The 144179-nt window shown below is 38.4% G+C and overlaps 1 long non-coding RNA gene across 2 annotated transcripts; it reads right to left on the bottom strand.

Annotated features, from left to right (window-relative positions):
- Positions 1 to 25533: 25533 nt before the first annotated feature.
- LOC141739256 (uncharacterized) lies at positions 25534 to 142442 on the bottom strand. 2 transcript variants are annotated; one of them, XR_012585634.1, is made up of 5 exons: positions 142058 to 142442; positions 125486 to 125621; positions 76442 to 76559; positions 32490 to 32526; positions 25534 to 31552 (listed from the first exon to the last, which is right to left on the bottom strand). It is a non-coding gene; the product is annotated as an uncharacterized LOC141739256 (long non-coding RNA). The 2 variants fall into 2 exon arrangements; XR_012585633.1 differs by lacking the exon at positions 76442 to 76559.
- Between the last annotated feature and the right edge of the window lie 1737 nt (positions 142443 to 144179).

The raw sequence follows: 144179 nt of genomic DNA, 5'->3' as shown, positions 1-144179 counted from the left end.
TTTATGAAATGCCTCTGGAAATTAGAATAAAAATGGAACATCAGAGCTCTTTCATTTATCTCTGTGTGTTTAATGGTAATGAAATATGCAAGACCAAGCTCTGGATGCTGAAGGCTCTTATTCAGTGAATAGGGATAGCACAAGCAATGACAGTTTCCTCTGAGTACCTTACCTATAATAACTACTTGCATGAACTAGAGAGAGGGGATATGGTGCAAAGTGGATTATATGATTAACATGAAAAACCTCAACATTTTATGTTTTATTTGATATAGTGATCTGACTCATTTTGAATGACAACATTTTACCAGTTTCTTGTAAGACTAGTGGAAACTCCCTGTGGTGCTTATTGTTTTGCATGAGCTGAAATGCAAATCTTCCAGGGACAAACTCAGCAAATCACTTCAACGTTAAATAACAGTTAATAGGATATAAGCACACGAATCAGTTCTTTGGTGCATACGCAACACTGACCCTGATCTGTTTAGTTTTCACTTTGTGTCAGTTCTTGATCCCTGACTTTTGCAATGATCTCTGTCATCACTGAGTTCATTGCAAGATCATAGCCTAGAACTGCCAAAATTAAATCAGGGTATTTGGGCCATCAGCTTTGTTATGTGTCATCAAAACAATAATATTCAAGACTCTCGAAGACTTGAGAGCACAGTCAAATGGATTTTATAAAGAGTAACGCAGGAATAAATGAAATGAATTGCTAGTTTTATATTTAAATCAATAGAAGTCATGGAAGTTTTTGTGGATTGGGGCAAGGGGGAATACCAGTTTCTGGAATTAAAATTCCAGTCTCTGTACCAAAAGGCTGGAGGGAATCACTTGCGGAATTTTTATCAGTCCTAAATGTCATACTTCTAGATTTAAAATCTAACATATCAGTCCATTAAGACTAGAAGTGTAAAGGACTATAGTCCAAGCCCTTAGACAATGCTGGGATCCAGGAGCAGTGATGACAAAGCCTAAAGGCAGGATTCCTGGATAATGCTCAGTGAGGCAGACATCTTACAGCTTTTTCTGTTGAGTCTAAAAGTTGACAGGTCTGGAAGTAACAAGTAAATAGAAAGATTTTGGAATGACTGGAGTATTAAAATAATGAATTAAAGAGACTAAGCATGCTGGCAGCAAGAGAGAATGTGTGGGATTGGCTCTGTCTGCATTACAGCTCTTTGCTTCTGCCAAAATACATAAAAAACTTATTTTTAGATAAAGTTTTCCATAACTGTCATCATGATGCAGAGTCAGGTTTTTTGTATTTTACATATAACGTGATATAGTTGTTACTTGTAATTATGCTTCCTAGCAGCCAGCGAGTCGTTAGAGATATTCTGATATAAAATTTCATAATAAATACTTAATACGTAGAGCAACTTCACACATTTAGCAACAACAATGGCAAATTCCTCTATGTATCCAGCAGCAATATTTTGCTGTCCATCTAAAGGAAAGCAAGAATGGGGAACAACTCTCTCCACTTTGCGCTGTTTAAGTCTTCTCCACTTGAAAGGCAAGTATCTTTCTTCATGGGGTGGAACAAGGTGCCTTGTAGATGTCTACTGCTGTGCTTAGTCTTCTTACTAAGCAGGGCTGCCTGCTATCCCCTGTTTTTAATAAAACCATAAGAAATTAAAGGATCTCTATACTTCTGAAGGAAAAACCCTGCAGTGCTAATCAAATTTTAAGTCACAAGCTAGCTGTCATTGTTATCTCTCAAGAAGTAAACCAAGAGTAGAATTATTCTTACTAGCCTAGAAATCTCTTCCCCACCTCTAAAAGTGTTTTAAGTGAAAAGTTTGTTTGGAAATCTTGAAAGAAAATTAATTCCTCTAATAAGAGAGGGACTCTGGCAAGGCAAATGTTAACCTTTTTCACAGCACATATGTACACATTATATGATTCTTAAAATTCTCTTCAGATACCAGCAGTATCTCTGGAGAGTTTATTACACTTGATTATTCCACTTAAGTATTCATAAATATTTATGCACCAATTGATGTTCTCGATGTAATCTTTCAGTGGCTGGTACAAATATGTCACTAAAAAGAACAGTGAGGGAATCTGCAATTAGCAATTAGTGATTCAAACATATCATGTGAAAAGTTGAAAATCTCATTTGTGTAAAATAAGCTTCTGCATTAAACATATGGATTAGTTTAGTTTCCAAATGCAAGTCACCACCAGAGAGCTAAGCCTGTTCTCTAAAGACTGTTATGAAGCTACCATAATATGTAAAGGTATAAATGTTTACCTGAATTAGTTTACAAAAGCTTTGTTTACCCAATAATATGCAAATTTTCCATGACTGTTCCACTCCTCTTCATTTTTTTTCATCCTTTCTTCAGATACATCTACACTCCTCTTGACCAGTATGACACTAACAGCCTTTTATAGTATCCTTACCAAACACTTCTGTGTTCTTAGAGTATATTGCCTCATAGAAACACCTGCTGATACAGTCTGTTTGCTTCATTGGGAATTTTATATGAGCTTGTTAATTTTGTCATGGAGGTAGTAACCAGACATTATCATTCTGCTTTTTTTGAGAGGAACCTCACATGCAACATGAAAGCAGGTACAAAACATTAAAACAACGTTTCCTTTTATGTGTCATTTATGATCAAATACAACAGTAATTTATGAAGCACTATTCAAGCAGGCCATATGTTATCACATTTGTCTGGAAGAAAAAGGATGTGTAATCATATTTTTTAATTGATTGCCTAAAATGTATGACTGGAATATTTTTTTTCCTCCCCAAAAAATCATAGTATCTAAGGTACCCTTCACTTCAATGGAAGCTTTGGGTTAATGTCAGATCTAAATACCAAAAATACCTCCTGAAGATCTCCATGTGGAACTTCCTCCTTTATGCAGTTAGATTGGGCTTTTACCCCGCTTCCACATAACTGACCTATTGATTGTTCTTTGCTGTCACATCCTGAGATACGCAAAAACCCCACTTGCTTAATGGCTGATCTCGTTACCCCTGACAGCTTCCCATGACTTCTTTTAATTCGGAAGCTCTTCCATGAGAAGGCTGCCAAGGAAAAGCTATCTCTGTGGCTTAGTTGAGTGAAGTTCATCACCCTGCATATGACCTTGCTTTATCCAGTTTATGTCCCAATTGTCTGTGACTTGTCCCTGGCTACATCTTAACCAAATGGACCCGTCTTGCTATTATACTGCCACAAATGTACACATCCACTTCAGTTCCAGCTTTACACATAGGCAAAAGGAGAAGTAATTGATCAGACCTGGCCGCCAGACATTGCAAAACAGCAGTTGCAAAAATGTTAATGCCAGGGCCCTGGGAGAAAAAAGGCGTGCTGCTACCGCTGTGGCTCTTGTTCCTCAGGGAACTCGTGTGTGTCAGCTACCGTCTGCAGGGAGGCCTGATGCCCCTGGCAGCTCTCACTGTGGGCTTACTTTTCTCACATACAGCAGCAAAAGCCTTAAGATTTTCCAGGGCTGTCACCACCAACACGTTGCTAACTCTGTGGCTTTCAGAGTCAAGAAATTCAAAGAAACAGACAGTAGGGCAAACATATTCTGACCATTTTTTTATTTTTTGTTTTTGTCCCCAAGAAAACGGGTGCTGCAACTAAAAGTGGTTTCTGGTGGCTTTAGGAAAAGCCTGGCTTCATAATGGGCCAGCAGATGGCTGCGACAGGCCTAAGTCTTTTGTTTGGGGAATTACACTCTTAACAAACTTCGCATCTGGTAAGATTGCTTTTAGTGTTTGTTTTCCTTTGTACTATAGAAATGTCTTCTCTTACCTCCTGTAATTTCTATTGCAAAGAAAAATGATGTCTTTGTAAAGTAATATGTTTGGAAGGTGGAAACCAATCATTTAGGACATGGAAAACATATATTTGTTGTGAAATAGAAATGTTCTTCCAAGACGAAATATAATTGGGGCAAACATTAAAATACCTGTTACTTCAATGCTCAAAAACTATCTCTTCATTCTACAGGGGACAAGCAAAAGGGAAAAATACCTTACTTGAACTTGTGTTCTTTCCAGTGCATAATGACACCGTACTTAAGTACTCAGATTCAGATAAGCAGTTTTTCCAGCTTTTTTATATTTCCTTAGACCATGAGAAATAAATTGAATTTGAGAATCTCATCCCAGGAATTGTTCAGAAGGAGGGTTATTGCTTGTGTTAACATGTTTTTGGATTGGATATGTTAATATACTTTCATTATGGTCATACCATTTCCAGCTCTCTAACTCACTCAGAGCTATAGGCAACGAAACAACTGTAACAACTATCATTTAAGGTGGCAAACTCTGAGTCAGGGAGGATTATTTGTATGTGTTAAGAGAGTTTCTATTTTATGTGAACTAAAATTTGATGTCACTACACAAGAGTGGGCTTTTCATATATTGCTATTATCTGTCTCATTTGCATAATGTAAGTTATAATCAATGCAATATTTTATTGCAGGTTTGAAGCATAAGTGTCTCATCTGTGAAATGAGACAGTGAAGATAGATCCTATATACATCTTTCAAATGTGCACGGAAGACATGAATAATTGACAGAAATTTAGAAGATTCATATGTCAATTGAATCTCACTTTGGGACATAAATTCACGGCATCCTCTTTTGAGATTCACAGTCATATTACAGTTGTGGCACTACTGGAAACTTCAGCAGGGGAGAAATAATGCAGATACGATATCATCAGAAACAGTAAGCATATTACCATTAACCAACTTTTGAATACTCTTCTGTCAAAAGTGGAAGTATAAAGTGACACTGACTAGAGTAAGTCAGTGAGGCTCCAAATGATTTAACATAAGAGATAGATGTTTCGGCTAAGAAAAGCAAGTACCTAAATGAAAGGAAAAGGAATGAGAACTCAGTTAAAGAAAATATGTGCAGGTGGAGATGTGTAAATCTGTATCATGAAGAAAAATGTAGATGAGTTCCTCAACTTAGACAGTAAACAGATTGTTGGTGTAGAAGTTCTTTCTTATCAAAAGGCGCATTTGTGCACCAGCACTGAAGAAGTAAAAATAACAAAAGAGAGTGACATAATCCAGATTCTGAACATTCTGAAAAACACCGTCTGTGAAGAAATGGTTTTGTTCATCAGAAATAATCTCCTTGCTAGTTTGAAAATATTAAGAATTACTAACCTCACAGAAGGATTAGCATCGTTTAGAAGACATGAAAATCAGTGAATTAAAAAAATATCCAAGAATATATGCCATAAACTAGAAGGAAGGTTAGAGGTATGCTACACATTCTCTTGCTGAAAAAAGGGGAATTTATTGCTTATCCAAGAAAGCTTTCTTAAAGTACTAAAGATGGAATTGAAATGATCCAAAACAAAAATAGCAGACATACAAGCAATTTTAAGTAAAGCAAGTTTATAGTTGAAAGATGACATTTAAGTACAAAGTGTGAATGAGTCAGGGCCTCCTTCCCTCTAAAAACTGAATAAAGATTCAACATAAGTGCTCCAGCTAAATGCTTTTTTTAACACTGTCATAAGGACAGGGGAAGTGGCCAGTTTATCAGTCTAGGTAAACAAATATTAATATTCCTCACACAGGATTCTGTAATCACGTGAGTAAAAACATCATAGAACAAAAAATATTTTTTTATGAACATGCGAAACGTGAACATTCAAGAACATCCTGAATGCTCTGAACCTTCAAACATCTGGAACATTGTTCGTGTCATTGAATTATCACAGGGACAGATACAACCCTTTCATTCCACAACAAACACTCAACCTTTTCTATACAGAAACAACCCCAGCTTGGAATAAAATTGACAGATCTGAGGAAAGAATGCTGCCTCATGTAGAGGAAGTTGCTTCTCTGTCTCCTTTTACTAGATCAGCATCCAGAAAGACATTAGCTAATAGTGTAAAAAGTAAGTACAGAATAATCAATGCAACCATATTGTTTCTGTCCTCTTAAAATGCTCAGAAGGGATTGAACCTTCTCCATTTCCAGTACAGGAAAAGAACACTGTCAGCATAATGCATGGAATAAAGGAAAAAAAGATAGACATACTGATTTCCTATGTCTGTTTGCCTCCTTCCACAATCCCAGTCTTGGTTTATGAGATAACCGCACTGCTGGTGTGTGGTGCTGTTTTAGTGAGATTTCATAAGAAATTCTATCTGTCACACTATTCATTCCCCTAAAATAAACGTGCCCTTTATCAGCTGTTATGAACCAGTCACTGGAGAACATGTAAGTGCTGAAGTTGTATAAAAAACACTTCTTAGATTAACATGGAGTGAATTTTCTCCTTGCCTACAAGATAATTACATTGCTGATGTTGCCCACTTGGAAGATGCACTTAAATGTATCAGCAGTGCTTGAGATAACATCTGCTAAGTGCTTTTTGATTAAGTCCCTTATAATTACTCATTTTCACAAAGCATGTATCTATTTGAAGGGCACCTCAATTATCAAAGGGAGGATGCTAATGGAAGCCTTTCACTAGTTTGGATTTCTTACACTGATTTGACATTTTGCTTAGGTTTATGAGAAGTGAGAAAAGGGTGTGGATGCTCTGTGTGAATCCCACCCATGCCACGATTCTCTGAATTTTGATATATAATCCAAACTATGTCTCCTATGTGCTATGTGACTATGCAGAGATGATGGATGTATTTGTTAGCTACTCATCTTGGAAGCTTGTTGGCTCAGACTGAAGAATCGCAATACATTAGACAATAGAAGAGACAGCAAACAAAAACATTCAGACTACAGGTCTTAAAATTTTTAAATAGGTACTGCTTAATTCCTAAGTAATGAAGCACTTTTATCAAACTGATGAGAAATCTGATAAAACTGAAAAACACTTTAACAATTTCTGCAAATCTCTAGGAGTCTGGCATTTGAAAAGACCAAGGACACTTTCAAATCTTGCATGAAATATTTGAGAAACCTGAATAACCCAGTGAGTATTTCCAGAAAGACCTTGCCAGTCTATCAACTGATCAACTAATCCCACCAGATGTTGTTGATAACTTAATGAAGTCACTGGAGGGATAAACATACCATGATTTTAAGAAGAATCATCTCAAATGTGAGATGATTCTCATCCTCTTTGCAGGAACTGTATAGCCAAATGTCCTTAAAATGTTTTCAGACATCTACTCAAAAAAGAAGTTGTGAATATCTTAGGAAAGAAAGTTATATGCAAAGCAGACAGGAACGTATTTAGAAACACAGTTGCTGTTGCTCAAAGCAGATGGTGTAACATTTGAGAAACACTGTAATATCTTTTTCTGTAGGCATCAGCAATATTAGGTTAAACACTGAAAAATAAACTAGACGTTTCTGGGTGAAGGGTTAGTATGGATTGTAAACCCTATAGAAACCATCCCCAGGCCCTTTGTTGTACCAGCAGCCTGAATGCTAACAAAACACCTGCAGAACTTTCGGAACATGCCTGGTGACTAGCAGGACAAGAAGATGCTGTAGGTCAAAAAACATATAGACGTCCACGTGCACTGAGAGATACTAATAAAAGATGCTGCGATATGGAACAAAGAGCCAGCACAAGCATTATTTTTGAGGAAAAAAAGCTGCAAGCCAAAAGGTCCAGCAATAGTGAAATCATTTGTGCATCTCCACCAACAAATCAGGCTTCATCAAATTATTTGTTGAGGGATACAAGAAAGACCGAAAAACCAAACTTCTGAAATCTTCTTAGGTACAGGAAAAGGCATAGAATCATAGAATTGTTAGGGCTGGAAGGGACCTTAAAGATCATCTAGTTCCAACCCCCCTGCCATGGGCAGGGATGCCTCCCACTAGATCAAGTTTCTCAGAGCCCCATCCAGCCTGGCCTTGAACACTTCCAGGAATGGGGCATCCACCACCTCTCCGGGCAACCTGTCCAGTGTCTCAGCACCCTCATGGTGAAGAACTTCTTCCTAGCGTCCAATCTGAATCATCCCATCTCTAGTTTTAATCCATTCCCTCTAGTCCTACCATTACCTGACATCCTAAAAAGTCCCTCACCAGCTTTCTCATAGGCCCCCTTAAGATACTGGTAGGCCACTATGGGGTCTCCTCAGAGCCTTCTTTTCTCCAGACTGAACAACCCCAACTCTCTCAGTCTGCCCTCATAGGAGAGGTGTGTGGAATAAATACTAAATTTGCCAAGAATACAAAAGTACAGCATTGTTGACACATTAAGGAAAGTCATAAAATCAAGAGGCTTCTGAGGTAGAATACAGCCACAGCTGGCATGTGAAGAATGCAACATCTGCAATTCCCTGTACAAGGTTGTTTGCGAAACTACACAAGGGATGGAATGGAACACAATTGTTCCGTGGCCTTCCCTTGTGACGAATAGCAGATATGGGGACGAGATGGTACTACGGAATAGATAAGCGGCATACACGCTACCCGAGCCAACATTTTGTCAAATGTTGATGAAATGCTGTCCTTCGTGCAAACTTTGCTCACTACAATGTACCAAAACACACCTCCATCCTGAAGGCTACCTGCCCCCAAGATGCGAACCCTCCTCCTTGAGTACATTAATCATAATAAAAGTACGTATGACTAAAGTCACTCAAACTCCACTTTGAAGATAAAAAAAAAAAGTATAAAAATAGCCCGAGAGAGAGGGGATGCCAGGGAAGACACCGTCGTGAAGAATTCCATCGCTGATTTCCGGGATCAGTCGACAAGCTGAGCCTTTCTTCTCCCCCATAGGGACGCCTTTGGGTAAGACTTCGATTACACCGAGCGCTTTCTCGGGGACTTAGAAATTTCTCTAGAGAATCTCTACCCTACATTTATAGCCAGGCTGTATAATTTATAATTTTGTTGCGTGTTTTGTATACTTAACAATATCTTTATTTGCATGTGTTTTGCAGACAGTGTATTTATCACCAGCAATCCTAAGAACCTGCATATCTGTTGTTTAAATAAACTGCACTGTTTAAGTAGCTAGTCGTTTTGGTTTCTCACTGAACGCCACCAAAGACTCGAGAGTGGTCGTGCTAGTTCATGAGCACGACTAGACTGAAGGTGCAGTCCACTATTAGTGTACCCAAATCGTAATAGTTTAATACATATTAAACGCGATTGGACTGATAGTGCTGAATTGGGCATCACTCAGAATTTAAACCTAGCCGCACCTAGCCTCCCACCTCGGTGAGGAGTGTTAGAACATAAGGGAGTTTATCTTCTGCCAAAACCGCTTGGCCCCTTTTCACGCAACAAGGTACTCCAGCCCTCTGATCACCGTCGTGGCCCTTCTCTGGACATGTTCCAGCACATCCATATCTTTCTTGTAGTAGGGGCTCCAGAATTGGACGCAGTACTCCAGGCGGGGTCTCACAAGAGTGGAGTAGAGGGGGAGAATCACCTCCCTCGACCTGCTGGCTATGCTTCTCCTGATGCAGCCCAGGATACGATTTGCTTTCTGGGCTGCTAGTGCACACTGACGGCTCATGTTGAGCCTCTAGTCCACCAGCACCCCCAAGTCCTTTTCTTCAGGGCTGCTCTCAAGCCAGTCACTGCCCAGCCTATATCGGTGCTTGGGATTGCCCCGACCCAGACAGAGGACCTTGCACTTGGTCTTGTTGAACTTCATGAGGTTGGCATGGGCCCACTTCTCCAGCCTGTCAAGGTCCCTCTGGATGGCATCCCTTCCCTCCAGCGTGTCAGCCACCCCACACAGCTTGGTGTCATTGGCAACCTTGCTGAGGGTGCACTCTATGCCACTGTCCATGTCGCTGACGAAGATGTTAAACCAGACCGGTCCCAGTACTGATCCTTGAGGGACTCCACTTGTCACTGGCCTCCACTTGGACATGGACCCATTGACAGACACTCTTTGGGTGCAGCTGTCAAGCCAATTCTCTATCCACTGAATTGTCAGTCCATTAAAGCCATATTTTATCAGCTTGGAGACCAGGATGTCATGCGGGACAGTGTCAAAGGCTTTGCTCAGGGCCAGGTAAATTATGTCAGTTGCTCTCCCCTTGTCTATTGATGTTGTGACCTTCTCATAGAAGGCCACCAGGTTTATCAGGCACGATTTGCCCTTGGTGAAGCCATGTTGATTGTACCCAATCACCTCTTCGTTATTCTTCTGCCTCAGCAGTGCCTCCAGGAGGATCTGCTCCATAATCTTACCAGGCACGGAGGTGAGACTGACTGGGCTATTGTTCCCTGGTTCATCCTTCTTTCCATTTTTTGAAAGTGGGGATTATTTTTCCCCTTTTCCAGTCAGTGGGGACTTCACCAGACTGCCGTAACTTTTGGAATACAATAGAGAGTGGTTTAGCAACCTCATCTGCCAGTTCCTTCAGTACCTGTGGGTGTATCCCATCGGGTCTCATGGACTTGTTCACTTTCAGGTTCATCAGATGGTCACGAACCTGATCTTCACTTACAATGGGCAGTTCTTTCCAACCCCTGCCATTATATTCTGTGACTCCGGGAGTGTGGCTGGAGCCCTTGCCAGTGAAGACTGAGGAAAAGAAGTCATTGAGAACCTCGGCTTTCTTCATATCACTTGTCACCAGCTCCCCCGCTTCCTTTCTGAGGGGGCCCACACCCTCCATAGTCGTCTTCTTACCATTAATGTACCTATAGAAATTTTTGTTGTTTCCCTTGATCTCCTTGGCTAGATTTAATTCTAACTGAGCTTTAGCTTTTCTCACCAGGTCTCTTGCTGTTTGGACAGCTTCCTTATATGCCCTCCATTCTAGCTGTCCTTTCTTCCATTCTTTATAAAGTTTCTTTTTCTGTGACAGTGTGTCCAGGAGCTCCCTGTTCATACAGGCAGGTCTCATAGCATTCTTTCCTGCCTTCCTCTCTGTCAGTATAGTTTGCTCCTGGACACGGAGAAGGTGATCCTTGAATACTGACCAGCTGTCCTGGGCCCCCCTTCCCCCTAGAGCTTTGTCCCACAGCACTTTGGCCAGCAGATCCCTGAAGCGATCAAAGTCTGCATGCCTAACGTCCAGGGTCGTGTCCAAGGTCATGTTATTTTGCATATGTGTCACGACACAAATGCTAATAGTAAATCAATTATAATTACTGCTTTAAACTTTGAGTGTAGTAATGTTGTTGGAACACAGACCCAAACAAGAATTTTACATTAACGAGAGGATTTCCTTAGGATTTATGTGTGCAGAGCACTGACTGGATTGCGTATTTTTCCAGTTTCACACTGTGAGCACTTCTGCAGGAAAAAGAAACTTGAGAATGCAGTTCAAAACAGACCTTTCCAGGCTTGGACAACTTTTTGGGAAAGAATTACTCATCTTTTTGTTCCTAGAACTGTAGCAATGGATAAACCATAAATGCCACTGCTAGATTTTCTGTGCCAAAACTGACACAACTGACTCTAGACAATTTCTGCCATGTCAAGAGAATTCATTTCTGCACGTGGATTATCAAGAGGAATCTTGGGGACAGGTGCCAAGTGAGTCCATCATACTGAGTACAAGAAGTCATGGCTGAAGCCAGAAGAAGTGCAGATGTCCAATGAATAACTGCATCATCCACATCTAGTGTTACTCTGGCGCTTACATCTGTTTCCATTACTAACGAATAATTATGCATTAGTTAAGTGATAGACATATCAAGCTGGAAGTGTGTGCCAGCCAAAACAAGAAAAAATAAGAGAAGGTTGTAGGAGACTGATTAAGTGAAGATTTGGAGAAGAAAGGGAAGGAACAGGCAAAGAATAATTACGTCTGAAGTATCCAGTCTTTACAAAAAGGCCTTTTAGAACAACTAGCATGTTTGCTTTCCTTGTTGACAGTACATTTAAGCAAATAACATATATTTTTAATTTTAAGTGTTACTTTTGAGCAATAAATATGTAAAGTCTGTCATAATATAAAATATATCAAATAGGAGGGTAAGAAAATAACATCTGCTGCTAAGCAACAATTGAATCAAGGATAATATTTTAAACAGAGTCTGTTGGCAGATGTCTTTGTAGAACTGCATCAATTTACCATCTCAGTAGTGAAATTTCTGTTCTTGAGTTATAGACTTAGCTTTACAAAACACTATACAATGCTATCACTATGTAGTCTAGGTGCTTATTGTAATACACCTTCCCTGGTCACTTTGCCTGCAGGCGAATCTAGACAGGAAAATCTGGTAATGGTATTCATTAATATTGGTTGCAAGGCTTTTTAAGACATTAAGATAACTCATATTCTTATTAGGCTTCCCATTAGGAAAATAAACTCTCTTTTCTCTAAGTCCTGACTTCTTATTTAAGTCTTTCTATAGAAAATTTTTCCTCAGTTGGCAACATGTGAACTCAAACAATTTGAAGACACTTCTGATGACCAATCTTAAACTGAAGAGCTAGCTTAGCATATTTTCATACAAACACTATTGCCCAGTCAAACAGTGGTCCTTTCTATGTAATCCAATTCAACGGTATAAAAATTGTTATGCCCTGTTATCAAGAATTCTCAAAGATAGATAATAAGCATGCATCCTGGGTATATGCCATTTGTTGTTAATGAAGCCTTGATGAACAACATCAAACAAATTGCAGCTGCTTGCTGCAGCTGCCCTTTACTGTAAGATATTGAAAAGAATTTATCAGATGCTATCCATTAGGGATATGTGTACTTTAGATGATCTGATGACGAGCTTCTTGGAAATTTTTGGCTTCAGATTAGGAAAAGAGAGAGGAGGAAAGAATGAATCCCGAAGAAAGAAATCTTGTCTTGACTTACATGAACACAAATCTATTCTTTTGGCAAGCCTGCAGCTCAGTGTTGCTAATTATGATGACTGGTCCACCAGGATTTCCTGAATTATAATATACTATCTATTTTGAATGAGTGATTGGTTTAAGACAGAAAATGATACATGCCATGAAGGTGTGTATATTAACTACCCGTCTGAATGGCTATGCTTGATATTTCTTTAAAGATACTTCTTAAGAATCTACAGAGTACCGAAAGCTTCACTCAAAGAGGAACATTTAAAAGCAAGAATATCTCCTCATGAAGCTGTGAATGCAAATGACACTGCTGTTTTTTGAAAAAAAATTGCCTCCAGAGTTTTGATTTCCAAGTAAAATCCAGTCCTTTCTCAAAGATATGCCTTTGGAAAGTTTGAATATTTTGCGGGGGGGTGTGGGGGGGAAAATACCATCTGCTCCTGTACCCACAGAAAGAGCCACAGATGATGATTCATTGCTTGATATATAATGCTGATGCATGAAATACCTGGAACTCACTTGAGGCACGTGTTTTCATCTAGCATCTTTTCAGTCAAAGAAAATCTGAGCTCCCTACAGAGATGTAGTGTTTCCACATGAAGATACCTTAGTGTCCAGCAGATCTCCACTTCAGTGTGCAACTGTAGTCAGGCAGACTGTTTCCATTGCTAAGTCTGCACGACTGGTTTGTGCCTCTGATCTTGCATGGTGCAATACACACATTCAGGGTAATGGTCTGAACGTGACGAAGGCCATGTATACCAGATCCTTCCTGTTAGTCTTTCTTGAGTGCTGAAACAAGGTATCGTAATATTTTTAGTAAAGAATTGAGTACAAGAAGGCTGGATTAGACTATTTCCTAGGTATAAGTAGGTGCCTGACTACTTTTGTGAAAGCTGTTATTTATATAAAAATATTCCTGTTTTGAATTCTGTTACCATAATGGTACCATTTTATGGATAGTGACTGTAACTGTGGGAACTGGGAGTGCATCCTGGTTGCTGGGACCAGATGCATGCTCTGCCCCCATCCTGATTTGGGGTGGGAGGAACTCTCCACCGCTATTATGCATTGTCTGGCCAAGTACCTGACATGGCTAAGGAAGGGACCAGAAGGATCTGGAGCACACTGCAGAGCAATCCCTGTCCTCAGAGCAGCCATATCCAATACAAATTACAGAAAGAAAGAACGACGGCACACAGCCAGCCGTAGGCAGCCTATAATCCCTTTGCTGGAACCCCAGTGCAACCTGTGTGACCCATCCATGCTGAACAATATCCCAGGTGTGAATCAGTGTTTTAAGGGATGCTTCAGCAGAGAGGCAATTTCCAGTGTTTTACTGAAACAGTAATATCCCTAATATACATATATTAAGCAAATAGGCTATTACTTTCTGAACTAAAATAAAGGCAATCTCCTCTGGAATCCTGATGAAGCGTTTGATCTGTGTCAAACTGTAAGTACTTAGGATGCAGGATAACAGACTGCAACGTCCAGCATCAGCCTTTTAAAATTTAATTTCCGTATTAATATGAATCAGATCTTCAGAGATTTACAATTAAGATGTTTGTCAGCATTTCATTGCAAATGCTTCTTGTTGCTTTGAGCACAATAATTATTTGTCAATGGTGTGGTGATAGTAACAAATGATGCTTAAAAATAATGGCCTTCTTGAATATTTACAGAAGAATGAAGACAGTTGATTGTAACTTTTATCTTATTGTTTACTTGGATTTATTAAATGTTTATTAAATGTGTGGTAGTTTTATCTACTGTGAAGCGTTTTTTAAACACATACATCAATGTTTTTTCCATGAAATTAAACTCCATATTACAGTGCTCCTTATGATAATGGTATTACACGCTGTCATCAGTTTTTATGGTCTTCGGACTTAAAAGTCAAGTGCCCTAGATCCAACCTAGGATGGAGAGTGTGTTAAAATGCTTTGTTGGATAGACATCAGAGTGTTTAGCAACTTGAGGTTGTATCTGGACTTACTTTTCAGTGCATGTCTGCCCCAAGGCTCAAGATGTCTAGTCATTCAGACAGGCATCCTTTTAAACAGCATTACAGCTCCTGTATGGATTGAATGCACTACTTCTTCTGAGTGGAAATCTAGTTCTTGTAAAGTGAGAGTGAGCATAGGATGTGAACAAGGCTCAACACCACCTTCAAACGTAAAAGTAGGAAGCATAATTGAGTGCTTTTAAAAATCCCTGATTCCATGTTATGTTGGATTAACCATGACCAGCTGCCACACACCCACAGGCGTGGGTGGTGCGGAGGGATGGGGAATGGGGGTCTGCGGTCAGCCCACGGCAGCTCCTCTCTGCCGCTCCTGCCTCCTCACACGTTTCCCCGCTCCAGGCCGGGCCCTTCCCAGGGGCTGCCGGGAAACCCCCGCCCCAGCGGGGTCTCTGCCGGGGCCGCGGGGGCATCTCCGCGGGGGCGCCCGGAGCCCCTCCTCCCCTCCTCCCGCTCTCCCCTCGGGGCTCGCAGGGCTGTTTCTCACCCGGTTTCCCTCAGCCCTGGCTGCCGGGCAGCGTTTTGCCCTTTCTGAGCCAGGCTTTCCCCGCGGCGCCCGCCCGTGGCTGAGGGGCTCAGCTGTGCCCTGCGCTGGGGCCGTTGGAGCCGGCTGGAACCGGCTGTGTCCGGCACGGGGCAGCCCCGGCCCGGCAACACAGGGGCCGCCCCGCAGCACCCGCCGCCGGCACCGGGGCACCCGTACCCGGTAGACATGGGTATCTTTCTACTGACCTCAACAGACTAAAATCTTCTCTAAAATTACGAAATATAGACACAGCCACCTAAGTTGTGGCCAGCCCTTTTAAGTATGGGCATCTGTGTTTCCGGTTTTCTTTTTCAATGACTTTGCTGGGTATTTCGGTGGTAAGGTGAAATCAGGTCTTAATTTCATAATTTTGCAGTTTCAGACAGGATTTTTCTGAGCAAATTTAAGTGTCATTTGTTATGCAAAGCACTCAAAGCACATTCTTCCTCTCTCTGGTTTGTGGAAGTGGGAACAGTTGTACACTATATAAGTTAGTGAGGATATCTGACTCCTGGGGCCCTGCCAACAGACTAGTTATGTGGTAAATTATCACCCAAAAGTGATAAAGAAGAAAAACACCATGGCAAATCTAAATTTCTGAAACTGTGCAGCTAAAAAAAATAATTAAAAAAATATATATCAAGTCTTGATCTCAAAATAACGACAGTAACAAATGCAGGTTCCTCAGCAAATATCTTTCCTTTCTTTTAGTTTTATTTTTTTCTTCCACTAAGACATGTATGTATGACAGAAAGACTAAAAGAAAACATATTTTATTGCTAATTTTAACGATGTATTTCAGTAACACAATATAATTTAATATTACGTGTAATACTGATTCAAGCTTTGGTAGTCAGCTTAGATTTTGTTCTTGTTCTAGTTGACGGACCAAAGTTAAAAGTATTTGCCAGCAAAATTAACAATCATCCTTTTGCTGAGCAAATTGGGACAGACATTGTCCTCAGAAATTCCTATAGAGGCTTACTGCAGTTAATGATTACACATGGAAGTAAATAAAAGAAGAATCTTGGCCTTTGCTTTGGCAAGAACATGGCTGATCCACAGCGTGTTTACAGACCACAATTTTGGATGTGCTGTGCTCTACTGTTCCTAAAATTCCATCAGCTTGACATCTGCCTCCCTTCCACCCGCGAGTACCAGTGTGGTTCTACTGGCATCCAGCACAGAGCAGAATCTGCTGCCAGAGACGGACAGAGGTTCTCTCCTCTCTTCAACAGGTTCCATAAAAATCTATCACCACAGTTTCAACTGCAGTTTTCACTTTTATTTTGTTTTTACAACTAGGCACTATGACACCTACAGGCTGGACAAATAAATTGCACTTAGGTAAGGAACAGTAAATGGAGACATTTCTAAATTGAAATTTCTCTAGGGAAATTCCGTGGAGATTTTCATTTTTTTCTGATTGAAAGTGAGTAAGCAATTTGTTTTAGATTAATAAATTTGAATCTAAACAAAATATTTTAAACCTTCCATCTCAAGTACAGTTTTCTTACAAGTCGTTCAATGTGTAGGTGTATGTATTAGCGATGCCGTGGTGGTACGCATACATTGCTATTTGGGTTTCCTACGGCCCCAGACTTTTCTGGACAAGTTGTGACATTAATAAATGTCTTGTCTGATAAAACCATGTCATACAGCACAAGAAAAGGAGGAGGAAAGCATGAAGTATGGCCTTATACAAGGATGTGGGAACACAGGGATATTCATCTGTGTGTTTGATGAACACCAAACTCAATTAAAACAAGGCGGTCTGTCATTTCTAAATCATAAACTTTTTGAACTCTCAGAACAGTTTGTCCTATAAAAAAGTCCGAGTACTTGATTTGAGCTGACACAAATGTCACAAACTCAGGACTTCCTAAGGGAGTATGCTCTGATTTTCACCTGGTTGAGCTATCACTGGAAGCTGTTGGTATTTTTCTATCTGTTCTTGACAATCAGGGGCAGAAAATGGAAGTTAACAGACCGTTGCTTACAGATAAAAAGACTTCACACTAGCTTCATTCTGGTTCTGCTTTCAGTATAGAGACAATTAAAATTGAGTCCCTTAAACTGAATCCCTTTTAAAAATGTAAATACAGCCAGTTTCCTTTTTTCTTTCTTTTTTTTTTTTTTGTAGTGAAGCAATCTCTTAATTCCGTAGTTTATCACTGAGAATTTGTAATAGCATATGGACTTCAATGAAAAAAAAAACCCAGAATGCCTTGGGTTTGGATTATTTAATCTACCCCACACAGTTTATTCTTGCTGTTTTAATGATAGAATAATTATACTTGCTGTTGTCTTTGATATATCATGCAAATTTAGAATTTCAGCTACAATATCAAATACAAATTTTTTTTTTTTCATCTTATTAGCTAAAAGTTGAAGTAAAGAACTCTAAGATTTTTACAGGGTTTTTTTTAGAGTCTCATGATTTCTAAACAAGATGATGATTTTTTTGTTTGGATAGTCAAGATTCCTGTTAGCTGGAAGGGTAACATTACTTCCTATGGTATTGCACATCCCTTTCTGAACTAGTAAATTCTGTGACAAACAAGATATTCTCTGCCAGCATTGCACTGCATATTCCTTTGGGTATGTTCTTATAAGTGAAGTAGTTTTATCTTCATATCACGACTTTCTCAGTCTGCTCCATATAAATACACATGTTTCTACAAAAAGATTTAATTCCAAGTGGATTATAATGTTAGATTAGTCCCAGGCAAGTGGCCGGGCAGAGCACTTTATTTCCTGCAGTCACTTCAATTGTAAAAAGCAGGCCTTGCTTGTAGAAAAAGGAGCAAGATTTTTCAGCAAAATAACATCAGTCAAGTGTTTCTGAAGACATTCTCTTGGCACTGTCAGATTTAGCAACAATTTCAAGGGTACATATTTCAAGGGCATACATTTGAATTTTAAAATATGCTTGAATATGCACAGATATGTAAAAAATACTGAACTACACATTCATAGAAAGGTAGTAAATAGTTCTCTCACAAGCAGTATGTTTGTGAGAATTTTATTTTTTACTTCTAAAATTCACAGAATAGCAACAACTTCTGTGGTTTACTGAAAGCTACAATTAAAAATGTTTTCAGAGGGTTTGGGGTTCTTTTCATCAGATTGTATGGGATATGTGAAATAAGCATGAAGTTCACCACTGCAGAGATAAAGTCCATGCTATTGCTGACATCCTGTCAAGTACAGGAAAAAGAGAAGTCTTTGTGCAATGCTTATATATGCAATTTATTCAGGATCCAAGTAAATCAGAGGAAAAAGAAGGTTACAGAAAACTATATTGTACGTGATTTTTTCAACTGTGGTGTTTGCCATGAAGACAGACTGCAGTGATGAAAACAATTTGTAACAATTGCCATCTTTGCAGGGTGGTGTACAGACACATGCACGCACTTGTCTGTAACACAGCAAACAGTGACCTGCAGCACCTGCTGCTGGTTCTGCCGCCCTGTCCCGCTGGTTGTGGCAGTATCCCCATGAGCTGTGCCCCAGCGAAGCCATCCGCCTCCCTTGGGGCACAGCGTGTTTAAAGGTCCCAGGGAAACAAAGCTGGTTCCCTGCATTGCTGAGCTCTGTCCCCTTGCTCTGGCAGCGACAAGAGCAAGGACATTGAGAAGATTGCTCCTGTGACACTCAGAAAAGGAAGGGAAAGTGAAGTGGGCTCCACTGCCTAGTTTTGCGGTGATTCAAAGAAATCAGGCAGACCGTGGGCACTCCTGGATAACGGAGGAGATCCCCTGCCATTCACTGGAAGGTAGAGGTTGAAATACTGATCATTCCCCACACTTCCCAACGAAACAGTTATTGCCGCAACCTATTGAATACGCTCGCATCAGTCATGCTTCATTTTGGCACTCTGGACAGGAGCGAAATTCACTTTTGTGAAGTTTGATTCAACGTGAGAGTCACGTTTTAAAACAGAAGTGAAATATCCAGACATGTAACAATCAACCTTTAATATATCAGGCATACCAGATATCATTCTTGAGTGTTTCTTTTTCTTAAGTACAAGACATACTCTTATATATGTCCTCGGATTTAAATTCAGGACACATTTCTTCTAAAGTAACTTAGTGTTTCTATGAGATGATGAATGGATTGAAGTAACCCATCTTGACAGAGAAAGATATCATCTTAATAATCTGATATTTTATGTTCTTTGTTATAATTACTTTTGCCTCAGATTAATGAATTCCATTTACAGTAGCAAGCTAGCAAATGAAAACCATTCAGCAAAAGTATGAAGTATAATGGAAAGATGAGACTATCTGGTATGTGAGGCATAAATTGAAGTATTGAAGAGTCATTATTTACAAAAAAAAAAAGATTTTTTTTTTTATGGTGTAAATTTTATTGAAAAGAAATCTCTTTCCCTCAGAAGAAATCAAATGCATTTACATTCTTGAAGACAATTACCAAAGCCACAGAAGTGAAAAACTAAGCTTTCAATTTTCTTCTCAAATCACTCCTTTTGTTGCCACTTACTTGTCTGTATTGTGTGTTATATCCTTCCTATCTCTCTGTTTGTTCCACCTGGAGTCCAATCATTAAAAGAAAAAAAAAGAACAAAAAAAAGAAAAAAATCCCAGTATTTTAAAAACAAACTTCTATTTCTATATAAATCCTTACTTGTTTAGAAATGCATGGCCTCATGCCCTGTGGAATGCACATCTCTCCCAAGCAGGGTCCCCTTGTAACAGCCATTCTGCGGCCTAATGCGGATGAGTGCTGCTTAATAAAGCCGTTACGCTAACAAGTGAAACGGAATGGATCCATGAGCTGGAAAGGAGCAGCACAAGGAGCTGGGACACAGGGCTCCAGTTCACAGTGCTGAGAGCAAAGGCATCAACACAAGAGTCAAATGACACAGGTAGAAGTGTCCAAGGAAGTCAGACATCTCCAGATTGAAAAGCAACTCCATAGCAACCAGAGTCTGAGACAGGCAGGTTTCCAGTGAAGAGGAACAGACAGCACCCTGGTTGTGATTCAGCAGGCTCTGAAGTGGAGTTGCAAATGACACAGAGAATTAAGCCTACTGCTGGAATTATCAGAAGTCTGGTCATTTTACTCATTAGTTCTTCCAGAATGAAACCAGCAGTGGCCAGACTAGTGAAAATATGACCTATGTGTAAATGCAAGGTCCTGAAATATCCTTCCAGCCAGCAGCATCTGACTTGAAATTTAATAGAAAAGATCCTAATGATATCCAGACCACCAATTTCTATGTTACTGGAACAGCTACCCCCTCCCCCCCCCCAAAAAAACCAAAAAACCCAACAACAAAAATCCAACAACACTCCACTGCACAGCCCACAAAGAATTAAAACCATTCCAGGGAAAGACTATAGAAATTAACTTCATAATATGAGGCAGAGTAGAAAATACCAAAGGACAAAGTTTTATGTTATGTAGCTGACAAAACTCTATAGAAACCGAGACTTCATGCTGTCATGGAATTTTACTTTGGCAACAGATGTAATACTACCTGTCAGCCTGTAAGGGGACCAAATCAGACAATATACATATAGCAAATAATGACAGAGAGCAGTGTAGAGTTTACCCTGCAGACATTAAAATGCTGTGTTTTCCCAGTAATGCGTGCTCTCGGAACAACAGAAAACCCGCATATTTTGGTCCAAATAGCTGAATATGCGGAAGACTGCACAATATTCCCTGTGGCCAGGTGAGAAAAGGAGCATATGACTCCATATCCCAGAATCTAGCACACACAGGTGAAAGAGTGGGAGTCTCCAGCACTGAGGACTGCTTTGGTGTTTAATCCACAACTGTTTAATGTGAAATACATATGGTCCTGGGAGCAGTAAACAGAAGAATAAGCAACAAGACTCTGTCTGTTTTCTTGGTACTTGTGCTGCTGAAAGCAGTGATGTATAGGAGGTAAAACAGGGACGTGTACCGTTCATTTTCCCCTTTTCTTTAATGTGCCTCAGCTTGTCATCGGGGAGTATCTCCATTATTTCTGGGATGCTGCAAATACTGTTTTTGTCAGCTTCTCTTTTTGCTGTGAAGTACAGGTACAAAGAGGGGAAGATTTCATTTCAGCATGCTGATGCTCTCTCTCTCCCTGTGCAATTCGAACAGACCTTCCTATTTCATTCTCATACCTATTTTCTGAACTGTCTTAGCAGTGCATCCATGGAAAACCAAAAGGAAAAAAAGGGGGAAAAAAAAGGAAACAAAAATTAAAAAGACAGATTTTTATAACCAGATGCTTAACTCACTGTTGCCTTTGCTGCACGGACCTTTTATGACATTATATGCAATCTGACATCTGACACTTCCTTACTTCTTTACAGCAGAAAATTATGCCAGATTTACGCAGTACAGTAAAGTCTACAGTAAAGTGCTATTTCACTGGCATTTAAAGGAGAAGATATAGCATATGGAAACCTGTGAAAAGAGTAATTAACCGTGCCTGATTCCAAACTCATAGCAGACCATGGGTGATTTGGAGTGGGGGATGGTGAGCCATGGTCATACTATGATAAAGTGGCCAAAGAGCAGACAATCAATCCCGTTCTTTGAAGTCCTAATATGCAAATTTCATCAACAGTAATATAAGAAGTTTTACTACACAGAAGTCTCAGTTTCTTATAAGCTGTCCTTCAAGGCATATCTTTTCTCCCAGCTTGCTTGCAAAAAGGGGAGGAGGGAAGGAATCGAAGTCAAGACACTATAGCTCTTCAGATTGTGAGTCTTGTTAGTTTTTTGTCATATTTGCTTTGGTAGGGCTGTCAGTGGTTAATCGATCGAGACTGCTTAGGACTACTAAATGTATTTAACTTTGTCAAGGGCATTGTAGCTTAGGATGGGCTCCCTTTTATGTAGCTATTATAAACCCACTGTTATCAACTTGCAGAATTTTGCAAGTCTTGCCCTGTTTCATTATTATCTTAAATCCTCGGCTCTCTGTGACTACATGAGAATCTCAGAATTCATTGTAAAAGTACCATGAGTTTAGGTTCTTGTAGGATATAGAGAAAAGCTCTTTCTCTCTCTTTTGAAAAAGAACCCCAACATTCCGTTATTTTTAAGATCGTGATTACTAAGGAAAACTCGTCGTGCTATGACTTCTAATTCACATTTGACTAAATTTTCAGGCTAAAAATGTGTTTAAACTATGTATCTATTCAAGCACCAGCTAGTATATTTTCAATATGAACATATGTTTCTGCTGTTGAAATTCAGTTAACAAGACTGACCAAAAGGAAGAAAGTTTGCATAATATGTTTGTGAAAATCATTGCCACAGGAACTCATTGAGGCAAACACTACAGTTACCTTCTAAAGAGGAGTGGATAACTAATAGCATTGCTAAGAATCCATGCCTATGCAGGCTAAGATGATAATAAGGTAATCAGATTTCATGCTTGAGGGTGTTAGCTAATCGCCTGCAGAGGTTTGGCACTGCACAATTGGCTGAGTGCATCTTGTTTATTTTTATGCTTGCTCTGAGACATCAGTTATTCACTGCCACTGTCAACCGCTTACTGGACAAGATGAACTAAATGGTTTGTTCCAGCGTGATGAACTCTATGTCCTGTAATAAATGTTATCATAAATATAGCAAGCCATCCATTCTAAGACATCAATAAAATGTACATTATAGTGTAATAACTCTTTAGTGCGCATGTGTACTGCTGCCCTCTACTGACTTACAACCATAGACAAGTGGAGTGAAGTTTTGTGTTTCTGACTCCATGGGGAAAAAAAAAAAATCTTACCTTCACCGTTGGTGCTACCTGTATGCCACTAAACGGGACACTCTGCGCTTTAGTAGGCATCAAAAGAAGAGCAGGAAAAGCTTTTCTTTTCCCCAGAAGAAAAGGTAAAGAAAAGCCACACAAGATGCTCCCATGTTTTAGGCATAAAGATGAAAAGACTCTTTTCTGACCATCTGATCACCTAGCCTCAAAAGCACATGGTGGAAAAACTTCTGCTTCCTTGTCAGCTACTTCCTTTACATGCCAGAGAAATGGGACCCCTGACCACACAGGGGGAAATAAGCTGTTCCCTGCTCTTTGAAGCAGTCATCTCTTCAAAGCTGAAAACAGTCCTGATCAAGATTAAGGTAAATGCGAAAACAGAAATGTGAAGAGAATGATAATTCTGAAATTAAATGCCAAAAATTTCAAAAATGGAAAAGGCTTTGATTAAATAACTTTCTTGTTAGAAATGGAAATAGAAGCTACAAATAAATCTATCTATGGGTGAAGAAAAAGGGAAAATAGCAGTGATGACTCAGTCCCCAGATTCTGGGGTATCCTGAAATACTGATGTTCTCCTCATATCCAGGAGAGGATCTACTGGAGCAACGTATTTCCTTTCTTGTTCATGCACTTGTTCTATTTCACATCTCTTTGAGAGAACTTGGACATACAAGTGAATTTCTCCTCCAAGCATGGAGCTGGGATGAAGTAGGGCAGTCTTAGAGCCCAGAATAGTAAAAGAATCCCACCACTGATTGTGCTTGTCCCATAGTCAACACTCAGTAGCATATAAAAAGCCTATAGACTAATATATTGTAAAGCCAAGAAAGACTGTTTATGGTCCCCCTAAACTATAACACCTAAACCATGTAATCTTTCAGCCTCGTAGAAAAATTTGTACTTGACCAGTCATTGTGTGTGAAAACTGTGTTCAACTTAACCTCTTTGGACTATATATTGATGCAGTTTCTTACATTGTATTTTTATGATATAAATTAACATATGGTTTGTCTTTCCTTTCGTCCTTCTAACAGATAGATCACACAGACTTCACTAAGACACTAAGACACGTTTAGAAATAGCACAGAAAAAATAAGTGGCAGTGTATTTTGTTATAGTCCTTCACACTTAACTTTTAACATGTCAGTTATATTTCAATAGGTGGAAGGTACTGCACTCTTTTAACAATGTCCATAAACATTTCATTGATTTAATTGTATTCAAAGTCATTAAACAAAATGGCTCGCAATTATCATTAGATAATGAGCAAAACACTATGCAAACAGGAACCCAACTGGCTACAGAAACTGGAGTGTTTTCTTTAACCTACTATGTGTTATTCATTAGGTCTCACACAAAGAAAAATTATATTATTGATTTAATAACATGATTGATTTGAAAGCCAGGGGGACCAAACAAGCTTCTGGAGTGCTGTGTGTTCTCAACCTTTTTATTCTGTGAATAGCTGCAGAAAAGCTTCTTCACTTTGGGCTTCTCTCATCTGGCAAAACATTAATTTTGAATTCAATCTATACCTAGTTCATTTTTTCAGCTACTACTTACAAAATATATAGTACAAATTTTCCTGCAATTTAGGAAAATTTAGGTAAGTTACAAAGCCATAAATAAAGAAAATTTGAAAATTTTGCTCTCCTTTTCAATAGCCCTCCATTATGCTAGGCTGTCGGGTAAATAGTAGAAATTAATATCCCAGAAAAGCACATGGAGCCCAATAAATGAATTTTGGCTGGTATCTACCATTTTGTTGACTGTTTGATGACAAAACGTAGCTGTCTTTAAAGAAGTTATATTTACAGTACCGACAACCTAGTCATCCCTCAGAGTGGACCTGTGTTGTGCATAGAGTTGTAATGCAGGTGTCAGTTACATGTTCTAAAATATATTTGAAGCAGTACTCAACAAACATATTTTTCTTTTCCACTGACATAGGAGTGTACAGGAGGAGTGTAATTAATAAGTTATATTGCTTGAATTTACAATTTATTACAACTCAGTCTGTCAGTGTTCACTTTACCATTTCATTGCCCTTCTTGTACCCTAAGAAGATCCATAAGCACCCAGATACTAACCTAGTTTTAACACTGGACTCTACATCAAACATCTAGGATATTATAAACACGACAAAGTATTCTCTGCTGGACATTAGAGTAAATCATGCCTTCAGTTGGAGTCAGAAAGCCTTCAGTGCTCTTTCAGCTCAGCCCTTCAGATACATCTCAGTAACACAGTGCATTCATTTTTGGACAGCTAGCCAAGGCTGAGGTCCACACTGCCATTGACACCTGAACTAAGTAGCTTTAAGCAAATTTGCGTATATTTGCACACAGACTCTTTAATGCAGCGTAGATGCATACATACATACATACATATGCACAGTACGAGCAAGCAAAAAATTGTCATCTGCTTTGGTGAGCAGACACAGCCTGCTTCAGCTGTAACAGCCTACCTGTCACCAGCTGCTGCATGTAGAATGGTTATTTAACAACACAACAGAAAACAGCTGCTTTTGACTGCTCTTTTGCTGCAGGTGCCATTTCTGATTGAAATTACTGGAAACTGAAAGTCCCTGTGTGGTTAGGTTCATGCCTTTGGAAATTCTACAGTGACCCAACTACAGCAGTGCAGACAAATTCGTACCTTCCTGTGGGACAAAATGTTAGGTTCAATGCACCCAAATAGTCATACACACCTGCAAAGCGCTTTAGCTCCTGCATACTTGGCTAACAACTAAGAAAAAAACAATCAATTAAGAAAAAGTAACAGGAAAAGGTACAAGCCTACACAAGGCTTTCTGAAGGTTGTGAGCTCCATCACAGAGACTGCAGAAACAGCTGATCCACCATTCATATTCAGCTGATTTCAGCTAAGAGTAGCGTTGAAAACACAAGAGGACATGTGTCAAAAGTGATAGCCACGAGCATCCCTACACAATTCTCACTGTGACTGAATACAGCAACGGTGTTTTGTCATGCATTTGTTAAAACTGTCTTACACTTTTGTCCTTCTGAGTGCAGTTAATATTAATAATGATCTATTAAGGCTCTGAATTCTCACAGCTTGGACTAACTGAGAAGCTTCAGTCAGGCTGCTTTTCTGTAAGCTACCCTTACTCTTTCCCCAGTTTCAGTTGCAGCCTACCCCATTGCAAAAAAGACACCTCTCAGCAGTGAATTTGTGGCTTTGAATTTTACTCCCTTTGGAGTCTGTTAGAACAAAAATGGCATACAGTTCATGATATTTTTACAAAACTAGTGATTAAATATAGTGTCCTAAAACATCCTAATTTCAATTCTTGCCAACCCATCCTTTAGACACAGAAATCTGCACCGTAACAGCCATTTTGATTATTTTTTTTTTATTCCCTAGAAACACTAAAAAGCCTCAGAACCCCATGTCTTTTACCTTAAAATATTCACTTTTTGAATCAAAGCCTGAAAGGATAATGTTGGACTAGGGAGACGGAATTCACAAGATAAGGAGGCAGACCAATCAAGCTGGAATACAGGAGTTTGCATACTTTACTCCTCACACACTTCAAAAAACTTATCTAGATCTGGATCCAAATTCTCCAGCTCAATCTCTTTTTTCTCTTTCTTGACTTCAAAAGCCTCTTTTTTAACTTAAAAAATTCTGCTGTGATAACAATGCTCCACCTAGTGGAAATAAAACTGTTTGAACTATTGTAAAGACTATCATATAAACTGGAGAACTCATCTCTCAGTGCCTAAGTAGTCGATTTTTCCAGGGATAAAAAAGAAGTGCTAGTGTGATTATTACAGTATAGTTCCAATTTAAGAACAAAAAATACTGTCATTTTAAAATATAACGGTGAACAAAAAGAGCTCCTCTTGGGGATCTGACATAATTATGAATCTATTACTAATTTGCTTATGATGACTCCTTGATATAGACGTAGTTAAAATGGTTACCTTTACAGAAACATTTCTTATTCATTGATTTTTAAAGCATTAGTAGAGAATATCTGTCAGATCATGTTGTCTAAAACTCATATATTGCAGGTCAGTAAATTTCACCTTCTCGTCTCAGTAACTTTTGTTTTATTAAAGTATTTTTGGTTTTGTGGTAGTGCCTGGAGACTTCAGCAGGGGATTGACATCCCGTTGTTCTTTATGTTGGGGACAAACTTAATGAAGAACTAATCTTCCCTTCACAAGTTCATCATGTGGTGGGTTTTTTCTCATCACACAGTGCATTCACAACTCAGACAGCAAGGTGGGTGTTATTCATTCCAGAGGGAATTTCAGATGAAGAGGTGTATGGAACAGCCAGAAGCTTTTAGGAGCCTCTGAGGGTGAAGCGTGAGACAAGGTAGCAAAGAATCATTCATTGTACTGTCCATGGGAAAAAATCTGCACTACATAGTGGCCCTGTACCCGTGAAAACTTGCATATACTCTAAATCAGCACCAGGCTTACATATCTTTTGATAAATTGAAAGGAAAAACCACAAAACCCCCCACCTTCCTTATTGCATTGCTTCAGTGTCTTGGAATTATAATTCTCCAAGTAGCCAATACGGGGAGCACACTGAATTGATTACACAGTTGTATACATTGCAGAAAGATTTTTAGTCATTGAGAAGGGTCAGACAGAAAGCTCCCATTGAAAGTTAGTGAAAATTTGTGGTGCTTTCCTCCTCTGAAAATCTCTCTTCACTTCATGTTGCTAAATTCTTACTGATATACAAAGAAAGATAAAACCAAACCAAAACAAAAGCGAAGCTAAGTATCTGTGGATCATTAGATATATATGCATGTATGCACGTACACGATCCATAGTGCAAATCCAGGAAAGACTGGTGTCTAGGGTTTGTTCTCACGCAGTGATTTGTTTCCAAACAATGCTTACACAACCAATAAATTATATGACTTCAAGACAAGTGAGATAAAGAAACAGAAGTCTGCAGGGATATTCAAAACCTCTCCAGAATAAAATGCTTATTTTTAATTTGTTCGGGATCTGTTTTCTCTTCTTTCCTTTTCATGCTCCAGCGTCCATCCTCTGTCACTCCCAATATCCTCTTCTTCAAGACCTTAAATCATCACAATTCACTGGTTGAGTGGAGGCAATATTTACAGAAAATATACATTACAAGTGGTTTTGAGGCAGCAGTTCTATTCTCATTAATGATATTTCTAGCCGAGGTTCAGATTACATCTATCTCCTTCCATCAAGGTAACTGTCTTCAATATCAGTCATTTAACTTAACTTGAAGCTGACACAAGCCTGCTATGGGACTACATAGCAAAGAAGTAAGATTTGACTCTGCATACAGAAATATGCAGGGAAAATTACCATGAAAAAAAAGGTAGGGTATGAATTTAAAGAGCACTACTTTCTCTGCACTAAGTCCTCATGCATGTACGTTTAATATGCAGGAGGAATGATGTAGCCTAGAGCTTTCTGAAATGTCCCCACTGAGAGACACCACTGTTGTTACACAGCATGTCAACTATGTGGTTAATAGTTACTTTTGCTCTGAGGCCCCTGATGTGGATTTCTACTTGTTCCAAAGAGTAGTCTTGATAAAAACATCTACCCGGTGCCCATGCAAAGATAGACAATTTCTTTATATGAATGTGGCATTATTCCAGCCCACAAGGTGGAGAGTAAAGTTCAAGCAAAACTTACTAATTTAATTTGGTAGGATAAATACATTTCAGTAAGATTTAAAAATTAGGGCAAAAATTGCACAAGCAACTTTGAGCAATTTGTCCTGATAGAAATGTGGCAAATACAAGCTTGTTAATTTCCTTCATAGTTTAACCTCTGTTGTCCTCTCTCACAGAGTCTGAAGATTTAAGGGTCATCTGCTTAACCTTGAGGAAAAGATGAACAACAGCAATGAAAGCATATGATTTTGCCTTGTCAGAAACTCGGAGTAGATAAATAATGAAATGCTTGCCTATTTTCTCAGAGCTGCTCTTTTTCTCTCTATTGACCACTCCGTATAATGAAACTTTTTAATCACCCTTTATCCTCTCAGAAAACATCTCTCTTTCACTGAGAAGCAAGGAAGCTAAGTTATTAATTAGGCTATTTGACACAGTAACATTTCTTAGACCAAAACCATTGGTGTAAGATTTGTAATTTTAATCCATTCTCTCAGTAAATGAAAAGCAATTCCTGAGCTAATTCTTTAGCATCCTTAAGTATCTACATTGACTCCTGCAAAACAGTAGTTATTCAGTCTCTTTATCAAAGACTTTTAAAATCTTGCCACTTCATTTTTTTTAATATTAGCTTATTTTGGGGGTTTTATTTGGCCTTTTAAAAATTTATTATTTATATTCCATTCTTTGCCTGCAGCATAACTGAACAGTATTTTCAAAAGCATTTAGATGAGGATTGAGCACAGAAAAATAAAGACAATGGAGCATATGTTCCTAAATCACATGGGTGCTTGTGAATGCCTTCCCCTATCATGATATCACAACCACCGATGAGAATAGTAAATACATCTATTGTAAGACCTCAGTATTACACATACATTTTGTTGTTTAACAGCTGTTTAAGTTAACATATACTTACATTCAACCAATAAAGCGAGAACCTCAGCATCCTGAAGTAAAGGTTTCACTAAAGGCAATGTTTCATTTTGTTTTACCCATCTCCTAAGCTCCCTGTGGCCAGGTAACGGTTGAGAGCAAGTTAGCCAGCCACATTACAATTGCACAGAGAACGGGAGAAGAGGAAATGCATTGCTGCTGGGAACTTCTACACTGAATGGGTCTTAACCCTAAACACAGTGGTCATCTCTTGTCTCATGGTAACTCCCAAGAACCAGGGGGACCTGCTGCTTTTGCTCTTTCCAGTAGCCCCTTTGGTGCGGTCCAATTGCATGGATTCCTTCTTAGTTACCATTCCTCTAGTAATCTTGCAGGAAGTCCTCTCAGTGACCTCCCCTGACACAGGTATCCCACTCTGCCCAAATTTCCTGTGATTTGATTTATGTCTGCCCAGAAGAGATGTTTCCCACATACACACTCCAGATTTCAGTGTCTATAGACAGAGACTGCATCAGCAAGGAGTAGAGAGCGGAGTGGGGCACAAGAGAAAAATGCAGATGCCCTTTATTGTAGGAAAACTGTGAACCTCACTTGTGCAAGTTTCTTTCTGGTTTGCTTCTGTACCAAGCCTCGGCAGGTAGGAGTAGCAGCAGTGGACCGCACGTCCCCAGTTCACATGGCATTACTCCATGCATTACATGAATGTTACATGCATCAGATCTTCAGTGCCTGTCATACTGATTAAGATGCTGGCCATTGGAATTAGCACCTCTTCAGGCTTCCTGTTTCCACCAAAAAATAATGTTTTCATCCTGAACTCTATTTTATACCTACAGTTTCTAGACAAAATGCAGTCCTCTAGAAAGGGAAAGTTGCAGGTGATTTTATATCGGTTTACTGGTCTTCCTCCTAATCTAACCCAGCATCCAGGGTGACTCAGAGGGAACCAAAAGATATAATTCCTAATTCCTCTGCATTCAGCAGTAGGGGCAGGTAATTATAGTACAAAACACTGAAAAGGCGGAACCAAAGACACCAGACGTCCCTTTCTTCCCTAGAGTTTTCTTTGCAGCAGACATTATTCTTGGTACATGTGAAAATACCTTTCCCTACAGTTTGGAGAGATATAAAACCTCCATTTTGCTTGTATTGACTGGGAATGCGTATCTGGAAACACAAAGATGACAAAATCTTGCTTTCAAAACTGCTTGAAAGCTAATGTATGAAAGGCATTATTCCCATGACCTGCTTACAAAGCTAGAAAAATCGACACTGGTGGACTCGACTCAGAAACAGAGAGCACCACAGATGAAGAAAGCTGAAGGAAAAAGGCATGCCAAGTAATTTTATCTCCATGTCACACATGACAGTCTTGAAGAGTAATTGCTTGGACAGTCTGGCTATTTCAAAATTACTTGCTCTGAACATTCATGACATCTCTTGGGTGAACTAAGTGCCATTTTGTCCTTGATTAATTTTATGGATTGAGAGGAACTAACTGATTATATAGGTACCATATTGATTTGTCTGCTGACACGGGTAATGATTTTAATTGTGCCTCTTTATGCTAACTACTTTTGACTAATTGGGCATCAATTCAGTGGGATCTGTGAAGTGCTTCATTTACTATTGTATTTCAACCAAATATTTTAGCTTCCCCTTTCTTTAAATTTGAGTGGATAAAAGTAAGATCTTTAGCAAATAGAACAGTTCAATAAACTGAGGAAAACAGAAGCCGTTTAAGAAGAGCAACTATCTGAAATAGATATGTACACATCACAATGATTTGCAAACCAAAGCAAAGATAAAACGATAGTTCTAATCAAAACAAGAAAAAATGTGAAATAAACACACTAAAAGCAAGATGCATTTTGTGAAAAACCAAAATGTCAAGAAGAGATTGCAGATAGCAGCAGTGATGATCAGTTTTGCTTCCTGAACTTCCATCTTCTTGTATTTTCTTCTTCAGACTCTTCCCTCTGTGATATAAGAATGGAGAGACGGGGAAGGAATTGGTGATTGTAGCCAAGGAGTATGTCCTATCTTTCCTGCTCCTGCAGTTTACTGAGGGTTAGAAGATTGTTATTTGTGTCTGCACAGTGCTCTATGCAGGGCCGTGAGTGCTCTAAGACTAAGGCCCAACTCTATGTGCCCGTGCTTCAGTTCAGCCAAATGCTGAAGAAATGCTGTACAGCTCAATCTTTTTCCAAGAATGCAGTCCTTTTCTCACAGCTCTTCCTGGTCTCATGTTTCAGGTAGAAAACTCCTTAAACCTCAGACCTTATTCATCATAAAACAAGACACTAGGAATTCATTAGGCCGTTTATGTAGTTAGATTTTCCTGTTGATATACCTCTGAAACTTGAGAGATACTTAATATTCTTACAGTTTCCCTTGTACAGTTTATCTTCTTTATATAAATACAGTGTAGATATGCTGTGTAATATTTAATACATGTGGTACGTATGCATTTAGACTGCTAAGCAGAATTTATGGCAAAACCATTTACCAAATACAGTAACATGATAAGAATTTTTATCCTAGCAAAAGATGTCTTTACAGCTATGGACATAGTTATTGTTACTAACTTTGTCTAGATGGCCTGAGATTGTAATTATTATCATACATTATTTTTTTTTCTTATGACTGTTATTAACTTTGAATAGATAACTTTACCACTATTTACTCCATTTTATTAGGCCATTATATTTTTATTACTTTACTACTCTTTATTGTTATTGCCATTATGCAAATGGCTTGCATTGCAAATGCCTTCATTATCGGCGAAAACTGCAAGCAGACAGAGCTCTTTGGTCACCATTTCTAAAAAAATCATAAACTGCCCTTGCTAACTCAGAACACTCCATATACACTGAAACAAAAAATACACAAAGCAAACAACAAACTTTCACCAACCTTGCAAGAACAATCCAGCAACCTGTGGATACTCCACCTGCAATGTCAAAGAGAAAATTAATAGTAATCTGATTCCATCCCTTGAGACTGTGGTCTAATAAGAGAAAATAGTCGCCCACCAAACTGTTATGCATACATATCTTTATTATCCCCTTTCTGCTGTTCTCTTTATCATTATAGCACCTGTGTCCACTGAGAAAAAAAAATTGAGCACTATATAAAACCTTATATTTTTAACAATCATGCCTCAAGGCTGATATTTTTTATTCTGTCAAGCATGTATCTAATTATTTTTATTTTTTTTCAAAACTAGAAATTAATGTTGGACTGAGAATCTACCAGGTTGTAAATATGCAGAAACTTCTCAACAGCCAAAGCTGTTGGTTTCATTAAGAGGCTTAATGAAATGAAATTCATTCATTTCAAAACCTATGGTTTCATTAAGAGGCTTAATATTCATGTTATGTGGATGAGGCTAGTCAAAGTAGTTTTAACTGTCTTTATCTGGAAGGGCTTTCTAACGTTCTTTGAACAGATAACTGTTTATTCAGGGTTTTACCCCACATGGAGTAATTTTTGCATAAAGCTTACTGTTCTCTGCCTTGATACAGTTACTGGCTCGGTTCCTGTTTCCTGGCCATAGCTCCTTTTTTGTTTGGTTGGCATTGGTTTGGTTTTTGTTTGGGGTTTGACAAAGTGTCTTCTGATTTGGGCAATATTTCAGGCACTTCTTTCTATCTTCCTTGCCTACATGATTTATTTTGCTCCCTTCCAGTAACTGGTGGTACCCAAGGATTGCTCAGATTCTCCTTTCCAGGAACTCTCCATCAAACTGTTTTTCTTGGATCTGTTATGCTATGGGAAATCTGTTTTGTATAAACTATTTCCTTGGTTCTCCCAAACTCCCATTTCAAGGATCCTCTTAGGTATTAAGTTGTCCGGATTCACCTTGTTATGTCTGTAAAGTCAAGTTACACATGTAGCTTCTTTTAAAGGACCAAAAAGCCTACTTCCACTATGAATGATAACTGTAAACATTTTCTATGACTATTCACTTAATTAAGAAAAGACCTTGCTGTATCTGTGAATCTAGTATGAGTACAAAAGCAGCAAAAATTTATGTAAAAACAAATGGTTTAAGTGAGGAGTAGAGAACCTGATAATCTTTTAAGACTAAATAGCTGGTTTGGTGGATGAGGGGAGAGTAGTGGATGTTGATTACCTTGACCACAGTAAGGCTTTCAACACTGTCTCCCATAACATCCTTGCTAACAAACTGATGGATTGCAGACCACATAAAAGAACATTTACATGGAGTGAAAACTGACAGAACTGCTGGTGTCAAAGGGTTGTGGTCAGCAGCGTGAAGTTACACTGACGGCCAGTCACTAATAGCATGCATCAGGGATTGATAGCAGGGTTGATCTTGTTTATTGTCTTCTTTAATGATGTAAATTATGGGGCCCAGTGCACCCTCAGCAAGTTTATAGGTTACAAAACTGGAAGGAGCAGTCAATAAACCAGATGGGTGCACCACAATCCAGAGGGACCTCCACAGGCTGGAGAAATGGGCCGACAAGAACATCATGAAATTCAACAAGGGGAAGTGCAAAGTCCTGCATCTGGGGAGAAATAAGCACAGGCATCATGTCACGCTGGGGGTCACCCAGCTGGAAAGCACCTTTGCAGAAAAGAACCTGAGGTCCTTCTGGACACCAAGTCGAACATGATGCAGCAATGTGCCTGTGCAGCAAAGAACAACAATAGCATCAATAGCATCATGGGCTGCATTAGGAAGAACGTTGCGAGCAGGTGGAAGGAAGTGATCCTTACCATCTGCTCAGCACTGCTGAAACACACTTGGAGGACTGTTTCCAGTTCTGGGCCCGCCGGTCAAGACAATTGGACAAACTGGAGCAGGTCCAGCAAAAGGCTGCATAAATCATTAAGGGACTGGAGCATCTGACATATGAGGAGACAGTGAGAGAGCTGCTCAATCTGGAGAAGAGAAGGCTCAGGGGGATCTTACCAATGTGTATAAATGCCTGACAGGGAGAGTAGAAAAGACAGGGCCACACTCTTCTCAGGGCTGCCCAGTGACAGGAGACAAGAAGGAATGGACACAAACTGAAGTACAAGAAATTCCATTTAAATATAAGAAGAAACTTTTTTAACTGTGAGAGTGGCAAACACTGGAACAAGATGTCTAAAGGTCTTGTGGAGTGTCTTGTCCTTGGAGATATTCAAAAACCAAATGGACAATGCTGGTCAACTCTCTGTAGCTGAATCTCTGTTGAGCCGGGATGACTGAACTAGATAATCTCCAGAACTCCTTTCCAACCTTATTCATTCTGCGATATTACAGAAAGTAAATTTGAATTCATAAGCAAGAGTATTTGCTTAACATTTATGGCCTCCAGTAGAGAACAGATTCAGTGTCCCATGTCCCAATAGGTGTGCAAATTGTACCTGTAATTGTAGATACTGAAGTGATTAGGTGTTGGCCTCTGCCTTATGTTATAAATTAAGTATTGTTATGATTCAGACCATTGCATAAACTTAAAGGTTTCTAGGATCTATAAGTCTTTTAAAGTATCAAATGAACGTATTCTATATTGAGCCCAGTAACCATGCTTCCTAATGTGTATCTGGCTAAAACAGCTCTATGAAAGGTATCCAGTTTAAATTTTAGCACATCAAGATATCTATCACTTGCTTTGTACTTTATTCTGGTGGCTAGAAATCCTCCTTATTGCTACTTATTTTAATATCTAAGTGAAATCGTCAAGTTTCATTCTTCTGCTATTGGTCCTTTTTGCATTTTCTTTTGCAAGTTTACAATAGATTTTCATGATCAAAACCACACATGACAAAAGGAGAAAATAAATATAATCCTACATAATTGATCCATTGTTTCACACCAGCACTTAAGCACACACTGAATTAAGTCATGGACCTGTCTAATTTCAATAGATTTTTAGTACTTTAAGTGCCTAGCACACTTTTCCCCCTTTATCAATTCCTTAAGTTGTAGATTGATGTCTACAAATTATCAGGGATTTAGAAGCAACACAAATATCCTGTTAACTCCTATGCACAACATCCATGCTTGAAATATACTTTACAGTGGTTTTTTGTCATTTTGGTTTGACTTATACAACTCAAAAACAGCTGGGAAAACTATCTTCGTATCTTCCATATTATTGCTTCTCTGGAACAGTTCAAATATTTAATGTCATATTTGAAATTCTTTGAATAGCGAAAGGAAAAAGAAGAGACTTCATAATATATAAAGCAAATTTAAGCAAAGTAAGAGTGTTCCTTATATATCTTGTCTAGGTAAGAGTTAATGGGATCACACAATGAAGTAGGTTTATCTCTAGTGTCTGATCATCTGTTTTACATTCCACTAACTAAAAGCCTGCCTTCTTAAGCTACTTCAAACACCATTTCCAGTGCGCAAATTTCAGTGATGTTCCATATTTTTAAAGACAGAAGCCACAAAAATCTTCTCCATTTTTTAAAAATCCAAACCATTCTGCAGTGCAGCATAGTTAATGTTGAATATTGGACAGGCAAAAAGCAAGCATTTTATATATGGTCTGGTGTCTCAAAACTGAAGAGGAGGACCATCATACTGGTAAATGGAGAGTAGGAGAAGGGGGTGGGTGGAGAGAACATTCTAGTATGCATATATTATTGTTGCCAGAGGGGTTTTTTTTGTTCTTTATGAGATTTTCATATTTAGTTATTCACTCTGTCTCCAAGGCCTGTCAATCTGGTCTCATAATACTTAAGCTATCCAATTGAAAGGATGTGTGTATAAGAGTCCAAACAAAAATATTTGAAACAGTTTGAAAGAATTCTGGAAATATTTTCTGACAAAAAAAAAAAAAATCCTGAGAGAATACATAGCATTTTTCTGTGGTAGAGTATTTAGTTCACCCATTTTGAAAAAGATGGAACTCACTTGTGGCTTTTCAATTTACCAGGAATATAATTATCTCAAAATGAATGTTAATGAAAATTTTATACTCTACTATCACCTCTGCATCCATCTATCCTGAATATATATTATTCACTTACTATGGATCTTTTCCAAATATGTCCCACTAAATTAATTAGCCTAGTACATCATATATATAATACAGTACTTCTTAGTATTGTAATGCCATTACCCACAGAAAGAAAACACAACAGTAGCCTGTGTTATTTTCAGGCAGGTTATTTTATTTTGAGTATTTTCAAACCTAATAGTTCAGTAAAGATTATTTTTTAAGTTTTGACTGGGATTCACTTATATAATTTTTTTAAATCTCAGAAGTACATTAAAGTACTTTTAAAATGTTAAAACTTATTCACTGTCTCATTGAAGTTAAAATGTTTTTAATGGCCATACAGTTGTTTCTCAGAATTGGAATATAGGATTTAACTTTCACTTTTGCCATAGTCTTCATCAAGGCACATAATCACCCTGTGACACTCATGTAGGCACCTATATGCTCCTGTATAAAATTTACATATTTTATGTATATATGTATATAAGGAAAATGTGGGATTTTAAAGCTTTGATGAATGAACCTTTATAACACCACTGTAAGGCAGCAATTGGAATGACTCATTATGTATATTAAAATATAAAAAATGCAAAGAGCTGAAAGGGATTTTAGAAGGTTATGAAATACTACTTTGAAACAGACAGAGTTTAGACTTGAATTTCCTTTATCTTCATACAAAGGTGAAAGCACAGAACCATGATTTATTTATTTATATTTCCTTTATCTTCATACAAAGGTGAAAGCACAGAACCATGATTTATTTATTTATATTAATGCCGAGGGTTCCCAACCATAGATGAAGACCCTACTGTGTTAGGTACTAGCCAAACAGAGAGTTGGTCCTCAGCCCCAACATGCACTTTATTAGAGTAGAGTAGAGTAGAGTAGAGTAGAGTAGAGTAGAATAGAATAGAATAGAATAGAATAGAATAGAATAGAATAGAATTGAAATGAAATGAAATGAAATGAAATGAAATGAAATGAAATGAAATGAAATGAAATGAAATGAAATGAAATTTCAGTTGGAAGGGACCTAAAACAATCATCTAGTCCAACTGCCTGACCAATTCAGGGCTGACCAACATAAAGCATGTTAATAAGGGCGTTGTCTAAATGCCTCTTAAACACTGACAGACTTGGGGCGTTGACCACCTCTCTAGGAAGCCTGTTATGGTGTTTGACCACTCTGTCGGTAAAGAAATGCTTCCTAATGTCCAGTCTAAACCTCCCCTGGCACAGCTTTGAACCATGCCCACAAGTTCTGTCACCAGGGAGAAGAGATCAGCACCTCATTCTCCACTTCCCCTCCTAAGGAAGCTGTAGAGAGCAATGAGGTTGTCCCTCAGCCTCCTTTTCTCCAAACTAGACAAGCCCGAAGTCCTTAGCTGCTCCTCAGAGGACATGCTTTACAGTCCGTTCACCAGCTTTGTTGCCCCCCTCCGGACGTGTTCAATGACCTTCACATCCTTCTTAAATTGTGGGGCCCAGAACTGCACACGTTACTCAAGGTGAGGCCATACCAACGCTGAATACAGTGGAATAATCGCCTCTTTTGACTGGCTGGTTATACTGTGTTTGATGCACGCCAGAGCACGGTTGGCCCTCTGCCAGGGCACTCTGCTGACTCATACTGAGCCTGCTGTCAACCAGCACCCCCAGATCCCTTTCTACAGAGCTGCTTTCCAGCCATTCCTCTTTTAATTTATACTTGTGCCCACTCTGTCCTAGGTGGAGAATTTGGCATTTTAACTTGTTCTCCATAATTTTTCAAGGAACTGAGGTTAGACTAACAGGTCTGTAGCTCCCTGGGTCTTCCTTCACGCCCTTTCTGTAGATTGGAATAACGCTGGCTAGCTTCCAGTCAGCAGGGACCTCCCCAGGCTCCCAAGACCTTTGGTAGATTATCGAGAGGGGTCCTGCCAGAACATCCTCTAGCTTCTTCAGAACTCTGGAATGAATCCTATGAGGCCCCATGGACTTGTGGCCATTCAGCCAATACAGCTGGTCCCTTACAATTTCAGTGTCCACAAATGGAAAGTCTTTTCTTACTTTTTTTTTTTCCTTTTACTTAAAACAGATATTTAGGCACTCATCTTACAAAAACAAGCAGCATTAAATAGCTTTCACAACTCTATCTCTATTTCAAGAGCTGAAAACGCCAAGAGCACAGCTATTTTTTTTCCCCCTATGCTATTCCTACTGGTCCCAAAATTGTAGTACCATGTATGTAAATAAAAAAAAGCCCTGCAACTTTTCTAAACATCAGTAGGACATACATATGCACAAATAGTCATAAATGGTTCAAGAAGTTCCATAGGTTTTCTGCATAATGAAAAAAATTGCTTCAGATCATTTCTTTTATTAAGTATATTTGGGTTTAATTCACATACTAAGTTATGCAAGGAGTCCTTCAGCTCTAGTAAAAGAAAAATACAACATTATCTATATTATATTTGTTTAGTGCACTCAGGGTTTGATGCAGAACCTATTGAAGGCAATTCAAAGACTCCAATTGCTGTCAGTTGGCTTTGGAACTAGTCTCTTAAGTACGTGCCTGCTATTTTCTGGGGTTTGTGGGTAGGGTAAATGATGTACCATTCTGCTCGCTGCTTGCTCAAGCTAGAACGGATCTGGCATGCTTTCAAAATTCATCCCATAGCGAGTATCAGAACAAGCAGTCCTACTTGTGTTTGAACTGCACTCAGTATATTAGTTTCACTAACTTGAAGTTTCAGACAGGAGATGTTGCAACTGGAAGGCTCAAAAGTCATAAGTGTCATTTTCTATCTCATGCTCCATCTCAGCCATTTGTTTTTGCTGGCCATGAACTCATTAAGAACGGAATTACCAGAGTGGGAAAACAATCCTGATAGACTTCAATAGTGATGATACAGCAGCAGTCACCTGTAAAATTCCGAGACCTGCACATACTATTAAAATTTTAGCCACTGGAGACTGTGTTTACTGAAGAGAAGCACATTAACATAACATCTGACATTCATGCCACAATGATGACAGTCAAAGAACACAGAAAGACAAAGAGATTGTATTTCATATCTTTCTCCATATGTGGTCAAATTTGAAAACGTTAGCCATTTATTTAATCTCACAGAGGGAGTAATATTGCAATCATTCAAACTTTAATTTCTAATCTATTTTCTACATGGCTAGACAGAGCCAGAAAAATCAGAGACTAACGGGAGTTAGCTCTGTTCCTAGCAGGTGCCAAGGGTTATAACATGACATCTTTGAAAGGTGTCCTTAGATGTGCACTTTACTAAGAGAAAAGAAGGAATTCCAAGAGGCATTCTCAGTACTCCCCTTGACTGTTACAGCTCAGCTTCCAGAGTGATACATGGGAGTCAGCAACTTTCCATTCAAGGATCCTGTGATTTGTATAATCTGCTGAACACTTCATTCCCAAATTAAGGACAATGTAATCTACAGTATACTATGTGGTAAACATATTTTTTCTTCTTTTGGAGATACACAATATGGTAAGGGTACTCTATTTAACTTCAGTTTAAACTTGTTTTCTCTATATGAATCCATAAAGATAGGGATCATCTAGGTGAAAAGGATCTTTCTTTCTCTAACACTAATAAATACAGTGAAATGTCAGATTCAGTGCTACTGAGTTGTTTAAAAGCCGCTAAGGCCCCGGATGTCAGATTTTGGTCACTGAAATTTAAATAAACCAGACTGGCCATGGGAATAAAGTTTTATTCTGGTTAGAAAACTGCAAGACTGAAAGTGCCTTTGTAACCTGTCAGGGCTAACATTTAGGAAAAAGTCATGTTTTTAAAGCACAATAGGTTCAATAGCTTTTTTTTTTTCATCTAAAAGCTTTTATTTGCATCTATTATTTATGGCTATGAAATGACTTATTAATATTGAAGACTAACACAAACCACAGCATATAGTTCACTTTTTCCTCTAATTAAAGATTTAATTTTTTGAAAAGAAGAAAGAAACACTAATGCCAATTGTTGCGGTGCAATGTGCTTTGAGATGGAGATAGAATAAATGAGTAGGAGTGCTTTGCTACCATAAAGAGAGCTGCCAACAGTTTGTTCAATTAATTGCCCACATAACTTGAAATCAGATGGCTTCAATATTTACTGGCTACAGCTAGAGAAAACATGTCATCATTGAGTATGTCTGTACTTTCACCCTGAGAATGATCTCAAGGTTATATTTGTTATAATTCAGACATCAAACCTAGAAGCACAGGCACATGAAGCATATAGTTTCCTCATGCCACAATATACATTTTAGGATATCATTATTAATGTGTTAAGTATCTTACAATGTTTCCAGTCATGCTCGACACAGATTATTTTCTGGTATGTGTCACAGCAGAAGTGATGCACTTCACTTTTAAGAGAAGCAGTGATATATTTATTGATATAAAACAGCAATTTAACAAAGTTTGATAGTAAATGCAACAGTGTTTTAACAAGATTCGATGGCAAGGCACACTCAGTTATTTACTGCATAGGGGACGAGGTCAGACAAAACTGTCAGGGAGACCCTCCTGTTGAGTCATGAGGTCCAGAAAGGACCCCCTTGCTTTCTAAACTCCTTCTTAGAGAGGAGTCTAGGTGCAGCTGGATCCAATCCTAGTCCCAGATTTGGTCAACAGTTGATGTCTAAAGAATTATGCATGTGCAATCAATCCTTTATATCACTTAGCTGAAATTTCAAACTTTAGCATGCTATTAGTCACTTACCCAGAATCTCTTGCGGCGAGGAACCTCTCAACCTTGAGGAGTAACCTTGAGAGGCATCCCTACTCAAGGTGACATCCTGGCATGCAGCCTGCTGCTGTGCAGGAGAGCTCAAAGGGCTCTTGGGCTACTCGCTATTTATGGAGTAAGATGATTGACTTATAATCATATTTCCATACCGACTGTAGATGTTAGTTTCTTCCAAATTTGGCTTGAGTTGGACATTAACCAGCACTGTGGTTAGGTGGGCGCATTGCCATAAATGAGCCCTTGGCTATTGTGTTATCTGTTTCCCTCGTAACCACTTTGACCAGACACATCCATCAAGACTGCCGCTGGTGGTTATTGCTTGAGGGTTACAGGAGAAGGTCAGGTCAGGGCAGGGTGGAGTGGGAAGCCACCATCACAGTATGCTTTCAGAAACTGTCTCAATGAAGTCAGTGGGATGTAAGGCAGGTAAATGTGGGAAGACCCCAGGTTCCCAGTGAACTGGTTTTGGCTGGGATAGAGTTGATTTTCTTCATAGTAGCTGGTATTTGTCACCAAAACAGTGTTGGTAACATAGGGATGTTTTAGTTATTGCTGAGCAGTGCTTACGTAGTGTCAAGGCTTTTTTCTCACACACACCCCCCGCCAGCGAGTAGGCTGGGGATACACAAGAAGTTGAGCGGGGACACAGCCAGGACAGCTGACCCAACTGACCAAAGGGATATTCCATCCCATATGATGTTGTGCTCACCAATAAAAGCTGGGGCAAAGAAGAAGGAAGGGGAAGATGTTCAGAGTTATGGTCTTCCCAAGCAACCGTTACATGTGATAGAGCCCTGCTTGCCTGGAAATGGCTAAACTTCTGCCTGCCAATGGGAAGTAGTGAATGAACTCCTTATTTTGTTTTGCTTGCATGTGCAGCTTTTGCTTTACCTATTATACTATCTTTATCTCAACCCGTAAGTTTTCCCACTTTTACCCTTCTCATTCTCGCCCCCATCCCACTGCAGGGACAGTGAGTGAGAGGCTGTGTCATGCTTAGCTGCCTACTAGGGTAAAACCGCAACACCCAGGTACACTAATAACTGCTCTTTAACTGAACATTTTTCAAGTGTTTCTCGAGCTGGGCGCACTAGTTGTGCAGAATAGTTGCATCACAGTGAAAAGTGAACATTAGAAAATGAAAGAAGGAGAAGGTGATGACCCAAGCAGAGATAATTCAAAAAGAAAATGGAAAAGGGTAAACACATATATTAAAAAAGAAAAGAAAAGGTAAAAATGAGGTAATAATTCCTGTGGGACAGAAGGTAAATGAGTAAATGAAAGTAAGGCATTGAATTGTTAAGCATCAAAATGGAATCAAAATGTAAGCGAGAACTTCAACTCAAGGGGAAGAAACTGTAGCTAAGGAAGATGAAGTAAGTCTGATAGCAAGTTGAGGATGGAACTCTAAGAGATTTGCTAAAATTCTGGTTGATTTCTAAGAAAGGACTGAAAGCATAAAAATGCTTCAAGCTGTGGGTCCAATTACGCTCTCGTTTTTAAGCCTCCTTACAAATTCACTATTTGAATTCTGGAAAGTAGGCATTTCTTCTTGAACTCCTTTTTTTTTTTATCTAAAGAAGGAAACTGAAAAAAAATCTTCAGAAATATTTCTTAGAAAAGAATGCCAAATGGTTCAGCTATCTGTGGAAAATATTGTTGTTCTCTACAGATACTCACTTTTGAGAGTTATATCTCCATATGTGCCATATATTTGGGGGAGGTTTCATATGAAGCACTCCAGAAATATGGCCTATAGGAATACTGCACAGCTTGCAAATGTCTCAAGAGGAACCATTCTGTCTCGGGAAGATAAAAATCTTCTAGATTATGTGTATATTGCTTTAGTACCTATTCTTCGTTTAGTTTAAACGTCACAGAATAAAATGGTTTAAGTTGATTGCACTCACGTTTTTATGAACAGAATATAAGTTTGCTCTGTGCTCAAGTTTCCCTGCTTGGAGATATTAAAATGAAAGTGCAAGTCACAGATGCGTGGAGGCAGGTATGGTGGACTTAGTCCAAGCTCAGGACTCAAGGCAATGTGAAAGTACAGTCTTTGCATTTTCAGGTACTTCATCATTGCTGGAATATTTGGCTTTGCATTCTTCTGGGATGTTTGCTTTCTTTACGCATTCTTTTACCTGAACCTGGCTTTACCACATAACTTTTAGTTTCATACATGAGACTTTGATAGTTGGGGTTTTTTCCAATATGAAGTTGCATGGAAGACTTCATATATGCCATCTCAAGTAAATGAAAATTCTGACCTCTCCACATTTCACTGTTTTTGTATGTTTGCTGTTGTTGGCTGCAAGAGGTGTGGATGGAAAAAAAGGAGGAGGTGAGTGTGCAAAGGAGAGCCTCAGTAGCACATTTTGCTCACCCTTCTTTTTTCCTTCCTCATCTTCTGTAAACTGTTATTTTGAAAGTAGAAGTTTTCCATACATTGAATTATTCCTCTGCTTCTTGTTTAACTGTAATCACATTTTGTCTGGTGTTTTTTTCCTAATCCTTTATTTTTCCTCATTATTTATTAAAGTGTTTCATGAGCTGACCTTTTTTTTTTTTTTTTGGGGGGGGGGGGGAAATACTCATTGTCATTTTGGGGAAATACTCATTGATAATAAAATGTCTCATGGCCCCAAGCCTCTATTTCTTGGTACAATGGAAAGATAATCAGTGTAGATTTGTTCTCAACTCAGGGACATGCACACCCTTTAGACAGAATTTTTGTTGCATCTAACTTAAATATTTACTACAGGCAATTTTTATTATTTTTAAATATCTGGGTTAATAAATTACCAATATCTACAGCGTGCCATTTTCAGTCTTGATTCTTATGCACATTTATCATAGATGTTATTCTTAATCATCAAAAAAGCAGTCTTCACCCCCAAAATCTATTCCTTCTTCATATTTGCAATATTTATGTTTAATATTGATACGTATTCCATACATTGGTCTGCTGTCCAATTTCATTCATTAACAGAAGTGAGAACCAGTGTGATCAGATTATCTGTATTAATCAAGAAGACTGGAAAAGGAAAACATCATTCCTTTTTATATAGCAAAGAAAACGGAGAAACCAAAGAAATATTAGTTCTGAACTAACTCTGGTACAAGTGATTTAGACAGTTCAGTTTTAAAAACAAGAAAAATACTGGAGCAAATATTCACACTATTGTAAGCATCTAAAATATAACTAGGAAACAAATAATTGTCCATATAGATACTCCAGATCCAACTTATATCAAACCAACTTAGTTTTTCTCTGTGACAGGATTCCAGGTCTCATGGATAAGGTTGTGCATAATGCAATAACTTCCAGCTGCAGATTGTATCTTTAGCTCTATGAAGAAGAGTCTTGACACAACGGTGATAAGTTTGTCACTTCATAAAGGTAATACTTTTGTGGACCATGCTCATTCTTACTCTTAACTTTTGTAAAGAAGTAGTAAATCATTCTATTCACGAAGATACAAGGTAATGCTAATTTATGTTTTCCTTACCCAAGTCTGACATTTCTAATGTCAAAGCAACAACAGAATTGGCCTATTAAAAATTGCAGCTAGGATTGTTTAAAGAACATATGAGCAATAAAGTGCTCTTAATTTCAATAGCTGATTTTCAGATACTTAGTCTTTCTCACATCCTGAAAATAAAACAAGTTCTACGGCTAACTTAAACCAGGTAGAGGAAAACACAGCAAATTATTACTTTCTTCTGAAAATTTCACTGATCTTTCATACCAGTTTTTGGAAGTAAGACTTTTATTCAAGTGCACATGCATCTATAAACTCAGTTCTTGACCTTGCTTACTTTTTGGTCTGCGGATTTTTACATGTGCAAAGAGGATGCTAGCAATTTTATGTGTGAATGTCTATCATTAAAACACTCTTGTGTACAAGAGTGCATTAGTGCACAAGTGACTAGTCAAAAAACTATTTGCACAGTACTTGAAGCCTGAGTGAAGAAAGTTTCCGTTTCTGTTCACTTGAGTTATAAGCAATTGAAACCAGAAGTCTATAAAGCAAATGACAGCAAACCTGCATTTATTGTATTGGCATTACTAAAACACAGCAAAAGCTAGACGAAATGAAAAAATACTGAATTATTCTTTGAAATGAGTGCAAATAGCATTATTTTAAACAAGAAACCAAATAAATAAATAAATAAATAAATAACAGAAACCTGACAGCTTACATTATGCTGTGAAATTCAGCATGCTTATTCCACTAACGTAATCATTTTTTCATTCGAAGTAAACCCACACTCTACAAAGCCTTTTTAATAATTACTGCTGTTTCTCATCATAAATTCCCACAAGAATTACAACTGCCGATTAAACTTAATATTCACAGTTCTGTGGATGTCATTCGACTACTCCCCCTCCTTTTCCCAGCTCTTTCAAACTGCGTATTGATTTACTATGATTGCTGCCTTGTAATGGTCATATGTATGGACTCCCTCATGTAGCACTTATACAAATGACATTGTCACTGTTCCCTTCAGTCAGTGCTAAGACTTTCAACTCAGTTCATGCCCTCTTTTCCCATGTAAAAAAAAAATAATTTTCTTTACAAAGTATGGAGCTTTATGATCAGATCCCTGTGAAGATTTTGGTTTTCACGATCTCACCAGGACTCCTATGATATCTGCAGACAAAATTCTAAAATATTTGCAGACAGGAATTTCAAAGGACCCCGTATAAGTTAGGTGTGAGCATCAAACCTCAATGAGTATTTATCTTTATTCAGCACCTTTGAAAATTCCAGCTACAATTTAAGAAAAATGCTAAAATAAATTCCAGCCGTTGACAAGAAAATGACAAATTTGAAGTCTTTTCCAAATACATAAATACAAAATCTACATACATCAAGCACAAAATCTACCTTTTGACAGGACTGTAATTTCAAACTTGATGTCTTTCAGTTTACTTATCTGGGCCATGCATGACCAGAATGTAACATTAGAATTTGTATAGGATTTTTTTCTCTTTTTTTGCATTTCTAAAAAAAAAAAAACAAAACCCAAACAGATTAATTGTGTGTGCTTTGTTTCAGAAACAATTAAAATGCTGGATTCAAAGTGGTTTCCATTTTCCAAACAACCATACTGTAATAAATATTCAGAAAGCATTTTAAAGTATTTTCCGTAGAATAAAGATTTGGACAGTCTTTTTACTTTTAAATACACACAATGTATTACAACTACAAGTAGTTTTTTCATACACTGTTTATATTTACTGTCCTCTCACCATTAATCCATCTCTAACTTGTATCACATTAATACCTTCAATGGTAATTATTAGTATACCTTTAGAATTAGACTATTAATTAGAATTCATTAGAAACAAGCCCTGTTTTTTTCTTTTCCATGAACTCATCTCACCACTCTGTCATTTCTTCTGGAAACACAGCTGAAAGAAAGCTCATTAAAAGCAAAATTTATTTTGAGGAGGACTTTAATGTTTTGTATTTTATGACTTTCTGGGATTAAAACTGATGGATTTATGGGTTTTCATATGAAAGAAATACCTATTTCCCAAAGAGCAACACATCGGTTTCCAGAATACAAGATATCAGCTCAAATATTCATAATATCTTCCTCTATTAAAAAAGGGAACCCATTTTAGACCATTTAAAAATGTTCTTAACATCTTTCAAGACCCATAAAACTGAACAGTGTGCCATGCAAACCCAATACAATCCCATAATTTACGGGTTCATTGTTTTCATCTGAATATCTTTCCGAGATGATGTTATTGCTTTTGAGTCTCAAGCTTGAGCTCTACTATGCTGTGGGGGTGTCCCAGTCTGGGTTTCTGCCGGCTCAGGAATTTCTTCACCGTGGGGCTGTACATGGCGCTGTGTCACCCGCAGTAATGAAGGCATTTGGCTCTGCTAGGGCTATGACGTGAACACTAGTAATAGTCTAATATTTTACACGCTTCTAAGGGATTTCTGAAATACTTTCAAACCTACAATATGCACAGCATACTTGCTGTTACAAAACAAAGATTTTTTTCATCAAAAAAATAAAATGTTTGAAAATTATGTGCAAACCAGCATGTGGTGTCAGAATCAGACCTTAATTCAAAAACTCTTTAGACAAAGGCAACTGGTACAAGGACAATAACTACTTAGCCCTACTTAACTAACTTAAACTTCTTAACTAACTAATGCTTGGTGTGTACCATTTTGGAGACTCATCCCTGGCTCCTTGGGAAACACTGAACAAGACTCCCACATTGCACTGGCGACCTCACTCCAGGGGTTTGATACTTATCTGTACCCTCCTCAGACTATTGCTGTTTTTCTTCCCTACCTTTTAATCTAATTGTCTTTAAGCCTTTACAAAGGATTTATCACTGTACTGGCTTTACGTGTCAAAGTGCCGCCAGCAGCAGCGGCGGGTGCTGCGGGGCGGCCCCTGTGTTGCCGGGCCGGGGCTGCCCCGTGCCGGACACAGCCGGTTCCAGCCGGCTCCAACGGCCCCAGCGCAGGGCACAGCTGAGCCCCTCAGCCACGGGCGGGCGCCGCGGGGAAAGCCTGGCTCAGAAAGGGCAAAACGCTGCCCGGCAGCCAGGGCTGAGGGAAACCGGGTGAGAAACAGCCCTGCGAGCCCCGAGGGGAGAGCGGGAGGAGGGGAGGAGGGGCTCCGGGCGCCCCCGCGGAGATGCCCCCGCGGCCCCGGCAGAGACCCCGCTGGGGCGGGGGTTTCCCTGCAGCCCCTGGGAAGGGCCCGGCCTGGAGCGGGGAAACGTGTGAGGAGGCAGGAGCGGCAGAGAGGAGCTGCCGTGGGCTGACCGCAGACCCATTCCCCAGTCCCCTGCGCTGCTCAGGGGGAGGAGGTTGAGGAGTCAGGAGTGAAGGAGAGCCTAGGAAAAACAGGGTCTGAGGGAAAATGTTTTTGGGTTTTGTCTTTTTTTATCGTCATCCTACTCTATTTTTTATTCACAATAGATTAATTTTCTCCAAGTCAAATCTGGTTTGCCCATGATGGTAACTGGTAAGTGATCTCCCTGTCTTTGTCTCTACCCACAAGCTTTTCCATCTTATTCTCTCCTTCTGTCCTAGGCAGAAGGCCATAGTCACCCTACCAGCTGAAGAGGTGAGTTCAGTTGGTGGTCATCACTGTCTCAGAAGGAGCTTAGCTATGGTATCCACCCAGGAGAAAGCCATGTCCTCTGCACTCACCAGATGTAGCAAATGTAGCATCACAGACAGAGATCCCACAAAAACAGGCAGCCATCCAGGTCTCAGGCTGCAGGGTGTGCCAGAGCCTTTCACTGGTAACAGATGGCAATAGTGAAAACAGCTGTGAGGTGTGACCAGGTGGATGATCTGCTCAGCCTGGTGGCAGAGCTGAGAAAGGAAGCAGAAAGGTTAAGGAGCGTCAGGGAGTTTGAGAAAGAGATAGACTGGTGTAATCATGTTCTTTCCTCCCTGAGTCAGAAACAGGAACAGCTACCAGAAAAAACCCAGGATCGAGGGGATCCTGTATCCTCCCCCTGCCAGGCTGGAGGCAGTAGCTTAAAGGAGAGGAGTAAATGGAGGCAAGTCCATGCTCGGGGCAGCAGGGGAACCACCTCCTTTGCCACCTCTGAACAAGTGCCTCTGAACAACAGGTGTGAGGCTCTGAAGGCCCATCAATGGATGATGCGGATGACCACCCATCTACACTAGAGGTGTTGACAAGGTTGGGAAGGCTCACCCCCTGTATCATGACAAGGAAGAAAAGATGGGATATAGCTGTAGGCAACTCCCTTCTGAGGGGAACAGAGGGTCCAATATGCTGGACAGACTCTTAGGGAAGTCTGTTGCATGCAGGCTACACTGCAGCCCACTTGAAGTCTTATGGAGATGAGCCTGGGGCTGCTGAGCTAATAGGAGCCAACAGGGAAACACCAGTGAAATACCTCAAAGGAATTAAGGGTGTTCCTCTAAGAAGGTGACGTGGCCAACAGCCCAGCTGAGGTGCCTCTACACCAATGCACGCAGCATGGGCAACAAACAGGAGCAGCAGGAAAACTATGATACAGTTGCCATCACGGAAATATGGTAGGATGCCTCTCACAACTGGAGTGCTGCAATGGGTGGCTATAAACTCTTCAAAAGGGATAGGCAGGGCAGGGCAGGACAGGCAGGGCAGTAGCCCTGTAAGTTAGAGAGTGTTATGATTATCTGGAGCTTAATGATGGTGACAATAGGGATGAGTGTTCATGGGTAAGAATCAGGGGGAAGGCCAACAAGGCAGATACCGTGGTAGGAATCTATTACAGACCACCCAGCCGGGATCAAGAGGCAGATCAAATATTCTATAAGGGGATAGGGAAAGGTCTCACAATTGCTAGCCCTTGTTCTCATGGGGGACTTCAACTTACCAGACATCTGCTGGAAATACAGTACAGTGGAAACAGTCTAGGAGATTCCTGGAGTGTGTGGAAGATAACTTCCTGACACGGTGAGTGAGCCAACTAGGGAAGGCGCCCTGCTGGATCTGTTGTTTGCAAACAGAAGGACTTGTGGGTGAGGCGATGGTTGGAAGCCATATTGGGCACAGTGATCATGAAATGGCAGATTTTTTGATTCTCAGAGAAGTAAGGAGGGAGGTCAGCAGAACTGCTACCTTGGACTTCTGGAGGGCAGACTTTGGCCTGTTCAGAAGCCTGGTTGACAGAGTTCCTTGGGAGGCAGTCCTGAAGGACAAAGGAGTCCAGGAAGGCTGGACATTCTTCACGAAGGAAATCTTAAAGACACAGGAGCAGGCAGTAGCACTAGCAACGTGCCAAAAGACAAGCTAGTGGAGTTGAGCAGCCTGGCTGAACAGAGAGCTTTAGCTGTAACTCAGGAAAAAAAAGAGAATTTATGGCCTTTAGAAGAAGGGGCAGGCAACTCAGGAGGACTACAAGGATGTTCTGAGGTTATGCAGGGAGAAAATTTGATTGGCCAAAGACCAACTAGAACTTAATCTGGCTACTGCCATAAAAGACAATAAAAAATGTTTTTATAAACACTTGGACAACAAAAGGAGGGCTAAGGATCTCCATCCTGTATTAGATGCAGGGGGAAACATAGTGACAAAGGATGAGGAAAAAGCTGAAGTACTTAATGCCTTCTTTGCCTCAGACTTAATAGAAAGACCAGTTGTTCTCCGGATACCCAGCCCCCTGATCTGGAAGACGGGAATGGGGAGCAGAATGAAGCCCCTGTAATCCAAGGGGAGATGGTTAGCGACCTGCTACACCATTTAGACACACACAAGTCTATTGGGCCAGATGAGATCCATCCAAGGGTACTGAGGGAGCTGGTGGAAGTGCTCACGAAGCCACTTTCCATCCTTTATCAGCAGTCCTGGCTAACCAGGGAGGTACAGGTTGACTGGAGGTTAGGAAATGTGATGCCCATCTACAAAACAGGCTGGAAAGAGGTTCTGGGAAACTACAGGCCTTTCAAGAGGAAACTACAAGAGGAAATGTCCTCAGGTTGCACCAGGGGATGTTTAGATTGGATATTAGGAAAAATTTCTTCTCTGAAAGGTTTATCAAGCATTGGAACAGGCTCCCCAGGGAACTGGTTTAGTCATCATCCCTGGAGGTGTTTAAAAGACGTTTAGATGTGGTGCTCAGGGACATGGTTTAGTGGTGGTCTTGGCAGTGCTAGGTTAATGGCTGGACTCAGTGATCTTCAAGGTCTTCTCCAACCTAAATGGTTCTATGATTCTATGATCTGTTTTGAACTAGACTTTAAAACAATACCCTAAATAAATTGTCATCAAACAGCTAATATTTTATGTTTGTTTTCACACAAACATAACATATGACTGTAGAAAAAGAAGACATTCAAGCCACATACAAAAAGTATTAATCTATACACGCCACAAATGCAGTTTAAGGAAAATGTGATACCCAGAGCTAAACCAGACATTCTATTTTCAATTATTTTTATGTCTCGGGTTTTGATTCCTGATTTTGTGTGTGTGTGCAGACGAACTTATACACTCATAAAAATAGCAATTTGCTGTGAAGTGAGTTTTCCTTACTGTACACAAACATGCATAAGTAGAAGTCTCCAAAAAATATAAACTGGTTTAAAGCTTGTATCTCACTTCTTTTTTTTTATTTAAAAAATCCCACAAAACAAACAGCTATTTCAAGCTACTTAGACGAAAATTGATATTCTTTTAGCCTTCTCAAATGCACAGTCACAGAATAATAAGAAAGCAATATGAAAATGTAAAATGCGGTACACCTTTGGTGCTTTTAGATAATTAGGTAATGCTTTTTAGCTCTAAGTATTGTACGTTTTCCTAGTGGTGACATGCTAATTAAGATGAAATGATATAATTTGCTGATAGTGATTAAATAAAGTAAATAATCAAATTGTTCTTGACAAAATATTGGTAGATATAATGAAGAAACACATTATATGATATTATTGGTACAATTTTTTATTTTACCTTTGTTGTTCTGATTGGTTTAACAGTGCAGCAAGACAACTTCTTACTGACTTTAGACACAAAAATCTATTTCAGGGCCAAAAATGTGTTCGTTATTTGAGTTTAAGATGCATTAATTTGCAAGTCAGAAAGACAGAACAGATGTAAAACTGGAGCAAACTTTTCTATAAAAAACAAAAACTCACATATATCTTTGTTAAAGTCATTAATGGCATAGGTAAAAAAAATAATTTTACACTATGTATGTTTGTACATTGTACAGTAAAAGCAATAAATTCAGGTCAAATGTATTATGTTTTAATAGATTCAGAATGCAGAAATATGAATCTCTCGGAAGTTATTGCAACATTCTCAGTGGTGTTTAGTCAGGAACAATATTTATTTTGGTCCTAAGGGGGGGCAGTTTTATATCAAATAATGCTGCAAGACATTATTATTCTTACTACTGTAATTTGGAACATCTGATATAAATCATCTCAGTTTCCCTGGTGTATAAATGCAAAACACTTAATTCCTTTGAGTATTAAATGATAATACATGCCTCCTGTTTTGAGACGAGCAGTTCATCTTCAGGAAAAGAACGAAGATGAAACTTAGGTTTTCATGTTCCATACAGAAGAAAAATCCAATTTTTTTTTTTTTTTGTAAATTTGTAAATGGTTTTGTAAAACTCCTTTTATCTCCTGCATGTTAATAGCTGGAAGCATGTGTCAGAATTCAACATTTTTTGCTGATTTACTCACAATTTGAGAGAAACACTGTTAAGAAATTGAATGCCATTGGAATGGTTCAAGATGTTTTTCCTGTTGTATCTTCTTTGTCCATAGTTCTGCCCTCCCCTATTTATTTTCACTATTGGGTGCAAGCTCCTGATTTCCAACTATTATCTGACATCTTTTATCATAGCCACAACTGGATTTGTACACCTACAAGACAGACAGTGTTGGATAAAGACACCTCACCCACTTGATATACTGATGCAGTAAAGCAGAAAGGTGTCACTTGAACACAATCAGTGAAAAAAAGAAGAGCAGAAATCTGGTCTGTCCCAGCTACATCAGCCATCCTGTAACTGATTGCCAAATCTGGTGTCTCTTGAGTAAATAGGAAATGTGAAAGAGAGGAAAATGTGGTAAGTATCCTATGAAGATAAGTCCCATATATTAGTTATTGTTCTACTATAACAACAATGGGATCAGTGAAATTTTGCTTCTAGTCAAAATATTTAAAAACACAGTGTGTTTGCGTTTACAGCATAGTAAAATGCTTTTTCCAGCCTAAGCTGCCCTTGTACATTCAGTTAGAGAGTCATGGAATTATACATATTAATTAATTGATCTGAATATAAAATACTCTGCATTATAGCATCCAACATCACTGAAAAACCCCAGCACATATCTTTCTATAAAAATTATGGATTCTTTTTTTCTTTTCTTTATTTTTTCAGTCATCTGAATGTATCCAGGCTGTTTTTTTAAAGAAATAATTAACAGTTCAATGAACAAGCCAAGTGTGACTTTATACTAAAAATCTGAGTTTAATCTTAGGAGTTTAGTAGAAACAGTATCTTTACAGAAAATGCAAAACAGGCAGAGGACCGTCAACCCCAGGAGCCTTTTTTGAGCTTTAAGGTATTTAATAGCAGCTCCTGTTTCCTTAGTGGGTACTGGGAGAGCTAACTCTTTGCATTTCTCATGGTCTAGTGCCAATTTAGGGAACGCCTCTGGGTGAACTGCATTTCAGACTATTAACAAAATGAAAACACCTATTTAAGTGTTATTGTCTTTTTTTAAAACCTCATTCTCTCTTTCCCTTCGGAATTCATCACAGTCATATTATTTTTACTTTTCTTGGCATTTGAACAGTTCCTAAATAATAGGTGGCTGGATATGTGTATGCTTTTCAATAACCTGTAAAATTCAAAGCAAAAATAAACTAATCGTAGTCATATATGTTCCACATTTCCTATGCATATTTGGGGTAGAACTCTTTGTTTAGGTCATGCTGATACTTGAACTATTTTTGCAGCTCAGCAAATCCAAGTCAAGTGCAACCTGCGTAACTTTTGCTGATATGAAAAGGGACTCTAACATGGTGAGCTGACCTGGATTTTGAATTGATTGAAAAACCTATATTTTCTGATGCAAAAATCAAGAGACAGCCAGCTGTTCTGATGGCTTCATAAAAACAAAAATATACTGTGCATGACAGGATAGAGACTGTCAGAATCACTTCTGGTCTCTTCTCTCCAATACTGGAAAAGCTTATTCTAGCTTCATGATTTACCTGAAGATCATGGCTAAGAAGGTTTGCAATCTTAAAATGGGCTTTGAAGTCGCCGTGGAACTGTGGGAGGGGTGTTTTGCTCCTCCAGGCCATGTTGGTTTGAGATTACAAAATGGGTCAGAGAGGAACTTCGGTTTGCAAATGAAAGCACACCTGAGCAAAATCTTCTGCTCCTGAAAGATCAAACTACTGCCTCTGCAACCAGATTAGGAGTAATCACCAATTTAAATGTTGCAAACGGTTATGCTGACATTTAAGGAGAGGCAGGTTTTTTATCCAGAAAGCTAGGTATTCAGCATGAAATCAGGTTCTCTTCCTTCCGTCATTTTAACAGTGATTATTACCCTTCCCACATTTCTATGCAGATTTAGTTGCAATAACAGAAGCACTTTAGTGATCTTAATGTAAAGAGTATTTATAATTTCAGGGATTATCATAGTGCTTAAAGAAATGTTAACTGCTCTGGCAAATTTGACTGTAGGAGTCTTCATGATCTACAAACTGGAAAAAGAAAGCGGGATTTCTCAACAATGTGTCTTAAAGGTGCCCAAAAGTAACACTTGACTGAGTGCAACTTCCTGGCAAATTCGTCTGTATTCTCCTGTATACCTATTTAAAGGGTCAGCTTTATGTATGACTCCTGCAGTCAGATTGGCCAAAGCAGTTAACATTGCTTTAAGCACTATGATAGTCCCTGAAAATTTTGAAAACTTTAGAGTGAGTATGTGCTTTAGAGTTATGGTAAATCAGAATTTAGGCTGGTGTTCCTTCAGCAGTAGTTCACTAATGTGAAATGACTACAGGGCACTCTGAGAAGGATTTAATGTTTCACATATCTGCCAGATATGGTCACGGGAAGCTACTGCATGGTGGAAAGTTCCCTCCTAGGAAGGCGACGTGTGTTCCTCCATCACTTCACTGGAATGGGAGCGCTCTGCTCGTGCCCGGGCCTGAGCTAAGGAGTAGTGCTTTCACTCTCAAAAACCCAGTAACGAGTGGTGTCACACTCAAGGGTCCATACAGGGATCAGTACTATTTAATATCTTCATCAATGACGTAGTGGGATTGGCCTATAGTGACAGAACAAGGGACAATGGTTTTAAACTGAAAGAGGGTAGATTTAGATTAGATATAAGAAAGAAATATTTTACGATGAGGGTGATGGGACACTGGAACAGATTGTCTGGAGAAGCTGTGGATGCCCCATCCCTGGAGGTGTTCAAGACCAGGCTGGATGGGGCTTTGAGCAATCTGATCTACTGAAAGATGCCCCTATCCACGTCAGGGGGGGTTGATTATATGATCTTTAAAGGTCCCTTCCAACCCAAGCCATTCTATGCTTGTATGATTCTATGAAAACACTACGCGCGTTCAGCACCTGTACCCAGCCCAACCACAGTGACAGTAATTGAAACAATTATTTCATGGCTTTGTTCCTTCACACTCCTGCATATACCTGTGCTAAACTCCAGTGCATTTCCTTGATGGCTTGCCCTTCATCTCATACTCTCTCCCATAAAGTATCTTGTATTAGTAGCTGCAGGGTGGGTTGTTAAATTCAAGAACTAATTATAATACAATATTTTGCCTGTTGGGGGTGTGGGGTAAGGGCAGTGCATAAGAATCAGCCTGGTGTCAGATGTTGTCTTCTAAGCTGAGTTAAAACCTGGTCATTAAAACCTCTCTTGAGTAAAATTATAACCCTTTACATTTTTGCTGGACCCTATTGAGAAAACTGTGCTTGACACCTATTTCTCAAGGGTTTTTTAATTATTTAGAAAAAAAATTAGTCTCTTGGAAAAAGGCAATGGAGCATTTCATGAATTTAAAAACAATCAAATGGGTTTGACCTCTTAATGGGTGGGTTTATTTTTTTGCATCCCGTGAAGCTCATGTAAATTTAGTGGCAACTCTGAGAGTACTATGAAATAATAAAGTAGATTTTGTAATGCAGTCTGTTTCTTCACTTCTAGATTATAAAGAAATGTATGCATTTATGCACAGAAGTACGTGCTGAAGCAGACTACCACTGACAGATAGTCTTAATATTAATGGATTTAAATATGACTAAAATTATCTTTCATAATATCGAAGTACAAGTTGTTCATTATGAGGTGAAATTCTGTAATGCTCTGTTGGTTTCTTACAGCTATTTAATAAGCATAATTGAGAGCATTTGTCATGTTCATCTCTTTCTGCACATTCTTGACTTCCCTTCCTGCCATTTCTGATGCTTCTCAATGGTAAGTAAAGCAGTTTGTGGTCTATTTAAAATCTGGCTTTGTGGTGGCAGTTGAGATTTGCCATTTTTACACATCCTTGATGTTAGGTGATTCATGTTATTGACTGCAGTTGTGGGTTTCATGCTTGGATACATGTTACTTTGTGGGTTGTTGTTCTTTGCTAGGCAGCCATGCATGTCTAGGCACTTGCACAACTTCCAGTGAAGAAGAGATTTGTGCATGCATAAGCATACTTGTGCTAGCCTTTCACCCTCTACACATTTATAGCAAATAATGAAGTAACTCCAACCAAAATACATAGCTGCCTTTAAAGACATGATTAACATTTTCTGTATAAATTATGTTAACTTCTATTTTTTTTCATTTTATGGAAGAGCACCATAATGCAATTGATTATCCCCTTTACACTTCTTAAGAAAAAATGTCTAAAGCTACATTGTAAACTCAAAACACCAGCATTTTAAGTTAATAAAGAGCACACAATGAATTACTTTATTATCTTCAAATTACTTTGCTATATAGACTTAACTATGATTTAATTACTGATTTCTCCCAGTTTTTAGATTGCATTGTTTTTAAGTTGTATATTTATAACATACAACCTGTACACTAAACTGGTTATGCTTTCTTTATGCTTTTGATAATTTTCTTATAATAATTTAATGATGTCTTACGATAATTTTTAAAGGACATTACAGTACTTTAAAGAATGGTGTAATTCTGCTTTTATTTACACTTCTATGAAATTCAATGACATTAGTAAAATTTATAACTATCTTGTAGAAAGAGAGCTAGAAAACAATGCTACTGAGCTGATACATTGCAAATGGAACAATTATATTTAAGAAATTTAATATATCATTGACCAGTTCAAATGAGGCTGCATTTACTGATAAAATTGCAACTCGGGAATAAAATTCCAGGAGGTAGGCACCCATATCACGTCGTATACTAAGAAAACATACTGTAACAGGCTATATTATACACTTCGACTACTTTGAATATTAAAACTAAAATAACTATTTCAGTCAAACATTTAAGAAAATAATTGGAAAAAATATTCACTAACTTAAGAAAATCTCTGTGAAATTATTCAAAATATCTTTTTATGTCTGTTATGAGTAATTGACAAATAATATCCATTATCTTGAGAGACATATGTTGTCATCATCCACAAAGTGAATATTAAGAAACTAAGCAAGAAAACTTGGTGAATTCAAGTACAAATATTGTTTGATACAGTTAGAAATTTTATAATGTCAGCTAGCATACTTTCTGCAACAAACTGAATATGTGTTTATATCTGATCTCTCATACCTGTCATTATTGCCTTGCTGTCACATTCAATGCTGTCATTTAAAAAAACTAGGAAAAGGGATGTATGGGGAGAATGTTTTTCTCTAATGATGTACTCAAAATTATGTAGAAAGCAAACACAGAAATGAAGACGTTCTTCTGTAACATTAACTTAAAACTATTAGCATGTAACCTTTTGGGTCATATTTTGCAGCATTTATTAATGCCATTTATGCCAGGTTTATGGCAACAAAATAATTAATATTTGAAACTGCTGAAGAAATAAGAAGAGGAAGTAGAGGGACTCCAGAAAAAAAAAAAAAAAGCAATAGTTGGCAGAATTAAAAAGAAAGAAAGAATGCGTTTGATTGGTTTAGGTCCATTTCTAGGAAGAAGTTAAAGATTTAATACAAATGCTGTAATAAAATACCTTTCTGGATATTTTTGTAGTGTTTTTGTTTAAGTCCACCTTTTGAAGGAAGCAGAGCAGGCAATAGACTCTGGATTTTTAAAATTTTGAGCAGTGTCAGAACAAGATTACTGATACACAACTCTTTTAACGACCTAAAATTCTACATTAGATTGAAGGTGCTTTAAAGAAAATAATTGTTAAATAGTTAAATTATAATGTACAGTTTCAGCTTTAGAAATTTTCTATTCCTTGTAAAATACAGCTTTGCAATGCTTGATCAGTTCTCTGTCAGAGCAAGGAAACCTGGACATACTTACAAAATTCTGTGAAAGACTTTGTATCCCTAAAAACCAAACATAAGACTAATGATGCCTCATCTATGGAACTTATTTTTTTGTGTTACAGCAATTCACAGACAAATATGAAAAGATGAAACATGGAGACAATGTGCTTTCTTTGTGTTTGGCAATGGTGTAATTGTTACAAGCCCGTGAATGTTCACAGACCAACTGGAATTTTGAAATACTGGAGATAGCTCAGAAGTCCGCAAGAATAAAGTTTTGGGAAACTTGCCTGTAGCAACTAGGTCAGGGAGCTCAATCTTCTTAATTTATCAAATAAAAAGTTGATCAGATGATAGTGAGTGATCTCTGTAATAAAATGCTTCTCAAACCTAGTAGGTAGTGTCATTTAAGAAGATAATGGAAGCTAAAACTAGACCAAATCAGACTACCCATAAAGAAAAAAAATTAGGAGTATGAATCATTGGAACATCTTGTCAAATTGTTGTTAGATCATTCATCAGTGACCATTCTAAAATCAAGATTATTTGAGTTTTATTTTGTCCTACAGACTGATACTGCAGTTTGGTTGCAGAACTTTTATGACACAAAGTAGTATAAATCAGATTATAACGATGGATTTTATAATCTATGTATCTACTCGCATTCGCAAGACAGCAAGAAGTTAGCAGCAAGTATGGAATAGACGTGCATGTATTTCAACAGCAAATGTTGGCAGAGCATTGAAGTAGTTCACCGAGGATCAAAGAGTAAGTTAAAACAGCTGTACAGATTTTTTTAATGTAAAGGATAAGATACAAACATCTGTAGAGATTTTTCTGGTGCTCTCCATTCCTGTATCTTGCACTGCCTGTGACAATGTTATTTTTCAAATGTTGAGAAAAAGCAACTAGCAAACCTTTTAATAGTCATTGTTCACATTTTTATCACTGCACCAATATAAAAGAAAAAGAGATAGCAAAAGAAACTGATGAAAAGTGGTGTTTGTCTTAATTTACCAGCATCAAAAAACATCTTGTTGGCTTACATTATGTTTATTTTTGCCGATTTTTTTGTAACAATTGCATCATTGCAATTCATGGGAAAGTTATAAAAATATTTGAATAAATAATAGTTTCCTGAGTAGTCCTTAAGGCTGTTCTGGTACAACTTAAACCATTTCCTTTGTCTTTTCCTCCAACTCCAAAATAGAAATGCAACAACTCATTCAGGTGAAACAATGATGTCTGTATTTCAAAGCATTTTCAAAGAATTCAAAGAATTTCAAAGATTCAAAGAATCAGAACGATTTCGGTAAAAAAAGCAAGATTTTGGAAAGACTGGCAAAAAAGGGAGTAAAAATGAACCCTCTACACAGGTTTTCATAAGAAACATTTATAACAAATGGTTCAGCTTCAAGCCAAGTTCTGTTAATTGTTTTTCCTTGGTATCCTGAGATCACAATTTTTAACTCTCTGAGATCTGGAGACCAGACATTTGTCAGCTGCCCACTTTGTTCTGAAAATGTTAGCTCTCAAGTGAAATTTTAATGTTTTAAAATGTCTCTTTCGTATTAGACTTGTTTTGCCAGTGCTATAAAATGTGTATTCCTATGAGAAGACACAAAAGGATCTCAGTGCTTAGAGTCAAATATGTTTTGCAATTGAAGGAGAAAAGCATCTGAGAAGCAGATTTCTGCCTGAAAATGCAAAGCAGCTGATCATTAGTGTGTTAGCTTTTTCTGTGGAAAGGAAAAAAAAAAAACAAACACCTCTTTTTTGGCTGATAATATTTTGCTTGACAATTGAGTTTACCATGATAATTCTCAATGTTACATTACTGAGCAAGAAATGGTTAGCACTTCCTGTTGCCACCATGCAGTATGTTCAGCCATAGAGAATTTAGAACAATATTGGGAATGACAATGGAAATAGTTAATGCCTTCAAAAAAATTCATTTTTTATGTTGATCGTGGCAAGATGATTTATGTCTGGCGCAGCAGTGGCCAGAAAGCTTTTGTCAGAATTAAAGTTTTTGAATTCCTAATTCCTAGTGGATATATAACCACATAGAAACCTCTTCAGAGGGGCATCATTGTGGAATAAACACAGCACAAGCTACCATACAGAGTAAGAAAACAAAACTGTTTCTGTTACTTGAAGCTTTTATCTATCACTTTTAGGAATGCCAAATATGTACTTTGGCAAATCTCTCAATATGATTTTGGGCAAATTGCCTAGGTCTAGACTCGGGTTCTCAAAGAAGATCTCAGGCATAAATAAGTGCATAAATTTAAAACTATAACTGCAACTAACAAGTCTAAGCATATCAGGCACTGATATCAATGTTGCCTTGGAACCCACTTCTGCTTTTGACTGTGCAGAAAAGTCCTTCAGTCTTGATAGCGCTGGCACATTGTCATGGCCAAAGAGATGTTCCTCTCCTGCAGGGCTCAGTCCACAGGCATTCTCACACCATCCCTTTGGCTGAGCAACAACACTGACCAAATATGTCTAAACCTAAGTATCCAACTCATTACTACTGCCCTCCTACTTTCTTGCCCAAACTTTAGTTCTTTTCTGCAGAGCTGAACAGCTTTAATGGGAAGGAACTAACAGAGCCTTATTTGTTCCTTTATAATGGCTCATATTCTGGTAATTACAGTACTCCTTTGAGAGCAGGAAGAAGTGCATCTGTAGTCCATCTGGCAGGATCCCTGATCCCCAGTCTTCCACGTCTCCTGCCTACCTAACCATTAGGCGGATTTATTAGCATGCACTCTATCTCCTCTTTTAGAATTTCTTTCTCAACGCTGTCTTTTGGCTAACCTTAAACTGCTGTCCTCTTACTAGGTATGATCTAAAATGATCAGGCAGTTATGTAACATGCAACTCTTCCCAACTATCTGATGGCGAATGTAGGTGCCAGACACAGCGTTTTGGGCTCCATTCTTTGTGCCTGGCTAATGCACCCAAGTAGGTGATGTAACTTTCAGTGAACCCTAATCTAAGTTCTTTTTATTAACCTGTTTGAGCCTCGCTTCTCTTTCTCCAAATCTGAGGAAGTAAGACAGTGTGACATTTAGTGATATTTAGGAGTTTTCAGTATTCAAACCTTATGAGACTAGGTACAGAGGACAATATAGCCTGGGATGAGCAGAAAAAATTAGCAGGTATAGTTATTCTTTTACCTCAAGTCATAGTCGTAGTTGAGATGTCAAACTGACCAATTGTTTTTGCTAGGATGAAGGATAATTTTTTGGTCTAATATTCAGTATTTTTCAAAAAATAGGAAAAAAGTCTTAACAAGCAAATCTCTAATTAAAATACATATACAGGAAAAAATGTCTGAAGATTGTATTTACTGTTCATAGGCACAGCTTGCTAAAAGAAGCAGAAAAGGTTGTGTGGAGATTGCATTTATTTTTGATATGTGGAGCTCCTTAAAAAAAGCAAATAATTATTATAAGATTAAGAAAAAAAGACTCATTACTTGAGTCTGAATTAGGACAATTTACTAATTTCTGTCTTTTTATAATGAGAATAAGCCTTTTAAGATTTTTCTGCTTTATTCTAGACTTAATTGTACCTGTTTAGAGAAGGTTTTGGAACATTTAGTTAAAAGTTATTCAAGTAAAACCATACTGATAGTTGTATTCACCCTGCATTAAACTATCTACTTGCTTGCTGCATAAATTACCTGCTCTTTTTTGGTTTCTTTTTGCATTTTGGCATATGTTTTGAAAGTCCCATATAGTTCAGTGAATCATTCTCCCTTTCCTTATCATTGTTACTCTGAAATAATTTATAGGCTGTGGTCATGAACCCTTGAGTCTTGTCATTTCATGTCTGCGTTGTGAAAAATTTATCTTCCTTCAGTCATTTCTAGAAGCCTTGATTCATTTTGGTTGAGTGTTATTCATTCAGTTTTTATATTTCCTACCTAAATGTACCATATGACTGTCTACCTGGCAATATTTATCTGACTGTAAATGACTAAAATTCATGTTCTTCCACAAATCTATTTTTTGGTTTGTCCATCCCTAAATTAAAGGTTTAAACAGCAAAGCATATAGTACATTTCTGAACCACTGCTTACAAAAAAACAGATATAGGTGCTTGAAAAATGATAAAAAGTGGAGTAGCATTTCCTGATTATAGTTGTTCTCCACGGTATCCCCATCACCATCATTGTGTAGCGTAAAGGGGTTTTCTGACATGGCATTGTCAGTACTATAAAAAACAAAATTGCACAAGCAATTTTCTGTGGCACAACTGTGTGCTATGTCTGTCTAAGGCAAGAAGGAGTTTTCTGCACCAGTATACTATATGAGCAGAGACTAGTACAACAGCGCAATTCAGCACACAGGGTATCACTCTTTCCTGTCCAACCAAAGTTGTATCAGGGAGCAGGAAGAGTATCTGTGGAGTCGCCTAAAATAAAATGCTTAATTTTTTGCTGGTTTGGTTTCTTAAATGCTTTGCTAACTTTTAAGAACATTAAGAACCCTTTTCATTTTTTGATACCTGAACACCCCAGTGCATGGCCCTAATTGCTATGTCTTAAGGCAGAAAAAAACAAGTTAGAAATTATGACCTCAGTAGGCTGGAAGAAGTGCATTGTTGGGGAAGATATATGACTGAAAGAAGTTTTCTAAAAAAAAAATATGAAGCAGCAAGAGAGAACTGAAAGTAAAGAAAGATCAAGAAAAGAAAGGGAAATTCTATGCTAGAACAAAAGCTACCTCACAGGTGCATATGCTGGGACTCTGTGCCTATTTACAGCCCTTCCCACCTCCTGCGATAGTGTCCAAGACCTCCGTGTGAGGGACTTGTGCGCAGGGGCTCCAGCTGGCCACGCTGCAAGCGGCTGCCTGGCACCCTGCACCAAACGCATCAGCAGCCGCTGGGCTCTCCTAAGAAGGATTGCCAGGTCTCTCCTAGGAGAAAATGACTTGATATAGAGGTGAAGGATAGTAAAACCAGCCAGCTCAAATTCTAAAAGCAGAGCATAAAATTCAGCACTACTCTGATTTGTTTACTTAGTTTATTCATTTATTGACATGTTTTGGCTGTTTCAGTTTACCTGGGAATGGCTTACAGCACAACTGTTCAACCTCCAAGGGTCTATGATACCAGCTAGATTGTTCATCCCCCAAGTAAAGCGCACCATCATGGGAAGGCTTGCAGGAGACCGCTGTCATATTGCCAGTGCAGACTCTGTCCTGGGTTGTCTTGTACTCACTGACCAGTATTTTAATAAATTATCCATTATAATAGAGAGGGATTTCCCATTTTGCACAATATTGCCACAGTGATGATCAAGGAAATATTATAACTTGGGTTATAATAAAAGGGTTCAAATTGTTACTGAGTTTGCTGGTGCATTGCCTTCCCTTGACTCTGGACCCCAGGCCAGCTTTAGGACACAGTGTAGATCTCATTATTTTCTGACCTTTCAGTGAAGAGGGACATGATGACATTTGTGCCCATGGGAAGACTGAGTGTGTTTTTCTATCTATCAGTTTTCTCCCTGGTTAATACCGGGTATGTGGAGTCATTGGGGTATTTTGTTTTTCTTTTTTTTGTTTTTCTTTTTGCAGTTGTGAAAATCAAACAAAGCAATGGGTAGGTGTTATTTCCTTCTGTATGTAAATAAAAAAATTAATCACTTAATGGTGCTACTCATTGCATGCTTTGTAATAATAAGCACCATCTAATGCTTTATTTGATTCAAGGTGTGTTACATACTGGTAACAGCTGTATAAGGTAATTGTTCTTACAGAGTCACTTCACAAAACAGATTTTTCTCAAAGTCTAAAAACAACTGTACCACAATTTAAAAAGCATTTCTCCAATTTATGATTTTGAATTTTAACCTCAGATGACATCCAATATTAACCTTCTGGTTTTTAAATTAATATATATTTAGTTTTAAAATTAAAAAAAAAAGCAGAAAAATGCATAATTATGGTGTATGAGAGAATTTCTTAGTCTTGTTCAGTATCTATGAGACTTAATTCCAAATCAGCCAAATGTAGTCTATTACTGAATAAAATGTGACTTGTGGTTAAACAACTTGTAGGATCCTTGCCTGAAATAAAGGGTTAGAAAAGGAGCTTCTTGGCTGACACTAATTGCAAATATTAAATGTTTTCTCAGATCAGTGGAGATTTCTTGAATACCGTAAGTTTGAAATACAAGACATATTAATTGAGATCATGAGGACTACATCTATGCCAACAACTAAGTTTTATAAAAACGCATGATGCCTCTTTATATTTGGATAATTAATATTTAAATGTATAATAGGACACTACAACCACATTTTCATGTTTTTGTTTAAAACCAGGAGAAACAGAAGTACACTTTACTAAAAAAAACACAATAAAATGAAAAGAAAACAGAAAAAATCTCAAACAAATAAAGTAAAAGTCACATGTAATCACTGCACTTTAAGAACTGGAGCTTGAAACTCCCTTAACTAAGGTATTGTTTAGCTTGCTGTATAATTACAATAGGGGGCATCTCTCTTTGGAATCCTTAGCGCTGTATTTTTTTTATTATACAGATATTTGTCTTCTGTGACGCAATATAAATCTCTTTTTTATTATCCTCTCCATGTAATTGCTGTAAGATTAATGCAGTTGCCATACTGAGGATATTTTGTACCATCATGATGGATCCTGAAATAGAAACATTCTTTGAAACTAATGCATTAGAACACAGATGTGCAAAAAAGACAAATATACATAAACAAGATCTATAGAACTGTGTCCTAGTTCTGACAGTGTCAGTTTGTAATGGGTTAAGAACGTCCTACAGACTCAAGGCAGGCACAAAGTGATACTTCCCCCAGTGTGTACACAGAAGTTCTGGTATTACTCTATATTTGCACTTACTATGAATAAGCTTACATAATTTTTGTGGTTATTCATAGTGTGTTCAATCAGTGCATAAGGATAGGCAGGAAGGTGTTTGATGATGTTTGCCTACATCTGTACTTTTGTGAAGATTATAGTAATGTGCATATTCACGTGTAATTAATCTTAACTTATTGACATCCCTCCCCATGGGCCATGTCTATGAACTGCTGACATTAGCCAGTTGGTCTACTGCTGAAAGCATTGCCACGCTGAGTGCTTCTTCTGAAACATAATCTGTGCTCTTCATTAATGTCATCCCTTTTTGCACAGATGTGTATAAATGATGTGTTTTTACTTACAACACATCTGCCATTTTGCTGGAGGGGCATCTGTTCTTCATATTTTCCCCTGGGTCATGTTTTGGGTTTTGGTTTGCAGCTGACCAGCTTTTGTACCTCCGTGTTTTCTACATTTTAAGGTTGCCTGCTTCATACATTGCTTCCCTAAAAATGCAGATACTAGCTTGGCTTATGCTATTTATGTATCCTTTATGTATTCTTTTAATGCTCAGTGTCCAGATTTATTAGCATTCATGGAATTTTGATGAATTGATCTTAAACAATACTTTGAATTATTTCATCTGTGAAAGTAATTCAAGGGCTTTAACCATCATCCTAGTCCAATTCTGGACTCTATGCCAAAATCTGCAGGACCAAGAGATAAGTCTTCTAAACTTGTAGCTGGAGAATGACTTTGGTTCAGTGTTGTGTGTCCCAAAGGGCATTGACATTGTATTGAATTTGGCTGGGACGGAGTTAATTTTCTTCGTAGCAGCCCATATGGTTCTGCGTTTTAGATCTGTGACCAAAACTGAGCAGTGCTTGCACAGCATCAAGGCCTTCTCTGTTTCCCACTCTGTCCCCCCAGCAAGTAAGCTGAGTGTGGGCAAAAGGCTGGGAGGGGACACAGCCGTGCCAGCTGACCCGATTGACCAAAGAGATATTCCAGACATCATGCTCAGCAACAAACATGGGTGAGAGTTTCCAAGGAAGACATTGCTCAGAGACTGGCTGGGCATCAGTTTGCTGGTGGTTGAGTGGTTGCTTTGGTGTCACTTGTTTGTTTTTTTCCTTTTTTTCCCCCCTTCAATTATTAAACTGTTTATCATGACACGTGAGTTTTCTCACTTTTGCCCTTTTGATTCTCTCTTCCACCCCACTGAGGGGGAGTGTGAGTGAGTTCCCTACCACAGTTAGCCTGTGAGGAGGTCCACGACCATCTGTATTTTTCCAGTGTTTTTCAACTCTTTGATCTCTTTTCAAGGACCTTGTTGAAAGTAAAAGAGCCATCCGACCTCTTCTATTCTTTTTAAATGCTTAAAACTTTAACACCAGTAAAATACTGTCTAGAAAAGCAATGAGTGCAGAGACATCTTTATATGTCACATACTTTTGTCCATCACACCTGTGAAAGCAATTAAGCAAACTTTTAATGAAGGCTAAACCCTTGGTCCTAGCTCTTTTGTGATCTGTATTTTATCTGATATCTTTCTTGGATATAGTATCTATATGTTTACAGGTCTTTTCTCCCTAGAGAAGAGAAGGCTTGGGGAAACCTCATCACAGTATTCCGGTACTTAAAAGGCAACTATAAAAAAGCCAGAGGCTGTGTCTTCACAAGGAGTCATATAGAGAAAACAAGGGGCAACAGGTACAAGTTTCACCGGGAGTTTTATGTTGACATAAGAAAGATTTTTTTTACAGTAAGAGCAATCATTCACTGGAACAACCTGCCCAGGGATGTGGTAGAGTCCCCATCGCTGAAGGTTTTCAAGATGCGATTGGTCAGGGTGCTAGATAATCTCACCTAGGCTCCCTTTCCCGTGAAAGGCTGAACTAGATGGTCTTTCAAGGTCCTGGGCTGTTCTGTGATTCTATGATTCTAAATATGCTCTCTGGTTGAAACATATTCATTCTGTTATGCAGAAAAAAGACACTAAACTTGCAGTTAATTTTTTAACTATTTAGAACTAATAAACCCAGACATTTTTCATATATTGAAATTATTGTTTGAGGATAAGATCATAATTAATTAAACAGTGTTTCAAAATGGCTTTTCTGAATTGCTCTTCTGAATAGTCGTGTCCTTAAATTCATTTCACCGTCAAGCAGAGGCATATTCCTGTTTCCCTTGTTGGGTAAAATTCTGCCAGGTACTGAGTAACCTTAAATGGTGCCTAGAATTGCCAGTTCTTATCAAGGAGGTTGAAGGTGCTCTTCATTTCACAAAATTAGACGTTATCCTGAATTAGTAGTATTAGTTGTCACTCTCTCTTTCCTCAAAATACTTATTTTCTTTTATGGAATCAGATTACGGCACAGCAGTCAATTGCACAAGCCATACAAACGGAAAATTATATTCAGTAGCAGAGGTAAAGATTTGCAAGGGCATTGTTTTTTCTTGCAACTGCCACGGGTCAGCATTTCACAATAACTGCATAATAAAATTTTACCTGGCAAACCTTACCTTGATTTTTTTTTTATCAGTAGAAGTTTATGATGAATATAAATCATTTTAAAGTTATTCATAGAAAAATTCTCTCAGTTGCTGTGTAAGAGACATTTTCTTAATCTCAACTCATTTAGACTGCTCATGGTTGACATAGAAATTTAACTGATATTATAGAAGTTTAGTACTTTGGAGATAGTACACAATAGTACTTTTCTATGCCAGGTGCACACAAATAATACGTTGCTCCATTATTTTGGGGAAAATATGCTTTTTCTGAACAACAAGCAGAACTGGATAAAACAGGATTTGTTGTAGCTATGCTAACACTCCCTTTACTAGAAACATTTGAATTCTAATAAAACTGAAAGAAGCGAGTTGCTACTCAATGAATAACATACTTTGTAACTTAAAGATATTTGGTCTTAAGAATTCAGGGAGTTTGTGGCTCAAAATCTGTAGACTTCTACTGATGCAAGTCTTGTTTATAAAAAAAAAAAAAAAAGAAATAATATATTCATGCAGTTGATGGCCAGGCATGTGTTTGCCTGCAATTTGTTATCAAGGATCCGAATGATACCAATATAATTGATACTTAAATACATATTAGCTGATACTGAGCTCTATTTTTAAGGTAAAAATCTGGAGGATAGAGGAGGAATTAGGTATGCCATGACGTAAATAAGAGGCTTCTGTGAAAAGTGCTATGGGGTGTCAGGATTGCTATGAAAGTGTTTTATATAAACATACAAGGCTGATCCTTTCAGCCTGATTTCAGCTTCATGTCTGTTTCTGTAGCTGTCTCTTTCACTGAGTGTTAATGCCAGGAAATAACATACTGAAATTTACATTATCTGCCTAATGTTACCTTTTTTAAACCCTCTATTGCAATGAGAATATGTAACGTGCTAATTATTTTGCTTTTCTCTTTATTAATCAAATGCAAGAGAGTGTGTTCAACCTACCTAGAAGCTCTTTACCCTCTGAGGTTCTGTGTATCCTTGCTGTAATTCAGCAGAGAACTTCTTTAGCACTGAAACTTCTCCATTGTGTTAAAAGCTAGGGAGAAGAATATCTTCTCCGTTGGATGCAGCTTAGGGTGCATCTAGGACTTCAGAAGGGTGTGCCACAAAGACCAAATCATTTGACGTTCAGAAAGCCCCTCTTCTGAAGAGGATAACCCAAAGATCAACACCCTCACCCACCGCCCTGACCTTGTGAATGCAGCAGAATTGCAGGGCTGGAGGAGCGCACTCTTCTGGGGCTAAGGGACTATCCCAAGACATTATGAAGAAGCATGCACTTTGAAGCCACAAGAAAGTGAAAAATGATAGGAATCTCTTAATCTTCTTCATAAAAAGTCCTCCTCTTGAAAATCTGCCCCTCAAAATCTGGGCTGAAGTGACACAAATTTCAGAACTATTGAAGACACCCACTAAGCTCATTGAGGTATGGAGCCTTCAGAGGCAGAAAAGGCTTACTGAGAGGATTGAAGGAGAGAGAAGGAAAAATTGAGCAGTTTTAGCTTACTGGAGATTGCTGTTGGGTTAGCTGGTATGCATCTATTCTTACCCTCCATTGAAACTATTTTCCTCTTTTCAGAGAACAAGTCATACAAAAAATCAGCTAGCATATGAGCAGTTTGCTTGTTTAGAAAACAAAATTAACATATCTTTAGCGTGAGGGGACTGTGAAATCTTTGTGGCCAATGGAACCTTTAAAGCTGGACTGAGATCAAGTTTGGTGGAAAAGATTACCCTGCAAAGAGACAATTGGCAGTGGTAAGATTTGTTTTAACCTCTTTTATTCAATCCTGCTCACACAGCTTATCTGAGGTTTCCTTATGTAAAGAGTTTCTCTGCTTTAACGCATTATTTTGTGTTCCAGTAAAACCTAACCTTAGAGATTAGATACTTTTGACTTAGTGTACTCCCTTAAGAAAAGAGGTGGGGCAGTTACAAAGCGCCGGCTATCACAGGTACATAATGAGGTAAAGCTTGAGCTACTGTAATCAAATTGTACTGACTGGAGAGAATAAACAAAAAAATATGCACACATTTAGAATGTGAAACGTAGTCCCTGATAAAAATGTGTTTTCATGATCGTAATACTTGTATTTCATCAAATGTCCTTGGAACCTGTGTATACTATCAACAGCATGTGTCAGACTTTTTTCTTTGGCATCTCTGAGGATTTGAAAGTGGAAATTAATTAAAGCTTACACAAAACATTTTCCCCTTGAGCTACTCAATATGCTTAAGTGACATGATGGGGTACCATCCATTTTTCTAAAGCTGTTCATTAAATAACTCAATTTGGTTTAAACACACATCATATTTTTTTCATAACTAGCCATAATTTCTCTCCTTGACTATGTAACCTTACCCCATTAAGAGACTCTGGCTTGTGTAATTAAATTATCTCTCTGCCTCCAGTAAGAGGACAACATGAAAACATCAGTGTATGCTGATGTCAGGGTCCATGAGCATAGAAAGTTACACTGTTTAGAGATTTATCTCTAGGAAAACTGCCAACTTTAAATATCTCAGGAATTTCAATACCATTATTACCTAAAGGAAAGCAAGCAGTTATTTTGACAGTTAAAATTTTCTGAGTTATGCATTTTGAAATTTGATTAACTTAAAGAAAAAGTAGTGTCATAAAAAAGTGCAGATTAATCAATGGTTAAAATGTAATACATTTTCAAACCTGAAGCCTTGATTAGGCATTTTTATGCCTATTATCGTGAATAGGCCATTGTTCAGTAGGCCATTATATAGTATTTCATTTGATACATAGCATTATATAGAATATGTTAATGTCATAGTATATGCTGGGTTAAGACTCTGTGTATTTATTTGAATATACTCATCAGCATATTTACTAACATCAGGTCTCGTATTTCCCCCATTTTTGGAAATATGCAGGACTCTGGCTTTCCATTCTTGGGAATGAGCTGAGCGCTCTATCCTGTTAGTTGTTTCTCTTCAACAGGCTGGTCACATCAGGGCAATTATGGCAGAAGTATCTGTCTGTCATTTTCTGGAGCAATGTCCTTGAATATGAGGTTTAATAATACTATAAGCAGTAGCTAGAAAGAAGGAGACTGTGAAAGGATGGACGTACAAACACAATGAGGGTCTTCCATCTGGAAATATTTATTCCAGCTCTTCAGTAATAACAGTTAGGAGTTGTTTGCAGGCTGGCTTCTGAAAATAACTATGTAATTTTGTTTATTTTAATAGGGCTACTGAAATCAGGTACTACTCAGAGTGAATCAGGACATAGTCTGGGCCTAGGCAGAGTGATATACATAAAAAGGTTGTAGAAAATACCATTTCTCACATAAGATTTCATCACCTCACACAAAAAAAAGCTGACATGGGGTAGATACCATGGGGCAGATTCTGACCATCTCAAGGATCCATATATAAGCCTCACAATGCCTGAAAGGTAGGTACTTTGTTTCTAAACAGTGACTTAGAACATAAGATAGACCCATGGGCTTCCTAGGCTTGGTCAACAGAGAGGGAAGCACCTCTGAGGAGCAATTCAGAGGTCCTAACTGAAGCACCTATCTCTCATTGACTGTATGCCTCCATAGGTCTACTTATTATAGATTATTAGGAAATGTGTGCTCTCAGATATGCACTGATTGGGAAGCCAGCTGATGAGGGACCCTTGGCGTCATGCTGTCCTTTACCCTCTCATCGAGCTGGGATTCAGGACTCCTGAATCTCTTCTGAAGTGCAGCCTCTGCTCATGAGATACCGTGGGTCAACATCCGATATGGTTGCACAATAATTAGTGCATTTACTTGAGAATTAGAAATTCTTGAACTTCAGGTCAAGAAACTTTAGAACTTCAGAAGCTTTAGATTTTAATGAGAGGGAACTGGAATGGATGAGGTGGTGGGGAAGCAGAGGAATGGTTGTATCCAGACTTCAGTTTTCCAGTATACCACTCTCTACACCTTACAAGAATAGCCAGGGAAAACCCCATTTTCCTGCTGAGGTTTGCTGTTCTGCACATAAGGATGCACAGTTTATGTAGCTCAGGAAAGCAAGAAAGAAAAGATGTGATTCTGTAAACTACTGATTAGGAGGATCCCAGGCTACTTCAGTCACATTTTATTCATTTTTTCTTAAATAGAATATGTTTAATCAATTCTCAGACTCCAGGATAAGCCCTCACAGGGGAGGTCCTTCCCTCACACATCTAGAATGAGGCCTTCTTTTATATCTTATCTCTTTCTTCCTCTGTCTTTGGCCTACTAATTCTTGTGCACTTTGATTTTTTGTCATCCTGGAGCAGCTTTTTGGATGGTTTTGAGGGGGTTGGGGTTTAGGACTTTTTTGCCTTTGTTTTTTTTTTGTTTGTTTGATTTTTTTTTCTTTTTTTCCTTCATTTTGGGGAAAAAATCTAGCTCTGTGCATCTTTAAGGAGAAATTGTTTCCTTTTTGATTTGGCAGTTAAATTTTAGTTAAGATGAGATAATGTTGACATCTATCTGGGAAAAAAACAACAACAAACAGTGACATTTTTTGCTGTCTTCAAGGAGACTTGAATCTGTAACAACTTTAGAATATATAAAAGATGTATAAAAGCTGTAGAATACATAAATCAAACAAGGCATCTGGTGACCAGTTCACCGGAACAGGTATTTTTTCCTCTCTTAAGTTGTGTGGAATTTTTCTGACAATAAAGTCTTAACCATTCCGGAAAGAATGCTTAATACATAGAACTGTGAAATGCAAATTCTGCGCAGCTACCTCAGAGAAAGGCATGTCATTTCATAAATATTAAAAACTAAATGGCAGTACCCAATTAAAATTAAACTGAACATACACATAGGCATATCCTTGAAACAGAGGTAAAAATGCAGTATTGCAAGAAAAATATGCTGTATTAATACATCTTCTCTTGTAATCTTGACTTTACTGCAATGTAGAGTTTGCCTGAAAATCAATCTGTTTGGCATTTTTATTACCATTGTGCAAATGGAAAGAGAGTAAATGAACCATTTTCTGCCTTTACTTTCTGTGTAGAGTAATGCTTCAGTTTTCCATTTGGCTGCAGTCTACTTTATTTTTTTTTTTTTTTTTTAGATCACTCAAATGCTTAGTCCTTGGTATCTTGGAGATTCTAATTATTAGTTACGGCAGGTTTCCATTTTATGTCCCTGTAAACCTTCCTACTGAGGCACAAAAACTACCAAGAGCTGAGCTGCTGTAAATAAAATTTAGTTTAAAAGGTTAGTAAACACACTGTAATGAAACACCCTATGGCAGTTAAGGAATGCTGATGTGGCATCAAGGAAGGCAGAATGTGCCTACCTGGTAGAGGGCATAAACAATTGCTACATTGCACATCCTTTTCCTTACAATTATTTGGACTGAAGATTAAGACATCTGAAGGGAAAATGGAAAGAACAAAATGCATATGATATGATTGATGGGGTTTTTTGTACATGTTCAAGTTTAGAGCAGCATCTATATTTAGCTATTGCGATCTAGTTTGGGTGGAATGGTATTTAAACTTTTTTGTGTGAACATGAAATCATGATCCATCCCCTGCCCACGATGTCTGAAACAGACAAAAAGCTTAATTGGGTGTGGCAAAATTGTTCCCAATCCATCTGGACAAACCAAATGAATATTTTCCTTCCAGACATATTAAGGGAAATAAGCTAATAATATTCATCTTTTAATACAGATGAAAATTATCAGGTGATGGAGTTTTGTTCAGAGGATGTATGTTTGCATTAAAATAAGCATTTTCAAAAAATAATTCACAGAACAGTAATCATTCCTGAGTGTTAGTGTGTATTCACTGGCTTCAAACTTTTTATGCTCCAAAAAGTAGTAATTTAGGAAGGAGTGAATGAGAGTCGTAGGAGGCATAAAAGCCTTAACAGAATTGTTCTTGTATGCTTCAGTGCGGCATTTCAACTCAGCTATGCCTTCCTTGCATAATATAATAATATTATACTCTACAATAAGAATAAAAAAAATAATAAAGATAATAATCAGAAATAAGCATAGCATCACAGAATAATTTGGTTTGGAAGGGGACCCTGCAGGTCATCTAGTCCAAATGCCCTGCTTGAAGCAAATCCAGTTAGGGCAGTTGCTCAGCACCTTGTCCAGTTGGATTGCAGCTATCTCCGAGGATACAGACTCCACAGCCTCTGTGCGCAGCCTGTTCCAGCATCTGATGATCCTCTTAATGGAATTTTTTTCCTTATATCTAAACAGAATTTCTCACGGTCCACCTTGTATCCACTGCTTCTTGTCTTATCACTTTTCACCTTCAAGAAGAGTCTGGCTCCATCTTCTCTTTACTCTTCCATTAGGGGCTTTTTTTTTGTAGGCAGGAGTACGATCTGTCTTTAACCTTCTTTCAGCCTCTCCTCGCATAGAACCATAGAATCATAGAATGGTTTGGGTTGGAAGGGACCTTAAAGATCATCTACTTCCAACCCCCCTGCCATCGGCATGCCTTGTGCTCCTTCCGTCAGCCACCTTCATGGCCCAGAGCCGCTCTAGTATTTCCGCTTCTTACTGGGGAGCCCAGACTTGGACCTATCACTCCAGTTGCGTCTCATCAGAGTTAAGCAGATGGGAAGGATTATCTCTCGGCCTGTTGGCAACCCACAATGCTATCGGCCTTCTCCACTGCAAGGACACGTTGCTGTCTAATGGTCAACTTTTGTTGTCGGCATGGACCTCCAGCTCTTTCCAAGCCGCTTTCCAGCTGATTGGCTGCCAGCGTACACTGCTGCATGTGGTTATTCCTCCCAGGTGCAGAACTTGGTACTTCCCTTTGCTGAATGTTATGAGATTCAAGTGTTCATTTAAGAGTTTTGGTTTAGTACAGAATATAGCACTAGAGTTATCCAACATGCTGTTATTAGCGTCTGCCATAATTTTTGTCAATGATAACTACATACAGACTTAACTGGGCGTTACAGACTTAACGAGACTGACCGTCTCGTTCTCAGTCATTTGTATGCAACTCTTTTGAAAATACACATGCTCTAAGTTTTGTGCTTTTTTTCCCCTGTATGAAATGAAATCTCAGGAGATCGTAAAAAGATAAGGGGAATTTATAATATATGTGTAAAGAACTCATGATTTCTATAATTTCAAAACCAAAAAAACTTATTAAGGAGATCAGATGAATTAAAAAAGACCACAGAAAACATTTGGGCATCTTTGTAGCATGGACTCTGCACCACCACAGTCCTCCATGGGCTGCAGGGGGACAACCTCTGTCACCATGGTCGTCACCACAGGCTGCAGGGGAATCTCTGCTCCAGCACCGCCTCCCCATCCTTCTTCCCTGACATTGGTGTCTGTATAGTTGTTTCTCTCACATTTGCTCACTCCTCTCTCACATCTGCTGCACAGCACCTTTTAACTTTTCTTAAATATGTTATCACAGAGGCCTCACCAGCGTCACTGATTGGCTCAGCTTTGGAGAGCAGTGGGTCCATCTTGGAGCCAGCTGAAACTGGCTCTGTCTGACACGGGAGCAACTTCTGGTGTCTCCTCACAGAAGTCACCCTTGCACCCTTCCCCAACCCCTTCTACCAAAAACCTTGCCACATAAACCCAATACAGCCACACGGGCACATTGCTGCCTCATGTTCCACTTTGTGTCCACCAGGACTCTTCAGGTCCTTTACTGCCAAGCTGCTTTCCAGCTGGTTGGCCCCCAGCATATATTGGTGCATGGAGTTGTTCCTCCCCAGGACTTTACACTGCCCCTTGTTGAACTCCATGAAGTTACTGTTAGCCTATTTCTCCAACCTTTTGAGGTCCTTCTGGATGGCAGCACCACCCTCTGCAGCACCGGTAACTCCTTCCAGTTTTGCAACGTCAGCAAACTTGCTGAAGGTACGCTCTGCCCTATCATCGAGATCATTAATGAAGAACTACCCTGCTAGTTACTGGAAATCCTATGAAGCAAAAAGTACTGAGAAGTTTCCAGAATGTTCCTCTCTGCCTTCCAGATGAGGGCTGGTATACTTACTGTCATACAACCTTTATATTTAGACATAGCTTTGAAGTTTTGTTTTAAAATTATTTTGACTGAGACCACTGAATATAAAACACATATTTGAAATATGCATGTTGTGAAAGCTAGAAATTCTAAGGTGACTGTACCGCAATAACTTTGGTATTTTCTTATTTTTAATATTTTATTTCAGTCTATTGATTTCCTTCTTTTATCATAGGTTTTATTTTATTAGGTAAGCACACACACACATAGAAGGGTACAAGCTTACTTCCTTCACTTGAGATTTCTGAATTTCTGATATATTCATCTTTTAATGTTTTGCAGGGTATATATAAACGTCACAGCATGTAACAACGTAGGATACATAGGATACAACAGGAATGTACCTGAAACTACGTACATTTTTATAGTTAACAATGATTATATAAATATCCTGTTGGTAGCTTTTGAATACTAAAGAAATTTAACATTTTTATTTTTACCACTGAAAGCCCCCAACATTTTCGGTGCTTTTTTTTCGTACAAAACAATTCCTGCGTATGCCCTTGTCATATGAGGTTAAGTACTTTAAAGGCAACAGTTGAAGATAGTGTTTATATGTCCTCATTTCTAACCTTAAGAAAAATTAGATCTAAAAGTTCTACTTGAATTTAGGAACTCAAGAGCATTTCTCCAATGAATTAACCATTAAGCCATTTAATTTCCAAACTAGCTGTCTTCCTTGGAGCAAATTATTCCCATTCTATTTATTTACCTTTATTTATCTTGCTGATTGCGCACTCTTTACAACTGCTATCATAAGTTGCCGCAGTTTTCGTTCCTGAGATGAGGTGGAATCTTCTCCTATGTTTTCGTTGTCGGTTGCGGCTGCCCTACAAAACGGGGGAAGAGGACGCCGTAGCGTCACAGAAGGTCACAAATGAACTCCAGGCAAATATTTACACATTTTGCTTAACTGGCATTCCGAGCTGAACACTTCAGTGACTTAAATAAAGTGATATGGCTTTGCACATAACTTTTTCCTTTATTGTTTGCAATACCTAATTGCTTCAGAAAAATGAAGGAACTAAAAGAGAGAAGATGATTAAAGATTTTTAAATTCTTTTGGGAAATGAAACTAGCAAGCAAAAAGGTCACGCTTCAGGATCTTGTCTCCAACAGACCATGAAACAAGGCTAAAATTTACTCTGTTTCCAGAAAACAAAACCAAACCAAACAACAACAACAAAAAACACAAAAGAAAACAAACCAAAAAAAAAAAAAACCACCCAAGAAGAAAATTATGGTCAGGGTCAGAAGCTAAAAATGTCAGCAAATACAAGGAGATAAATACAACTACTCCGAGGAGCACTTCCCAAGGGGAGAGCTGGAGTTGGTGTCATGGTGGGACCAGAAGAGATGTGAAAATAACAAATTGAAGTTGCCTTCAGAGGTAGGCAAAGACAAACAGCTCAAAGCCCAGATGCTGTATGTTTGTCGATACGTAAGAGGTGTCCTGCACTTTACTGAGTTAATGGAGAGTCTCTGAAAGAGCTTATGGAGCTACTCAGCCTTCTGCTTCATCATACATACGCAACCAAAATCTCTGACCAGTGATTCAATACAAACCTACATCTACCTTAAGTGGCTGTATTTTACCTGTCAGTATGACAAGAACATGTTCACTTTTTTCCTGTTCTATTTGTCTTGCATTTCATATCCCTTCTGAAGAAAAAGAACAGTAGCATAAACCTTCCTTTCACTTTCAATATTTAATCTTTATGTTTAGACCATGCTTTTCCAAATATTGAATGTGATATATGTTTGTGCCTCAGAAACATTATATATAATTATATATATCATTATACTTGATATGATAAACCGGGTACTCTGAAAGTAATAATCCTTGGTAGCTTTTATTGGCCTATGTCTTCATGATTTTAACTCTTGTATCCAGAATTATACCGTTTGAAAGGCAATATTTTAAAGCGGAGATAGCAAATACACTTTCTGATCTCTCCTGCTCTCAAGAATGGCTTAGTTCTTCTATAAATGATTGATAAAATTTAAATTACACAGAAATGCTGTATATTATAAAGACATATTGCAAGCCTCAGCCCATGTACTCGAGGAAGGAAGTCTGTTACCTCTCAGGCAAGGTGGGGGAGAAGATCTAAATTTCCTAGAAAGAAAAAGCTGCAGGTAGTCAAGTTGAACTACATGAAAGAGGGATAACTTGTTGTATATCCAATATAGCAAAATTCCATGCCTAAATAAAGGCCTGGCTTAGTTGCACGTAAGCTATGAAAATGCTTTAAAAATCTTTTCTTTTGTAACTGTTACTTATTTTCTATAAGATGTCTTCAATTTATTTATTAGAAGCTACATGCGTACCTATTCGTATAAGGAAAACCATTAATTTTACACTCAGAAAAAGGCAGATGGTCATTTTGCGATTGGCATTAACGCAGGGATTTACACGTGCAGCAGATGTACCAGGAATGGCACAAAATACCATTCAGCGTGTTTCTTCCCGTAGTTAAAAGGTAACTAGCGCAGTGCCTGCTGCTAATAAAGGACATAGGGTTTGCTGAACCAAGTTCAGATTCATGAACTACTTCACGCGTACCATGCAGCAGTGTCACAAACCAGTGTACTGAATGGTGGCCAATGTCCTGAAAAATAAGAATGTATTTTTATTGAGTGGGATTATGCTTTCCCACAGAAGCCAAGGATTGTCCTGTTTCAGCTTTGTAATCCTCCTTCCCCCCTGCCCCCGCCCCACGCTCACCGGGAACTGTTTTTCAAACATGACAAGAACGGTACATTTTCCCCTACAGATCTCACTGCTCTTAGTGTGAAAGTAATTTCTACTTTAAATGTAAATTCAGCTCTGTGGCCGCCTGTTGTTGGAGAGATATTCTGGGAACATTTACTTACGGTAACATCAATTACTTTTACTTGAATCAATTGAGTAATTTAGGTGCAGGCTGTACCTGAATGTAATCTCTCTGGGAATTATAAGACCCTTCACTTTCCTCAAAATATCCTCTCCCGTCTTTTATTCTTTCCATGCATTGAGGAGCTGAGTAGGGAATCAACAGAGACAAGACCTAAGGGAAATACACCTGCATGGCGCATCTGATAGGTCTGTTGAGGAAACTGATAACTGTCGGTTGCCATCTGACAGAAGATGACAGACCTTTTGGTTTTTGTTTTCCTCTGTGTGTGTGCTTTTAGTTTTGTTTCATTTTGTTTGTTTGTTTGTTTGTTTGGGGTTCCTTTAAATTTCAAATCTTAACGTAAAGATTTAAGCTAGAGAAACGATCACGACAGGCTCACAGCTTTCCCCTTCTCTCGTTTCCTGCGTGGCATAGCAACACGATGGCCCTTGCCAGGGGGATTCAGACAAAACGGTACATGACTTAGATTTCAGTCTCGTAGCAGCCAGACAAGCAGGATGAGTTGGCATTCTTCTTACTTTTCTCCTTTGTCTTGGGACATCTAGCCTGGCAGCACGCAGGCTGTCATGTGCCCCAGGAGCAGCAGCAGCGGGACGACCCCTCTCCCAGCTCGCCGCAGAGGCAAGGCAGCTCTGCAGTAGGCGGAAGGAGACGTTACATGGATACCACCAGGAATGAAGCTTGCCGGCTGTTCCTGTACGTGAGGGGAGTAAAACATCTGTCCAGTCCGACTGATTACAAACAGCAGCCCGGCTGGGGTTCTGCCTTCGTTCTCCCCACTGCTGACTATGCAAAGTGGAGGAGATGTGTCCCTGCACTCACTTTGGTTTGGGAGCTGCTGGCTGCCACTGCCGGATGCCTCCAGGGGCTTCTCTGAACCGCCTCCACCCTGTTTCCTACTGAGAAAGAGCCACCACATCCTCCGCTCACGTACCTGCCCCATCGGACATGTCCCTGCTCCTCTCTGGCTCTCTCTTCCAACTAATGCTGCTTTGCTTTGTTTTTATCTTATATCAAGGTCTGATACATATTGTTATGATGCTAATCTTGCCTTGGTGGAGTTTAAACCTCCTAATTTTCTTTTATGAACAACCGAGTGTATATTCGGTTTTTGTCTGCAGTTAATATTGCACAGGATAAATGTCTGCTAACGTTTCACATGGAAAATTATGTTATCTTTCCAGTCCTATGCACTATAAAAGAATATGTTTGCTTCCACATGATTTTTTTTTTTAAACTGAGTTTAATTTGTTAACGATTGAAAGATTATTCATCACTGGGAATAGCTTTTTATGCTAATAAAATTATGGCAAAAATGTTTAGCAAACTTGTTACCCATAATGCATCAGTTAAATTCAGACACCGAATGAAGCGGATTTCTCTTCGTCTCCATTGCTCTGAGCAGCCATTGGAAAATACATAGCACCAGGAGTAAAACTAGGACAAAATCCAAGGCAGTGGGAATGGTGTGCTTACAACCCTTATCAAGGTTCAAGTTTCCCAGGGATATATAAAAAAATTGTATCATCTGCACCAAATGAATGCTGGCAAAGACTGACAGGTGGAAAGTACCTACTGCTAGTTCTGAGGCACTTCACGCTTCTAATAGTTTTCAGTTAATGTGAGCAGGGGAGGGCAACTGTGATACTAAAAAAAATAAAAAAGAAAAAGTGTGTCACTGCATACCGTAAAAAAAGACAGAGGAGAGATGTTTTTAAACAAAATACAAAGGGAAAAAGTTTAAAAGAGGTTCTAACCGATACGAATCCACAGCCAACCCAATTTTGCAAGTTTGCTGTGTGGAGTGTGGCTTGGTGAAGACAGAGAGAAATGAAAACCTGAAAAGAGGGATGTGACAGAGATGTAGACTAAGGACACACAGATTATATCACTTGCAAAACCTGCAAGTGTTTGCAGACATGCAGAGCATACAGAAAGAATGGAAGCTGTCCCTGTTTTTCCAGAGGGAGGACTGGGCAAAGTTGCAGTAGCAGTGAATGAAAAATTTACCAAAATTAAATGGAACATTAATTAAAAATTGAACATAAATTGGTGAGGTAAAATAATGATGTTGAAGGAAAAGCAGAAGACAATAGAAAGTAAATGAATGAAACTTTGGGCTTGCCAGGGTGATCTTCTTCCTGCTGAGCAAGGATAGGAATTAACGGAATGTCTAACATAAGAAGGCATTATTTATGATTTCAGTGAAATGGAATTTTATCTTGTAAAATTAAAGAATTCCAAATAAATTGTGCTCTCTGAAAATCAGAAGCTCAAAGCGACTGAGGAAAAACTTTAATTCCCTTTCAATTTTTCAGGTCTCCAGGAGTTAGGAGTATAAGAAGCCCAAAAATCATACGCTTGTTAAACTTTTTAGGCAGATACTGAAGCGAAGCTGCTGGAGGACATTCTTCAGCAGTTACAGTTCAAACAGAAGAGCCAAGAGAGTGAATACACTCCCTAGATATTGTGGCTCTTATCCAACAATACTGTGGAAGATGTGGGAGGAAACCAGGTTTCCTCAGTCAAATTCCAGAGCTGTACGTACCAAAATTCCCCCAAACGAGAACTCGTATCTTGTATCTTAATCTACTGAATCCCTGAAACTGCCTGAAAAGCAAGAACGTCCCTTTTGTCTCTCATAAATAGTATCTTTAATTTTATTGCACGTGCTTTGCTAGCTGTCAGTGTTGTACTTAATCATGTCAAAGTCGTAGCATATTATATGGTTTTTGTATTTTGTATTTCTGTGTCTAGACATGCTCCATTGAATTTCATTTTGTATTAATTGATTTACCATGACAAGACTCCTCATGAAACGATTAAGCATACTGCTGTGTATCATAAATATGAAGTGACAAGTCAGAGAAGTGGCACGTCACATCAATAGCATATACATGCATTTGCCAAATAACCAGTCTGGCTACGAGAAGATAGATCCTTTCAAATATTTTCATATCTGTTGCTCCACAGGCACTGAAAATTTCCTGTCAGAAATGACCTGTGATGTAGCTCAATCACCAGCGCTCCTGCCCGTCAAAAAGAATGATGATTATGATGAAGAACTGTGAATAAGAAATTATAACGGGAAGTTATTCAGAATGACCCCACTTAAACGTATCCTGATGTCTCAACATGTGTCTTGCCATAGGCAGTGTTTAGAAATTCAGGGGAAAAGCAATAAGAGAGAAGAACTTTTTTTGATGTTGTTTTGTTTTTTTTTTTAAATTGGAGAAAATGTAATAGGAAGCAGGCTGTGAGGCTGCTGCAGATCTGTACCTATCACCACGTGTACCCATCCACATGTAGACGTGAGTGATGAGCTAGCTGTGTAAGAAGACTTCATGGAGACTAGCGCATTAATTCTGCACGCAGCCGTAAAAGTAAATCCAGCACATAACGGCATTTACAGTTTAGAAAAAATACTGTCATGAATGAAAAATCAATTACATACTTGAGCTTGAGAAAAGTAAAATTATTAAATATATCTGCTTTTGTTCTCATTTTATTGTGTTCTACATCATTATTTTGTTCACTTTGATAATTTTTATTAGTTTATCTACTCGTTATCCTTATGTTTAAAAACATGGAAATAAACAGGTCTCTTACTGAAAAATAAATCTGTCAGAAACATAATTTACTTCTTTATATATGTATATGCAGTTATTTAATGACTAAGCCTTCTAACAAGAAAGGTACCACAATAGGCCTTAGTGTCTGTTTTGACAACTCAAAAGTGTCTTTTGAGTCTACCAACTAACCAGAGAAGTCCAAAGTCATCATAGAGGACTTGAAAAATAACTGAATTTTGCAGCAGAGGACTGGAATAAAGATTTTGTTAGTAAGAGCATGATCATTGGTTAATGAGCACATTCACCGTCAAGCAAATTACAGCAATCAAATCACCTCCACAACAATATGCACACTCTGGTTTCTTCAAAATTTTATTTCAACATGGTGCATGGTCTGGATCAGGTTGAAAACCGGTCGTCTCTCTTAAAAAATGTGCGGAACCTCTGTATAATTCCTGGTTTTGTTGTGGACGTGTGTGTGTGTTTTTATTTATTTATTTAAATTCCTTTGGGGTTAGGGTTTTGTGCAGAAAATAAGTTATCCCTCCCTCCTCTCTGCCCTGAAAGCTTTCTTTGCTCTGCGCACTTTGAAGTCTGCCGGGCTGGATCTTCCAAGCTTCATTTAGTCACCAGCCCTGAAAGTTTACAGTGGCTATTGGTGCACTTCAGACGCAGAAGAAGATGATAGATTTTATTCGCTCTTAAAAATAATATTATTCTCCATAATAGTAAAATCTTTGGTAGAAGCCATTTGTATCTCCTTATGCCATCAGTAATAGTTTATAGCTATAATAATTTTGCTTTCACATAGTGCAAAGCCCTGCTGGGGGAATGGGATTTTGTAATGAAATAATATGTCAATAAGCAAGAATTACACTTCAGGAGGGGGAAAAAAAAATACCACAAAAAAATCTCAACAGCTCTCCGCCACTCCTCCAAAAAGCCCTCATCCCAAAACAACAACAACAACAACAAAACAAACAACCAAAACCCTTGAACTTACTAGGCATATCATTGTAGGCAGACTTCAGCTGCAGATGAAAAAAATATTTCAGAGACACAGAAATTGGGGGTATGGACTCTAAAAACTTCAAATAAAACAACTGGTTTCTGAGAAGCCAAATATTTCTTACAAAGATTAATTCTGTCTGAAAAAAGCTTAGCTTCCTACCTCAGTAAGACTAGAAGACTTGGAAACACTGCAGACTTAAGCCTCGAAAAATCAAATGAAGATTTCTAAGCTATATTTTCTTACCCCTGATTATAACCTCTGATCTGATTGCTTTGAACTGGCAAGGTAATATTATATAAAGAACAGACTTTATCAAACGTTTCAGGAACACAAGAAATCCTTCCCAGAGCACCAGACACCTATAACAGCAAGGGTTATTAACAAAGTAAAAAGACATCTAATAATAATGATAAAAATACATTCACTTCTATAAGCAGTAAGACGTGTACAAGGACCACACTGCCAATATGCTGCTGACTTCCAGCAGAGAATACAATACAAAGGGAAATGTAATATATCTAACTTATCTGGACTTCCGAAAAGTATCTGATATGATTCCTCGTAGGAAATTATTAGTTAAATTGGGGGTTAGCAAAAGAATTCTAAAATGCGGAATAAGCTCGGGAGAGTCAGGTTGTGGTAAAAGGGTAACTGTCTGGCCAGCAAGCAGTGACCAGGACAAATCCTGAAGTTTTGGCCTTGAAACTTCTCATTTTTAGTATTTGCGTTAATGGCCATGGCACAGAAAAATAATCAGACTAATGAAATATGCTGACAACACGTGGCTGGGATGCCCCCTCCAGTGGGAAAAGGGGATGAGAAAAACCACATAGAAAGAACTAAATGACCTTGAAGACTGAAGTGATGCAGGCGGGATGGCATTCAATAGTGTAACGTGGAAGACTGTGTGCACATGCACAAAGAAGAAACACTGCGGCTAAAGCTCAGAGCTCATCAATTACAAGTGGCAGAGAATGAAGAAAACCCATGAACAATCCTTGGCAATAGCATAATTACAAATCTGAAACATGGTGCAATTGTAATTGTATAGAGATATATATACATATGCACATATGTATGTATTTTACTTATCTATAAAATATATGTGTGTGTATATATGTAAAATTATATACAGGAGTGAATCAGGTGGCATGTTTCAAGCATAACAGGAAAATACTGATCCCGTTGTGCAAGATACTGGTAAAAATCAGTACGAACTAGTGCATACATGCAACTTCCAAATCATTGTCGACTGACACACTCACCATCTCCAACCCGTAAAATATTTGCAGTATTATCAGTATAACCACATACGCTGCTGAGTTCTTGTGTTGCTGTTCAAATTAGGACTGCAGACCTCGGAATACAGGCTGATGTAATTTTGGTATATAGTGATGATCATTTTTTAGCAAAAAAAAATAATTCAAACTCATAAGGATACAGAGGAAAGCCAGTAAGATCATCAGGGAATAAGGAAGCTATCGTATGAAAATTAGTAAGCAACACAAAGACTGAAGAGACTAAATCTAATAAATAGATTGGGGCACTAAAACTCCAGGGAGAGAGAACTACTTAAGCTAAAGAACAACACTGATACACATCAAATGGGAATAAATTGGCCATAAGGAACTTAGGCTGATAATTGGAACATGATTTCCAGCCACAAGAGGAATAAATTCCTGTAAAAGTGTTCCATCAGGAAAAATGGAAGCAAAAAAAAACCCCACAAAGCACTTTAAAGTTGTAGTTTCACCAATGTATGGTGGAAGCTATCTGAGGGGGAAGCTTGGGGAGCAAGAGACTGAACCTCACCCAAGGCACTCTTCATTTTAGGTTATTTTGGAGTTCAGATCTTAAGGCTTAAGTGCTTACCCGTCTTTGCCTAAAGCCTGAACACTAGGATCCAGGTCTCCTGACATTACGTTTCCAAAATTGCTGCTTAACAGCACAAGACTTCAACGAGTCTTTTTGGATTCAGGCTGTAATCAATGAAAATAGGTTTTGCAAATGAGTCTGTCTAAGGTATCGTTGTTCTGGTGTTGTTCTGAGTTGATGCCGCCGGGAGTCAGCAGTTTGCCTCCCACCTTCTCGCACTTTTATACAACACCACGCTCACTAACATCCTTTACTCACCTGACACTTCACCACTTTATCAAATAATTATTTAAGCAGGAGAAAAACAACCCTCATCTCTAAATTAACTATTAACCAGGAATTAGCAAGATGATGCCTGCCCATGTTTATTTAAGGCCTATGACGATTAACACGTACTAATGGGTAAGAAATGTTAGTTACCGCTACGGAAGCGGTAGTTTCACTGAATGGAGCGTGGCTGGAAATACTGGCTAAAGGAGGTTTCGCCCTGGCTGGTCCTTTTTGCCCTTGCAACACATTGATTGTGTCTTCTACACAGGTGTGCCCGTGTAATGAAACTCTGCCTTCAGCCAGCTGTTTGCTGAGACAACAATTAGTTGCCAACCACTGATCAACATCTGGAAAACGTGTCAACTTTTACGAGGGCTCTAATGGCATTTATCACATTTATCAGGTGCTGCAAATGAGTAGCAACTCATAGGGGCTTTGCCACATGCCGTGTATTTCTTTGTATGCAGAGAACATTATAAATGCAGCCTTGGGTGTTGGCCCAGGTCACGCGTACAATGCTCAGACATCTTGTCTCCTTAGTTACGTATTTCATAGTTAACGTTACAGTAAAAGCATGTTTAAAGTTGCAATGGCAAGTGTTTAAAAAGGAGAAAGCACAGATACGATTTGGGCTCACTCTTTACTTGTGCAGCGTGACAGCGTATTTAACAATAGGTTCACCTACCTTTTCTGCATCTTTGTGTTTCATTCAGGGCTCGGGGCACTCTGTGCTCTGAAGATGAAATCAAGATATTTGCTCAGACCTTAAATATCCAGACTAACCCTAGCTCTCCGTTTGAAAAAAATGCTTAGCCGTAGTAGAGACAGACATGAAAACCTCTAGTTTTCTGTATGTGTAATTCTCTCCAGTATAATTTAATAGTTGATCCTTAACATAATTAAATCATGCAGGCACTCAAGTCTGGTAAAATGAGGTGACAAAAGCTACTTGCATGCTTAGAGACACATATGCTGGTAAGATTTGCTGAGCCCAGGGTCTAAAGTAATTTATCTACTCTGTTCAATGGGGCTGAAAGTCACGTATGAAATAAGGTTCAGGTTGTATAACAAAAACAGATTTCAGGATCGTATTTTTCCTTTGTTTCTGTTTTATTATATTTCAGCACCTAATTATATCTTCTATATCATTTACCTGGTGTTCAAATAGCAAACTGAATTACAGGTTTCTAAGTGATCCGATTTCTTAAAAGATTAAGTCACCAGCTGTATCAGTTGAACATGCATATCTAAAAAGAAATGTTTCTTGGTTTTTTTAATAGAAAATTGGTATATAAATTGAGTTATACTATAGAATTAAGCCACACCGTAATTTTCCTTATGCTTTTAATTTTAAACATTTCATAAAAAGAACACATTTACCATATGACCTAATTCATTTAGAAGATACTTCTTGAAAAAACGTCTACAGCAGCAACAGATGGAAAGAAGGAAAAGAACAACAAAATCCCATTTTGAATATCATGCAATTTGACAAAGAACCAGCTGCTATAAGCCGTGTCAACATCCAAAGTGTACTTTAAAATGAAACTCACTTCTATCCGTTAAATGAGGAATGCTTTAAGCAAAATTCATTGCCAATAAAAGTTCGTGGTACGTTCTCATTTATACCCATTCTACCTAAAAATTTCTATATTATCTGATGACGGTCAACACTTGTCGTGCTAGTAAGGACAGACAGCTGGAGGAGTGACGATACCTGCTTTCCCAAACAAGAAGAAGTTGTGTATACTGTATGTAATATAGACAAACACAACCAAAACTATAACCAGATTTCACCTCATGACTCCCTTTCTCTATGAGTGAATTAAAAAACGTGCTTCAGCTGCTTTTAAAAAATGGGGTTTTTTATTCTATTTATTATCCTTTTAATTCTTTTTAATAAGAAGAAATTGCTTTTCTTCACGCCAAAGGACACACCAAAGCTAATACACAACACATTGTTTTTGGCTTTACACTGGAGCCTGCTTGTCTGAATAAAGCAGTTTGCTCTCTTTCTGTTAGGTTTCATTTTGACATTCTTGGGCTCTGTCAGGATATTGAGAAGTTTGGCTAGAGGGAAATCACATTCGTTTTAAAATCGAGAATTATGTTATGCCCTTTAAAGTACGGCCCTGTACTGGGAGTTCTGTCCCAGAGGAAGCTCAGGAAACATAAAAGGCCTCTAATCAAAAAGCAAAGAGGAAGAGCTCTGCCTAAGCCTGGGAGAAAGACGTGATTGTTCTGTGTAGCAACCTGTCACCGGGCAGAAGCGGAGATTGCTGACAAATACACAAAGGCAGTCAGACGGCAAACACGCTAGGTTGGTTGCCCTTTACAGAAAGGATCACAAATCCACACTGCAGGTCAGTGACAGAGCTGGAAATGCAAGACAAAGTGTTTTGATTCTCGGCCTTAGGAACTATACGGCATTGATTCTTTTATCCCTCCTTGCCTGTTCTGCAGAAAATGGTCGTACCAGGATTGCATAGGGAAAGAAGGATGCTCCGCTTCCCTCGCGCATGTACTGCAGAATGGGATTTACCCTTAATTTTTTTACAAACTGACAACAGCAATCACGCAAGGATAAGCCTGCTTTCAGATCTTATTAGCAGTCCTGGGAGTCAAATGCAAAATCTAAAGGTTTCGCACCAAAGTGTGAAAAAAACCTAGTTTGGACCTCCATCCAAAACAAACGCAGAGAGAAACAAATCAGGCAGAACTGCTAATTTTTCAAGGATTATACTGAATGTGAAGAGAAAGAAAACTAAAAAAAAAAATCCCCCAAACTTTTATCAAGTTGTGACATGAGAATCCATCAGTAATTTTGGAAAATACAGCAAAATTGCATTGAGAGTATGCAAGGAGTAAATGATATCCTGAATGGTACCTTTGGTAGGCAGACAGAAATCCTCTGTGATTGTCCAAGCCTCATCACCATGGAAAACTGTCAGTGGAATGTAAGTCTTGGATGTAAGGAGATGCCACCTTTTTTCCCCAGTCATAGAAAACATCACCTGACAACCTCTCTATCGCAGCTCTTCGTAATTTCTTCTTCCTTCTACATCAGCTACTGACTGACTGCAACGTACCGTCCCAACACTGCGCTTCTGAAGGGATGCACAGATGCAAAACTAGCCGAAAACGTTCAGAGAAACAACCGCTATAAAAGATGTCACTTTATTAAAGGACAAAAATGTTGCATTTGAAATACCTCCAATTTAACTTACTACTCACGGCAAATCAGAAGTCGGGGTTCCTGCAGAATCCCTCTCCCAAACCTGCCGACCAAACTGCCCCTACTGCAATGCCTTTAGCACTTCCAGGGCCTGGGGGCTATCTCGGGCAGCCCTGCCCTGCATTCTTTGGGTGGAGATAACTGTACTTTCATCTTAGAGCAACGCCCACACGATCTCAATGCCACAGGGTGAGGGGCGCACGTTTGCAACAGTCTCGCCTCTCAGCTTTGCCATGGGCTTAGAAGAACTGGGAGAGTCACCAAGAACTAAAGTTATCAGGGTGTTCGGGCTCTTTTTTACAGAAACTGGGAGCTGGAGCCTGTGAGGCCTGGGCTAGGCTTAAGGTCTGGGAATCTGTCTACATACCCTTCCAAACAGCATTTCCCTGCGGAGTTTCTATAGCTTAATTAGTCACTAGCCTCATGTTACTCAAGAAACCAAAAAAACCCAATAGATTTGATCTACAGACTGGAGGCAGGTATTTTATTGTCGCTGTTTTCCAAAAATTCTGTTTAGTGAGAAATTTTTTAAAGTTGTTTCCTGAACACTTATTTGCTTGCTGGAATAGCCATTCAAATTATGTGAAACTGAAGTATTTCACCAAATCCAGTATGGGTAACCAAGGTATTTGGTACATCAGGGGAAGTTAAAGGAAAAGAAAGGATTACTGCAGAACAGAAATGTGGTGAAAACTCAGCGTTAGTGGAAAAACATAAATGCGTCTCTGCTCCATCCTTTTTAGTTGCAAACACAGCGTCACCCTCTAAGTCAGCTCGCAAACTCTCTTACTTAGAGAAGTTAGTGACTTTTCCTGACAAGGACAAGTGAGACAGTACCAGTGGGATTCTTTCAAAGACGTGAAATCTCCCTTTACTAGGGGTACTTGGGGGATTCATTATCAACTTCATGCCTTTCCTCTAACAACACTCTTCCTTCAGGGGAGGGAATCGTCAATGTGTTGTTGAAACTATGGCAGGTCCCTCAGTGACTGATTCTATGTAAGTGCCATGTACTCCCAGTCACTAATTGAAATATCATTTTAACCAAGTCTACCAGAGATGTTTTCGTTCTCAAGTTGATACTTCAGTAATTATCTCAGGCATAAAACTGGTTGCAGTATCTTAACTATTAACATCCTTATCTGTTTTACAAGAATACTTAAAAGCCCCCATCTCATTATTATTTTATGAAAACACAAGAAGAAAAAATCTTTACCCTAAACAATGCCCGATGGAAAGGTGGGATAAAAACGTAGGCTGTTAAGCAACAGACTGGACAGAAAACAGTTAAAAGTAGGGTTATTGTGATTGCTCTGACACAGGCAGGCTCATCATAAGAAATATTTTGAAAAGGCGAACAGAGCACTTGGGGTATATATAGTGCACGCTTTGCTTGAATCACGATAAAAAAGTTTTCTTCAGTGTACCCATCCAACCCAGTTAGGAGCTGCTAACTGTATGACCTACAAAGGCCAAGAAAAAAAGCTCCTGAAGAAAACAAGAAAAAAAAAGGCATTTCACTGGAGACCTTGAGGAACTCTGCACTGAAGATGGCAGTAGATCCAAATTCAATTAAATAACTCAATGCTTATAGTTAGGCGCTGTACTCTCCAAACTTTGCACGCTGGCCGCAGGGTAGACTACACCATGCTGGTGCCAAGCCTGTCTGCACAGCACACACAGCTCCTACAAAGGGGTAAACGTCTGCATGGGATCCGGAGGAGCCACTGTGTTGAGCAAAGCATCACCCAGGTGTTATCCACAAGGAAATTAAAAGTATGAGAACAAGTGTAAAATCCTGCGCTTGTGATCCATCCTCCGGATTCACAGGTCTATGCATCTTCCTTCAGGGACACAAGTAGAGTTCAAACAGTTCTCTTGAAACCCAGACACCTCTTGCCTCCTTTCACACCTAACAGGCAAAACACCTATTGAGGAAATAAGAGACCTGGCTACAATTGCTTTAGTAGTCTGAAGGTACTTCAAATCCATATTTCCTAACCAGATATTGCCCTAACTTCCAGGACACAATCAATACTGGCCGTTTTATTTCTCTCCCTTTCTTGAAGGCTGTGCTGACATTTAAAAAACAAACAAACAAACGAAAAAACCCCAAACCAAAACCAAACCGAACTTTGCTACTGATTAATAAGTTTCCTTCCAACTGGAATTAAGTCTTTGAGCACGTTACCGGTCTTTTAAGCAAAAGGTAGACTAAGTCATGACCACAATTTTGGTGGCATAAAAATGTTGACCAAAAAAGCGTTCTGTGGCAGACTGTCTCCTACGCGGTTGCTGCAAGACACATTCGAGACTGGCACACTAGGATAAAGAAATGCCAGCGTTTTCCATCAGGATGAACCTGGTATTAAGCCACGCAGCCTGGGACACTGTGAGGGATAAGCCGAGATGCAACTCAAAGTGCTTGGAGAACCTGAAAGAAAAAGGAAATCAGCAGGTTTTGGGGCACTGACGCTCTAAGGCTTGGACTTTGGTTGGGCAGGAGTTTTGAATGAACATTGAGGAGTGAACATGTTAGCACCTGAACTCACTAAATCCCACTTTGGGCACTTAAGTCGTTCATTTATACTTTTCTATAGTACCCGAGTAGATCGTGATGCTATTTGTTCTTACCTTTCAGTCATTCAGGAGGTAAGCTTCACAGGTTGGTGTTTTGCCACGTTTGTCATGCCTTCCAAATGATTCTTTTTGTGCTTATCAAATGAAAAGGCATGTTGTGCTCTTCCATGATAAAAAAAGCTACTAATTTATTTTATAGTATACTTGTTCCTTCAATTGGCTTATAAATCCTTTGTCTGAAGATGGCATTTCGGAATACATCTAAAAGCTGGTGTCCTAAGAAATGTGCAAGGAAATGCTTCATTCCAAGACTTGTTATGAAAAAAGGAAAGACATCAGTTTTCATATTCTTAGTATTTTCTATAAATTATACTGAAGAGCTAGTGCCTGCTATTGCCACATGCTTTGAATGAAATGCTTATTTATATAGAAGCTAACCTTAAATAAATTCTAAAAAAATCAAATTATTCTAGTAAGTGTTGGCCAAATTTGATCCAACTATTATACCTATATAAAATGATTCAGACGAAACATCCACCAAAACTTTCTGGACATATGTATAAAAACCTGGCAGAATGCGTGTTAAAATGCTATCAAAAGAACAGTTCTGTTTGGAATTGTATTTACAGAAATGTACATACATCACTTTCTTAACGCTTTTATGTCTTTCCGTTTGTTCCTTTTGTTTATCTTCTTCTTCTTTCATGTCTATATTTATATGGATTGCTTTGATAAAGAATTACCTGATACATGCAAGACAGGAAAAAGTACATTATGTGTGTGAAGATCAAACATTATATGCCAAAGTTAACCTTGCTTCTTTATTAGATTAAACTGATACCCAGAAACTGTTTTATTTTAGAAGCCTTTTAAATTTTAGCCTAAAAATTGGATCTTATGTGATCTGACCCAGACTGAAAAACTGATGCAGAATTCCTCCAACAGCTTGGCAAATAGGTGGTCAGTACAACGTTGACACCCAGACCAGAGCGCACAGAGGCTCAGTGTGTCCAAATTGTGGGAGCTGATGACTGCTTTCTGGTCCCCGATTTAGCATCAGAGCCCAGATTAGTCCTAGTGTATGCGCCTTTTAATTACACTTTGCACTATTCTAGTCCTGGCTGCTCTTTGGTCCTATGCTCCCAACCATAGAAGTCTCAAAAATAAAAACAAAAAAGGTACAAATATATAGTAGAGATTATATTAGCCTGGGGGGGAAGAGCGGGGAGAAAGGTGTAAGTCCATATGAAAACATTTCAATAGATATGATTCTTAAAATTCATTCTCTTATTTTCTGAACTGACATTTTACAAGCAGAATGTGCGCATCAGAGTCATTTCCAAAGATCCTGTGATAACCTTACCCGTCTAAATTGTGGGAGGAAATCTGCAGGGTTGTATCTTTTTGCTTAGAAGAAGCCCTTGACTTCAAGGTACTTCTGCACATACATATGGCTGCATGATGACCAGGAACCCTTTGCAGAGTCTCTTCAACTTTGTACGCCATCTAGTGCAGTGCTGAGAATTAATTATATCTATACAAAGAATCATCCATTTTGATTGCAACACTAAAAAAGGTAAGTACAACAACCTTTAACCAGCTGTTTTCACAAAAGTAAATGACTATTTATTATATTCTTTATAATTAATGAAGACCAAATTACTTACTATGATGAATGCCAATAAATACCCTCTAATACGCAAAAAGTTTTCCCACCATTTACATTTTAATGAGATTTGAAATGTTAATGAATGAAGGGAGTCTACTAATTACCTCGGTGAGTGTCTCAAATAAAAGTGAACTTTGTTAGATGAATTAATATTAGTTCCTCATTAGGATGTTCTAATAGCTGAAAATTATTAATGTTTTATCTAATATGCTGAAAACAAATAAGCATTTGTTTCACAGTTTGACAAATATTTTAAATGATAAACAATGAGCTCATCAGTAATACACGTGACCTTTCAAATGTGTTTCACATGTAACACAAAGAACAAGATTCCTAAACCACATCTTTAGTATAATAAAGATTTTTACGTTAGGGGAGTTTTTTGTTGTTTGTTTGTTTGTGTTTTTTAAATAAAACAAAACACCCCCCACCATCACCCTTCTATTCAATTCATTCCCATTTGATTGTTTGACGGAGCCTGAAATGAAGCTCAGTTTAAGCTCCATTATTTTTATTAATATGTTTAATGTAAAAACAAAGATCACTAAAGATAAATGTTAGCCCAGTTATCTTTCTGTGACAGATTTATGACACGCAGTAAGGAAATTAATGTCCAGTCCAGCTACCTGTTTTCATTAGTATATATTCTGTGAAAAGCGCACTTTCTGAAGCACAACAGTGCAGCTCAGTGTGGAGTACTGGTGGGGTCGTGTATAAGGCTGGGGATTTACACCATCCATCCCAGCCAACAGAATACAAACAAAAGAGGACACAACCATGTGCACATCAAAAAGCGCACTGCCAAATCAACCTGGAAAAGGAAAAAAAACAGAAAAAAAAACCAAACAAAAAAAGATTTTTGTTTGATTCACCCTTACTCCCTCCCAGGGTAAAATTCTTTTTTTAAATAAGCAACAGTAGTTCCCTATTTGACAAGTGTGTTTAAAAAAAAAAAAAAAAGTTTTGATGTTGAAGGAGCATTGACAGAAAATTTTAAAAGATGGTGGATTAGAATTTCTAAGACTGCACAAAATACTGGATTAAATTGTAGGGGACAGATGCCACAGACCTCACAGATTCCAGGGGGACTATTTGCTAAAGAAAGTTTAAAACCTAAAGGTCACATTATGAATATATAAAAATGCTAATTCACACATACATTCAGGAAAGAATATACACAATCTACTGCAATGCCAAAATAAAATTTATAACCGATGTTTTAACCATTTGTCTTGGCGCAACGGTATATTTATAGCTGAGCTGTTTAAAATATAAATTGTCCTCTCTTCTCCCCCAAATGAATAAATAAATGAAACATTCAACCTTATATTGCAACGATAGTTTGTTACAACATCCTGCGTACATACTTCCCATAACTTTTTACTTAACAAGCTTGCTGATCCTGAAAATACAGAAACACATGTAGCTCCAAGGAATACATTGATAGGCATATTTGTCATGTTCAGCCTCTGATCCGGGGAAGTGAATCCAGTGGGCTGGCAAGGCTTAGCACGCTCGGGAGCACTCAATCCCAGTGGCAGTTAACAAATAGTGCCTTCTAAAACAGTTGTATGGAAAGGTCAATGTATACCTTTTTTCGCTTGTTACGCTAACCTCATAACTTAGTTTGCTTCCCTGGGTAAGGGAACAAGGAATATACATCATCGTACATGGCTATTTTTCACGCGTCAACCTGATTAGATAGCTATGTATAACAGCGCGCGTCCGGCACCCAGTCTGATTATCATACCTCCGGAGTCAGACAGGGTACTTTCAGATTCTGCTCCTGTGCCCCCAAAACAGGTACATAAATCACAAACCTGACATTAAAAGGTGCCTTCTCTAATGGGTGGTGTCTCCAGTTGACTTTATGAAATTAGTCATACTATGTTTGCTGGAAGTAAGTTTCTGTTTAAATCTGGTAAAACAGCACAGAAATTCTAGCAGCAGTTTCAGAAGGACGCACGCAGGGTGTTTCTGCTGATTGGAAAAGTATTTGAAGGTCACTTTGTTTCTTTTTAATCTCTCATTAATTTCTTCTGTTCCTGCTCTGTGGCTAAAAGCCAGCGTTCCCAAAATGCCACGTCCGCTCTCTTCTTTCCAGACAGCTGAAACGACTCCAAACTGGCTGCAATAAAGGACATAGACAGTCAAAGGACTGCCTATGTTTATGAGCATCAGAAATTTTCAACAAGTTGCTCATGAAAGTGGGGCTTTTACCATCCTGAGGATATCGGGGGTTGTGACATTGGACAAGCAGATGTGGTCATGTGTGGTTATCAGGATTTCTGGGTAGATATCCCATAGTGGACATTTTCCCTTCTACGTGGCGAGCTCTGTTTCATGGGCTACGTGGCGAGTATGGCAACGGGCCAAGTGCAGCCAACGCTCACTAATGCTCACCGGTCATGAATGTCGTAAGAAGCGATGAGCAAATCAGCAAGGGCCCTCTGCAATGAGAGAGTTTGCATTTTAACTGCTCATACTGTTGAACTATCAGTACGGAACAGACAATTGGGACTGCGTATTTTGAGAATATCAGTAACATTTAACATTTTCAAATCTTACCGATCTACAGGGTAATTACATCCTCTTACCGTATGGTGGTGCTAAACCCCTTGATTAACTTTTATATGGGATTCTTTGGAAAAGCATTAAAAAGAAGTTAATGCTAATTAACCCCTGTTACTACCAAAGCTGTTTGGCCATGGGGGAAACCAACCTTAAAGGTGATAGCATCCTGAGAAACATGCCTTCCTATTCCAGCAACAAAACATAAGCAAACATTCCATGGGCAACATGTGCCAAAAAGTGCTCAAAGCATTTAAATTAAATCAAACATAGATGTAAGCTGACATTTACCATAATGCGGGAGGAAAAAAAAAACCAACAACAAACATTCAAGATGACAAGAAGTGAAGATGCAGCAAATGTGACAACGGTGACCAGACTAAATGAAGAACTGTAACATCTATCAAAGGATAATAGCTCACGTTATTACATTGGGTGAAGGCACCTTGCTTTCTTGCTTGACTTTTAAGAAACATTAATGTGTCACTATTGATATGCAGAGGTGTGAACAGTGACTAATGGGGGATTTTCAACTTCTTTTTCTCCATACCCATAAAGGTAAAAATGCTTGGAAAACAGTAAAATAAAATAAAAGTGACCTACACATTACAGGATGAGTCTTGACAGATCCCCACGCTCAGCAGGTCTGTTTTGCTACAAATGCAAATATGTAATACAAAGCATCGAAGGCTTACTTACTGATCTGGCAATACAACAGGGATTTGGCTTTGGAAAAATCAATCCAATCAGCTAAAAGGAAGCAGAAATTAGCGGTCCCTAACACACACTGTCACTCCTGTGGCAACGTATACCACTTCCTCCATGACCAGAACAGAAAGACTCCCTTTTCTCTGTCTCTTTTTGGTTATCGGGAAATGCAGCATTCCTCCTTTTTTTTTTTTTTTTTCCCTAGCAGCCCAATTCTCTGCCTTTCCAGAGTGATGAAAAACGCAAATCAAGCGAGGAAACCAACAGCAGGAAAAGCATGACTAGGAAATGCATTGTTCTCCATTTTTCTTCCCAGTCCTTGGGTTAACATTAGCCTCTGAATAGAATGAAAAATGTCCACAATATAATTCCACTATTTGGCTCTTTTTTTTCTTTATTTTATTTTCTTTTGTAGTGGGAGAAAAGAAACGCAGGAGAGAAAAGAAGACAAGAGAACCCCCCTCTACCCTCTCAGAAAAGAAGAGGAACCATCAGTTGGACTGGCTCTTCTGCAGGAAAAGAGAGCTGCCTTCCTCCTTTACCCAACCAGGAGGCAAAGGAGACCTTGACGCAGACTTTCACAGGTTTTACCCAAAACACAAGAGAAAGAATGATTTTAGCAACATTTTCTCCTATCCTAATACTCAGGCAATCAGATGTGGAAAGTCAGGTGTCACAGTCCAGAATTTCTGATGTGACTGCTGCCTAAAAACATTGTATTTTTGAAAGAATCCATTGTCCCTTTTTCTTCTCCAGGAGCAATCATGTCCCATAGCCATTTGATATTAAAATGTAATGACAACTGGTGAACGCTGTTATATTTTTATTGACATGGTTAAGTAGTGAATACATCACCTCATCAAAACCTTGCTGGATTGAGAAAGTAAGGTATGACATGAAGTGTTGTTCACACGATTGACACTTTGCCTAGTAGTGATCTCCCCTCAAGTATAACCGAACTATGGAGAAACCAAGCTAACGGAAATTTAAATCAGTAGAGAGAAAGTAAAGCAAAAGTGACATGTAACATCTTTGCTGAGGAAAAGCAATGTTTTTGAGGCTTGGAAATAATGCAATATGTCTAAAGCCGGCTTTTGTATTCCTTACATGAAAAACAATTAGTCAAATTCTAAGAATGATCTGAAAAGATACTAAAGTTTTCATCTTTTGAGCCCTTTCAAATAAGTAGAATATTTTCTTTTAGACTTATCCTACAGATCACATTGCACATTAATGATTTATAGTACTCTGTTCCAGAATGGTCTATGAAATACTCAAACACTATCTTATGTTTTCAGAAAAATTAGCGGCAAGTGCTCTTAGTTTCTGTTGCCAGTTCACCATTCTTGTTTAAAGAACTCACTCAAACTTTGATTCATAGGACATCTTTCATGCCCTCCACTTCTACTACAGCAAAAAAAGAGTAGAAGCAGAGGACATGTTGAGATTTACTGTGTTTACAAGAAACATTTTTTTTCCCCACTGATTTGCAGTGACTGATGCTGGTGGGAGCGCAGTTCCATTCCCGGTATTTATGTGGTTAGCATAGAAGTTTCTCTGTCAAATATACTTTACCAGAGTGAGTAGAAAGATTGGAAGAGACAATAAATTCTGTCTTGATCACTTTGGCTTTTGAGTTGTTTTCAAACCTAAAGCAGTTATTTCCTTTCAGCAAGAGCTGCTACTTTAGGAACTAGGAAATCTAATATTTCTTGTCTTACCTATTTGTAGGAAACCCTGGCATGTCTTCTTTCTGTAATTCCTAATAAAATCTAGCATTTATTAAAGATAAAAAATGCATACACATGTCTATCTGTGTGTAATATACACAGACATACACAAACACCTGACCATGAGAATGTGGTGATGATAAAGTAATATTATTTTTTTTCACTTATGTTGCCCTTTTCATCCTTAAAACTTGCCAAATTTATCTATGTATGGTTCGTTGTGAGATGAGATCAAGAAATGCTACTTTTGCCTGTATGAATAATTCCACTGAAGAAAATGGGATTAGCCATGGTAGTAAGCAATGGCCTACTTTGTGTTTCTATAGCATATTTTACTCAAGTTTATGGGAAGTTTTAAAAGTGGGATGTGAATTACCACGCCAAATAATTACCAAGATGTGCTGCTCAGAGCTATGAGATACTGCATCCTACATATGCTAGATACAGAAAGAAGCTTAAAGTTATACATGTAGATAGTTCAGAATTAAAAACTAAAAAAATACGCCAAATGCAAAGAATTTCAAGCATGGTAGCCTTTCATGTAAATGAGACTCACTACAGAATATACATCAAACTCTAAATTAAATGTGGCTGTGCCCTCTGAAGTGCTTTCTCTAATACACTTAACGTTAATGTACTATAAGCTAAATATACTGGCCTCCAGTACACATATAGTGATTCTTTCAACCTCTGCTGTGCCTAAACCAAAGCAGCAATTTGTTCACATATATGACAGTGAACCTCTTTATTTCGTTTAACAGCAAAAGTCTAAAGAGTCACTTGTGAAACAAAAAAATCTTCAGGAGCCTGTTGAGAACTAAAAAAATTCTCCTCACATAACGAACACAGTAGGAGAAGAAGTGGCAAAGGTAAGAGTTAATTCCCGTGATAAATATGGTAAATCCACCAGTGCTTCATCTGGAACTGTGATTTCACATGTATCTAAAATTTTAGCAACGGATTTTCCACTATTTTACTTTCAAGTAGGGGTATGAATTCTGGAATAGGAAATATATATCAAAAATCACCTAATTTTATTTATTTTGCAAAATGGAAGAATTATTCTCCTACTTACCCACTTTTACTGTTCCTCAAATGACTGAGAATCCTTGCTGTCAGCCAGCCTGTACTCTGGACGCTGCATATATCAGGATGTAGTCTTCTGTTTACTGGTCTTTTGGATACTACTTTAGACACATTAATTACTGGAATTGTGTTTAGCTGGATGTAATCTGAATGCTTCAATAATATCTGTGATGCTTTCTCCCGATGCAACAGGTGATTAATTAGCTTTGTCATTTTGCTTCTGTGCAGTATGAGGGCTGTAGCTGTTCACATGATGCCAGAGAGATTATCATTCATTTAAGATTTGTCTTGGAAAGGCTATACTTCCATAATTGTTGCAAAGCAATGCTATTTTTATTTAGAATATAATTAAAACCCAAAAAACCCTATTTTACTCTTCATTTGCACAGTGTATTTTCTGCAACACATTTCCAAAGTATGGCCTTCCTCAAATACAGCAATAGGAACTATCACAACAGTAACAATAATTTTAAAAGACTGTTTCAGTATAAACGTGTTCTATGTAATTAAAAATACTTTCTACATCTTCCTCAACAAATATCAAACAAGTCGGCATTACATTCAACTTCTTATACTTGAAAAAATCAGCAATGCCATAACGGAGAGCTTCATTTCAAGCTGTTTTGCTTGTAGGCTGTAACTGCGAAGACAATGAACTAATCGCGAGGGGCACGGTGGTCACCTGGTGCTGCCAATAACATGCAACAAAATGTATTTAAAACTTCTTTCAGATGTGTCCTGATGTGTCCTGATGAAGCAAAAGGGAATTTCTGAATGTGTGATACTGCTCTGTGCCCACAGAGCTTGCTTACAAAAGAAAGTTTATCTCTTGGGGCTGCATCATGATGAAGCCATACTCGTGCTAGATGACTCAACATTGCCTCCTCTCTTCTGCATGATAAATGGGTCAGCTGAAGGAATACAGTTGAAAATTCAAAAGATAAGAAAATTGCAGCTGTGCTGGTTTTGGCTAGGATAGAGTTAACTTTCTTCATACATAATAGCTAGTATGGGGTTATGTTTTGGATTTGTGCTGAAAACGGCATTGATAATGCAAAGAAGTTTTAGTTATTGCTGAGCAGTGCTTACACAGCAGGAAGGCCTTTTTTCTGCTTCTCACACCGCCCCACCAGCAAGTAGGCTGGGGGTGCACAAGAAGTTGGGAGGGGACACAGCCAGGACAGCTGACCCAACTGACCAAAGGGATATTCCATACTATATGATGTCATGCTCCGCATGTAAAGCTGGGGGAAGAAGGAAGGGGGGGGACATTCAGAGTGATGGAGTTTGTCTTCCCAAGAAACTGTTACGCCTGATGGAGCCCTGCATTCCTGGAGATGGCTGAACACCTGCCTGCCGATGGGAGGTAGTGAATGAATTCCTTGTTTTGCTTTGTTTGTGCACACAGCTTTTGCTCTACCTATTAAACCATCTTTATCTCAAGCCATGAGTTTTCACTCTTTCACGCTTCCAATTCTCTCCCCAATCCCACCAGGCAATGGTGATCGAGTGGCTGTGTGGTGCTTAGCTGCCGGCTGGTGTTAAACCACAACAGCAGCTTTGGATAAAAATTCAGGACAAAGTAGACTCAAAGGCTACTTTGGCATGTCAAGACCATTCCTTTCAGCTCATCCAAGAGGTCTGCTACCTTCAACATGCATGCAGGTGGCATATGTCTGTGGCTTTGTCATAGCTAGTGAAGGGATTCACTCAGGACTTGGTCCAACCTGTCATAGCAACAGTACCTTTATTTTGCAAGCAAGAATACAGAAATATCCCTATGACGGACTTGTTCTGTAGTAGGGCACACTAGCGGTATGTTCCTGTATCTCTTTTCAACACATGCGGTTACAAAATAATGATTCCACTGGACTTGTCTCCCAACAGCAGGACCTACAGGAAAAATGCTAGTCAAAAGCAAAATGTCAAGATTAAGCTCTTTATGGGTAGCAGCATGTAACCCTGATTCTGGGTTCATTTATAATTCATACTTTCCAAAGGACAAGGCAGCTATCCCATCTGAAAACTCATTTGCAACCACTCCTCTAGCCAAGCTCGTACTCATTTGTACAAGAACTTGAAGGAAGAGATTTTGAAACCAAGAGAGTTTACAGAACAGGGTCATACTGATACTAGGCTTTTCAATACAGCATTGGCCCAACCCTCAGAAGCAGCGTGCTCCCACACACGCTGCTGAAGTCCACAGGAGCCAAGTGCATGCAGCATCTGGCCTCAAGCACCACAAAACAATGAGCTGATAATCACTTTCAGACCAGCAGCAGAAGCGGGTCTCACAAACTAACAACTTCTAACTGCCCTAATATTTCCATAATTATAGTTAGCTTCCAAGTGACAAGATGAAGGAGGATGGGAAAAAAGCAGTACAATTAAGCAGTATCTTTAGGAGGTAAAGAAATTAATAGATTTGTTTTTCTTAACCCAGTAACACTTGCATTCTGAACAGGAATGTTCTAGCTGATATAATCTGCTGATTATTTATTCACAGTTTTGCTTCTAAAGACTGTTAAAGCTTTTCCATCATCTGTTTACCTGTGGTTTTGAGAACCAAGAAGCTAATGGATTCTAATACAAAGAGAATAATACTTTTTATTCAAATGTCCTTCGAAAATTGTCAGCATACACTTTTAAATTTCAATTAATTGTTCCTAAAGCACTGACAATCCCCAACATGCAGTCATGACTGCTAATTGTGCAAGAGGAGTTATTTTGTTTTATTTTGAAGAATTAGAAGGCTTTCAAGATTATTCTAACTTTCCTGCTGAAACTTGCTTAAAATACAATGAACGCTGTTTTAAATTCTTCTGTATAAAAATAGGACACAAATGGTATTTGTTTGAAATTATATGGGGTTGTTCAGCTTTAGAGAAAAAAAAAATAATTTTGACGGTTTCGTTTATAATCAAAATTTAGATTGATATTGAAAATGAATATTAAAGGAAGCAAAAAAAAACCCCAACAATAACCACTTGCAATATTCTAAATAGCATCTGCATTTCTAAATGTACCTAGTATTATAGATGCTCACAAAAAGCAGAATTTGTTTATACTTCTCACGATATACAAATGAGATGCTTAATGATGCATTTTGTTGAAATTCAGCAGTACTGCTAACACATCAACCATGGTAGTGTATATTCAGTTAAGTGCTCATGTCCCACACTTTATGGATCTTTGTGCACTCCTACTGTCAGCTTTACAACCAGGTTCACTGTTCCACATTACTCGTGCTGGTACGTATTATAAAATGACATCTATAAATTTGTATAGGTGGAACTGATAGCTCAAACTAGAGCCAAAAGATGTGAAGATTCCTAAAATGAAGTGTTGCATAGTAAATTATAAATATTAGAGAAGAAATAATGTAGTTGGTTTGTCACAAGACTTCCTTTTAAAGAATATTTTCCAGGACACTACTATTTGTTCATACGAAGGACAACTTCTTACATTAGGGAGAATATCATAATATGAGTTATTTTACTGTTACTTATTATGAATCCTAGATTTGGTTTCACTTTGTTAGTCTTAGTTATAATCCAACTGGTGCCAATTTAAATAAACTCACCCCTTCTCATATAATTTAAACGTGTAAATACAGAGATTAAAAAAATGCACTAAAAATAATTATACACAGTTGTGTATCCGTCCTTCAGAAAACCCACACACTTTAATATTTCTGAGACAGTCCATACTTTCAGAGAGTAAGTATAAATGTCAACAAGACACAGAAATAAGCGATAAGGAGCTTTTGGAGGTAGAACAATGAGGCTATAAAGGATTTATACCTCAGGACTACTGGGGAGAAAGAAGTTCCAAAATTAATGTCTGTCTTTATTATCTGAAAATATGTATAGCATCCAAAACTGCTGAATTTCAAAAGGGTTGTTCAGTTTTTGAAACAGTCATCCATACGTCTCATATGTGAAAAAAATATGCTACCTTGAATTTCAACAAAGACTTAAAAAAAAAAATATTTAGGACAGGCTTGAGTATTTTGTTCTGTTGTATATTTCTCAGGCAGGATGATATTTCAAGCTCCACTACTTGGTCTGCAGCTTGCCAATCAACAAGGAATAAAAACGAGCAGCAGTGCCACTAAATAGATTTACAGTTCCAGATCCAATGACAGGACCATCTCCTTAGACCAAGCGACCTTGTTTGTAACTTTACAGGTAGACATTTCAAAAGTTCATTTTCTCTTTTTTTTTTTCTTTTTCTTTTGAAACTGCGGAAGTCTTAATACTTGACACTATTTCCTGCACACCACCAAAATGTGCAGACAAAATCACCCCTAGCTGGCAGTATGTATCTCTCAGGCACTGACAACTCAGAGAGACCAAAATTATTGTATTAAATTATTAAGAATCTTGATATTAGCTCCTCTAAATGTCACTGTGTGTCAAATAGAGTAGAAAAATTATATCCAATGATAAGAGTCTCAGTCAAGTAGAAAGATTCATATTTAAAAAGAAATGCCAAACAACATTTAGAAATAATTCAAGAAATAAAATAACTGTTTTCAATTTATAAGGTATATAAATGGGATATAATGTCAATTTATAAAGTTCAGTCTGTAGTCAGAACTCCATTTCATTGTCTGGTTTTGAAATAAATCACTTTAAAATAGCCCCAACATTTAACATTTCATCAAACCTTTACTGAAAGATCAGCTCAACTAAACAGCCAATATTTGCTGTTATTATCGAACCCCTGTAACTGTGAGCAACATTTAGCAAGTTTGCATAATCAATACCTCTCCTCTGAGCAGATAGACTTATAAAAGCTTTGCCCTGTACCAAAAGGTCTGAAACATTAAGATAAATCCCTGTGAAGGCGGACGCACAAGTGAAAATATTTACCACTCAATAAATTGTATCATACTGCTTTCTGTTGATGAAGCAGGTTACATGCCGTACGTAGCCTAAGTGGAATTGCTCTCAGTTTTAAAATGTTTTTCAGTAATGTCAAATGAAAAATCTATTCTATGCCTCTGTCAGTATTAACAGACCAGCGAAATGACACATCTCACATAAAATAATATGGTTTTCAATTTCCCTTTCCTATCATCTATTCTTAAGTGCTATTCCAAAGGCATTAATTTACAGTTCTGTAAAACAAAATGTTACATATTTTTTGAACTTTAAGATCTAGCTCGCTTGGTTCGTATTGATGGTCAGCCTTTTAAATATTTAATTATTATCACTTTATGAGGTGAGGGTTTTTTTCAGCGTTCATGACTCTGAAATGATTTCTTTCTACTCGCTGTAGTTAGCATGAAACAGACAGTATGATTCAGAGTTTTATTAAGTAGAATAAATCTTTCAAACTTTTATGAAACAGTTGCAGGATTTTGAATTATTGACACTGCCAGAAGTATAAGTGACTTTCTCTTTAAGGCAAAGTGGAGCAGAAGCCTGATAATCTGGTTTGGGATGTCAGGCATGGCCAATGGGAGCTTTCATGTCCCTTGAAACTATGGAGCCTCCTCTGCCATATAACAATAACTGTAAATGTTAAAGCTGCACAAATACCGTCTGACCGGGAAAAGGGACCATAAACTGCTCTGCTGTTTGAATACCTTAGTCTGTGAAACTGTCCACATAGGACTTTGTGCTATGAACTTTTCTGTGAGGGGGTCATCTGAACCGTGTTTTAAAGAACGTAGGAGGGGGGCATGCCTTCATCTTCATGTCTGGAAGGATGCCGTGAGGGACGCTATCAAAAGACCTACTAAAATCCAGAAAAACTACATCTACCACCTTCCCTTCATCCACTAGGCAGATGACCTTATCATAGAAGGTTATGCAATTAGTTAAACAGGAACCTTTGATTAGTGTCAAATTAGTTAGACAGAACCCTTTGTGAACCCATAATCTTCTCCATAATTTTTCCAGGAACTGAGGTTAGACTAACAGGTCTGTAGTTCCCTGGGTCTTCCCTTACGCCCTTTCTGTAGATTGGAATAACGCTGGCTAGCTTCCAGTCAGCAGGGACCTCCCCAGGCTCCCAAGACCTTTGGTAGATTATCGAGAGGGGTCCTGCCATAACATCCTCTAGCTCCTTCAGAATTCTTGGATGAATCCCAACTGGCCCCATGGACTTGTGACCATTCAGCTGATACAGCTGGTCCCTTACAATTTCAGTGTCCACAAATGGAAAGTCACTGTTCCCACACTTGTGGTCCTGAGGGGACTGGACAGCCCAACGTCTGCCAGTATCATTAAAGACTGAGGCAAAAAAACGCATTGAATGCCTCTGGTTTTTCTTCATCCCATCATGACCATATCCAACAAGTATTGGTCAAATATTTTCTTTAGACCTCCTATTGCTATTAACATGCTTTTAAAAGCCTTTTTTATTATCTGAAAAAACACTGGCCAGTTTCAACTCCAGTTGAGCTTTAGTCTTTCGTTTATTCTCCCTGCATATATGAACCACAGCTCCAAAGGCTTCCTTTTGCATGACAGGTTGATTGATAAAAACCCTGAGCACAAATTAGGGAAAATCGGAACAGAGCTATTTGGAACAGAGTTATTTGGGAGAAAAATTAAACCCAAGTCGCTTATCTCCAGGAAGTATGCCTGACACTAAGCATAGCTATTCTCTTGTGGGGGCTGGGGCACTTGTCCTTCCCAGATGATTTTATTTGCTAAATTTTTTAGTTCTACAGAGCAGACCTCTCTCGTGAGAGGGGGAAGCCATGAGTTCTCTTTAAACATATTCCAGTCACTGTTCAAGTGTTCCTTTCGTTGACATGGTACCTCTCACATACTATAGTGCTTTCTATAGTTTATATGTAAACAGTTCTTCAGTATCATTCCTCCCAACAGGCAACTGCCTGATCGTTTAGGCACTTGTACATAATGCTGTATTCGTATTGTAATACGTAATATTGTATTTCTATTTTAAAATCAAATTAAATAACTAAATGCTTTTATGGTTTGTTTTGATATTCACCAGTGCCTCAAATAGGCTAGAATGTTCTGTCAATAGAGTAATATTAGCATTATGAGAAACTTATTTCTTGAATTCTTTGGAGAACAGGAAAATGCAAGATATAGGAAAAAATCTGATATTGAAAATTACTTACTACTAGACAGGAACCTGTTAGGATCAAGCAGACTCAAATATATGCATTTAAAAAAATATGGTTTATGTGCAGGAGTTACTTCACTTTTTAATTTCATGTAATCTTTTTACATGAAAAGATATCATAGAAACAACATATATCAACGTATCTTGCAAACAACGTATCATGCAAACAACAGGCCACCTGCTGAATTTCCAAATAAAAAATAATGAAATTAGGTGCCATTGTTCTTAAACGCATAATCAGCAGTGCAGTAGTAAGAGGAAAGTGAAGTAGCTGAGGAAGATGAGGTAGGGTTTGCTTTTTTCTTTTCTTAAATCAATACCTTATAATTTCTTCATTAGCACACAGAAATATGATCCCTTTCCTATGACATAAAACCTGCAGGTTTTTTTTCCATGATGTAATGAATCCGTTGTTGATATAAAATGATCAAAGGGCTAAGATGAAAGCTTTAAACTCTATGATAAAACATTGATAACTGTACTGTAATATTCAATACTGTGACCCAAAAAAGTAGTTATCTCTCTGAATTCAACCTTAAAGCTTTACAAAAGCTGTATATAATCTTTTGTAAGTCTTATTGTATCAACAGTTCTATAACTACCAATTATCTGCATAACATTTTGTATTATAACTGCCAATAAAACTTGTGATTCAGGCTGCAATGAAGTATTCCATTTAGATTAAGTAGCAAATATAATTAGTTAAATCAATGAGAATTGTTTTAAGCTATCCATAAGTGCTTAAGAAGCTTGAATTAGTGTTGTCCAGGGCTTTTTCCACATTTTGGTCTGATTCTAATTTGTGTAATGTGTTGGTACAATTAGGAAATTCATTAAAATGCCTATAACATAAAATTACAGACAAACTTCAATAAATGTCTATTGTACAATTACTTGATAATATTGCAACTTCTTAATTGTTTGCCTAATTAGCTGATTTAATTCATGTAAATACCACATTACTTAAACACTTGCTATTAATTTCTATGGATTTATGCCATTCAGCAGTGTATGATGGATCAATTCAATCACAGAACCATGACACCACAAGAGAAAAAGTGAGATTTTTTGATAGTTCACTTTTTTCCTACAGTGCCAAAATTTATTTTATGCTAAACAGAGCTAATCAATCATTTTAATTAACAACCAGAGGTGTGCTGAGGTCTCCCGCTGAACTGAACAGTGACTGCTAAGTTTAGTGTCATCTGCTTCAGGGCAGATTCAGCTTATTGAGTTTGGTATCGAGAAAGACTCTTGGATATGAAAATAGCTCCCCTTCTTTCTACACCTGAAGCAGGTCTTTATGAAATGTGGCATTTTGTTTTGTGAACAGATATAAAACTGTTTAATGTTTGTTTTTAAACTCTGGTTTTGTCACTGTGGATACCTTTATGTTTTGACTTCAGGGTATTTTCAAAGCTGTGTGTAAGAGTTGAGAAATTATACACCTGAATCCCATTATTTTCTAAGAGGATCTGAATGCATATATTTGCCCTAAGATTTAATTATACTTCTTTGAAAATATAGATCAATTAGACAACCTAAAAACCTGCTCTTTGGGGAAATAACTGTCAGTTTCTCATTTTCTTAGAGTGTCATAATCATACCAGAAAGTTTGGTCTACCACTTTTTTCTTGCCTTTCATTTGCATAGAAAAAAAAGATAAAATACATATATGTATTTATAAACTCTCAATTTGGAAAATAATTAGTACAGAATTGTAGCAGGGATCTCAGGAAGTCATTGGTCCATCTCTTTGCTTCAATATGGAAAGAAGTATCATTATGTGCAAGATGCTCCTTGCCAGTTCTGAAAGATTTTCTACAGCGGAGACTTCGCAGACTCTGAAACGGGCCTATTCCAATATATCATTATGTTTATTATTTCAACATAAATTAAACTGCTATTAAACCTACTTAATTACCTATTGTCCTAACATTACTACCATGGAGAATTGACAACTACTTTCCTCTTTCAAATAGTGTTTTACATATTTGAACACTCTTAAACCTTCAGTTTTCTTTCTAAGAACCAATCCCAAATTGTAGTTTCCCTTCCCTAGAAAAATTACCCAGATCTATGATTATACTAATTTTTCTCCTCTGAATTGTTTGCAGTATTGATGTATAGCTTTCTTGATGGGTCCAAATGCTCCCCAAAACAGCTTATTATACTCCAGCTAAGGTTTCATATATGATGAAGAAAGCAGAAGAATTACATGGCATTTCTTGTGAGCTGTACTTCATTTACATATCCCAGCATGATGTACAATGTTCTCCGTTACAGCAGCATGACACCACTGATTGATGTGTGGCTTATGATCTGCTGAGGATTATCCTCAGATCCTTTGATATTGAATTGCTATCTAATCAACTCATGTAGAGTTGTATTCATGCACCTAATATTACAACCCAAAAGCAGAAGCCTGTAGTCATCTTTATGGAATTCAATCACACATTTAAAAATCTTTTTTTCACCTGTTGTTAAAATTACTTTGAATTATAATAAAGACTTACAATATGCTTGCAGCTTATACCAGGACAGCATAATAAGCATACTTTCTATTCCATCACCCAGGATATTAATGAAATATAAAACAGAATTCAAGTAGGATCCACTGAAGAGCTCTACTCAAAAGTAAAGCTCCTTCCATTAATAATACCTTTCTCAATACCATCTTGTGACCAGTTTCACTGTAACCCTATGGTGGTCTCATCTGCGCCGTATCTGTGAAGCTTAATTATGAAAATATGTGAAACTGTGTCAGAAGTCTTACTAAGGTCACAACAGATAGTATCTTTTGATTCTTTACTATAAATAAAATATTAAATCCAAATTAGCTGTTACTTAATTATTTTTTAAAATCTTACAAATCACCTAATTGTTTGTGACAATATTTTAGAGGAGAAGAAAGAGTGGAACAGAACAGAAAACTGAAATCATTTAGGAATAGTTTCCCAACTCTTATTCCCATTCCTCTATAATTTTTCAGTCTTCTAACACCTCTTTCATTTTTCATGCACCCTCAAAAATCATGGTCAATAATTCTGACAATTCTTTAATTGGTTCTTAAAGCAGTTTAAAGTACTTATCATCAGGGCCAAAAGATTTGAGCAGACTCATCTTTTCCAAGTATACTCTAGCTTATTCTTTCTCTGTTTGTCAGTAAGAATTTGTCATTGACATCAGCTATGCCTGTGGTTGAGCATTTCAGGGAATGTTGATAGAAAGACAAGGCAACTTTCCCCTGTTGACAGACCATTGCCATCCCTGGCTTTCTTTTTTCCTTAAATGCACTTGCAGAATGATTTCTCAGCACTCTTGCATGTCACTTCCTAACACTATTTTCTTGAGCTATATCTGTTCTGGTGTTGTTCCTACCGATGTGAGCTACTTTTCTTTTCTTTCCAAATTACTATCTGACCTAGTTTCCATAGTCTCTACGATCCCTTTCATGGTTTAAGTCACTCAATCTCTTAATATACTTCCTGCTCTTCCTCTGTAATTGGATAGTTTGCACTTATGCCCTTAATATTGTCTCTTTAGGAATCAGCTGACTCATTTTTTACTAAATTTGTTTCTAAGTGTCCTGAGTTTGTTAAAGTCTACCTTTTTGTCTACCTAATAAAGTCTACCTAATAAAAATCTATTATTTTTCTTCTGCTTTTCTTCTTCCTAACGATTGTGAACTCCATCACTTCCTTCCTACTAGCTAGCATCATATCTAAAAGAGTTTCACCTTTGACTTTTTATTTTCCTTTTTCTGTGTAAAAAAAATGACATTCATACATTCCAGGAACTAATGACTGAACAAAATGATTACTCGGACACAAACACAGGTTTTGTAAGAAACTGATAGGCTAAGCACAGTAATGTCTGAGGCTATTGCATGTTTTCTTATCAGTAATTAAAAAAGCTACAGCTTGAAAAGAAGAATTCCTACTTAATAATTTTGCTATGGATTGGACCTATTTTTTCTGAGTTTGAATTATCCAGGGCAAGCGTATATGAAATTACTAAACCCTACATGTCATTCAGAATTGTTGAGAAATTGTCAACCACTTCTTAGTCTGTGTGTGGTCTGGAAGGAACTCTTTGCATATACTATATATGCAAGCCCACAGTCCTGGATGCCTACAAATACAGCTACCAGCAAAGCCTTTTTTCATCATCATTCCTATGGGCATTGTGCAAGCATCAGGAACACATTTAAAGTAAGCATATAATGCTCTCAGATAAGAACGGTAACATTTTATTAACATGCTGCTCTGGTGTAAACTACTGCATATTTTGAAGAACAGTGGTGATTAAGGGCTCAAGCATTTAATATTCTGAGGATCTCCTGAAATAACTTAGTCATAAACATACTGTCTATGTCAAATTGTAAATGTCATGAGCTGACTACAAGAACATTCCTGGAATAGTGTTCTATGTCATTGGTATCTAAATATGTCTACCTATGACATCAATGTTGCTTTCCATACTAGGATTTCTAAACATAAACAAAAGGCTCCTGACTGCACTCTTTCTCTGAAATCTCAAATGGTTATGGTTATGATCTCATTCCATTTAATGACCTTACACTAAGTCAGGCAGTAAAGAACAATAGACTTGTAAAAACCAGTCCAGCTGAAAATGAAAAAATCCATGATAAGTGGATTCTCTGAAATCAAATGCAAGTTTTATTTCAGCGATAAGTGCACAGACAAAAGAAAAATAATATGCCAGATGAAAACTTTTAGCTGGGGGAAGGGTGGCAGTCTAGTGACTTCCAGATGCCTCTACCAGCCTGAATTATTTTTTCATTGCTCTTGAAAAACAGACTCCGTGCAAGTAATTTCTTTTACATTCTTTGCATTAACCAATTAAGTTTGTAAAATTGAAATGAAATTATGCAGGTTTTATGAAATACAAATAAAATAATTTATTTCTTATCAAAATTCCCTCCAAGTATTCTAGGATGGCTTGGTTTCCTTTTATGACTGATATTTACTGCATTTGTCAAGAATGTGGGAGACTGCTTTCCATCTGAGGTTTGAACATACACGTTCCCTGTAGGAAAGCTCCTCAACCATTAGACCATGGTGTACTTAAATATATGGGCCTGTGAAGATGGAGCAGATATCCTTTGGTTTCTTTTCCATAATCTCCTAGTAAATCCAGGCATCCTGCCTTTATGTGAATGCCATTGCCATCATCCCAGAGCGTCTTTAAAAGCTTTAAACAAAAATATTTCCTGCCCCTCAGGGAAAGTTGAGAAGGACTCAAAGACTCACTATGTGGTTCAATAGAAATGTGTGATGCAGTTGTTCAGGTACCTCTGGAAGAATGGAACCAGGATCTGCTAACTCTAAGGTAAGGATGTTGAGCATGAAAGCAGCCTGAGCTTTGAACAAAGCTTCACTCTTACTCAGTTCTCCATCTCTGAATTCCTTACACTTGGGAGACCAGCACTGATATACTGATTCAATTAGGTAAACACATTAAATTGAGTGTCGTAAATAGGCTTAGCATGTTCCATTTGGAATTAAAGCATAGTTAATCTGTTAATTAATATTAATTATCGAAACACTCTTGAAGTTTAACAACTGCAGACTGATTTATTTTACACAGTCCTTGGCTTTTAGCTGGATTGTGGTTTAGGTTTGTGTTTTATTTATTGTCTGACTTAGTTTTAGGTCAATAAGTTTGTTGGGATGCAGCTTGAACCATGCTGTGAGCTAGGAAATCCATCCATGTTCCTGATGCTACCATGGTCTTTATATATAGCTTGTGACAAGTCACTGAACATCCACTTTCAACCAAGTGGAAATAGGACTTCCTTATACTTCTGTTTCTTCTCCTGCAGCATATACATGAATATACTTTCCAACTCTGACAAAATAAATGAGTCTACCTCATCTATTTCAGCTGAAAATATACTGATGAGTTTTGAGCTGAGTAACACCTATAGATCTAAATTCAACAGTTTTATTTTTCACATCAAATCCATCATTTACTAGATTTGAATATACCAGTGATGGAGAGTTGTTGTATGTCAGGTATGAGAGTCAAGAAATGTAGGCTTAATAATTAGTGCTTTATTTTTAACACAGAAATATTAAATTATTCAGTTATGGTTTTACCAGTGAACATAACATAACACGATGAAACACAGACACATTTTGTTACCTTTGATTTTGTGAACTTCTAGTACTTTGAGTACAGCAGTCTTGCATACTTGGAGTGACAGGTTGATAGTGATTCACTCCCCACAGATATATTGTAATTAATTACTTCCTTCAGCCTTTTTTTTTGTGAAACACGTATATGAACACATGATACAGGCACCACATTTTGTTGCATTCTGTTGGATTTTTCACACGTTTCCAAATTGTGTCTTGAGGTGGAACACTACAATGTTTTATTAGTGATCCCTTTCATTTTGTCAATAATCACAGAATCATTACTTTTAAAAGCCAAGATCTGTTGCTATTAACTGTAAAATCTGACAAACTGCAGTACTCCATGCAATTTGAAAAGTGGAATAAAACTAGATGTATTAAATATATATGCTTCTGACCAGCTTTCTGATATATTTGGGCAACTGCTGTCAACAGCATTTAGCCTATAAGTTATCTGGAAAGATGGCACAGGATATATTTGTTTATCGTTTGAATGGGGGCTTCATTACCTTCAAATCAGGCTTCAAGACCGCCTATTATTGCTATTGATCTTTAAACTCTACATACAGAAAACTGTGCGTTAACTAATGAAATGAAAAACCCAGAGTTTGAAAATACCATCTTTAAAGCATGTCATCGATGTACAAGCATCAAGACCATTAAACACTACCAGCTAAAATTATTAGGGAAGATATTTTAAAGCAATCTTGGTAAACAAGATTATTATGTTTTATAATATGTCAGTTGTAGCTAAGTATTTAAATTGTTTAGGTTCTTTTGAAAATTCTCCACCAGAAAAAGTTACAAAGGCATACTGAGGTGGAATTTCTAAACATTTCCTTGAACACCTTTTATCCAACTATACCAACATTATTTTTTTCTTATTTTTTATGTCTTCTAGTGCCTGTGTGGTTCCAAACTCACTAACAGATTACATGCAAGCCCTGTGCATAAATGGTGAATAGATCATTCCACTCACTTCTCCCTTCTGTACTTTGAAGCTGTTTCCTAACTGTTAGGAAAATTTCTTTCTTTTCAGAAAACCTAGGAAGAAGAATACAGTAACCAGACATCCTCTTCAACAGGATAATAATAAAAAAAAATAATCTTACTTTCAATCTCTTTTGATAAATGCTGTTTCATTTTAATTGTATGTTATAATCTTTTCTAAAGCTCTGTAAACTAAGACAGAGGTACATAGTGGGCCTGCCATAGAGACCGGTCCCCGAAGCCCCTGGATACATGCTGTCGCCATGATTAAACTCTTTGACATCCCTAATAGAATCAAATACTCTACCACGAGTAATGAAGTTAACTAACCAATAAGCAAAGATCAGTCACTCACTCAATTATACCAGAGAGAGTTTTACCATAATTTATAATGGGATAAGGACATCAGTCTAGATGAACATTAAAAAAGCCAATGTAAATTCAGTTGTATGTATCATTTTATCTACACATTTGACTGTCCTCTTATTCTAGGTTTTATTCACAGTGACTAGTACAGTATAGCCCCAATCTACAACTGTGATTCCTTGGTAAGAATTGGTGATTCCTGTAAGAATTATCAACTCCTCTACCACAAATTATATTCAGTTTTGCAAAGACTGAAGATGTTGGTATAAGCTGCATGGGTAACTACTAATTTTAAAGAAGCTGAACTATGCAACTTTAGGAAAAAAAAAAAAAAAAGTCACGATGGATCCTTACCAGAGCATTCTGATACTAAAGTTTTGCTAAAGCATGAGGAAAGACCAACATTTTTGTGTTAGACCAAGTTTTAATGAGAATGAATTCCCAAAACATCTATCAGGAACTTCAGGGTTCTCTTAGCCCTCCATTTATCACACTTGCTCTGGGAATATATAAACTATATTTTCCTGTTTGCATGACATCTATGTGCTCTGTCTAGCGGCATGAAAGTAAAATCACATTCTCCTGCAAGCTGGAGGACTTGAAAAGTGTTCAACAAAAGCAAAACAAGATAAGAATACGGCAAGATGAGAACTGAGTGGCCAAGCTGAATATGTGTTACGATAAAGGTGAATTCCATATTCTCATCACTGTCAAAGCATATTTCCTGTATCTTGTCTCCAGAGAAGTATGTGCCATTGGTGGAAAAACACTGCTTTCTATCTTCTGATTAATGTAATGTCATTCAGTAAGTACAGATACCACATTCATCTTCAAACAGATGCATGGTTTATAATACTGAAGTAGAGGAGCCATGAGCAGGCTACACTTACACAAGGATGGGTAACAAAATTCTCACTTTTCAGGTTTTTTGTCGGCTTTTTTAAGATAGTCAAGTGATAATGAAAAGCTGTAAATAAATGTAAAGACTTAAACTTAATTAATTTTTAAGATATTAAATTAATTTTTAAGATATTCAGACTTATTCAAAATTCCTCTTCAGGAAGCTTGAAACCTCTTGGGACATCATCTTATGGCAGAATATGTTAACATTTTTACAATTTTGGGTTTTTTTTTCCCCCAACTTAAAATACATAAAAATAACCCTCAGAATGTATACATTTCACTGGGTTTAGTTTTCTAAAGAGAAAAGGTCTGAGAATTTCTGACATAGCGTGTCCTACAGAAATATGTAAAATTATTTTGAAAACATTTACTTCATTTTTTAAATTCCGTCATAAGTATTCTGTCAGTTATTCTACCTTCCCTCCTAGAATCATAAGAACACAATTCTGTTGTTCTGCTCTTTATGGATAAGAAAGGAGAAAGCACAGGTTTGTAAATTACGTTTCTTTCACTGTTTACCTCAGTCTCTGACACTGACTGTACTTTATAGTGCAATGGGAAGATCACTCAAGTTAGTTGGTCCTTGCCATTAGCTTTCCTGCAAGTTGTATTTCTTAGTGACCCAAGCTTGTTCTAAGACACAGACTACTACAGAAATTATGAAATTTCATTTTCCTCACCTCTTTCAAGCACTTAGCAATCAATATGAAGATGCTAAAGTCTCCACTATATGGCACTTAGTTATGATATTGGCATGATTTAAAAACTGCTCAATTACCAGTTCTGATCAAAGGACAGAACCTTGACATTCACCCTCTCTCTGGTTCTCTATGCCTCCAACACCAAGATTCTCTCAATAACTCATTTTATGTTCTTTTAGAGACTTAACATCCTCAAACACTTCCCTCATCTTCCCTTGCCAGTATTTGAAAAATGTTTAGCTTGTTGCTATGGAATATTGAAAAGAACAGAAATTAAAGCATTCCTGGGCCTGCAGCCATGCATGTTTGGGTGTTAGCATTCCTAGTTCGACCAGAAAAAAAGTGATTCTACCACCACCTACCAGATCTTTTGCAAGGCAAATGTATAAAAGTAGACTGCATCATCATATTAACAGAAAAACAATGAGTTGCCAATAAAAAAAATTCAAGCGTGGTTCTTGTAAAAGCCAACAAATTCTGACTTTTTGAAATGTTTGGTTTTGGGGGAAAGCAGGACCACTCAGGACATGTTCTCTTAGAAACAGGTAACAACATAGCAGAATCATATTTACTAGTGTGAAGCAAATACTGTTCAGTATTAAAACTTTAGAGACACATGCCCACACACATGTCATCATAAAGTGATGGAAGGAGCACAGTCCCCAAACCCAACAATAAAATCAGAACTTGAAATTTTGAGACACTGTGATGCAAGACTCACAATAGCATTGGCTGCAGAAAATGGAAAGCCTTCTATGACCTTAGCCTGTGCTGGGTGTTGGCCAAAGATTGTTTTCTTTGAAGTATAATAGAAAAAAGTGTTATATGCTTGAAAACACTTAAAGGGTATACACTGGAACACAAAAAAATAAAATCGTACAGATCATAAGAAATACAGAGTGATGGGTGAAAAGAAGTCAAAAAACCCCACATATATTTTGAATCGGAAAACATACAACAAAACATTCAGCTCAAAACAGAGGTTATTTTAAAACACCTGTGGAAGTTTTGATCTTTAGGCTTGTTTTTCTTTTACATAGCTTTTCTGTCAATACATAGAAACTAATTGAAAATATAGGGAGATTAGTCTTTGACTCCAGTTAAGGTCAACTTTGGAAAAGTACCATAGGATAAAGCCCTGGAGGGAAGAGGGGCCCAAGAAAGATGGTTAATATTCAAGGATCACCTCCTCCAAGCTCAGGAGCAATGCATGCTAGCTAAGAGGAAGTTAGGCAAAAAAGCCAGGAGGCCTGCATGGATGGACAAGATGCTCCTGGACAAACTCAAACACAAAAAGGAAGACTACAGAGCGTGGAAATAAGGACGGGTAGCCTGGGAGAAACACAGAGAAATTGTCCAAGCATCCAAGGATCAGGTTAAGAAAGCTAAAGCCCTGATATAGTTAAATCTGGCCAGGGACATCAAGGGTAGCAAGAACAGCTTCTACAGGTACGTCAGCGATAAAAGGAAGACTAGGGAAAATGTGGGCCCTCTCCAGAAGGAAATGGGAGACCTGGTTACCTGGGACATGGAGAATGCTGAGGTAATCAACTTTTTAGCCTCAGTCTTCACCAGCAAGTGCTCTAGCCACACTATCCAAGTTGCAGGGGGCAAAGGCAGGGAGGGAGAGAATGAAGAACCACTCACTGTAGGAGAAGACCACATTCAAGACCATTTAAGGAACCTGAATGTACACAAGTCCATGGAACCTCATAAGGTACATCCACGGCTCCTGAGGGACCAGGCAGATTAAGATGCTAACCCACTATCCATCATATTTGAGAAGTTGTGGCAGTCTGGTGAAGTTCCCGCTGACTGGAAAAGGGGAAACATAACCCCCATTTTTAAAAAGGGAAAAAATTAAGACCCAGGGAACTACAGGCAAGTCAGTCTCACTTCTGTGCCTGGCCAGATCATGGAGCAGATCCTTCTGGAAACTATACTAAGGCACATTGAAAATATGATGTGATCAATGAGAGCCAACATGGCTTCACTAAGGGCAAATCACGTCTGAAAAATTTGGTGGCCTTCTACGATGGCATTACAGCTTTGGTGGATAAGGAAAGAGCAATTGACATCATCTACCTGGACTTGTGCAAAGCATTTGACACTGTCCCACATGACATCTTTGTCTCTAAATTGGAGAGGCATGGATTTGACAGATGGAGCATCTGGTGGATAAGAAATTGGCTGGATGGCTGCACTCAAAGACCTGCAGTCAATGGCTCAATGTTCAAGTGGAGACCAGTGACAAGTGGCATTCCTCAGGGATCAGTACTGGGACCAGTGCTGTTTAACACCTTTGTCAGTGACATGGACAGCGGAACTGAGTGCACTATAGGCAAGTTTACCGACAACACCAAGCTGTGTTGTGGGGTGAACATGATAGAGGGAAGGGATGCCATCCAGAGGGGCTTGGACAGGCTTGAGAGGTGGGCCCGTTCAAACCTCATGAAGTTCAACAAGGCCAAGTGCAAGGTCCTGCACCTGGGCCAGGGCAATCCCAAGCACAAATACAGGTTGGGTGGAGAATGGCTTGAGAGCAGCCGTGAGGAAAAGGACTTGTGGGTGTTGGTGGATGAGAAGCTCAACATGAGCCAGCAATGTGTGCTCGCAGCCCAGAAAGCCAACCATATCCTGGACTGCATCAAAAGAAGCGTAGCCAGCAGGATGAGGGAGGTGATTCTGACAGGAAAACCTGGATAGGCTGGAAGAGTGGGATAACAAGAACCTTATGAGGTTCAAGAAGGACAAGTGTAAGGTCTTGCACCTGGGAAAACATAATCCAGGAGTGCAGCACAGGCTGAGATCTATACAGCTGGGGAACTGCACTGTGGAAAGGGATCTGGGGGTCCTGGTAGACAACAAGGTCAGTATGAGTGAACAGTGTGCTGCTGCGACAAAGAAAGCCAACAGGATGCTAGGCTGCATCAACAAGGGCATCACCAGCAGATACGAAGAAGTCGTTATCCCACCCTACTCAGCGCTTGTCAGGCGACACCTGGAATATTGTGTTCAGTTTCGGTCCCTACTATACAAGAAAAGATGTGGACAGGCTGAGGAGGGTTCAGAGAAGGGCCACAAAGACGATCCAAGGACTGAGAAGTCTGCCATAATGAGGAAAGGCTGAGAGAACTGGGTTTGTTCAGCCTTTGAGAAAAGAAGGTTTAGGGGAGACTTTATCACTGTATTCCAGTGTTCAAAGGGTGGCTACAAAGAAGATGGAGACGCCCTTTTTGCAAGGGATGACAAGGGATAATGGGTAAAAGTTACTCCTGGGGAGATTCTGATTGGACACAAGAGGAAAATTTTTCACAATGAGGATAATCAGACATTGGAATAATCTCCCCAGGGAAGTGGTGGATTCCTCATCATTGGACACTTTTAAGACTCAGGAGGACCGAGTGCTGAACCATCTTTTCTATACCATGCTTTTGCCAAAAAAGGTTGGACCATATGATCCTTGACGTTCCATCCAACATGGTATTCAATGACTCTATGATTCTAGTTTGTCAAGTCCAGATTCTCATAGACAGCTGCGTAAAAGATTTGAAGTCCAGAAGGCTACATATTCAACAGGGTTAAAAATTCATCACTGGCTTCTACAACAGTAACGAATGCTTTGTGGTGACAAAGGTTTCAATACTATCCAGCTCTTGCTGGATACATGAGTTGCATCTAAAAACACACCTACGCAGCAGCAAATTCTTACCTGTTTTGATCTTTGTGTCATTGCTTTAGAGTGAAAATGCCTCAGCATCCTTCTGTATCTAAGCCCAAACAATTCTAGTCCCACAGCTACATGTGTACAGCATCCGCATGGTGGTGTGGTCTACCAGCACACCCCCTTACTGGGGAAAAGTGCGGGTTCCCTGACTGCACACCCCTCCTGTGGGAGACGTGGGTGCTCCAGCTCTGTGCGTACTTCTGCTGCTTCCTACCACCTGCTAACGCACATACTGGAGAGGGAGCATCCCCACAACTGCCCAAACACACCCTGAGATGTGGGTCCTCACTTGCTGCACCCCACACTCACTGCCCTAGCTGGGTGTAGGCTGCTGCCGGCACCCCATGGGGAAGCTGCACCGTCAGCCCCAAACAGAGATTGCGATGCCTGGGGGGTGGCTGCCCCCAGTGTCAAACCAGGGATTGACTGTTACTCTGTTACCCTCTTCTCTCTCTGCTCTCATAACAAATTATCCTGCTTCTTTTATACCAGGTTTCAAGCCAACTCCTTTTTTCCCAAAAGCTCTTTGGCAGTTCCCTGGATAATGTTTTAGCTGGCTGCCAATCCCTGAACCAGGGAAAACCTCAGGGGAGCAGAGAGACCCACCGGGAGCTGGCAGCTCATGCGATGGCAGCTGATGAGACCTGGGCAGGGCCAGGAGCAATGGCAGCCAAGCTCCCCACCTCCGCCCGCCCGCCCCATACTAAAAAACACAAACAGGGAGTACTAGCGGCCAGGGCGGGCAAACAGGGCGTGGTATGGCAGTTTGCACGGCGGTTTGTGCAGCAAGGGCGCTGAAGCTCTGCTGGCTCGGCCAGGGAGCAATGGTACCCATCCGGCAGAAAGCCATGGTCTCTCCAAACTCTGAACCCACTGCAAGTGATGCAGCTTTGCAGACAGAGCTCCGGTGGGAACAGGCCGCCACCCAGGTGCAGGGCTGTGCCTTACCTGTGGGAGGTGCACCCAGGTAGAGGAACTCCTCTGCTTAGTGACAGAGCTCTGGGAGGAGGTGAGTAGGTTGAGGAATATCAGGGAGTCTGAGGCAGAGATTGACCACCGGAACTGCACCCTACCTTCCCCAGGACAGGCCCCACTAGCAGACAGGATACATAACATGGAGGATTCCCTATCCTGTTTAGTCTGCAGAAAAGGAGACTAAGGGGAGACCTTATCACTCTCTACAACTACCTGAAAGGAGGTTGTAGAGATGTGGGTACCTGTCTCTTTCCCCAAGCAGCAAGTGATAGGACAAGATGAAAAGGCCTCAAGTTGCACCAGGGGAGGTTTAGATTGGATATTAGGAAAAATTTCTTCACTGAAAGGGTTATCGAGCATTGGAACAGGCTGCCCAGGGAAGTGGTTGAGGCACCATCCCTGAAGGCATTTAAAAGATGTGTAGCTTATGGACATCCTTTAGTGGTGGTCTTGGCAGTGCTAGGTTAATGGTTGGACTCCATGGCCTTAAGGGTCTTTTCCAACCTAAATGATTCTATGATTGATTTATTTTTATCTTTTATCAAATGAGGAAAATTCAGCACAGATGGAACACATAAATGTATCGTATAGTATTGCCCTTTTTCAGTGAATGCATTACCACAAAATTAAGATGGGTCTACTTTGCTTTTCCCATCTTAAAATACACACTTTATCAAGCTTAAAAATAAAACCTCTTTCACTTCCCACTTAAAGTGATTTGACTGAATATTCTTTTAATGGCTAAGTGTAATTTCCTGACTGCATATTTTCACATGGATGGTGATTTCTCCCTTTTAAGAGGACAATGATATGTTGGAATATCTGCAGAATACTGAAAACTGGTGGCCTATAGCTAGGGGAAAAAAAAAAAAAGAAAAAAAAAAGAATTACACCACCACCTACTTTTTAACAAATTGAAATAGCAAGAACTCTGAAGAGCAAACAGAAGCATGATAGAGACAGCAATATCATAACCTTTCTTTAACTATTTATTCATGAAAGGCACTTCCCTGTCAAATTTATAATTCTGTGTTGATACTACTTTTGGAATTTGCATTAAATGACATTTTGATTATAGTATTCAAATGCATGTGCCCTTAAAACTTTGCCATTTATTTTGTATGCAAAAATCTTCCAGCTAAATGTCCCCATTTCCATTTTGCTTTGGATTCCACTGAGACTATATAGGAAAGAATAGCTAAGTTTCTCTTCACCCCAAAAAAATCTTGTCAGGTAAAAGAAAATCAAATTATCACAAGCATATTATGCACCAGCTGTTTGATTCTTAGCTCTAAATTACAGTGTTGAACAAATAAGCTGTTTTTCTTTTGATAAAATTAGATTTTTTTGGTTTTAAATCTATCTTTGTCCCTGATAATCCAGGAAAACTCCTAGCTTGACATACTCACACAAAGCAAGTGTGTGTGCTTATTATGTAAATTCTCTGACCATGCCTTTGAGCCATAACCTTTTTGAAACCATTGGGAGTTTTGACCTAAACAATTAGATACATTCAGTGAGGGAAAGAAAATTATTAACGATATTAAAACAGCAACAGGGATATGACCTTAGGAAGTTCTTAAGTCAGAAAGTGCTTGCATCTGCACAGCTGGGACCTGGGAAACTATTACTATGCAGTTGCCCTGTCTCCTCTTTCCTTAGGCATCTACCACTGACCACTGTCAGCGATAAAAAAGTTAGAATGATCATCCATCTGAGCAGAATTAAGTATGTGTTTATATTAAGCCTTTCTATATATTATTTTTTTCTTGAAGCCAGATGGAGCACAGTTTGTTTCCACTAAAATTGCTCCTTGCAACTAGAAAACAATATCAGATCATAATATCTGAGTTTACGTTTTGTAAAATGTTTTGCATCTGCAATGAACTGGCATCTACCAGTTTGCGTTCTTCAGTCAGCCATGCATTTTCATAAAGTTCACTATAGCAAACAAAAGCAAAATGCAAAACAGAACAATGTCTGCCAAAGTCATGGTGAGCCCAAGGGGCACAGATGATGAAAATTAAGATTTAAAAACATATCCAAGATGCCCATTAACTTTTAACATATTTTTTTCCCCATTTGAATATAAAAGCAGTGCTTCAAAAGCGCACAGTGAATACTGTATTTAAAAATAAAATCAAATTGCTTGGCAATGAAGTGTTACCTTGAGCACAGAACATTAAAGGGTTAGCTACTGTAAAGTTTTGAGAGTCTTCCAGTTGCTGGAACCCAAAACATCACAGAATGTAAAACTACATTAGAAAAATGAGCAAAGCTATTATCTTAAGTATCTGCCTAAACTCTTGGCTAGATGCAGGTTAGACTGTCCACTGTCTTTCAAAGTCAAGTTCAACACATGGTTAGGACATGATCCTCTAATAAGTTGTGCTGAAGCACACCTCTGTGCCTTCTCATAGCTAAGAAAGGGAGACATGAGTTTACCTTGGGTGTACCACACAAAGTTAGTAGTACAAGATAGGGAAACAATCCTGAAAAAAAGGTACTACTACTATTAATATAGTAGTACAATTTTCTGCATTTCATCAGACTGTCTGATAAGATCAGTAATATTTGTGCACTTACTTTGACAGGATAGTACAAAAATACCACAATTGGGGATGAGTGTTAACTCTAATGTCAATGAAGTAAAATTACCAGGTCTTTGTTTTGTTTTGTCTTTTAGTTTTACAGGGAAGAAATAGTTGAACACTGTATTCCGTACAACCTCAGAAGTGCTCAGATGAAGTAATTAAGTTTTTTTGAACAATAACTTTGGAAAACTTTAAGATAAGCCTTTTAGTATTAACTGCAGTTGTTCAAGGTTTTATCACACCTTTTACTGCCATTATTTTAAGTAGACCTAATTTGGAGTGTTTTATTTGCTTAAAAGAAAAGAAAACATGGAGAGTCCTGATTGACATGATAATAGGTTTACTATTAAAATGTGCACTGTAAATCAACCAAATTACTTCAGAGCTGAATATTTCTGCAGGAAGATAAAAGCTAAGCATATTTAACTTAAAGATGTCATTTTTCAAAGCTCTAATTAAGGCTTAAAATATTTTTTTCAAGAGTTCTACATTAATTTGCTACAGAACTTCCTGTTATAAATTTGTTGCACTAGAAAGAAGCTGTAGAATTCAAAACAGAATTATTATGCAATTTTTGTATAGGCCTAAATATCTTTATTGGCATTGCCCTCTAAGAACATTAGCTCAGTTATGTCTGTTTACAAAGTCATAACCATCAAGAGCACTGAAAAAACCAAGGTACTTAAGTCATAAGCCGTTGGGTAGAAAGAGGCCATTGCGTGTGCTAAGGGATGTGGGCCAGTACATTTGATTTTTCCACCACTAGTAAAAAGTTATGGGCTTTCTATTAACCTGGCAGTTCAGCGTCTCAGGACTTGTCAAGACTGTGCCTTTCCACAGCACCCTATTCAGGCAGCCTCAGTAAGCACAGATGTTCTCCCGAAGCACTACTGGCTGCCTGATACATTTTTCAACACTCTCACACAACAACTTTCTCCCTCTTTGCATTCCCACATAAAATCCCCCTACAAAAAAACTATGCCACAAAAGGATATACCACCTCCTCCTTTGTAACACTGTTTCATTGCCAGTCAGGGACAGACTCCAAATTACTTCCCCACCCTAGGACTAGACAACTTATAATGTATCTTGTCAAACACTTAAAAATTCATGCCGCCTGAAAGTTGTCAACACCTACTAAAATTAATACATGGGGAATAGTGCATAGAAAAACAGTGTTACAGTCAGACCAGTTTTAGATTAAGGAACCATAGAATCACAGAATGGTTCGGGTTGGAAGAGACCTTAAAGATCATCTAGTTCCAATCCCCTTGCCATGGGCAGGGACACCTCCCACTAGACCAGGCTGCTCAAAGCCCCATCCAGCCTGGCCTTGAACACTTCCAGGAAGCTCCTATATTTCTGACCTGACCATACTGCTGCAAGGATGCCAGTGAAAAAATCTGGCAGTCGCTTGTGCCTGCGGCTAGATCACGCTATACTGCTAAATAGCATATGCCCAACAACCACCTAACTTCAAGCCTTCAGCAGTTCCCCGTAGATCATGTAACTATTGATGCTAGGAGCGGCCATTTTATTTTCCACTTTTGCTACAGAACGTGATAGAAAAGGGAAGAGGAGCAGTGCAGATTTGCTACCCCCTGCTACCTCTCTCACAGAAAGCCTGGCAAGGGACAGCATGTGTCCTCCTGACCAATGCTCTGCAGATCCATCATGTCTGCTACCAGTCTGTGGAGGAATTGACTCATGAGGGAGCTGTGAAAGAGAAATAACCCAGCTGCCACAACCCAGTGAAGCATTTCCTTGAATGACCTCTCTGCTTGGAGGCTAAGTATGGTCAGGAGCTCTACTAGAGGTAGGATAAGTGGCCCAAGAAATACCTGACCATCTTAACATGACACCAGCAGTTTGACCGCTGGCTGCAAGAGCAGATTAATGACTTGCTGCTGCACCATATCCCAACTTCACCAGCAATGCCCATGTGAGTATTGTTGCCTAGTGAAGTACTGACAACTGAATTTGCAGGTTCTCACAGCCCTGACATAGGCAGTGTCATCAAGCTCTTTCATTAGATGAAAACTTTGCATCACAGAATCATAGAATTGTTAGGGTTGGAAGGGACCTTGAAGATCATCTAGTCCCACCCCCCCTGCCACAGGCAGGGACACCTCCCACTAGATCAGGTTGCTCAGAGCCCCATCCAGCCTGGCCTTGAACATTTCCAGGGATGGGGCTTCCACCACCTCTCTGGGCAACCTGTTCCAGTGTCTCACCACCCTCATGGTGAAGAACTTCTTGAGGGAGGTCCTTCTTGAAGGACCTCAGCCCTGAAAATGGGGGAACATTAACTTATCGACAAGTAAAGTTCAGCTGTATAGTGAGAAAAAAAGACGAGCTAAAACATCTCCCCACCCTCCTCTTCTTCCTGGGCTGAGCTTCCCTCCTTCACCCCTGACTCCTCGACCTCCTCACCCCACAAGCAGCGCAGGGGGACGGGGAATGGGGGTCTGCGGTCAGCCCACGGCAGCTCCTCTCTGCCGCTCCTGCCTCCTCACGCGTTTCCCCGCTCCAGGCCGGGCCCTTCCCAGGGGCTGCAGGGAAACCCCCGCCCCAGCGGGGTCTCTGCCGGGGCCGCGGGGGCATCTCCGCGGGGGCGCCCGGAGCCCCTCCTCCCCTCCTCCCGCTCTCCCCTCGGGGCTCGCAGGGCTGTTTCTCACCCGGTTTCCCTCAGCCCTGGCTGCCGGGCAGCGTTTTGCCCTTTCTGAGCCAGGCTTTCCCCGCGGCGCCCGCCCGTGGCTGAGGGGCTCAGCTGTGCCCTGCGCTGGGGCCGTTGGAGCCGGCTGGAACCGGCTGTGTCCGGCACGGGGCAGCCCCGGCCCGGCAACACAGGGGCCGCCCCGCAGCACCCGCCGCCGGCACCGGGGCGGCCGGTACAGTTGCAGTCTTTATGGACTGGGGCACAGTGGAGACAATTGGAGTAGATCCTGGCAAAGGCAGTGATCAGCAGAAAGAGAGATAAAGGTGTATAATATTTTGTAGCCAGCAGTTTGTTACCTGTTAAGTCACTTCAGCGAGAGACGTTTAGGTTAATAACTGTTGATGAATCCTCTGATTTCTTCTCAGGAAGTTCAACACACCCAGTCTGTAGGACCGCAATCATCTGTGAGATCGAATGCAATTAACATTGCACCTAGAGTAGAAGAAATATGTAGTAAATGCCAGTAACAATATAACCACATTTATTAGTAAGCGATTGAAAATGAAAAGATTTAATTTAATCTTCTCACAGAATCATGACTAAACAAGTCTAACTCATCATGTATTACCGGAGAATACCCTTATTAATAATAATTAAACTATATAATGGACTTGAAGCAGTATTTTAAATATGAGCATTCATACTTAGAGTGCTCAGATACGATAATCTTAGTACAAATGAGTCCTATGCATATAAAAATGTTATAAGAAGTGATAATCTTGAAATAGTTTGTTACTTTTTTTTAATGTAAGAGCTAAAATAGAAAACGAGCTTTCCTCTTACGTATATAATTAGAGTCCCTCTTATAGGCACACTGAATTTATTCTGATGACTGACAACCATGAAATTTTAAGTGACACTCTGAGAACTCTGTCATTTATTTTCCTGCCGTCCAGCTGCATTTAACTAACTGTCCTTCAATTTCTTGATATGAATACACTTAGACATTAGCCAATGTATCATTCTTGACATCTATTCACCTTCAGCAGTGCATTAAAAAAAAGACAATAAATTTAAAGCAAAGTCAAGGGGCAGTCTTATCTGATGCACAATCAAATACTCTAGTGCCAACAGCATGAAGTACATGTAAGGGTGAAAGTTACACAGTGCTTCGAAGTATTTACTTCCTTTCAAGTTGTAATGTTAGGTTATACCAAGGTCTATCCTTATTTTAAGGACAGCACTGCAGTAGACTGAACCCATACATCATTACACACTCCAAAGCTTCTGAAAGCGTATCCAGTATTCCTTTGGAGTAGACTCTACTCTTAGTTCAGGCAGCAAAACTGTCTTTATTGTCACCACCCGCTTTAAATATGATTAGCTTCACAGTCTGGTACTAAATGCTCAAATTTCCTCCGTTTTATAAGTATGCTTATCCTACTTCAAAATACTAAGCGCATTATACATTCCCAAAAGCTGAGGTGAGAATATCTGTTGAGAATATTAAGCATGCATGTACAAGGTTGATAAGTCATAGAAATAAAATCTTTGTATGGAAATGTTTGCTTTATGCAAGTATTATGCTTTATCAGATGTATGCCATAAAATAGCACTTCAGAAAGCAAAAGTCAATTACAAATAAAAAGCAGTTAAATTTAACAGAGACATCTGTAGCAATGCTTGTATTATTCTTAAGAATTATACAAAAATTAAACTTGAGCTGCTACTGGGGCCCTTTGAAACCATCCTGATCTCTATTCCCTTTGGTCTTCCAGTCCCAGGTGTTGTATTTTCCTTTGTTATTGGCAAATCACTTCTCTTCCTTCCTATGTAGTAAGTGACAGCCATGGATTCCCCTTTGGTTAATCTCTCTGTGCCATCGAGGTTCTTTTTTTGGTCTTTGGAGCACACTCACTGCCTCCCACACTGGGAGATAGCGAGGCTATCTGTTTCTGTCAAAATCTGGAGGTGGAGTTTGGTACCTCAGATCACTAGTGAATCGTGAAAATATGCACTCATTTTCCATATTTTTTTACACACAAATTAGCCGAATAAAATCACGGAGTCAATGATGATGTTGCTTTACTATGGTTTTATGGAAAATTACAAACATTCTCAAAGCAATTGTCCCAAAATGGATTCTTGCACAGAATGAGGGACAACAAAATCTTCAGTAATATATCAGAGATTTTGCTGCTGTAAGATGGCAGACAATGTTGCCTAAAAGCATAACTAATGTAGCCAAAGTTTCACAAAAAATCATTTTGGTTCAGTTCCCATTCTCCCAATCTCTAGTCTGTTTTATCATTACATACACTTGCAATCAGGCTCATTTGGGTACAGTTGTTTGTTGTAATAATCGGTGAGTAACGTTTTTTTCCTATACTTCCAGCCATAAGTATCATCTATGTTCAACACAGATAAGCTTATTATCAGAAGATACTCTTATTCCTAAAAGATTTTTTTTAAAGATGAAAATGTACAACCTTTAATGTGTTATAATAATTTTACAACACACACAATCATTTTACGCACACACAGAAAAAATCATGTCCAGTGTAAACGAAGCAGCCATATACCACTTAATATATTGGCTTAGATGAGATTTGAAACTAATCTAAAATTGAATTATTTCCTCAGAAACGTGTGAATATCTGCATGCTAAGCCCTAACAGTGTCAAAAAATAAAACAAACCTTAAGACAGTATGAAAATCAATCTGAAATTACAGTAGGATTTTCTAAATATTTCTTTATCCCTGTTTTCATAAAATAATAATTTCCAGGAACCTATAAAATCAATACTGCAGTGTTTTCTGTTGAGTGCATGCTTGAAGGAAAATGAATTGCTTAGGGAAGAATAATTTTATATTTCAAATGTATCACTAATAGTTGAGGCTATGTAGAAAAACATCCAAGTCATAAATCAAAGCACTGTCAAGGAAAAGGTAAGGGTAAAGAGTAGGAAAGGCAGCTTATTAACCCTAAGATTCCCTTGCTTATGGGTTATTTCACACATGCTGGTTTGACTTTTCACCTGCCCTGAGCTTTTGTGCAAAGGGAGACATGAATACTGTTAGAGAGAATTACAGTTCTGTACTCAATCATCTTTAAACTTAAGACTGGCATCTGGAGAGATATTGACAATTTTTTATATCATCTGCTGTACATAGCAAGCAGTGCAGCACCAAATGAACAACACTTAGTATGTGCAAAGAGAAACAAGCCAGATTATTCATGGTACAGAAATTATGATAAGAATGTGTTTTGGAGAGATTATCTTGTATAATGAAGCCAATTTTCTCAGTTTTGTACCTCCCAGCCTGACTCAGCTCTCAGCACAGGTGGCTCACTGATGTGACAAGTTGACAGACAGCTTCTCAAAACAAAAAAAGAAGAAACAACATTCCTGACATAAAGTATAGCCCTGGTGCACTTCATGGGTTTGTTTTCTATTTGAAAAAAGAACAGTCATAGATGTGTGGGGGTGAAAAGTACATCTAAGATGGTTTTGCAATCCTAACATTAGGGGTGTGGCTAATCAAAACTTAACAAGGTGGTGTGCCATGCCAAAACTGACAAGCTATTTAGCATATTGTCTTACTAACTAGTACAAATTTCATCTAGTGGTAGTTCAGACTAAGTATTTAGCGTAACTGGTGGTATGGGGCACATTAATCAAATGAGAAGCACTTAGATGTTCTTTGCTTTGTAAATTATAATAAATAAATGGCATTCCTACTTGTTATTTATCTACCTTCAAACTTTAATGAATATTTCTAGTGCTAATTGCTGATTTTCTATATTTAGAGGGAACAGGCACATATGGAGATAATAGCACAATGTGATATTTATGAGGTGCCAGTTCCCTTATAAATATAGAAATTGAGTAATTAGCACGAGAAATATTCATTGAAATTTCAATGCACACTTTGGGATTTGAAATTAAATTGAGCTAAAGTTGATGATCCTTGTCATAAATTAATATTTGGGGATTCGGAATTTAACTCACTAGGGGTATACCTTCAACTACTGAATAATTTAAGTAAAAGTAACATTGGACATAGCAAGCACATATGCATCAAAGGTCAATTACAGCTCTTTGACAGTGTAGGACTGTTGTTATCACAGTTTTTAACACATTTGTTATTTCCCATTATATCAGACTATTTCACTCTGTCTAGTAGATGATAGGTGATTTGAAACAGTGGTGGGACTTAGGTCAGGTCAGTACCTACAGAGGAACAAATCTATGATAACACAGTTATAAATTACACTATATAAACTAAATGCTTCATTGACATAGACTGATTTTGAGCTATTCTTTAAAACCACTAATAATCTTTTAAATAATAATAATACCAAAATAAAGCTGCTTATGAAGATTTAAAGTTGGTTTTGGTAACTTCTGCCTTCTGAAAGCATCACGTGCAACAGAACCTAAACTTTTAAAAATTCAATAATAAGAAGCTACTTCAGACTCAAATGGTTAAAAATGAGGAAACACAAAATGCCTGTACAATACTGATAGATTTTGGCACAAAACATAGACAATGGCAAGCCCTTTAGATGCTTCTTTTCCGTGTTGACATACCAAAGCAGATCCAGTGAAGGACCATGATGATGTTAAAAGGATCTGAGCACCTGATACATGAGGAAAGGCTAAGAGAGCTGGGACTGTTTAGCCTCAAGAAGAAAAGTCTGAGGACATCTCATTAATGCATTTATATCAGTTGGGGGGGGAGCAAAGAAAACAGAGATGGACTCTTCTCAGTGATGCCTAGTGAAAGACCAAGAGGCAATGGGCATACACTGAAATAAAGAAAATTCCCTCTGTAAAACAAGAAAACATTTTTACTATGAGAGTGGTCAAACACTGGAACAGGTTGTCCAGAGAAGTTTGGAGACTCCATCCTTGGAGATGCTAAAAACAAGACAGAGCATGGTCCTGAGCAATGTACTCCCTCATTAGCCCTACTTTGAGCAGGTTGGTTGGACTGGATAGTCTCCAGAGGTGCCTTCCAAACTCGGCAACCGTTCTATGACTCTGTGAAATCACTAGGGAGGAATTTGTAATAAGCTTTCCAGTTTACATAAGATGCCTCTGTGAAATGTGAAGTTGCTGTAGGTAGGAGAATGCAAACAAGAAACACTTTCAGCTACCACAAGCAAGGTTTTATATAGGAGGTGGATGACTTTCAGATGTTTTAAGATGTCTATTAATGTATCACATACCCATGAGAGCAAATTACTTGGCCAGATTTCTTATGTTTGTGCTCTAGATACTAGCATAGCTTCTCTAAATGGATGTGACTGTTTCTATTTTTTTTTTTATATAACATATATTATTCCAATGCAGTTACCTGCTTTTATCTATTGAAGTCATTTATTTTAAAGGCCAAGATACAAGACTGGTTGGAGTTTGTGACTGTAGTACGAAAAATAATTACAACAATCAATGTAAGAATATACTGATTTTTTTAAATGTGAAAATATTTACTTTGCAAAGAAATTAAAGTTAAGAACATAAATTAATCACTTCTTGAGTTGCTTCCTTAACTATGCAAAAGTGCAATAAATCATAATGTGATTATTTATGCTAAGTAGTTTGGTTTTTATAAGAAGCTCATTAAGTGACTCCTTATCTAGGTTAAATGTTTGGGAGCTTTACTTTCATTAAATGTTATCTACATTCACATGGACAAATTCATACATAAATTCCTATTAATCAGTTTAAAACAGATTTTAATAAAACACTAAACAATCTGAATGAGCAAATGCTTTTAATACATACAGTAGACTTTTAACTGATTAATATTGCTGTCCCTAAATGATAATGGATTAATAAGCTTTAAAACTAAATGCATCTGACTACTGAATAAGTAAAACCAAATGAATGGAAGCTTTGAAGGCTCCTCGTCATTAAAACTGGACCTGCACATTAAGGTGATTTTCTAATTAAAGTGAAATGAACAGACTAATTCAAGCGTGATACTTCAGGATATAAGTAGTGGGCTCAAACAATCATGTTATTCTGTAGGAGAATCATATCCTTCTAACATAATTTGGAAAATTTTGTCCCCAGAAAAGCATGTCATACCTTAATTGCAGAGATTTTGACTGAAATGTAAAGCAGCAGCACACATTCTCACAATGAAGATCTCAAAACCTGACACATTTATATGCCTTCCATTTCATGGTTAGCTTCCATGTTTACAACCCTTCCGTATTAATTGAGCATGCGGCAACAGTATTCAAAAGCAGATGGGAAGTTCTCCTCTTCAGTGAATTAATACTATGGCATTATGTGCTACTTCCTGATTTCACAGTTATATGAAAAGAGCTCATCTATATGTAATTCAAAGTGAACACAGAAATGCATCACACCATTTAAAACTGCAATGAAATTCCTCATCTACAAACTCTTGACGAAGGCTAATGCAATTAGAAGAGTTCACTTAATTCTATAACCACTTCTGCTGTAGTATGCTGTTAAACAGATAAATAGCTCCCACAGACACTTGCTAGGTTTCTAAAGAAGTAGAAAATTATTTTACATTTCTCCTATGCTTTTAGCAGACAATGATGGAAAAAAAGCATAAAGAGCCCAAGGAAATCTTGTGCAAAATAGATACGTTTACAGAACATTGTTTTCCAAACAATGGAAAAAGTAGCAAGTGCCAGAACTATATTGTCACAAATAATCCTTTAATTCCTCATATTTGTGTATATGTAATAGAGACTCCCAGATCAGCTTCTGAATTCAATCTGGCTGTTGCTTCCCCTCTATAAAGTAAAAACAAATTAATCCATCCAAAGCATTTGAAATTCAACTATTAAAGACATCAGAAAACTGCAGGAGGAAATTAATACTTCATTATTGAGAGCTGAGTCTGAACAATGTGGGCTAACGCAGGAGTAAAACCTAAGCAAGGAGAAAACAGAGTAGGTGCTGCTTCTATGTATCCTGTCTATCCTGCAAAGTCAGTCAGGAGCAATATAAACTTAATTTGACATTACGTTTGTGTGCACGTGCAAGTTTTAATCAGATTATTAATATGGAAAAAATACTTCCCCATTTAGATGCCTGACTTTTAAACAATATTATTTTAAGCAAAGGTCATCAGGGAGAAAGCCACGCTGTCTCTGCCCTAATTCCTGTAACAACACCTTGTCACCTTCACTTCTGTCATGCGATTAAGCAGCCATCACCGGCCACCAGCCTGTCTCCTATAAATCCTGCTCACATCCAAGCGTCTGGCCAATGCAGATTGAAACCTCAAAATATTTGATTATCAGCTTTAACTGTTTGTGTACAGCAGGTTTTCACAGGCTTACATATTAAATAAATTCTATTGTCTTTTCATTCAGAAAAGGAGGAAAAAAGAAAAAAGTCAAAGTTAATACCAAGATGATTACATTTTATGTCCTTCTTTCTAGGTGTAAAAATTTTTTTTATAAGATATGTGCAAGATGATTTTCTGGGCAGAGCCTCTCCTATTCTGCATTTTTTTTCTTTATGAGAAATCAAAAGTCACCCTGGCAAGGCCACCTTATCAAAACAACCCCATGCCAAACAGTTAAATATGGCAAACATAGACAAGAAAAATAAGATTCACAGTGCTATTTTGGGCAATTTTAGACGTTATTGACAGGTATTCCTTAAAAAGAAAAAACATATTTACATAATAAACACATAACTGTGGCATATAATAATTTCTGTCAACACACTGTACTTTTTTTAGATAAGAGTGCCAGTCTCAAAGTCCCACGTAAAACCAAACTGAGTGTAAAGACAAAACAAACTCCAAGGATTTGTCGTGTCCCTGAGAGCACCACCAGCCCTGACTGTCTCTGTACAGACCTCCAGGGCTCACCCCCGCTCACCCATGGCCCAGGACCCCACGTCCGCCCGCTGGGCTGCCAGTCCCTGCCCCGGCGATGCCACAGCAGGGCCCGTCTCCAGCTCCCCAGGGCCCTGCCCAGTCCGGCCATGGGCCGCACACAGCCAGGCTCACCCACAGGTCCACATCCCAGCCTGGCCTCAGCCTATTCCCATTTCCAAGGAGGTGCCTGAGGCCCGGGGCTGGGGCTGCCCCCGTGCTCCCGGCTGCCCTGCTCCTGGCCAGGGCGGTGAGATGGGCCATGGCTGCCAGCCCCTGCCATCACCCACCTAGTGGAGCCCCTAACACTCGCTGGCCCCCCTGGTGCCCTGACAAGGTTTTAGTGCTGGCCACATGCAAATTAATTCACCATCATTTCCATTTCACTATTAATTAAACATACACAGTTTTCATTATATTATCAGCACTGGTGAAGCCACACCTGGAGCCCTGTGTCCAGATCTGGGCTCCCCAGTTCAAGAGAGACATGGACAGATTGGAGAGAATCTAGTGAAAAGCCACAAAAATTATGAAGGAACTGGCACCTCTCTCCTATGAGGAAAGGCTGAGAGAGCTGGGGCTGCTCAGCCTGAGGAAGAAAAGGCTCAGAGAGGATCTTATCAATGCGTACAAATACCTGAAGGGAGATTGCAAAGGTGACAGAGCCAGGCTCTTCTTAGTGGTGCTCAGTGACAGGATGAGAGGCAGGGGGCACAAACTGAAACACGGGAAGTTCCTCTTGAACATCAGGAAACTATTTCCTACTGAGAGGGAGACTGAGCACTAGCACAGCCTGCCTAGAGAGGCTGTGGAGTGTTCCTCCCTGTAGATATTCAAAAGTCGCCTGGACACGGTCCTGGGCAGACAGCTTTAGGCAGCCCTGCTTGAGCAAGGGGGTTGGACAAGATGACCTCCAGAGGTCCTTTCCAACCTCTGCCATGCTGTGATTCTGTGACACAAAAGAATTATGCTACCAAAACTGATCTTAGTGTAATCACCAAAATAGGACATATTTCTCCAGCAGGCTCTATGCTGGAGAAAGCTCAGAAAAAAAGGAAATTCTTCCATCCCCTCCATTGACAAACAAGAGTTAAAGCTCCTTGTATTGATTGTCAGGATCATATAACAGGTCCACATAGTCTTGTCTGTCAAATAGTCAGACTTCCAGCATGCTCTATGGAAAGCCTAAAAAAAGAAAAAAAAAAGGGACCACGATTCCAATCCATACACAGGCTGAGGCCATCAAGGAGTGCAGGAAATCTCTGCCACCGTGCACATCTCCAGTTCTGGTCACTACCAAAAAGTATTTTCAACATCTAATTAAATTGCTGTGTGTGTCTTTCCTGGTGAACAGAGAAACATATGAAAAAATAATTAGGTCATAATGCCTAGATGTACAAGGCAAGCTGAGAAATTTAACTAGTGAAAGCTCTCTAATAGGTATCATGAGATACCTGCACAACGCTGCTCAGACCTTCCTGATGGCCTGGAGCAGCTGGAGCTCAGGAGAATTCCCCTCCTATTAATAAAAATCTGCATTGCTTCCACTTACCTGTTCTTGAAACAGAAGCTACTGAAAATGTAAAATATGCACCCAGCCATCAAACCTAATTCAAGGTCATAAAATCTATTCCACTCACCAGAAAACACAAGGGCAGCAGCTCCTGACACGTTTTGCACAAGGAGGCCACTTTAATCTTCATGCTTACCAAATTAAAAGCAGTCAGTATATAGGAAGGCTTAATGTAACTCTCAATTTCTTGTTTGAGCTAAGAGAAAAACAAATCAGCGCTACACACAAGACTGCCTTTAGTAGAAATTGATTCTCACCTAAAGGACTAAGGCTTGCTAAGAGACTCTCAGAGGGATTCACCTAACCTCAATCAAGACAAAATTAATGAAGAAGTAGACATCTCCTGGCATATCTTGGCATATCACCTCAACACGAATTGCTCTGTCTCAACATTTTCACTGAAATTAATTTAATTAACTCATCCATTAATAATGAATGATCTACAAGCTTGAAAATAACCATAGATAATTGGTTTTGACTAGAATTTTCCAGTAAGCTGCCACTGAAATGGATATTTTCACTCCAGGGCAGCTTTATGATATTAAAACAATATTAGCTGGGGCATACATAGTCTGCTTGAGTTCATAAACATCTTAGGTATTAAAACCAAAGTAGAAAAAATATCTGTTTGTTCTTCCAGGCATGAAAATAGGAACTGATATTATAGCGCATCTATCGGGTCATTAAATCGTAACTTTCAATTTACCTTGTCACAGGCTGTTCTTTCTTCTAGTCTGAGGGATTATGAAACTGTGTTAGATCTACTACAAATTATCAGAAACTAAGCAGCTCTCATGATAACCATATCAAAAACTCCAATCTCTTGCTTGACCTAAACTTAATCCCAGTGGCCCTGAAAGATGTTAATGGAAATAAATATTTTAAAGAGCACTTATGAGTAATCTGAAAGGAAGGCTAACAATCAAATTCATACCACCCTTGAACTGAAAGCTGTAATATTTATGACTGATTTTTCATAAGAGATATGTCAACAACCTCATTCTGTATCAAAACAACAACTTTAATAACACTTTAAATGTGAAAAGAAATATTTTAATTACTAATTTACTGCTAATTCATCTCCCTCTAAACCTCACATTACCGGTGTCCAGATAATTTACTCTTCATTGTTAAAGCCTATTCTGAGTATTGCCAGGCATTGATTTAATTTTTCCTCTTTCAGGAATTCTCCTGGAAATTGACTCAGTAATTAAGATTGTCTTTGCATCTGACTGCCATTAATTGTTGTGACTGATTGTGATCAGCCTGTATCACATTTGGGAACTTCATTTTGTTCTAAACCAGCCATTTTGAACTTCATGCTGAAAACATATTTAAATGTAAACAATACAGACTTATGTTGCATGCTTATTGTTGATAACCCCTTCTACAGCATTCACTGGGAAAATGCCAATCAATCTAGTGCCTCAGCAGTTTTTCTTGATTACAAACCCAGTCACATGTCATGGTGGACATTTTGGCTTCTTCAAAGCCCAAAAAAATAACAGGGAGAGACTCAGATCATCCAGGGCAGGGAGAAAATTAGGGCACAGCTCTTGAAAGGAGACAGTTGCCATCATATAGAAGCAGCACATTGCTGATTTATTCACATGAATTGCATATCAGGAATTTATCCAAAGAAGCCAAGTTCTCCAAAGAAATACTTTCAAAGATTTCTGAAAATATTAATTATATAATACAGTAAATGACCACACAATATAAACACAAAATAAAATACAATATTACTGATCTAACAGAAAGAAAGGATTCTTAATGCCAAGTTCTGAAAACCACAAATTGATGATTTCTTTCTTAACAGGCAAAAACATTAAGGGTATCATCACTCTTTCAGGTGGAAACTTTGGAGTGAGTATGAGCAACATTATCTCAGTCATTCTTTTATTTCCATATCAGTAAAATAAGACTGCTTTAATATTAAATGGAAAATGGATATCTCTAACTTGTTGCATGTCTTTGGGAAGATTAGATCCAATTTTTAGTTTAATTTTGCAACCAGGATGTTTTCTATAGTAGTCTTGATATTTTTGTCTGTGATTAGTTCAAGCTATTTCAGTCAAAAGGACACTTCTTTTACAGTTTCTTAGTTTTCTTTCATTCTGCTTTCCTGAATATCTTTTTGGGCCCCCTTTCAAGTAAAAGTTTTCATTCGTCATCTCCAAAGTACAAAATATATGCTCCTACAAAGCATCCAAAACCAAGTAAAAAGTCTACAACAGTCTTTTAGTTGTTTGTCTCTTTATCATTTTTTTTGGATTAGAAATCATCTTTTAGGCCTGTGTTTTTACGGCGCCCTGTGCAATAGAGCTTTGGTTTACAGTTTGGGTTGCTGGGTGGTGCAGCAGAAGTCTATGTCATACAGGGAAGTGAAAATGAGACTTCTGTCTGAAGTGAAATGCTGAGAAGATTGAACCGGAAGGGTCAGACAGTTGTCTAACTCTCAACAGATTAAAGAGAAATGTGATGAAAAGTTTATTTTGCTAAGTTTTTGTTCCTTACTTTCTTGCCATGTTACCTCAGGATTAAAGGAGAAGTTTGGAGTACCCAGAAGTTGTTGGTGGGATGGTGGGGAAAGTGGTGATAAGTTAATTGAGAGAGAAGGCAAAGTCAGAGGCTTTTGTGTTCTGGGAGGTTAGAGAGATTGCTGAGTGCCTCATGCCAAGAAAAGGCATTGCTTTACACTGAATCTGACAGTATAACCTAAGTCCCAGAAAGAGACAGAATGATTAGTAGCCATTCTGAAGCAGTGAACTAAGAAACACTGCAATGCTTTTTTAGGGTGGAGGAAGATGAGGAATACTTGAATAAAACTGGTCAGACATACAGCTGAAGCTCAACTAGGTTTTCAGACAGAAATAAAAGGAATACAAATTTCTTTTAAAAATTAGTCAATATTGGCCTGAGATCTGAGATAGATGTTCCCACTGTCCTTGAACCAAACAGAAAAATGCCAACCTGTCCACTACTGCTCATCAGCATTCTCTGTGAGGTATAAAGCTCGTTCAGCGCTTTGCATGTTAGTTCACTTTTTGAGAAAACTAGAAAAGCGCACACAGAAATACACCAACATGAGCTCCTGTGCAGCCCAGAACAGGTCTAATGGAAATAAATATGTTAATACAGGCAGCAGAAGGCTGTCTAGTACCATCACTGCCATGGCTCACTTGTTGTTTGGTAAACTAATTTGGTACAAAATTTAAAAGAAGGTAACAACAAAATCACTATGAGCCACATTTAGATCACCTGCTTTTTGATTCCCTTTTTGGCTTGTTTCTTGCAAACTAGAGCAGTAGTAGAGTTGTCATTAATTAAAAATACCAACTTTTTTACGTTCTTCCTCTCTTTCTCTGTCAATTTATTTTTTCTCATTTACGTCCAATGTATGATGCAGAGAGCTCAGAGTGGACTTGCCTTGATTTTATTAAAGCCATTTTGACCAAGGAAGCTTCATTTTAAGAACTTGAAACTTTTGCTTATTGCTTGCATTAAAAACATCCTTCAAAAGGGGAATGAAAGGAGAATACACTTTATTCATAATTCATAATGCTGTCAAGTAGTAGAATTATTGGTATCTTAAATTTTTATGACATTTGCAAAAGGACATTATAAAAATACTTAGAAAATCTGATTTTATTGCATTTCACAAACTCACCTTACACTTGGACTTAAGTAATAATTAGCATTTTTACTGGCATTGAGCTTCTGGAATTATATATCAGATAAAGTAATTTCAAAAGTTCAGCAGCAGTCAAAATTCTAATTTAAACTTTAGGAAAGTATTAAGGCTGGAATCATGTGCAAACCAGTGGAGCAGAATGCCTAAAGCATCAGCCTGTTAACTAAATTAAACCAGTTACCCATTGCATTGAAAAGACATAACGTGCAGGTGTAATTGCCCCAGATGAGTATTTGCATACTAGAGGGTCCAAACTTCTCCTGTTCTGAGTTTTTAATTCAGCAGTAATCCAGGCAAGACTGCAGGTAGGCTCTCTCAATGAAAAATTACTAATTTTGCAATGAACATTTCCTCTCCTCCCCCCACTTTAGTTTCCCCTTCTTTATTACTTGTCATAATAATGGATACATTTTTATTTTCATCTTTTTAGTGGTTGCATACAGATCATTTCAGTTTTTGGGGAGATTTCCTCAACTTACTTCAAAGACCTTTACTGGTTACTTAACAGGAGAAAACTACATCTTTGGAGCTTTTTTATTATTTTTTTAAGATTCTGTAAGACAAATGTTGCTAGTAACTTACATGCCTAAAGACACAAATAAACATCAGGGAAATTTTCAAACACTCTTATCTCCCATTCATTTTGGCAGAAGTTAGCTAACTAGGTCCTGTTCATGGATTTCTCTGCAAGTCTCCATTGCCCCAAAATCTCTAAAGGGAGCAGGATTTGTCAGCAGTTTTCATAAGAACTAAAGAGCTCAGCAATTTGCAGAAGATCTGGATATATTACTCACCTCTCAGACCTGGACTGGCACCCATATCTCAGAGCCATATCTTTGTTTTATTTAAAAGTCCATGAAAACAGGAGACGATTCAGCAAGATGTTTTGACTTAAATTAACTAGATTTTTTTTCATTTAAAAATGCTTTTTGAGAAAATTCCAGCAGATAATGTCTAGAATAGTTTCTGTATTTTCCTTATATATTGATAGTGTGCCCACCCTGCAAATTATGTGGTTTTTAAGATGATTTTTGGTAAGTTTGTGAAAGGGATTCTCTTTACCTCCTTTTAATGTCTTTTCATCAGAGGGTCAAATCTATCCTGTTAAACTTTGGGCATTCACAAAGTCACTATTGAGGTTGGAAGGCACCACTGAAGATCATCTAGTCCAACCTCCATGCTCAAAGCAGGGCCAACTAGAAAAGGTTTAAGGACCATGTCCAGTCAGATTTTGAACATCCCTGAGGAGAGAAACTCCACAACCTCTCTGGTGAACCTGTTCCAATGCTTGAACACCCTCACATTAAAACGAAACCGAAAACCTCCTAAATCTGTCAATCTGAGGATGGTTTACCTAACAAGGTTAATCTACATAAAATTCATTTTCATCAGATTTGGTTTAATATGAAGGGGTTACTTATTTCTATCTGTTTTCAGGTTCTGGTACACATTGCCTTTGACATATGGATCCTGGAAGCAAGTTCAGAAGCTACAGCAAACTCAGATACAAATCAAAACAGCCTAAAGATAGGGCAGAGAGTGAGTAATCTGGACATCCACTATACAAGTCTAGCTATTGTAAGGATTATTTGAATATTTCCCCCTACTGATGAGAAACGGAACAGCTAACCAAGCAAGGTTACATTAGAAGTCAAGAAATGGCATTGTATGGTACGTTTTATGACATTAATACAAACCCTAATGTTATGTATTGATTTCAAGACTTAACTAGAGTTATGTGTATCTTATATTATTATCCTTTGATGTAAAACCATGATGGAACATGTTTCTATAAAATGTAAGTTTTCAAACAATTTCTGCTATAAAGATATTATTTTTCAAGTTTTCAGTATTTTTTTAGTATTAATATATTTGAAGTTTGAGTCCTGAGACTGAAATATTCGGTAAAATGAAGCACAACGTCCCAAACTTGTACTAACCCAGACTAATACGCCCATTTTGCACAGGTCTGGAGCACAGACCTGAATTTATCTCCTGGGCTTCTAATTCCAGGATTAATCTGAGTGCAGCGATCTTAAGAGTCACAGGGGAATTTGCATCACTTGGTATTTATTTTGTATAGTTTGAAAACAACAGTCACAGAATCACAGAATGGTTTGGGTTGGAAGGGACCTTAAAGACCATCTAGTTCCAACCCCCCTGCCATGGGCAGGGACACCTCCCACTAGACCAGGCTGCTCAAAGCCCCATCCAGCCTGGCCTTGAACACTTCCAGGGATGGGGCATCCACAGCTTCTCTGGGCAACCTGTTCCACTGCCTCACCACCCTCACAGTAAAGAACTTCTTCCTGATATCCAACCTAAATCTACCCTCTTTCAGTTTGAGGCCATTACCCCGTGTCCTATCATTACACTCCCTGATAAAGAGTCCCTCCCCATCCTTCCTGTAGGCCCCATCCTTCCTGTAGGTCCTTTGATCACTAAAGGAAAAATAGGTATTCTAAACAGTAATTGAAGGAGAACTGGTCAAAAACTTTATGGCCCTTCTGAATTTTCTCTATTTTTCAGACTTTTTCAAGAACAGAAAAAAAAAATCAGATTTGAGAGACCAAAAAACTGAGAGGCATCATAGCTAAACTACAGCCCTTGAAGCCTGACCACTAAACCAGGACTACGTCTCCTTGAACCTGTAAATCTTGCTTCATCCAGTATCCTTATAAACATGTGCCCTTCTCCAGATTGAGGATCACAGAAGCCTTACAAGGTCCGCCTTTTCTGCAGCTGTGGAAACCTACCTTTTATGCAGCCTTTCAACCGAGCTATGAATAAACTCAGCAGCTGCAGCACTCTGGATTCCTCAGGCTTCTTTGTTATTTTCTGGAAGTTCACAGAAGTTCATATTTTCATGATACGCTATAGTCAATGAAAGACTTTTTAGGTGAATTGCATGTTATAGAACCATAGAACGGTTTGGGTTAGAAGGGACCTTAAAGATCATCTAGTTCCAATCCCCCTGCCATGGGCAGGGACATCTCCCACTGTTGGAGAGAGAGTGCTTCATTTGAGTACGGTATCACAAACACCTTCTTTTAACTGCTTTTTACCTTAAGGATGAAAATTTTTAAATCCGAAACTAACTAACAATCTCTGCTTCTGGCATTAAAAGTCCTAAGGCATAAGAAAATTTTACAAGCATAAGAGATGCTGATAGGAGCTTGAAACTCCATTGTTACCACCACTGGATATTTCATTCTAAATCTTTTTAATTTAGTGCATTTTTAAATCTCAGATTTTTGCAAATGTACAAAACTTTATTTAAAAATATCTGAAAATTACTCAGAAAAATCTGAAACTAGGAGGCCTAAAGCTCAAAAATAGTTTTAAAAATCCATTTAAAAATTATGGGGTTTGATCTAGAAATAATTTTTAATTCTTTAATCTTTTAACACCATTCTTACCTCACAATACTGTAATGTTAACACTAACACTAATTAAAGGTGTTGCAATTTTTTTCACTTGAAAATTACACATTCATTTAGTCCTCATAGTAGACTTCTTTTTAGTTCATTTCTAAAGTTAAAAGTTATAGCTGACATATATTTGATTAATTTATTTTAAATATCTCTACAAAGTGGGTACCACAGGAGTATATTTATATTAACTATTTAATAACTAAACAGTTATTAAAAACTAGTTATCAATAAATACTATTTAATAACTAAATCCAATTTTTTTAAAAAAAAAGCACCCTGAATAGCAAAGACAGAACATTCACCAGAATACATCTCATCCAATAGCACTTAAAGTTTTTCTTACCTTGTTTTCTATTTTTAACTACAAATTGAAGATGAGCAGCTCAAGTATTTCTAGGATGCTGTTGTCCCTGAAATTCTTGTGCCCCTGGCTTCATAGCAGTCCATGGAACAGGATTGCTTTGACCTGAAGTGATGTTGGAAACTATCTTCTCTTTTTTCCACCTCTTAAAAAAAAAAATCCAGAAACTTTCCTATTACAGGGCTAGAAAAAAAACCACACCAGACCTTCTGAAGTTTATGAAGAACCAACAAGTAAGATATCACTGTCTGTGATTCGGAACATGGATCTGATCCCTCCAGATACATAGCAAGGCTCTCACCACCTGTGACAGCGCTATGATTAGGATCACTATAAGCAGCTTACACCTACATGGAAGCATCTGTTACTGATTGCTATTAAAAGCATAGCACAAGAGCAGACCAGCCATTGGACTTATCTGCATTTTTTAAGCTACGATTTTCATCAAACTTTAAACTTCTTGATACTGTCAGCTGCCCTGTGAAAATTATTTCCTTTTAGATTTTCTATGAACACCAAAAAATGGGAAGTGGCTGAAAGTGAAGAGCTGGTCAGCCCTGGAGAAAAATACTAGGTACTAGAGTGCACGAGGCCAAGAATCTAAGTTAGATTCTTTGGAACGACCACCTGGATTTAGCAAAAGATCATTGCACCAAAAATGTTTCTAAGTATTTCTGAGCTTACTGACACTGACTTTTTGCTGAAAAGATATTGTGCAGCAAATTTCACACGGAAGTTTAAAACCTAAAAAAACCTCAGGAATTTAAAAAAAAAACAACATGGAGGGGTTATTTTCATATTCCTTCCTTTGCCTGCAGCAGTGCAAAAGATTGACAAAATAGAGATTTCAGTTAAAGGAGGATCAAGTTCTAGTTACATATACCTAAGCGCTGCATCAGAATCAGATAGTCATGATGTTTTTACCATACTATCTTTTTATAGAACAAAAAGTGACACTGTTATAACAAAAAGAAGACTAAACCGTACTTCATAGGCAAGTGGTTTATGTACTACATCAATTTTCTGGAAAAGTTCTTTCTTTTCAGTACACTAGGTAATTTAAATGACCGACTCAATTTCTAATCCACTGAGGAAAAGCAGAACCTGTAGAGGATGCATATACTCCAAAGGAGCATTTAATAAATCCATTTAAGATTAACAATGAAAAATGTCTTACAAGCCAATAAAATTTAATCAAATATATACTTTAATTAAAGAATTAAAGCACTTGCACTGTCAAATTATAAAAGAAATTAGAAAATGTAAAAGATGTAATTGAAGATCCCGTATTTCTGATTTTGAAGAGCAGAAATTAAGCTGGTTAAAATTCAGCTATACTACACAAAAACAAGTAACACCTACACATTACAACATTCCCAATTCCTATCATATCTCTATTACCTCACCTTAATGCAGACACAGTGAAGGCAGGATGCAACTGGATTGCATATACCGAGAAGCTCCCTTTGTTTTAAATAGGGAAGCATGAAAAATAGGTACCCTGGAAGGTCACCTACTCCATTTCCCTATCACATGGCAAAACACATTATACATCTACCATGCACAAGAAGAAAAAGTGCCCGTGGTACACTAACTGTATTAAAAATAAACAAGGAGTCACCATACCAAGAATTATAAGAAAAAAATAGTATTATCTCATAATATTCACTTATTTACAAATCTATGAGTGACAAATTTTTAGTTTTCAAAATTAGTAGTCATACTACACCAAAACTCTAAAGAATAATTCCCCAAGTAACTCAGTGAGAATTGCGTATGTGAAGGGGATATAGAACAGGGGTGTGAATACCTCTGGGTGCTGTACATGTTAGACAAGAACGGTGACCTGAGGTCATGATAAAATGACCGTGTATCAGGCCAAAGAGAAAGAATAGTCATAGTTGTCATCACACGGACTGGCAGGGTTTCTGACTTTCAACAGTTTGGCTGCCTTTATCATACCCTGTCAGTATTGTTTAGGGTTGTTGGGTTGTGGTTGTTTTTGGTTTTTTTTGATTCTTTACTTGCTTATTTTAAGGCAGTTGTCAGAGAGCAAAGCTAGCATGAGTGTGTTCTTATTCTCTCCTTAGACTATTATAACTCC

Source organism: Larus michahellis, chromosome 2 (assembly GCF_964199755.1).
Source record: "Larus michahellis chromosome 2, bLarMic1.1, whole genome shotgun sequence".
In the NCBI taxonomy this organism is placed as follows: domain Eukaryota; kingdom Metazoa; phylum Chordata; class Aves; order Charadriiformes; family Laridae; genus Larus; species Larus michahellis.
The sequence above is the reverse complement of the archived record's forward strand: the minus strand, read 5'-3'. Positions and strand labels throughout refer to the sequence as shown.